We start from the raw sequence: 144,179 nt of genomic DNA on the forward strand, positions 1-144,179 counted from the left end.
CCCCTTATTCCAAGGATGCCCTCATAATCATGCTAAGGGTTTGCTTACTTCCTTTGCCGTCTCCTTTAATATAACTGGATAGATCCTATCCACCCCAGATGTCTTTCTTATGTTTAACTTCAACAATTTGTCCTCCACTTTGCTCTGAGTTATTACAAAATCATTTAGCTCACTGCCAGGGTCTAATACACCTCTGGCATCTCCCCCCGAATAACTCCTCATGTGCGAATTTAGATGCAGAATACTTATTCAGTTTGTCAGCTACCTGAGCAAGATCATCAACAGTCGAACCATTGATATCAAGTGGGCCAATCTGACTCATCCCATTCCTTCTAGAGTTTATATATGTAACGAAGTCTTTGCTGTTCCTCTTTGCATCCTATGCCAAAGATTTCTCATAATCTGCCTTCGCTTGCGTGATCCCCTTTGTGACTTGATTACAGACTAGTTTATATCTACCATAGGCTTCTGTGTTGCCTGATAATTTGTATGCATTCCATGCATTTTTGTTCTCTGCCATGAGCCTCATTAGTTCATCTGACATCCATTTATGCCTAAACCATGAACAGTATTTCTTAGTTGGTTTGTAAAGTGTATTTGTGTCTGACGGCACCAGGTGTTTTCTCCCACCTCCGCGTTGCTTTCATTGTGGGTCTAACAGTTCACTGCAAAGGCCAGAGATTTAAAAGTGTATGGATTTTGTAAGTGTAGTGTTATGTATCATTGTTCTTCTGGCCATTTAGCTGCTAGTTCCCTGTTGAGGCCCAACATTGCTCACTCTTGGCGTTGTGGAGGCAGGCCAGGTACACAGTAGTTTGAAATTTTTACTATGGCAGGCCTTGCTACTTAGTTTCCTGGGATTTCATTGGCTAGTGCCTTAAAAAAAACATCCTAGGGTAGACACTAGATTCTGTAAGGCCTAAAAGTTTCCGTACTTGTTTAATTTAGACATTGTTAAAGTTTTACAGTGTGGGACATGTGCTGGCATATAGATAGAGTGGGGGCTGAAGGCTGGGTAGTGAAAGGTAGTAGTATGGGGACGATGGAGAAGGTGTCCCCAGATTGTCAGTGAGCCAACCGCATGCCTCACCAGGTGAAGAATGGGGAGACGGCGGGGGAGAGGAAAGATAGGAACACAAGGGAGCGCGGTCAGGAAAGCCAGTTTGGCCATACAGCATGCTGCTTCTCTCTTTTACCGTCATGCTGTTCCTATCCGGGTCATCAGAATTTGGGAATCACTCATGGGACCAGATTCCCGTCCAGTGTGGTCAGAGCCGTATAGGCTTTGGTTGCACTTGAGGTGCGGTCTCATCCATTTGTAGGTGGAGTCATCTTCATCTGTGTGGTCGTATTGTTGTAGGTGAGACCTGGGAGGTTCTTTGTCCTCATACTGGTTTCCCCCCAATCCGGTTGTCACTTAAGAGTGGGTGGAGTTCAGAGCTCTGATATAGGTCAGTGAGGGTCAGCCTTGCGGTCAGAGACCACAAAGTTGACCCTAACTGACCTATACAATGAACTGACCTCTATCAGTATAGGTCAGTTCATTGGTGTATTGTCAACGAGGTGGGTGCACTTTAATCCTTAGTCCTTGGGTTTGTAGTTCTGCTTTGTGGTTCCCTGCATCATCAGTTAGCAGCTTCTGTCAGCTCCATGGTTCTGTCTCCTTTACTGGACTGTCCGTACATGTGCTGGTAGCCCGTCCTGCATGTGGTTTTACGGGGCTGCTCACTTTTTTCTTATTGCAAATAGTTTTTGTGCATATTTTCTGAAGGCTTTATATTCATCCTCGGATTCAAGGAGTTGGTGTTCGCGGTTTTTAGGCAGGTACATGATTTGCATAATGAGTATACATCTTAGGTCTTCATATAATGTGCATTCGTACATCAAGTGTTTCCATGATTCTTCTTCACCACAGGTGCATGTCCCATCTTCAATAATCCCAACCGCTGTAAGTTTGGCCTTTATCGGTCCGTGCCCAGTCAGCAAGAAGGTTGCGTTTAGCCCTGGGGAAAACCAGGGGGGAATTGGGATACACTGTCTAATTGCGGTATGAATTTTTTCATAACTTCTCCCTTTGTGGATGCAGACCTACGGTTCTGCCACACGTGGTAAATGCGTCAGCAGTCGCTTCTTTTCTCTTTTTCAGGCATTTGCCGGTCTGTGGTTTGTTGTTTTCCCTTTGGAAAGGTGGTATAACATACTGCAGCGCATGACCTCCAGGTCCAGCGGCAGGGCCCCAGCCAGGACCTGCAAAGTGTGCATGCTCACTGTCCTGCAGGCTTTTTTATGGTAAGGAGTGTTGTTAGCTGTATAGTGTCGAGACGTTTTCTATTAACCATGGTGATCATTTTCTTGTACCAGATGGGTGCTCTGTAGGTGATCACAGGGATGAAAACCGCATTGTAGTACAGAGATGGTGCATCTTTTTAGCCCCAAGTCTCACCTTGACACCCTGGTAATCATGACCGCTTATTTCCTTATTTTTTTTAAGTATAGGAGGTGTGGTTTAAAGGACAGGTTGTTGTTGCCTATGATAAGTACGAGATATTTCAATTGCTTCATTAGCTTTATCGTGTTCCCTTGGAGCTTAATTTGGGGTGGTCTTCTGATATCAAGCATAACCTTCAGTAGGATGGAGCAAGTCTTCATCGATGATATCGTTAGGCAGGGAATCGTCGTCCATTCCTGCAGGATTTCCAGCATGTGGTTGGCCAGGGCCTCCAGCCTGCCCTTGAATCTGCCGCCACAATCAGGACTAGGTCATCAGCAAAGGCCTAGGATCCAACCTCGCCCAGGTCCACTGCAAGGAATTCATCAAAGACTGTTTCACAGGAGCGGCCCCAGAACCGATCCCTGCGGGCATCCCCCCCTGGATGCTCTTCACTTTCTGGAATGTGACCTCTATCCTTCAGGTAGGTCGTTATGCTCTGGTAGAAGTTAAGCGGGGTCTCTGCCACCCGGAGTCTGGCTAGGATGCTCGGCCACCAAAGTGAGTCAAACGTCCCGGCAAAGTCGACCAGGATGGAGAGGAAGTATTTCTTGGTACATTGTTGTGCCTCGGTCTGAAGTTTCTGGATGGCTTCAATGGTTGACAGACCAGGCCTGAACTCGAATTGATTAGGGTTTGTGAGGTTTGCTGCAGTGTAGTGGTCTAGTATGCTGCTGTGAAGTAATCTTTTGTACAATTTACTTAGAGTTGAGAGAAGGGTTATAGGACGGTATGAGTTTGGTTGGTCAGGTTGCTTGGCAGGATTTTTAAAGATCAGTTTCAGGTTGGCTGTCTTCCAGTGTGTTGGATATTTCTCTGCTTGTAGGCAGGTGTTAAAGAGATAGAAGAGTTCAGGCTCATATTCCACAGTCCTTTTGAGTATCTCTGATTCTATAAGGTCTGGACCAGGGCATCTTTGTTCCTAATTTTCAGTGCCGCGGCCTGTAGCTCATCCATAGTGAAAGGATGCTCCTGCCGTTGCGTTGTGTAATTTTGATCTGCATCACATATTTCCTGCTGCTTAGGCACCAGTAGTGTAGGTGGTTCCTGGAACATTACATTTAGGATATTGGTGGTGGACTCCCTCCATGTCTTCGTTATTGTGCCTCTCTGCGTCTTTGTGGCATTGTTCACCTCCCCCGGGGGAACTTGTTTGTAGTGATTTTGTACACCACTCCTCAGGAATCAGTGTTGTCTGTTGTGGAGACTAGATTATCCCAGGATTGTCTCTTATTTTTCTTGATTTTTTCCGTGTAAGCATTTCTCTTTTCTCGGTAGCGCTAACACAAGATTTTCACTTCCTCTGGCGGCCACGTCCTTCCTGCCCTTTGGAATTCTTTCCTTTTCCTCTGGACTTCCTTCCGCATTCTTCTAAGATATACATTAATGACATACAAGATTGCATTCAACATATAGACATCAAAGTGCTCTGATATACAGATGACTTTAAAATATACAAAACTATCAAATCAATACAAGATTGTTAAATACTTGAAAATGATTAGACACTATCACCCTGTGGATTAGAAATAATGGCCTGACACTCAACTTAGACAAATGCTGCACCATATCTATTGCAGACTATTATAAAAAACATAAAATTAATTATCCCTACAAAACCAATAATCATGAGGTAAAGAGAGTACAAGAGGATTCATATTTGGGTGTATGGTTTTGCCAAGGGAAACTTCAACACACATATAAATAAGACTACAACAAAGGCCTCCAAATCTCTTGGACTGCTTAAAAGAATCTTCTTTGACTTTTCCAACAAACAACTCATAAAAACAGCATGCATAATGATCATTAACCCGGTACTAGAATATGCCTCACGATCTGGAATCCTCACACCAAAATTCTCATAAAACAACTGGAACATATTGAGAAATCCATAGTTAGATTCCTAGTGTACAAGTCTAGGTTGGAAATGGACACAAAATCTTATTATGAATGGTGCACTAACTTCGGGATAGTGCCACTCTCTCTCTCAAAGAAGGGCTGTGGTGGACTCTAAATCCTGATGCATCTCGTGGCTGAAAGCTGGATGCCTCCGAGCTGCTCTCCCTCATCAATTTTAGGTGGCCTCCAAGAGCCTTGAGAAGACACAATCTGCTGTCACTAGAAGCATTCAGAACAGATAATCTTAAATTCCACTATTTCAATACAACTGCAAGATTGCTAAACGAATCCAACATTGATATTCCAGCTGAAGATATCAATATCAAAAGCGAATTGCAAAGGTTTTAGTCAAGTAATTAGAAAATGAGAATAAACGACTAATTCAATAATAATAAATGTATCTGGTGAGTATGGGCTTGGCAAACCCAGGGTCCTGAGCTGGATATCATCATTCTTCTCTTTCTTGGTGATTCCTTTGTAATTCTCTCTCTCTCCCCCCCCCCTCTCTTCTTTCTCAGGTGATAACTCGGGAAATTTTTTTTTTTTTTTTTTTTGGCTGGTGCAGCATAAGCCTCAGGCTTCCTTGTACCATATGGCTAATAATAATAATAATAATAATAATTAACTATAAATATTTCATTAAACAAAGAAAATAAAAAATATATATTTTTTTATGTGAACCCCAAACACGAGAGGTTTAGAACCTATAGTACTTAGTACCGTGCTTGGGTTGGAGGTTGAGAAAACGAAAGAAGATATTTGTTGACATTGGACTTGAACTTCTGTAGATTGTAATTTTCAGGAAATACGTATGAAGGAAGGTTGTTCCAGAAAACGGCAGTTGAATGAATAAATGAGAAAGATGAAAAGTTGGTTCTGTGGGTTTGAAGTTAAACAGTAAATGGATGTTGGCTGGTGGCGGCACGTGTTCGGACTGTTTTGAAAGAGAGAGCAGGAATTATAGAAGCCAATTCAGAAGAACAGTGCCCATGGAAGTATCTGTAGAAGAGGCAGCAGAAACAGTACGTCTATGAGAAACCGAGTGGAGAGACTCTGTTAGAGATGAATCATTAATTAACCTAACTGCCCTCTTCTGAATGAAATCAAGAAGCCTGAGAGAGGTTTTGGGGGGCACCACCCCAGATGTGGGAACAATATTACATGGCAGGGCGGATTTGCGATTTATACAGAGTTGAACAGCTGTTTGGAAGAAAAGTAACGCCGAGAGCGAAAGCGAAAACGAAATTTTTTAGATGCAGAGGAAGCAATATTTGTAATGTGCTTGTGCCAAGAGATTTTACAAGTCAGGGTAATCCCCAAAAGAGATATATCATTTTGCCTAGAAATCGGAATGTCACTAAAGATAAGCATAGGAGCAGAAGAATCCTTTTTGCGAGATATCAGACAAGACTGAGTTTTAGAAGGGTTGAAATCAACTAAGTTGTCTTTGCCCCACTGGAGAATTACATGAAGATCGGCATTTAAGGAATTGGTAGCAGATTTTCGAGAAGTTGAAGCTGATTGAGCAGGACAAGGTTTCTCAAAATGGAAAGTGGAATGCAATGTGCTATCGGCAAAACTATGGATAGGATTTCCAGTCAGTGGAAGAAGGTCATTAATATACAAGAGGAAAAGAGTGGGTGAAAGAACTGAACCTTGGGGGGACACCGGCATTAGTGGAGGAAGTTAGAAGACAGAGAGCCATCTACCGTCACCCTCAGTGAGCAATCAGAGAGAAAACTGGATAACCAATTACTAAAAACAGTTGGCAAACCATAAGATGGAAGCTTTGTTTAGAAGACCTTTATGCCAAACATGATCAAAAGCCTTTGAGATGTCAATAGCAACTACTTGTGTTTCACCGAACCTTTCCATTGAATTAGTCTATAAATGGATAACATAAGCCAGAATATCACCAGTGGATCGACACTGACGGAATCCATACTGGCGATCGTTGATCAGACGGAAGGTTTCTAGGTAGTTTAAGAGTTGGCGGTTAATTGATTTCTCCATTACTTTAGAAAGAGTAGAAGTAATTGCAATGGGACGATAATTGGATGGGAGGGATTTGTCACCCTTTTTAGGAACTGGCTGGATACGAGCAAATTTCCAAGCAGAAGGAAAAGCATCTTTGGAATAAGAAAGTGAAAAAAGGCGGCAAAGAATAGGAGTAAGTTCAGGAGCACAGGTTTTGAGAACAAGTGGACAAATACCATCAGGACCTGGAGCTTTCTTAGTATCAAGATTCATCAAAATCCTTCTGATATCCTTTTGACGGAAGACCACAGGAGGCATTAAATGGAGCGTGTTGGGAATGGTGGGAGGTGTTTTTCCAAGATCATTAATACATGAGCTGGAATCAAAATAGGATACTAGTAGGTCAGCTTTATCCTTGGCTGAAGTGACAACAGAACCATCTTGTTTGGTAGAGGTGGGAGCAGAGATGGGCAAAAGTTGCGGCTAATAGCTTTGGCAAGAGACCAGAATGCTCGACTACCATTAGGGCAAGAAGCAAGTTTTCTACTCTTAGCCTGTTCAAACTCTAGTTTAGACTGATTAATAACTGTTTTACAATTGTTGCAAGCTTTGGTGTAGGCAGAAAATGAAACTGAAGAATTGGAAACAAGCCAATTACGATAAGCAACGTTCTTCTCTTGAACAGCCTTAGCACATTTATTGGAAAACCAAGGTTTAGATAAAAATAAGAAATAATACAAAAAATGGATAACTATAATAATAATACAAATCAATCGAAGTAACTATTTATTGTGAGCAAACAAGAAAATATAACAACAAAGGGGTTAGAAATACACAAATCTCTGACATCCCAGCTTTGCCTAAATGCAAATCGCCTGTAATATATGATATTCCATTGTATATGCTGTATATTGACTGTAAATAGTATTGTTACTATTATATCCCTCCTCTGTAAGGCTTAGTCTGTTCTGGAGTAATAAAATAAAAATAATAATAAATTGTTCTCTTTTAGAACTCTTTGAAAAAGCCATCCTTCCTGCTTTAACCCAACAGTGTTTTGCGCACAGGGCATCCCACCTCCATACCGCGGTAGCGAGACGATCCACTACTACTAATTTGTTGGCGACTTCTCTTCAAAATGCAGTACGCATTAAATGAAAAAGCCCAAATTGACATCCTATTCCTCAATATAAAGGCAGATTTCGATAATGTGTCGTTACCTGCGCTTGAAAATATATTGAAAGTTTATTTCTGCATTGAGGGCAAACTACACTGGTGTGCAAAACTTAAGGACGAACACTATTTCTAAAGGTTACAACCACAAAATCTTTAGTTAAGGTACTCATGAGAGTAGATTCAGTCTCAGCAGCGATTCTCGACGTCAGCTAATCTGGCGAGAGATTTGCACACGGTATCACCCCGCAAACATCACTGAAAGGAATCGATATGGCGGTCGAGGTGTTCTGGTCTGGAGAGGCGTTATCTTGGATGGACGTACACAAATCCAGATACTGGAAAGCGGTGCTTTAACCGGTGCACGCTACTGTACTGAGGTAATCCTTCCCCATGTGCGTCTGTTCCGAGGTGCCATTGACCCCGAGTTCGTGTTTATGGATGATAACGCCACACCCCATCGCACCGCAGCTGTTGATATGCTTTTGGAAAGTGAGGGCATTGTTCGTATGGATTGGCCTGCCCGTTTCCGTCAATCTAAATCCTATCGAACAAATATGGGACGCTCTGGGGAGACGCCTAGCGGCACGTCCATACTCACAAGAAAATGTTCACCAGCTGAAGATGGCGCTGACAGAGGAATGGACGATGTTACTGCAAGAACTTATCAACAAAGTATGGACAGACGGTGTAAAGCCTGCATCGACATCAGGTGTGGCCATATCTTCTATTGAGGACCACATCTTCCCTTTGTTCCATCTTTGGCAGTGATGTATCTGTATCATGGCAGCCAGTGCTATGTTGCCATTTTTGAATAAAGTCCCTCTGTACCGTTTTGTGTGCCTATTACACTGGAGTGCAAAATTTAAGGACCAGTCAGGTTTTCACCTATAGCTTCTCATAGGAGTGGCCTGGATATGGGAAAAGCATACTAAAGGAACCTCGTGAGGTACAGAAATGGTGAAGGAAACAATACCGACACAACAACGGAAACAAAACGGTGCAGAGGGACTTTATTGAAAAATGGCAACATAGCACTGACTGATATAGATGCATCACTGCCAAAGATGGAACAAAGGGAAGAGGTGGTCCTCAGTAGGAGATATGGCCACCCCTAATGTCGATGCAGGCTTTACACCGCCTGTCTATACTTAGAACAATGTTGTTGATAAGTTCTTGCGGTAACATCGTCCATTCCTCTGTCAGTGCCATCTTCAGCTGGTGAACATTTTCTTGTGGGTATGGACGTGCCGCTAGGCGTCTCCCTAGAGTGTCCCATATGTGTTTGATAGGATTTAGATCGGTCGAGGGCATGGGCAGGCCAATCCATACGAACAATGTCCTCGCTTTTCAAAAGCATATCAACAGCTGCAGTGCGATGGTGTGTGGCGTTATCATCCATAAACACGAACTCGGGGTCAATGGCACCTCGGAACAGACGCACAAGGGGAAGGATTATCTCAGTACAGTAGCGTGCACCGGTTACAACACCGCCTTCCAGTATCTGGATTTGTGTACGTCCATCCAAGATAACACCTCTCCAGACCAGAACACTTCGACCGCCATATCGATCCCTTTCAGTGATGTTTGCGGGGTGATACCGTGTGCGGATCTCTCGCCAGATTAGCTGACGTCGAGAATCGCTGCTGAGACTGAATCTTCAGCTTCAGTGTAATACTGCTAGTTAGCATTAGTAGAGGCATATGATGCAAGAAAGCAAGCTTATTCAGCATCAGCCAAAAAAAAAAAAAAAAAACACACACCACTCCCATTTCATCCCTCCGTTCGTTCAAAATACCTGTCCAGTTGAGCTTTAAATTTGTTTAGGCTATCAACTTCAACAACAAGTGATGGAAGTCGGTTCCACCAACCAACCACCCGCTGGCCAAAGGCAAATTTCTGCACATCTATCCGACATCCGTCCTTCCTCAATTTGAATTTATGCCCTCTGAGGTGATTATTCTGAGCAAGATGAAGAATCCCATTGGCATTGAGCATGCTCAAACCATTCAAATCCTTATACACTTCTATCAGATCACCTCGCCGGTGCCTAGTCTCCAGACTCTGTAATTTGCAAAACTTAAGCCTTTCTTCGTAAGAGCAACCCTTTGTTCCATTCACTAATCTTGTTGCCCTTCTCTATACCCGTTCCAGCAGCTCTACATCCTTCTTGAAATGAGGCCTCCAGACCTGTATACAGTACTCAAGATGTGGCCTAACCATTGCCTTATACAAGGGAATAATCACCTCCTTATCCCTGCTAGAAAAATTCCTGTATATCATTGACAAGACACCATGAGCTACTTTTGCAGCTCGTCTGCACTGCTCAGAGAACTTCATATCTGCCTGCACAATTACCCCCAGGTCCTTTTCATTCTCCACCACTGTCAGTGTAGTACCGCAGAGTTGATACGTTGCTCTGGGGGTTACTGTTTCCCATATGTAGTACTTTACATTTGTCAATGTTAAACTTCATTTGCCACCTCTCAGCCCATCTGTTCAACCTTTCCAGATCCTGTTGCAGCAGCATAGCGTCAGTAGTGTCCTTAACAACCCTGCCAAAATAGTTAACAGTAGTCTTTGCTGTTAGATTTCCATGTGCAATGGCAAGCCATAGTAATTAAAAAAATATCATGCATTTTTTGGGACAAAAACTTTAACTGTCAAAATTTTCTAATCAATTATGGGAGTAACTTGGGTGTTACAAAAGACAAATTGCCACATGAGGTCTAGAAGTACTGACTTCGCCCATACACACACACATACATAAAACAACAGAGACAAAACAAGTACAAAATGAAAAAATGTACATGCTGCCCAGAATGCATGCACATCCAAATAGTAAATATAAACACTCATAAGAGGTAAAAGTAATACAGAAAGTTTTAGCAAGTCACCACAGCGACATCAGGGAAGCATTAGCCACTAATTTCCTGGGTGTTCACATTTTGTGGCCCTGCTTATTATATTATCTGTGAGCCATCCATGGATGCCCCAGTGTGAATGAAAAAGACATTACAATGAAAATCTTTAAATATGATTGGTACCCTCTAAATGGCAAACAATTCAAACTAAAAAGTAGATTGTAAATTTTAATTGATCGGAACCAATTGACACGCTCAAGCATGATAAATAGCCACATGCAGAACTCAAAAAAATAATTTAAAAAACAAATTGAAAGTAAAAGTAACTATAATAAAGATGGTGGGGAGGAATTGTAGCCAAAGAACAAAGAAAAAAATATTCGATGGACTGTATACTATTAAATCAATTTCAATTAAAGATGGTGCACAACTAATGATTAATTAGTTCAACTTGTGTGGTTCTTCGAACTGTGACCATATGTCAACAAGCTGGGTATATTCTTACTGTTTGTATGTGAAAAGTCAGGTGAAAGCCCTCTTATGTTAGGTGTAGAATGATCAGTTGAGATACCAACTGATCATTCTACAGGAGAAATGGAGGCCTGCCTGTTGCAGTGTATTGTTTATTGTGGAAAATACACTGGTGGATTGCATAGTCACTGTTCTGCCACACAAAAGGGTCCTGTGTGAATACTGTCATTGCAGAGTAAACTTCACAGCATAGTTGGATTAGTCTCAGTCAAGAGTGTCATGGTTTCACCGACCAGAAAGTTGAGTTTTGTCTCCATTGAACAGGACACAAACTGACTGAACAACACATGCAATTACAAAGACAGTATATACTGACATGTCGTTGCTTTGTCACTTAGGGGTTCACATCTACTCTCATGAGTACCTTAAGTAAAGATTTTGTGGTTGTCACCTCTAGAAATAGTGTTCGTCCTTAAGTTTTGCACACCAGTGTATCTTGCAACCTCCCCTGTCTTTCCACCTACCTCTCAAAATGAAAAAAAAAAAAAAAATGAAATCAAATGTTTAGTTTGATTTAGTGCGTAGCGTCGATTGTTGTGTTCGTCAATTTTTTATAGTAACTATTTTTTATTTATTTATTTATTATTATTATTATTATTATTTTTTTTTTTTTTTTTGTTTAGAAATCGCGAAAATGATGGGCAAACGCAAGAGTTGTGCTTTCATTTAAACAAAAACTTGTAATTATTCAAAAGTTTGAAAACGGTGCATCCATTAAATCTCTAAAGAATCATTATAATGTTGGTTACCAAACCATACACGACATTTAAAAAATAAAGGGAAGCTATTCAATTTAAAATCGGCATCGTAAAAAATAAAGGGGAGCATCGTATTGGACATGCGAGTAATATGTATTAAGATTTTTTGTTTTTTTTTTCCGTGGTTAACCGCGGGTAACTGAATCAGCGGATACGGGGGCACAACACTTTTTACTATTATAAAACAAATTAACGTCAGGAATAAATTAACGCGTAACACAGCCCGTTCCACTAGCATCCCAGCGTTCTTGCCACATCGTGGCAACTTTCTTCATAAAATCTGTCTTGGTAACTTTAGTTTGATTTTCGAATTCGTTTAATAAATTCATATATGAATAACTTAATCGCTTTCTTAAAGAATACCAAAAAGATCTATAAATAATATACAAGTCTAAAGGAATATGCCCTACAATAACTTTGAATGCATTCGTAGAAACAGTTTTACAGACTCTACTAATCGCTAACAGCATTAATCTTTGAACAGAGGTTAATTTATTCCTAAATTTTGTATTATCCATCCTCTTATACCAAACAATAAATCCATATGAGAAAAATACCTCCTTATAATATAACTGTAACATTCTCCCTTTCTGTCCCCAACCTGTTCGAATAATACGTATTACAACGGCCGTGAAATTCTTAATCTTTTCACTTATAAAAACCAGATGTGGCATAAACAGTAATCTGTTATCTAAAATGATTCCTAAATGCTTAACCTGTGATACCTTGGTATCTGTTTACCGTGTAGTAAAACTTTTGGGTCTACCAGGATCCAGTTTCCTTTTAAATACCATAATTACTGTCTTTGAAAAGCTATCGGTATGTATGTATATGTCTTGGGCGGCACCTGGAACGTTAGTTCATCTCCGCCTAAAAGCTATCGGTAGGCCTCAAAAGTGAAACTTTGGTGTATACGTACCAGGGTGCATAGTTCTTGCCAGCAAAACATGCCCCATATTAATCAACCACAGCCACCTGCTTGGATAGTGGGCACCATAGACGATCGTTCTGTGGACTCGTCTTGTTTACGTCACACACGAAGGCGTCCGTCGGCGTGTTGCACCAGGTATTTGGACTCATCCGACCAGACCACTCGTTCCAGTCCTCCAGTATCCAACGAGCATGTTGACACCACAACATTTGCCGTCGACGATGATTAGTGGTGAGGAGAGGGTGTCTCTTGGGTCATCTGCTGCGGAACTCCATAGGTCTGAGTGTGCTGTGCATCGTCATTTGGGACATTGTGCTTGCATTCTCTATATTGTATTGAGATGTCAACTGTGGCACAGTGACTTACCGTTCATCCCGGACAACGCGCTGCACTCTTCACTCACCACGATCCACCTTACGTAACCCTTTACAGTTCTGTCGGCGAGAGGTGTCTTGACCAGTCCGACACCATTCTTTGTAAACCTCGACCACAATGGGCCGTGAGCAACCTATTAGACGTGCCGCTTCCGATATGCAGCACCCGACGCACGAGCTCCCATAACCATGCCCTTTTTAAACTCGGTGATATCTTTACTACGTCCCATAACTGCTACTTTATAATTTTGACTTGCGCGACCAGATGCAAATTACCACTATTCTAACGTACGAAGCTTCGGCTTTTTATGCTGCGAGCTATGCAGCATAGTCCATTATGAATGGGGTGGCCCTAATTCAGTGATCACTGAGTGTATATGAACTAGAATTGTGAAATAGTACTGTAAACTATAACAGCAGAAGTAATTTATAAATAAGGTACTGCAATAGGCAGTTAATTTTTAAAATCAAACCAAGAAAGGTCGTTGGTGATAATGAATGAAGAACAATTTGTTGTTCTTCCATGTTGCACCGCACCTCCTAGTGGAGAAAGGGGTATTAGAAGCTGGGAAATGGAAGAAGTACTCCGTCAATTGGTCCTCCACCATCGTTCAAAATTCAAAAATGTTTTTTTCCTCTTACCTATATTTTTGAAATTAGGTCAATATGCTCCTCAGGTTCTTCTTCTTCTGAGCTAAATAAAATCTTCAGCAGCATCTTTAAATGGGTTTCTTACACAGTTGTATCTGAGAAGGATAGCATTCCTATTAAAGAAATATTTTCGAGAAGGATGTAGACCATGTGGTCAGAACTCGATCAGAATCTACAATTTGTCACGAATCAGTGGTGCACTACACCACTGATTCGTGACAGTATTTTATTTATGAAATTATTTAAATACTTCTATGAAAGTAAAAACAAGGAGAGTGGACAGAAGATAACCGTTTAAATTTGGAGGATTTAATTTGAGAAATAATATATTCATAATATGTCGATGAACATTCCTTATATTGAGGTGGATAGAATGCGGTCTGCCTGAGCGAGGCAATTTAATCTAGCTTGAAACGAATTAATAGAACGTCCAGTAATGTTTGCCCTCTGGTTGCTGTGAACCACGCTTAACCACATAATTATTCATTGTTTCATTTTAGTGATTATTAAGAATGCTATTTTATGTATTTATCGTGTATTCGTATTATTTATAAAGTAGGCATGCATTGTCCAGTGCAAATAATTCCAAAGGTATTTTAAATTTTCAGTACTATCGAATCACTTAAAAACAGTTGCCAAATCATAACTTACCTTTATTAGATTGTTCTACTGTATAAGAAGATTCTAATTGAAAAATATACAAACGAAAAACAGACACAGTAACAAGAAAGTCGTGGTGCCATTTAAGTTGGAAAATGTAAACATTTGTCAACTGAGTGAGATCACGAACTAAAAGAATGTGAAGAAGTCTAAAGAAATTCTCAAATAGTGAAGTAACGCATACGAAAATATTGAAAGAAAAGACATGATTGTTACTCATAGGATGAGCTAAGAAAAGAAACGGACGAGAGACTATAAAAAAATAACTTGGCGATATACCAGATTGGGGTTAACGTACTTATTGTAAAGAGCAAGTCTTGTCAAAATGGCATCTGTCACCTTAAAGGAGACAGCGATATTCTTCAAATATTGTAATAAGCTTTTTTTTTTAACCCTTTATAATCTTTTAACGCTTGGAGACGCAAAGCCACGCGTTTCCAGTTAAGTCTGCCATAGGCTAAACTTTAGAGGGTTTTTTGCAGCTGTGTTGATTCCTTTCCAATTCAGTTTTCTTCATCAGGTAACGTATAATCAATATACGAACTGTAAGTTCTTTAACCGAGATATAATTTTTTGTGAACTATAACAGTTACTTGTATAACATACCATGCAATAGGACAACATGGATTTTCGTGTAACAGAATCGTACTATGTCTGTTGTGCACTACACAGAATTTCGCACTGCACGACTGGGAACGTACAGTATCTGATGAAACCGATGAAAAGCGCACAGCACCAGCACAGCCCCATGAGGGCTGTGCTGTGCGCTTTTTATCATTACTACAACTGGCACTATCACGGTGCTCTCGAGCACGTTGCAGCTGCATCTACAATCTATTGAATCTTATTCATCTATATTCAATAGAATGCAGATGGATTCTGTTCTATTAAATTCTATTCTATTGAATTCTATTCTAATTCTATTATATTCTATTAAATTCTGTTCTATTGAATTCTATTCTATTATATTAAATTCTGTTCTATTGAATTCTACTCTATGCTATTGAATGTTGCCCTGTGTCGCGCAATGGTATCTTGTGGTCCTAGTGCAAGACACCATTAATTTGGAATCTTCTATTTGAAATCTTAATTAAATTTGGAATTAATTGGGATTCCATATATTTTACTATTATTAGTTCAAATTATTACAAGGTCCTATTTTTAATTTCATTATACTCCGCTTTAAGATACTATCGAAAGATAAAAGGAAACTGGACTTAGTTTTCAAGTTGAAAATAGAAGCATATTTTTGTATGCATATAAATAAGTAAATAAATTAATTAATTAATATATAGCCGACCGGGCTAGCCGGGTGGGTAAAGTGCCTGCCTGCTAGCACAAAGGTCGCGGGTTCGAATCCAGCCTCGGGCTTGGATCAGAGTAGTGCAAAAGCCTTGGGAGGTGCATTATGGCCACAGAAGACGATGCGCTAACAAAGAAAAAAAAAAGAAAATAATTAATATAGCAGATACGAATTTGCTACCCCTCCTCCCCCAGTATGAGTTTGCACCTCCCATTATGAATTTCTGGTTGCGCCTCTGTTTGGTTTAACAAGGCATTATTCTTTGGTTAAATCAAAAAGGTTACGTTAAACTTACACTCGAACCAAACTACTTTCAGAATTACAGTATGAGCTGAAAGTGAATTAAAAGAAATTCTTTTCAATAACTACATTACTTTCAGCAGTACGAGTGTTACCCACCAAAAAGACCTTTCGCTTTTCTGGAAAATAGTAAATTACTTTCGTTTTTCTAGCTTTACTATGATGGGCTGTGCAAATCAGAAGATACTTCTGATTCGCACGGCCCTCATAAGAGGTGGAAATGGGGGTGGGATGCATTGGATGCGCCGCACCAGGGCCCCGATATAGCGGTCCCAATCAAGGGAGCAATCAAAGTCTCAACATAAATAAACGAAACCCCTTAAACCCTTTTACATTAGGGCCCCAAGTACTTTCACATGGCCCTGCCTTTTACAATCGACGATTCTAGTTCATGGATCGCCTTAAAAATGATTTCTCCAAAGGACCAGAATGGAGCCTTTATACTATTCACAGAAAAAAGAGCTCTGGAATCCTCATACCTTATATCGTACATTTATTTAACTTTTCTCTTGCTACAGAAATTATCCCTCTGCCCATGTCTAAATTCATCATACTTCTCCATAAGAATGGTGCCTAGAACTCATTTTGAATTATCATCTTGCTAAATTCATTCGAAAATATATTTGCACATATCTTGCACAAATGAGCATTTAGTTTATAACTGTAGAGTTTCTATTTATACTTAAAGCCTTATATTTCTTGCTTTTCTCGCTGCAAATTCCTTATTTATTTTTATTTATGAATGTTTCTTTTGTAAAATATTAAGATCTTTACTATACATCACATTCCATGGTATGCGTAGAACAGGTATAAGAATTTGGCGCCTAAATCTATCTATTTCTTAAATGGTCGATCAAAAGCTTCATAAAGGACTAAGGGGAGATCTTTTGGGAAAGCTATCTTTTTATTTTAACAACAGGAATCTTCTCTGCATCCTTTACTTTTTAAATTTATATGTTAATGATCGATACTTTTAATAATTCTGACATTCACATTTTAGCACACACGGATTTTTAATTTTATAGGTTTTTAGGCAGCCTTAGTTACTGTTCCTCATTTGATTAACAATTTCATCTCAGAAACATGCAGGTGTCTTTTTTTTTTTTTTTTTTTTTGCTTCCAACGGCAACGTCCCTGAATAACTGATTTTTTTTTTTTATATATATATAATTATTAGCCATATGGTGCAAGGAAGCCTGAGGCTTATGCTGAACCAGCCAAAAAAATTTTTTTTTTTCAATTACCCTGTGCGTGTGTGAGAGAGAGAGAGAGAATCAGAAGTAGAAGGGAATCACCAAGAAAGAGAAGAGTGATGATATCCAAGGATCCTAGGTGTGCCAAGCCTGTACTCACGAGATGTTATAATGAGGCCGTGCCCTTGGGGTTAAAAATTTCCCTAGTGGAGATTGAACCCAGGACCTTACACATGCGAAGCAAACGCTCTGCCACTGAGCTACATCCCCATTAATTAGGAGACTGTTATGGCTATTATGTTGGTTGTTGTTACCTTTTGCCGTATCAGCAACTTAGGCCATATTGCGTGTATGTCTAATATCTGTAAATTGCGTGTGTTCTTTCGATTTGCTGTTTGCTGGACGAAAATCCGAGTTTCTGAGAAGAAAATCCATGCTACCCTCGCCTGAGACCTACTAACTCAGCCACGTTGCAAAAAAAGCGCCTCGTGTCATTGCATTAACAAGATTCGAACTGAGATCTTTTCACCCAGTGGGGAGTGAGCTGGATGATTTTGTAATAACTGAGAGGAAAGTGGAGGAGAAATTCTTGAAGATAAACAAAAAAAGGCACCCGGGATGGATGGGATCTATCCAATTATATTAAAGGAGGCAGCAAAGGAAGTAAGCAAACCCTTAGCCATAATTATCGGAGGTTCTTTGGTCTAGGGGAGGTACCCATGTACTGGAGATGTGCAAATGTGACCCCAATCCACAAAGGAGGATCAAAGGGCAACTCAAGTAATTATAGACCTGTTAGTTTAACTTCTGTTCCAGGAAAATTAATGGAGGCACTAGTTAAAGAAGCACTGCAGGATCATTTAGACAAGACTTCAGTTATAGCTCGGACACAGCATGGTTTTGTTAAGGGAAAGTCTTGCCTGACCAATTTGATTGGATACTATGATGCAGTCACAAAGGAACTGGATGCAGGGAATAACTTTGATATCATATATTTGGATCTTAGAAAGGCTTTTGATACTGTTGCACATGGAAGACTGCTGCACAAATTGGAGCAGTGTGGCATTGGAGGCAAATTTCTGCTATGGATAAAGGGATGATTGAGTGGGAGAAGACAGAGAGTGGTAATCAATGGACACTGCTCATCGTGGACTAATGTTATTAGTGGAGTCCCTCAGGGTTCAGTATTGGGTCCATTGTTGTTTTCTGTATTTATAAATGATATTTATGATGGTATATCAAGCTTAATGCTCAAGTTTGCAGACGATACGAAGGTTGGAGGCCTTTGTAGCCGAGTGGGCAGGAGCGGGAGTGCAGTAGCACACGCTCTTTGAGTAGACCGGGGTTCAAGCCCCTGACTGCTGAATACGGTCGATCTGCCAACCCGCACTGGACCAACGTGGCAGATTATGGTCCATTTCCCTCAGCATGAATTGTTGAGAAGGCTTCCATCCTGCAGTGGGTTGATAATGGGTGCACTTTACTTTTTTTTTTTTACGAAGGTTGGCAGGGTTGTTAAGGACGCTAATGGCAGTACGCTGCTGCAACAGGATCTAGAAAAGTTGAGTAGATGGGCTGAGAGGTGGCAAATGAAGTTTAACATTGACAAATGTAAAATACTACATATAGGAAGCAGCAACCCCAGAGTGACGTATCAACTCTGTGGTACTACACTGACAAAGTGCAAAGTGTGTTAAGTGTCTAACGGTACCAGGGGTTTACCCCATCTCCGCGTTGCTTTCATTGTGAGTGTACCAGTTCACTCGGAAGGCCAGAGATTTAAAAGTGTGTGGATCATGTGAGTATGTTATGTTATGTACCGTTGTTCCTCTGGCCATTTAGTTGCTGGACCCCAGATGAGGCCCAACGTTGCCCGCACTTCGCCCCGTGGAGGCAGACTAGGTAACCACTAGTTTCAATTTTCACTCTCACCTAGTTTCCTGAGATTTCAGTGGCTAGAACCTAAAAAAAAAAAAAAAAAAATTGTATGGGGATATTGTGCTAGAATTGGAAAATCCAAAATGGTGGGCGAACAGCGTAATTTAGATACGGTTATTTTTGGTGTGCGGGGCATTCGCTTGTATACAGATAGAGTTGAGTAGGGAGAATGAAGATTGGGGGGATAAAGACAGAAGAATGAGGTCAATAGGGAAGACGACCCCAGATGGAATCAGTGGGACATGCCCATGCCCAACCAGAGGGAAGAGTGGGGTCAGCGAGGAGGGGAGGAGACAGAAAAGCCGTCACCTCCAATCCGCCGGGATGAGGGAGAAGAAAGGGACGAACAAGAGAGCCGGCTCAGATCGCCAGCATGGCGTGTATGCAGCAAAGCTGTGGCTTCGTCAGGTCCGCGACAGTATCCCGTCCAATAGTTGGTCAGTGTTGGGATAGGATCTCGTCCACTGCTGGTCCAATAATCAGGATGTCAGTGTCAGATGGTGTCACTAATGGGACCTAGATCTCATCCAGTAAAGTCCTAGTCATTGTTGTCAGAGTTCCAGTGTCGAGTCTAGGGAAGTTGTGGTAGTGTTCGTAGTCTGCTGAACAGTTCGCGCGCAAATTGCGAGAGGGCTCTGTAGTACTACTCCTCCCCCAGTACAAAGTGTTCCCGATCCTTCGGGTTTAAAAATATTTTTATTATAAAGTGACATCTTATATCCTCAAAGAGGGGACATTCATGCATCAGATGTGTCCATGTTTGATTTTCACCGCAGTGGCATAGTGGTGATTCTTTTATTCCGAAGGTCGAAAGTTTGGCATTAAAGGAACCGTGCCCCGTTAGAAGGAAGGTGGTGTAGAGCCCCGGTACTACACTGACAGTGGCAGAGAACGAAAAGGACCTGGGGGTAATTGTGCAGGCAGATATGAAATTTTCTGAGCAGTGCACACGGTCTGCAAGAGTAGCTCATGGTGTCTTGTCAATAATATACAGGAATTCTAGCAGGGAAAAGGAGGTGATTATCCCCTTATATAAGGCAATGGGTAGTTTCGTAGCCGAGTGGTCAGGAGCGGGAGTGCAGTAGCACACGCTCTTTGAGTAGATCGAGGTTCAACCCCCTGACTGCTGAACACGGTCGATCTGCCAACCCTCACTGGACCAGCGTGGCAGATTATGGTCCATTTCCCTCAGCATGAATTGTTGAGGAGGCTGCCATCCTGCAGTGGGTTGATAATGGCTGCACTTTACCTTTACCTTTCCTTATAAGGCAATGGTCAGGCCACACATTGAGTACTGTATACAAGTCTGGAGGCCTCATTTTAAGAAGGATGTAGAGCTCTTTTAACGAGTACAGAGAAGGGTAACAAGATTAGTGAATGGAACAAAGGGGTGCTCTTATGAAGAAAGGCTTAAATTTTGCAAATTACAGTGTCTGGAGACTAGGCACCTGCGAGGTGATCTGATTGAGGTGTATAAAGCCATGAATGGCTTGAGCGTGCTCAGTGCTGATGGAATTCTTCCTTTTGCTCAGAATAATCATTTGAGAGGGCATAAATTCAAATTGAGGAAAGACAGATGTAGGACAGTGTGCGGAAGTTTGCCTTTAGCCAGCGGGTGGTTGGTTGGTGGAACAGACTTCCATCCTTTGTTGTGGAAGTTGATAGCCTAAATAAATTTAAGACTGAGCTGGACAGTTACTTGGAACGAACGGAGGGGTGAAATGGGAGCGTGTTTTTTTTTTTTTTTTTTGTATTTTGGCTGATGCTGCATAAGCTTGCTTTCTTGCATCATATGCTTCTACTAATGCTAATGGTAATTATACCAGCTGTGCTACCCATGAGGGCTAATATGTTGGACTGAGATCCTTTTATAGATTTCATTGCATTTATCCGTATTTCCTTGTCGTTTTAAACTTGTTTGAATACATTTTTAATGTTTCACCTTGATATTATTGTAGATCATTGTTTGTTTGCTGCTTTTTAATTTTACGATGTTCCTTCTTTTCACTTTTTTTTTTAAACGATATAGCAAGTATAATATTCTTGAAGTGTCGTACTGTCTTTGCACTTGTGGCTGGGAATGTCCCGTTTCTTGAAAATCAAATGAGCTTCACAGTGTGATGCTTCCTCCTCCCAAATTTATAGCTGGGACTGTGGTAGGTCGTTTTTTTCCAAGCCGAAACTAGACGATCTCATTTTACAAGCCGAAACTAGACGATCAGCCCTGAACATCATGTAGTGTAACTCATCGGTTCATAAAACGTTTTCCACCGTTATAGAATTCACAAACGAATACACCATTACAAATACAATTTTATACTCATTGAGGTACGAAACTTGTGATGCAGCTGTTCCACGATAAATCCGTGCACGAATTTATTCAAATTCAAATTTAAAGTTCTTCCGAGCTTGTTGCTCATGTCCGTCTAGCATTCTAACTATAGAAGTTCACTGGCCGATTTTCACGTTGGCTGGAAAGCACAGAATAAAAAATCATATTCCCTCCTCATCCCCCAAAAAACTGGGGTTTTTTTCTTCCAGCAAAATAGGCAAATTGATCAGAGAACACACGCAATTAACAGACATAATACATATATGGTATATGTAAGAGATTACGGGTGGCCCTAATATAACAGGTTGAGTCTCAATCGTCGAAGAGAACGTTGGAACTTCCTCCAGTCATCGACCAATGGAACCCATACCTCGCCAAAGAGGCAGACGGCGATGCATCGCCCAACTAAGCTGCCATAGAGGACCGCACGAACTTATTGGCAACTCTGTTGACATATGAAATTCCGATGTCAGGTTTTCTAAGGTTGTCTTCGGGGATGATATAACGGACTCCTAACGTGGTTTAATCGGCATTTCACTCTCGGTCTGTCTTCCATTTTTTCTCATTAACCACTGACAACTACTGAAGGATTAAACCTTCAGTGGTTCTTCAGGGTGTGTGCTATTTCAACAAACGCAAGTTGTTGAAATAGCACACCCCCGGTTCACATCGTTCATCGCCTACGGGTGGTGAACGATGAAAAGAATGTCAAGTTATTTGTGAGGAGTGTCCGCATACTTTTGAGACGATAAGGTAGATCACGAATGTGATGAATCTGTCTACTTGATCAAATGACACGGATGTTTTGATTTGAAACTAAAATTACAGTCGATTACGCAGAGCAGTGATTTCATGCTCAAACGAATATAAACAGACGTCATCCAGAGCGCTGTTTAACTATTAACTCAGTTGTCGGTTGATCAATGTCATCCGGCGAATTGCATTATGTGTTGTTCTGAGGGCAACAGGATACGAGAACGAATTACAGAGAATTCGAATAAGGAGGGGCAAAAGATAATTTAGCGGGGAAAGGGGTGGTGGTGGTGTTGTGCTGCAGAAACAGTAGGCGAGCCACACCCACGCTTTGCGGCATGTGTTACTATAAATGTGATTCCCGCCTGCTCTGTTTTTTCCCTCATCCACCACGAAAGCGGCAATTTATTTTTAGTTGGTTCGGAGAGTTTCGTTTTATTCTCGCTGCTGCTTTCACGCCAATGAACGGACTCCTAACTGGAATTCGTGGCTGCGAAAGGCTGATTCAGTAATTGTTCCGAATTCCACGTACGACCTCTTCATAAACGCTTCCTCCTGTAGGCAAGCTCAGGTCTCTAATCCGAAACGCGGTGGGTGACCTTCACCTACCTCTCCTTCGCACCGCTGGAAAGAACGATGAGAAAACTAACTGCGGCTCTAGTTCCACGTGCCTGTCAGATGTAGATAGCGCGACCTGCCAGTGCTTTACTGCTTGTGTTGTCTGCCAGAGGCGACGCGTTCATTTGAAAAGTGTTGTGTGGACAGTTGACGTCCGTCCGATCTTCATTACGTATGCGATAATGGCGTGCGTGTTCCCCTGTCTTCTCCTATCTCTGTATCTGGCGTCTTCTCTGCAAACTGGCGATGCTAGAAAGACTCGTAGGAAGGTTATTATGCTCTCCTTTGATGGCTTTCGATGGGATTACATCGGCAAATACGACACTCCGAATTTTGACTTTATTGCAGCAAACGGAGTTCACGCTAGCGTTGGACTGAGAACGGCTTTTGTCACCAAAACATTTCCAGATCACTACACCATCGCCACAGGTAAGGATTTTAGGAGCTTTGAGTTTAAATCCTCTGGAATTACAGGTATCAATATTATGTTTCGTTACTTGACGTTTTAGTGTTGAACTGTCTTTTCTTCTCCAAAGAGTCTTACATCTGCTTGCTGTGAATTTCAGTTCACTTGTTTGTCCAAATTTACAGTTGATAGAAGAATACTGTACTCTCGCAACGACAGCGAACCGATGTCAGATGCTTCGTAAGAGAGAATCGATGGCAAACATCAGTAAACACTGCCGGTGCGTGATAGTGGCTTGCATCCCTTTCACTGGGATTCTCAGAGGACCGGAGAGTATTAGGTTTTCGGTTGTATCAATATTGACAATCCGCTTGAAGTAGCCGAGAATTGAAACATCTGCTGTTGAAGGAGGGATAAACCTATTCAATTAAAATGCAAGGTAGCATTTAAATTCGTACTCGTTCCATTGCCTTTTGCGATGTGGGAAACCAACGGAGGCGTCTTTTGCGATGTGCTTGTGCAAAGACACCTGTTTGATAAGTGCAGCTGTTAACTTTATTGTTTTGCACTTTCATAAGTTCTGTTAAAAGTTGTTTCCTTAATGTATAATTTATATTTTATGTTCTGTTCTTTTCTTTCTCTCTGAGAAGAGAGTTGGAAAAGGGGGAGGCGTGCTTAGCGATTCTCGTGTGCTTTAAGAATCGGCCTTTTTCATTTAGTTCTCAGATATGCGGATCAAGATTGGGTGGCTGTTGCGATAAATTAGACGCCAACATAACACATGCAGTATATTGAACTCTGTTAATGGTCAAAGTGCAACACAGATGATAATTTGAAGTGCATAGTATAAATATTAAATAAATAAATAAATTTCTCTCTTTACTGGTGCATCCGCCGCGTTCACGGGAGTTTACAACTTCATCCTAACTGTATTTTCTTTTCTTGCAATTGATATTCCAGCGCAACTATTAACAATGGACACTGATTTTTTTTTTTTTTTTTTTTTTTGTGGCTGTGTACAGGCTACATCCCTCAATGTGGGTTATGGTGCCTGCGTATATCATCCCTGGATGACAGTTGGCCCGTAGTCAGAGTAGAACAGAATTTTGCTAAGGAGAATCTTGTTTTAACAAATGATTATTTTCGAGTAGTCTTATTCTGGAAAAATGTCCTTTGTGTTTTGGATTTGGTTCAAACCGAGAAAAAAAAAAAAAATTAACTACGAAGATTTCAGTGAAGTAGACTCTTCTTTCTTTAGGGACAGTTTGTTCTTCGTTTTTTTTTTTTTTTTTTATCTAAGTAGTGCTGCTGCTCTGTTTTTCGTTGCAGAATTACAAAGAACAGACTGCGTGCATTGTCTCTAATAAATTGTCAGTTTACAGAGAGATTTTATAATCTAAATCTTGAAATCGAATTCATATTCGCGTTACTTTATTAATATTATATTTATGATGTTATTAAATAAATGTTCTTGTTTATATTCCGGCTGGACCCACTAGGTCAGAGGCGTTTACATAATTAATTATTTTGATAATGAATACAACAATCAGTAACAGTATTTAGCAGTTACGCGAGCATGAACCACGGTTCACTGAAGTGCTCCTGTACTCTATCGCTTAGTCTACGCCTAAGTGAATTGTTAACTATTTTTGGTAATCCACTTGTTTGTACAACTAACATGGCCTCTCGTGTACACAGTTGACTGCACTCAGATGATATCTAAAAAAAAAAAAAAAATCGATTAACACTTTGAAAATCAAATGGGAACTTTAAACAGGCGTGGTAAGTGGGAAAAGCCAAAGCTTAGAACAGTGTGGGTGGTTGGGGGTGATATTTTTCCTTTGACCTAGTATTTTCCCTCCTTCGGAAATGATTTTGTCCAGTAAAACATCTGCGTACAATGTTAAATTAAACCACTTTCTTCTCCCCCCTTTTTTCTAAAGTATGCCCCTCCAGAGGTTAATAACCTCCCCCCTTCCAATTGGGGCGGATCCACTTTCATCACTAACCTGAATCTGCTATAATTGAGATCTCTAATGCAGTTTTAAGAAAGAATTAGAAACGCGTGCAACTGCTTTAGGAGACAGCTGTCTGGAGTTTTACCCCTGAGTAAAACCTATCTAGAAATTATTTAACCTGTTTTTGCAGAGACCACTATAAAACCTATGATTTATAGGAGGCACCTATTTCGTTGAAATGTGTAAAGAGTATGGATAAAGTTACCCGGGTGTTGTCTTGTATCGCGGGCCACTTAGATAATGTAATCAAATGCATATATTTGAAATTACAGACTGTAGTAGCATTTCTTTGGGACGAGATTTAATTTTTCTCTTATCCATAAACCGACGAATAGCCAATGTAGCTATTTTCTAGCCATTAAGCCTAAACTTGGTTTCTTATGGTTCGCGCTAATGTTTTTTAGAAGTACAAACTCAGTTACTTTGATTATCTACTGGTATAAATTAAGTTTCTGATAAATATTTTAGTTTTCTAGGCACAGGTTTTCAGTTATGTATGTGTTTTTCCAATTTTAACAATTTTATTGAAGAATACTAGCGTGCTCTTGTGGCATTTAGCATAGTTAGTTCTGCAGTCACAAAAAAAGCAAGCATTATTACGAGGGTCCTATTTAAGGGTAGCGGATAAAATAAAGTATTCCCAAGGAATGTGCAAATTCTGAAACATCGAAGTTTTGCTCTGGGCTTCTGTGCCATTTAAAGTAATGTTTATCAAGTTGATGGGCTTTCCTATCAAACTCCAGCTATTTCCCCCCTTTATTTTGTATATGCTTAAATATGTATGCACATCAAGAAGCGTTAAAAATCTGTAAAACTTATGTTCGAGGAAATGTAGGTTATACAATACTATCTTTCCCCGTATTACACACGCACACACTCCAAAATTCCCTTTTCACTTGGAAAACATACGTAATACCTGTTATGAATGTAAACGAAGCGACTGTTTCATGTTTGGATAGAAGGTAAATAAGGTAGAAGGTAAACTTGCTCGCTATTCAAGATCTGTTCTCGACGCCAACTTGAATCTATAGAATCGCCGTCTTCCCCACACCGGGTCTTTTCCGGGTGGAAAAGACCTGCCTTCGAATCTCGTCGATTGCACGAGGAATTTTTACGACTTCTACCACCAACATTTTAATAAATTAATGGAAAAGGTCAGAATTGGTCTTGATCAGATTGATATTGACCTCTTCTGCCCTAAAGAGATTTTTACTGAACAAATGAAACGAATCATTTTATCTTCAAATATTTAAGGAAAATATATCTCATATACTGACACTTATTATTGTCGTTTAGAGAGCTTCTGGAAAAAAAAAAAGAAAAACAGGCAATGTACGTAGTGCGATACAACTGTCACATTGCCCATTCATTTCTCCAACCAGCGAATGATAACAAACGTAATATCCAGTGCTTCAGCTACAATATATGGTGTATGGATGTCCTATGTGATTGTATGGGAGTAAAAATAATAAACAGTTTGCCGGATTTTATTGGTTTATTTTAATTAAATTTGAGAAGGTTCGACAAATTTTTCTAAAGCATAAATCTAAAATTTCATGAAAATCCATTTACTAGGAGTCGAGTTATTGCCTGTGTACGGACGGACGGATAAAAAAGTAATAGTTGTATTTCTATTGATTCCATTTTAATGAAATGTGGAATGACCAGACAAATGAAATGAAAGTGGATGGGCATAGTGAAGACAAATAGGCGCATTATTCAGATATTCTAACGCTCCTAAAAATAATTATCTAATTTCGACTCGCTTATAAAGTTTACTGTTATAGGTTGTTTATTTATGATTTTAATTTACTATTTATGTGTTATCTGTTGAGTGCTATTCAGCTACTGGCTATATTCACATTTGTATGGCTATTGTTAAATTACAGATAGAATACAGTGGCACCTCATAACCTGGATTTCTTTGGCACAAAAACAACAGTAATAACACATTCTTCATTTGGAAAAGAATCGTTTTATTATTTTCTTTTGCCCATGTTGTAGCAATCATTTTATTTTCACGAGCGGCCTGATATTTTTTCCCAATTCCTAGGTGCTCGGATTTTCTAAACGTATGACCACATCTTGGGAATTTGGAAAACAATGAACCATACCCTCAATTCATGTGTTAGGAATATAAAAGGGACTGTTCAAGAAAGAAGTAAGCAAATCAATGAAATACAGTACATAGGTCGAGACGTTTTAAGCTGTGCGAGTTCCAACGGAGAGTTATCATAGGATGCGACATTAATAATCAATCTGTTCATACCATTGCAGCCTTCGTGGGTAGCACAGTTGGTAGCATCGCCGTCCTTCCCACACCGGGTGGAAAAGACATCGAGTCCCGTCGATGACGAAGAATTTTCATGAGCCTTTTTCAAAACGTGGCTAAGTTAGTCGATCTCAGGCGAGGGTAGAATGGTTTTTCATCTAGAAACTCGGGTTTTTCGTCCAATGAACAAAAAATCGACCACAGAACATAAGCGATTTACAGATGGTATACACGGAACAATACGGCCTTAGTCCCTGAGGCTTCTAAAACCCTACTACAGGAACAACGTACCGTTGCAGCACCCTAGATAGTGGCTGACGTAATCACCAAATGGAAACGTCATGATGCTATTTATTACACCGGGGAAAGAATGTTCGGGAAGACCGCAAAATTAACATCAAGAGACTGGAAGGTGCATAGAGTAGTAGTAGATGTCTTCAGTCCAAACTGAATACTATCAACCAGGAGTTCAGGTAGGTCACAGAAATTGATATTTGTACAGTGGCGATATTTATACCAATGGATTTTACAAGAGTTGCAAGACACAAACCATGGCCCGTCGACTTGTCTGGTGCATAACCGATTGTGATTGGGCTTTGGAAATCGAAGTTATGGAGTGACGAATTTATGATATACGATTTTCTTATATGATGACCGTGTTTGAGTCTGGCGGATGTCTGGAGAACGTTATTTACTAGGGTGTACCATCCCAAATGTTGACAGTACCTCCAAACTCAAAAGTTTGGAACCTGAGGAGGTTGACTTCCTGGAAGATCTGTACAACAAAAATATTAGCGACAAAGATATCACACCGGATGCATACAAAAAAGAAATTAAAATTAGGTTCAAGATGAACGCAAAAAGTAATGAAAACAAACACTGGGTCCTGGAAATGTCCCCCAGACTGAGGAAGCAATTTCTAAAAACAGGAGGGCGAGTGTATGCTGGGTGGACTGCCCACACAATTAAAGATTTCATTGTGGCCTCACGTTGCCTCAAGTTCCTCTCATATGGCCATGCAACCACCACTTGTAGACAAAAAGAGCAAAAATGTGGGCACTGCGGCCTTTCGGGCCATCAAGCCGGCTCCTGTCCGACCTCTGAGGGTCCTGTATGCTGCCCAAACTGTAAGGCGCGAAATAAGGATTCGCAACACTCGTATCGTGACCCACTGTGCCCAGAATACCTGAGGGCACAAGAAGTAACTAAGCAACGAACCAACTATGACTAACAACCATAACACATTAGCTGTTAAGAATTTCAACCTACTTCAACTAAACTGCCAAAGATGCGCATCGGTCATGTCAGATCTGTCCAAAACAATCCAAGAAAACAAAATAGATATACTTGGGCTGCAGGAGCTGTATTCATATAAAGGAAAAGTAAAGGGCCTCCCCTTCTCTGCGCGGGTAATACAATCGAACCCCTCGGTGGACGGCACAGGAGGAAATGCTACATCAAGGGTTTGGGCCGCGATTGTTATCACAAACCCAACCCTCACAGTCACGAGGATAAATAACCTGTGTACTGAATATGCTGCTGCAGCTTGTATAGAAGGTCCCATAGCCAGATTATATGTTTTCTCCATATACATGAGAAACGCACGACGAGGCCAGGACATTGAGCCCTTTGTGAATTACCTAGACCACGCACTGGATAGGCTGCCTGACAGAAATGTGATCATTATGGCAGACACAAATGCAAAGTCGACCTCTTGGAACAGCCCACAAACTGATGACAGGGGTGAAATGCTTGAAGAACTGATAACTTCCAAAAACCTAATTATTAAAAACACCCAGGGCCACCCACCGACTTACTCATCTGCCATAGGGGAATCCTACATTGATGTAACAATAGTGGGCCCCCCACTAAGACATAAAGTCAGAGAGTGGAAGGTGCGTCCATCTTGGTCAGCTAGTGACCATATGGTCATAACATTCCACCTGACTTCTGAACCAAACAATCACCCAGGACGGAAAATGTATAATTTCGCAAGATATCAAACGAAGAAGGGACACTGGGACAGATTTGACAGACTTCTGAAGGAAACATTCTCCCCAGAATATCTAACATCCATTTCCAACCTTCCCACTGACCAACTCCTCCAAATCATCACGGAAAAAATAACGGAAATCAGTGACGGTAGCTTAAAAAAATGCATAAGGAAACCAAACTACGTCCCCTGGTGGACAACAACCCTGACTAAACAGAGGGCAACACTGAAAAAAGCCAGGAAAGTCCTCCAAAAAGCCAAAAGACAGGGTAGACCCCCGGATGCCATCCATGCACTCTATGAAGAATATAAACAACTTCGTCGACAGTATTTCAACACCATTTATCATGAGAAACAAAACGCGTGGGGCCGTTTGGTCAAAAAATCAACTACCAATGATCCGTGGGGACTAGTCTATAAGCTGATTACGGAGAAGGTCCATCCTGGGGAGGTGTTTCAGTCCATCATGACCACAGGCGAGACTGAGAGCCTTACCTGGAATGAATCCATAGATACCATCTTGGATGAACTGATCCGCCAAGACATAATGTGGCCCGAAAGTTCAACACAAACTAAAATGCGCATGGCTCACCTAACATATCTTGCGCCCTCAGAGGAGGAGATCTTCACTGCGGATGAAATTGAAAACGCAATTTCAACAATGAAAAATGGCAAATGCCCAGGCTTGGATCTCATGGAAGTGGCCACAGTCAAGAGAATTTGGTCACAGTGTCCAACTTTACTCATAAATCTCTTTAACTCCTGCCTGACCCACGGCATCTTTCCGAAACCCTGGAAGAAGGCCAACTTAAAACTTCTAGTTAAAAACCCGGAGAAATCATCAAACCTACCCACCTCCTACCGGCCAATAGCTCTTCTCCCAGTGCTGGGGAAAACCCCTGAACCACCTGGGATTTTACTCTCAGGTCTGCTCTGCTCTATCTGGCATTATATCCGATGGTGGAAGACTCACCAAGCAAGTAACCACAGATATGCAAAACATCTGGTCTGCCATGGAACAGATTCTATCTAATGTAATTATGGAGAATGAACACCTCAAGGCAAAACTGGAAAAAAAAATTCTCAAATGGACAAACTTTTACAAAATTCTGGAAGCCTGGTCTGCCTTCACGGGGCGAAGGTGGGGCAACGTTGGGCTCCAGCAGGGGTCCAGTGGCTAAATGACCAGATGAACAACGGCACATGACATTACACATGTACAGTACCCACACACTTTTAAATCTCTGGCATTCCCAGCAAACTGGTACCCCCACAATGAAAGCAACGCATTCATTGTGGATGGGGGGTTCCCCCATTGTGGGGAAACCAACAATGGGGGAAACGCCTGGTGCCGCATGACATCAATACACCTTACACCACCTGGTATTGTTTCTCATGGTTTGGGCGTAGACTATAGATCGTTGTACCTGCAAAAATGAAGATATTTCGTTGCGTTGCCATTCTGAAAAATTCTGCTCTTCTCACCATACCGATCACTGCGGGATCGGTATGGTGAGGTTTCTTTTTTTTTGTTTCAACGTTACATCGCATGTCATATTGCACAGCCTGCAGTGACTTGTTTTGAGGGTATGACGAGGAATTGCTTCGCAGGCCAGCCCACAGTCTCGACATAATGTCCATTTGAAAACCTTTGGTGCGAAGTGGAACATCAGCATCGAGTTAGGTTAACACTTAACTAATACAACTTCTCAAAGCAGTAGTCTCAGTATTTTCTAAAGGGGGTAAGTTTTCTAAAGTAGTGTTCGGGGAATCATTAAGTTTTAATCATCATGTAGCAGTAAAAAAAAAAAAATCCCCTTTATTTTGCTCATTGGGGGTGGGAGCTCTATAGCCCACACCCGGGATGTCTTCATACACTGTCTTAAAGCAGCCGGCATCAATTAATCTCACGCTGGATGGTTATTGATAATTAAACTGAAAATTAAAAGCTTTAATGTGCTACGTATTCAAGTTTTATCTATTTTTTTTTTTTGTCCTTGCTTTTTCCCATTATATATGGGGTCAGCGTTTTTTTTTCTTTTTTTATTGTTTTGGCATGCAATTTTTACAGCCGGATGCCCTTCCTGACGCCAACCCCCACCCTTTATTCGGGTTGGGGATATGCGGTGGTCATTCCCTGACCTTCCTCATCCTCCGTATTTGGTGGTCACGGGCTCGAACCGCGGTCTAATCAAGAAGCGTGTGCTACGCACTACTGCTCCTTTTTTGGGGGGTAGTTGTTGGCGCATCGGCTTCTGTGGCCATAATGCACCTCCCAAGCTTTGATCCAAGGCCGAGGCGGGATTCGAACCCGCGACCTTTGGGTTGCCAGGCAGGCACTTTACCCACCCGGCTACCCCGGTCGGCACTACTGCTCCTGCCCACCTGGCTAGGGAGGCGCCATTTAAGTTTTATCTATATGTTAAGTTAATTATTAAGTTTTATATATTTGTATTAAGTTTTACTAGCGTACTGAAACAACACGAATCAAAAAACGACAGATTTTTAAATTACTGGGCTGCTTCCCGAGTTACGATCATTGTGCATGCGAACAAACGTGAAAACCTTTGTTCGTATGCACGATATTTCATTCGTGAAAAGTTTACAAACGTCTTCGCGAATAAACGACCTTTGAATATTTATTTTTTCCTAATAAATTAAAGGCTGAAGTCTGCAGTATCGATGTTTAATGAGATTTTAATATTCGTACTCCTAATGAAAGTGAGAAATTCTGTTGGCATACTATTCTTCGCCATGTTTCTTTTATTTGCAGAATTCGTTCCGTAAAAGAAATGCTGTCGATCCAGTGGAGGAGCCAGGATTTTTTGTCAGCCTGTACATTCACAAAAAAGGCGCCAATTGCCTAATGATAAAAAGCGCCACAATCCAGATGTTGGCGTCAGGGGTAACATTGCACCTGCTCATATCCATGTGAAATATTTTCGTAAATGAAATATTCAAAAATAAATAGAGGATACGATTAACTACTCATTTAGGCACGCTGATTTTTGTATTTATTTTTTATCAAATGATTATTTCTGAGTTTTTCCTGAAACGATCAAACAAAATGGCGTTTTAAAAAACACACGTTGACACTCCTGGCTTGATTTGCCTTGGCTCTAATGCAAAACAGCCCATCTCATTAAATATTCTTGGCCACTTTATCAGACATGATTTAAATAAATGTGAAAATATTTTAAATTTTATTATGGATATTTTCATTTATTTATATTTACAAAAATTACCGGTCTGGGAACATTCTTTAGAGAATTTGATTCAAATAATTGGAAAATTCCTTATAAAAGGTTCTCACATGGTTCTTACTGAATCCACTATGATGGATCACTACTGCATAACTGATAAATTTTCCGAATATCCGTCGTGATTTTGCGCTATTGTGATTTAATCAGGAATGACCACACACAGACGGGTTCTTACCGAATCCACTATGATGGATTCAGTAAGGAAATTATTCCGCCCCAAGATTATCCCTAAAGAACATTTTTGCTTTTGTATCATCGGCAGACAACAATTTTCTTATGCTTTTAATCTCCTAACATGAATGCTGTGTCTTCCCCCTTTCTGAGATATGAAGATAAGTTCGTTCTTACCAAAATATAAATATGTGCTTTACTGGAAAGTCATTAACATACCAATGTATGCGGAAAAAGAAATATGAGAAATTCTCCCTTATCCAGGAAAGGGAGACAGACATTGGAAAAGCATTCTAGCACACACAAGAAACCCTTTAATTATTATTCCACTTTGTGAGCGATACTTATACAGGTATGTGGCTGCACATTTTGCTCCACTCCTTCAAACGTCAGGTTAGCAACATGTTTATTAGGTCATCCGTGGTTGTTGTTGGTGGACCTTTGGTGCACTTTCTTTATTAGCGAACGGGTGAACATTATGCAACATATCCACGAGCGATGTGATAACTTACGAGGTTTGTCAGTCGTGAACCTCGGACTTATTTAGGATACATTGCTCTACAGCAATAAGCAGCGAGAAAATAATGGAAGCTTCGTGCCTCGAATAGCGAGCACACGCATAAATATGACGGTGGAATAAAAGACCAGTCATGACTTCCTTCCTACTCTTATTTTACCACATAGACTTAAATTACATACTAATCGAGACTTATACGAGAAAGTAAATAGGCAGTGGAAGTTAATGAACCGAAAAGTAGCTGCTAACCTACTTTTAATTTATAAAAGTGAAAAATTTAATAACTATCACTTAATTTATTAAGAATAGTTTATTTCCTATCATGCAAATCTCGTTGAATAAAGCGCTATCTGCAATAGTATCAAAAGCCTCTGATTATAGTCAGGGCAACTTAATTTATGTATATTATACAGCTTCACGTACCACAGAGGCAAATAATTTTGCAACTTATGTTCTGCTGAGTAAACCGTTTTTATTTAAATTTTATTTCTGAATATTTACGAATCTAAAAGAAGCTCATGAATTAGGAAATCATGGTATAACTTTACTATGATACAGCTTTTCATGTGTGTGGAATGTTGCGTATGTAAAACGAGATGAATTCTATTATGCAAGAGTGGAATTTGCTCGTGCGTAAAGAATACATACGTTTCGTTTCTACAGAAGCTTTTGTTACTGCGTATGAAGGTTGGTAACAAATATATTCGAATCATTTTCGGAAATTAGCAAATTTTAAAATTTACATCAACTTAACTCAAAGGAGTTATCGGATTGTTGTTGTCATGTGGTTATACCAAATTAAAGAAATATTTAAAGTAATGGCAACCGAATAGTTTCTCTTGATCAAGAGAACACGTAAGCTTTAGTCCTTCGTACTACTTTGATGGTATACGAAGCAATCTTTAAACTGGACATAAAGGAATAATGAAATGTTTACATGCTGTAGTCGGCGTAATCAAACAGGAAGTTCAAAATAGATAAGGAAGGCAAATAACTCACATAGTTCCAAACAGGAAATGCTAAAAATATGTCACAGGAAATCGGGGGTCATGAAAGCTAATTAAAGCCTTTTCTGAATCATAATTTAAGGAAGATGAAAGAGGTGACGGCTCCTTCAGTTTCCTTTACTCAATAAGAGCAAAGGAAACTGATTAACTTCAATAAACATTGGTGCTGGTTAATTTTTTCCGAAAACTAAAACAAAGTAATGTAAAATGTTCAGGCGGGGTCGGGCTTAAGTTTTCAGCTTCTCTAGTGCTACTTATCATTTTAGTCAACTAAAGTCATGATATCTTATAAGCAGAATGATAAGTATGAATTTTCTACTCCTCATTTTCAGATGCTTATAATTTTTTGTTCTAAAATACATCCTTCCTTTCTTCTAAGTAATCTATTCATAATAATATTAATTATTGATATTATTATGATGTTACCTTAGTCGATGTTACCTTTACTCATAGCATGAAGGATCTTTTAAGTAATCAGTCAGCTTACTTACCTTCCAGATTTATTGTTTGGTAAATTTGCAATGAAACTCCTATAGTCAATTATTTTCCAACTTGGGCACGAAAACTGTTCAAGATTTTTGAAGGATTTCTTCGATTGTTTGGTATTGCAAAAGAAATTGTTCCGCAATGCAAGCCAGTCTTTGACGGTTGATGGAGCTAAATCGGGCTGTATTTTTGGATAAGCCAAGATTTCTTGAAATTGCTCAGGTTTTTCCCAGGTTCGATAAGAGAAGAGCTTTCAGCAACTCGGATGACGTCCTGAATATTTCGACTGTTCTAGTGATGTTCAATATGGCGTTGAATTTGTTTCGGGTTTCATTACATTGTCGGCCTAAGTATCTACCAACTGGCGATGATGTCCAGCACATTTAGCATTGTTAGCTACAAAAGTCGGTCAAAACTTGTCATCTTTTTGCTACATGCATTATTAATTACGTTGCTTATCAAACGACTGCCAAAGTTATGACCGAAATGTGATCATTCATGTTAATTAGCTATGTAACTCTCACACATAACTGATGCGTGAGCATTACAATCACGTTTAGGTATCATCTTTACCGATCTCTCCTGATATCTCATGCTTTTCATTTTTAACAACTGAAATCGCAGATAGCCTACTTCTTGCCCTTGCGTGTAGGTAACACAGCGGTTATAATCGCCGTCTTTCCACACAAGATGGAACAGTTTGGTTCGAATCCCGTTAATCACGCAAGGAATTTCTGAGTATTTTTCACATCGTGGCTGAGTTAGTCGGTCTCAGGCGGTGGTGACGGCAAGGTTTTTTTTTCCCGGATAATCAGGTTTTTCATCCAGAAAACAGCAAACCATCAGAAGATACACGTAATTTATATTTACCTATTTGTGAGAAGAGGTAAATATTTTTTACTTTTAGGCCAAGTAAATAACTTAAAAAATACTTGTAATTATGTGGCGACCCATTCTGCTGTCCAAACTTTCGTTTGTTTCTCTTTGGCTCTCTCTTACAAATTATTCCCCCACACACACGTGATGCCACGAGCATCTTGATTTTCATGTGGCATTCGACATGGCATTCAGCTGGTAGGTTAAACTTTGAACTTGACCATTTTTACTACATACGGAAGAAATCAAAGTTGTAAAAAAATTGGAAGTGCCATAAACATATGATGAAAAATGTCTCTCGGTTCACTAAGTTTCTTCATAATGTGTTTGGCACCTTCCCAGAAAGTTTAATGGCATCTCAGTTTGAGCAGCAGATTAAGGTCAAAAGACGATGAAGACTGTTTTCTTTTTTATATACTTTTCGTGTTTTCAAATCGAGTATACGGATTAATATGAAATGCGAAGTCTACAATTTACTGGATTTAGACTTCTGCGTAACCCAAAGGTTTTATTTAAAACTTTTTTTTTTAGAATTAAGAACTGGTAGCTCTGTGTTGATAGTCTTATTTTCAATTCAGTAATATAGCCCAGTTACTTCCGTGAGATGCAGAATTAGGCTACTAGATAACCTAATCTCATTAGACTACAAGCTACAAAATTGGCTCAAAGAAATTACATGACCTGGCTTAGTTTATATCGACAGGTGGTTACCTTTCTCTCGGTCTACTCGATTAAATGATTCCGAATTCATTCGGTAAAGTGCTTCTAAATCCACATAACTACCTCCACAGGGCATTAACTTAACAAATAGTAAAATATTCATGATTAGGGTATTTTGTTCACCTTACGTGCCTCTTTGTATGTAATGGAAGGCTGATTTTAATTTGACTAATGCGAGTTGTGGTATTATGTAACGCTTCCATCTTTCTTTCCCCTGGATGTACAGAACTGATGCATACTTGCGTCTCTGGACATAAATATGGACATATGTAAGCTGCACAGAAAAGTCCAAAAGACTATTTTACTATAAAAGTAACAATTTTTATTTTAATGTCTTTTAGACAAAATAGACTAGTTTTTCAAAAAGCAGTTTGGTCTATTACACATTATCAAAACCGTTCTTCAATGTTTGTTACGGTATTGGCCTCGAATTTCGCATCTACAAAGATAAATAATATATCAGTCGAAAAACCTGAATCAAAATCGCTGTTATGATCATTAATCTGAATTTAATAAGCTTAATTTTTAAATAAGAAATTAAGTAATCGATGCGCTTGAAATAATGAATAATTGACATTATCTGAACATTATTTGGAGGAAGGTAAAGCTTAACTAGTTATGTAATCGGTAGAACACTTTCGAGTGTGGTTTTATTACTTTATCTTACGTGATAAAACAGCTAATGAAGGTGTTTCTTCCCCCCCCCCCACTGACTAGCCCTTGATTCTTTTGACAGGTAAATTTAAATGATATACCAAGGTTTAGAAAGCAAGTCAAGGGAAGGGAATTTCTTGACTTGAAACTAAACTTCTTAATTGGAACGAAACTAAAATTCAAGCAATACATAAAGGTATTGCTAATTCTTGTTTTTTTAAAAAGTGTTTTTCTTTGATTGAATAACAATAATTATTCATATCGTTAATTTGCTAATAAAATATTTTTAAAATTTTTTATTTATTAATATTATGGCTAAATTATGCAAGGAAGTGGACTTTAAAAAAAAATTAACCCCAGGTATTTGATAATGGGTACCGAATAGGTCAGACGAGTTTCCAACTATTGGCTTTGATAAAAATACAGTCATTAACTGTATTTAGCGGTTACATGAGCTCGAACCATGGTAAACTCAAGTGCGTGTGCTACAGTACTCCGGCGCAGAAATACACTTCGAATTTTAAAAAATTCAAAGTGTGTGTGGGTAAAGGTTGGTGCGCTCTTCGAATTAACGTAATCATTCTTTGGAAGAATAACGAATAACTATTGTACCTTTTTTTTTAAATGAACTTTAATTCGGGTGAAATTTAAGTATATCACATAACAAGGTTTACATCATTTGAAACCCTAAATTTTAAATTTTTTGCTTTATTTCATTTTGCCGAAGGTAACCAGGAGTTATACTATTAGAACAACTGTGAGGCAGTTATAACCGCTGTCTTTAAACGTCGTCTAGAAAAGGGTTCAAATCCACTCTCGACAGAAGGAACTTAAGCTCTTTTTTTTTGTGACCTAGTTAGTCTGTCGGAATGAGTGTTATATGGTTTTTCACTCTGGGAAACTATTGATTTTTCATTCAAAAAAAAGAAAAAACAGACAAATGTACCATAGAATTTCCAAGCACATATTGATGCTTCATGGCCTCAGTTGGTAATGCTCGTATTTTTTTTTTAAGTTCTTTAAATCTTGTTACCCTTATAGTACAACATTTTTAAATCGAAAAACCGTGAAAGTCTATAGGGAAAGGGTCCTACCAAGATGATTTATTACAGTCATTTGTCTGTTGTAATTTCTTGTGCATATAAGAGAAGCAAACTTTGAGAGAAGCAAACATTGGTAAAAGAAAGCTTTCCGTCTTACAGTGAGCAGTATTATTTAAGCACACCAAATTCGTTATTAAAACGAAGAGCGAAACAAAATATGGAGAACTACCAACCGCGTCAACCTCCCAATTCATTTCGAATTTAAAAATGAACGACATGAACAATCTTCTGATAAAAGTATTTGGTTTGAATGTCGAGGAGAATCAAACTACGATTTTACAACTGGCCGTTGTCATCAGAACAAGATGTCTTGATGACAGCGGCTAAATGTGTAAACCACATGGTGACTGCAACTATGAAGATGTTGAACCAGATTGTCAAGTTTGGATATTTGTAATAATTATATAAGGCCTTTTTTAACATAATTTTGATCCATTATGAAGAAACTACAGTTAATATTATTGTGGTGCATGTATTCTTAAATGTAATAATTTTAATAGAGATAATGTTTTCATTTTATTAAAAATGAAACATTAAAATTAATTAGATTAAAAGAACAATTTTTAATTTAAAAAAAAAATCAATTTGATTACAAACATTAATATTCATTAACTTCATTACTTTCTTATTCAAAACAAGTATAATCGAATATTATGTCACTTCAAAACGAGTTTCTATCCAAACAAGTTCAGAATTTACCGCACAAATTATATCTGAAATTTAAATTATAACAATGTACGTGGGTTAGTTTAAAAAGTTTGAGAATTCACATAAAAACCTACAGTCGCTACGTACTCATTGAAAAAAAATATTGTAAATTAGCTAAACTTTTTCTATCAGTAGTTTATCTTATTTTCCCTTGTTTTGCATATTTCTTGTCCCGTGTGTTTCTTTATGAATTCGGATCTGATTCAGAATATCAGTTTATTTTTATAATAGTCTCAATGGTCCACACAGAACTGAATGAAAAGTAAATATGCAATAATACTATATCACATTTATTAATGTTTAACTGCTATGCAGAATGGAATATTAATCTTTGTTACAAGTAAACAAAAAGCCAAAAAAAAAAAATCGACAACTAAAAAGTAGAATGAAAAATCCTTAAAATGTACATTTGAATGACGTCTTTGTCTTTTGCAGTCAGTGTGACCATCCCGAACCAGGGATCAAATATAGTCGCCCATCATAGTTTCATCCTACTTGATACGTTTCTATCACCAGCCTATCGTGGTGGAATTTCTTTCCATGCTCTTCGCTAATATTGCCCAGATTTTGGTTTGAAAATCCAGGTGAAAGAGTGCAAGCTGAAACTCAAGTAATTGAGTTCAAATGGCATTTTACATCCCATTTTTCGGTAATTTTCAATCAATTTGTCAGGTAGTTCTTTATAATTTTCATGTTTTACGTTACCAAGGAAGCCAATCACAAAGTGAAACAAATTCCAAGCATTTCACTCAGCAACAGTCGTTTTGTCTCCTAATTTTGTGTTCATCTGCTGAACTTGTACACAATTTTAGGAATACAGGTTGCATATGCTTGAAGGTGTCAGGTTGTGGATCCAATGTTTTAACAAATTGTTTGAGGAGCCGCGGCAAAATGGTCAATCGCTAAGCGAAAATCATACCTGTGCCAAGCTTGCGAATCGCCACATAATAAAGTACTATAGAAAAGGAGGACCAAATCAAAAGGAAAGGTAACTCAACCTAATAATTCTACTATTATAGATAAAGCGAAGCCTCTGTCAATAATAAACTATGAAGTTTCGTTAGTCCTGCTATCCTATACGACTCAGCGAACTCCATAGCTGGCAATGAACATGAATCCGCATGTCAGGTGCCAACCAGCTTCGAAGATTCCACGTATGGTGACGCGCTATTAGGTTTGTTTGTTTGTTATTTGGTTTTTAGAAACATTAGCAACTAAGGCCATATTGCTCCGGGGATATGCGGTGGTCATTCTATGACCTTTCGGCATCCTCTGTATTTGATGGTCACGGGCTCGAACCCCGATCTAATCAAGAAGCCTGTGCTACGCACTGCTGCTCCTGCCCACCTGGCTACGGAGGCGTCGCGCTATTAGGTCGGAAAACATGCTGCATGATGCTGCAGAAACACCCAAATGTTATGAGAATGCCAAAATCGCAGGCGAACATAGTACACCTACCATTTCTGCTCTAATTGCCTGGAACGAATTTTGATATCAAGATACAGTAGTCCTTAGATGAGAGCTGTGATACTAATGTTAATAGAAATGTTACAGCCTCTAGTAAGCCAGTTGCCACCATAATGCAACTCTACAGAAATCGTTTTAGACGTCGGTATACTAGTGATAGCTACTATTATATTCCAAACAGCATTATAAAGAAAACCCTGGCTGATGCTGGTTCTAACAGTGGGAAGAGTATTGAAAAGGTAAATGAACATAACCAAATACAAAATAGCGAGAGTCTAGATGTTCTAAGTGAAATATCCAACTCGGCTATAGAAACTTGCCTAGAAACAAATGGAAAAGTTTGAGTATCAACAAGCCAATGACCAGAAACTAGATGACATCCAAATTCCTGATGTAAGTGAAATGCAGCAAACCGTCCCAATCGACCTCCATCTCACAACATTGATATGCTTCCTGAACGGCAGTCTTGAAGAGATGGTGAAACCAATGAAAATGAATCTGGCAAAACTGCTTAGCGATAACTATCGATTCAAAACGCTGAGATTCGAGATGAACCGTTATTGCTCAGAAAACAAATTAAGAACCTAATATTCCTAGTCACAGACCTGGTTAACCTTTCAGAGCTCTCCAAACTTGATCCCTCGGTCATTACCAACATCCTTTCATCACAGGAACTTGTCAAGCTATATAAATCCAAAGCCGATGCTGAGAGAATTGAACGAGTGGAACCTCACAATGGACAACCCTACAACAGAGTAAGTTCAACAAGCCCTGCCAACCAACCTATGGAGGCTCGACAAAACCACGGCACCCAGATACCACAGACCCGGGTTCCTCCTTCTCTCGCTCCTTTAACAATCATTCACAAGGAGACCAATTAGGACCTCTCAGTTCCCCTTTTGCAACTATCCCTTTCACAGATCTCGGACCATCCTACGACTCTAACTGCAGAGATCCAAACTCAACCACCTCCTTCTCCTCTGAGAGAACTGTACACGAACCTCAGATTGATCCCAAAGGACCCACTAGATCGTTTGCAAAAGCAGTTTAGAGAGCAGCTGTCAGCACAAATGCAGACCCTTTCCCTAGAGGCCTATCTCAAGCAGCATGTTGAATCCAGACGGATCGAACACAATGAAATTAATCAATAAGCGCACTCATCGGATGGAAACTCCCAGTGAAACTCACCGGCTCAGGCATGTTTGTGAAACCTACAACATTACAGCTGTGACTACCGAGCCAAGCTATTCATCACTAGGCTGGGCCTACTACCTAGGTTACTGCTATGAAAAGCTTCCTAGACAAAGAGCTTGGCATTAAGGTAGATGTTAGAACCATGAAATCCAAATTCCCATCATATTATTCTTTTGTGCTCTCTTGCCCCAGGGCACATCTCCACGAGTTTCTTAACTCAGCAGTCTGGCCGACAGGTGCCTTTAATTAAGCCATTTATTGAAACAAAAAAATGACACCAACCAAGAGACCCCTATTATACACTAATAGCGATCAATTTTCAAGAGACAAATGGATGTTTCCCAAATGTCATTAACTTTCTTTCTACAAAATGTTAGGAGCCTCGCTAACAAGTTCTATACCTTGCAAGCCGTGCTCCTCCAGGAAGACACTGATTTCATCTGCTTCTCGGAAACATGGGTTGATGAGGGGGAACACCTCGAGGTGCTCCTCCCGTTCACTCGTTATCATTATCTAGCAAACTCCAGAAAAGATAAGAGAGGAGGAAGTGTTGTCATCTTCTTCAAGGCCTCTTTCAGGCAGCTACATGTTCACAGTAGTAAAACACCACACTATGAAGCAGTCATTGCAATTTTCAGCAAGAATGGTAAAAGGATCCAAATTGGTCTCGTATATCTCCACCCAGGACACACCCCATCAATCAGTGCAGATATTTTTGCATGGATATCTTCCCATCTTTTCCCCGAAATCCAACCGTTTTAGGGGATTTTAACATGCCTTTGCCAAGGTTCAAGGTGGCAAGGCGAGACATGGAAGATACCATGCTGACCTTGGGGCTTAATTCCCCTTGGATACTCCACCAGGGGTACCTCAAATCAGGTTCTGAAATCAGGTCCTTGAAAGCGTCTTTCAAAATTTCGAGAAAATTCAAATCATCCCCTATAATTTCAAGTTCAAATCGCACCACCTTCCAATAGTTTTTAAATCTGCACAGGCATCTGCAACCTCAGTCTCACTGAGCAAATCCGCAGACCCGGTGTGTATTGTAACTACGTTCAAAACTGACCTAATCAAGCCATATGTTATCCTTACTTAACTTAAACTTTTAATTGGAACAACCTCTACTTGAAACCCGTACAAGATGCAATAAATGCCCTTTCTAATGAATAGAAACACATTGGTGCGTCGAAGGCATTTAAAATCTCCTCAAAAACCAAGCGGTGGTTCAGCCCTGAGGCAAAACATGCTTTGAATCTAAAACAAAAAGCCTACAGTACTTGGAAAAGGTCTGATGTCTGCAAGACGACATCTATTACAACAAACAAAGAGCGAATTTCCTGCGCGTAAGGAGGAGGGTCCATCTTCTGTATATCCAAAGAAGGCTTAGGCATTCTAAACGCATCGCTACGGATGTCAGGTGATAATGGATGAAGAAACTTTTCAAACAGTGGACACAGTGAACCTTCCATTGTGATCTGGAACAACATCTTCCCCTCCCTGTAGCGGCCATCAAAGATGCAGCCAGGTCTTCACTTTCGCATGTTAAGATCTCGAGAGATATGATAATGAAAGCGAATAACAGCCTAACCAACCAACTTTCAGTTGGTCCCAACGGATTTCCACTCTTTATTCTGAAAATTTGCAGTGTCTACGTGATCGACCTTTTGCATAACATCTTTAACCGCATTCTCCAGTCTGATTTCACACCGACAATGTGGAATATCTGTCACTCCCTACCAGTACCAAAAACTAACAAAACGAATGGCCTAAAATGCTACAGAGCAATTTCCATATCCTGTGGGCTGCTAAAAGTTTTTGAAAAAACGATCCAACCCATCTTAGTCGAACATTGTTTCAACGGATGACCACAGCATCTCCATACTGTTATTCCTAGAAGGTCCACATTGTCTAATCTCTTAATGACCACCTGGGCAATCCAAAAAGCCCTAAATGCTAAGAAACTACTCGAAATCGTATTCCTGGACGTACAAGCAGCTTTTGACACTTTGCACGATAGAGCTGGTGAAAACTTTGAAACATCGCTTCAGAATCGAAGGACATCTACTTGTTATTCTAAATCAATACGAAAATTCTTATCAAATATAATTGGAGAGCACGACTTCTGTCAGTATCCCACAAGGGGAGTTCTTTCCTCATGGTTCTTTGCCACAGCTTTAGAGCCCTTCCTTGCAAAGCACCCAAACTTCCTCTCATATGATAATGATCTCAAGATGCTCGTCACATCAGGTGATCCAGGAAAAGTAGATGCAGCCGCCTTTGAAACACAACGTCCTGATTGAACTCCATTATTATCTACGGTGTCTCGGGATAAAGTTGAATCCTCATAAGCAGCTCAGATCTTCACAAAAAGGAAAACAAAGAATGAAATCGCACTCAAAATCGACGGGTCCGTCATTGAAAAAGTTCACTCTCACACCGATTTGGGGTTGAAGTGGGATGACAGACTGACCTTCAAAGACCACCTCAATATGGCCAGGCAGAAAACGCTCTGGGCGATCTAACGGGAGCTGGTCGGTCTTAGGCCTCGAGGGTTTCTCTTTGATTACGTCCAAAGAAATTTGATCCTCATATGCCTCTGTGCTTTGGTCAGGGGCCTCTGCTCAGCTCAAGAGATTTCTTGGGACAGAGTATTGGCATCCTCAGATAGTTAAACAGGACGATGGGCCATCCTTTTACCATCTCTCAGAGTATGCTGTACGCAAACATCGGCATGAAACCATGCAAAACCATCATCAAGGAGAGGAATTTGCACACTTTGGCACAACTGCTTTGTGGCTGAATGAATTCACCCGACATTTGGGAAGTGACGACAAACCCTTAGACTACCGAAAGAACCCGTTGCAGTGTTAACACCTTGTCTTAGATCTTCACTACAAAACCTGCAATACTAGAATCAGTGTTTCCGGCGAATACGTTCAGACCATATAACTCCCTGGGAATTGATGCCTCAGCTTTCTGCAGCTCGAAGCGCTACAGACAGGACATCCTGAAAGAAGTGTATAAATTAGAACTATTGACTGTACCACTTTCACAGTTTTGAAATTTCTGTGTCTATGTGAGCTTACTTGTAAATACAATATGTTTTCCTATCTTTTAATTCAATCTGTGTAATCCAATCTATGCCTTGAATATTTATAATGTACACCCCTCTAGCCAAACCAAGCTGTTCCGGGGGTGCCTACTGATGTGGAAATAAAAATATAATAATATGAAATGGTGGAAGCAAGAATTTTTTTTGTTTCGCGAAATTTGGAGATTGTTTACTACGTTGTGTGCACCAAGCTGGATATCAAGATATGCATTTTGGCACATATCAGGATATGCAGGCTCAATTTTTGCAGACCATTCTTTTCTCCTGTAGTGCAGATCCGATCTTCACGAAGATTCTTAGTGAATGGAATTTCACTAAGGAATCACAGTGAATTGTGGTTTTTCATTACGATTCCTTACTTTCTCAAGAAAAACTGGTTAACCTTATGAAAACTACCTTAAAAATCCAAAAATCTTGAAGTTGAACTTTGCCCAGAAATCCAGCATCTTGAAGTCTCCACAGACATTTCACTTACACTGGTCATACTTCATCTTCTCCAACGTATGTATCACATTTTCGGATGCGCAACAGGAATATGGATGCATATTCCTATTGTGCAACATACATTTCATATTTTTACGTGACCTGTCTATGAAAAAATGCCATTCTTCTTGATTGTGACTAATACCAATTTCTTCATTGCCAACCAAATCAACAGCAGCAGAGGAATTTTGATGCTGCGCAAAAACGTGCGTAAGAGACATGTCTTTTTCTGTATATGGATTTTTTTAAACGAGATTTCAAGAGCTCTGCATTGGATTTGGTTTAGACACAAGTTCCTCACCAAGTTATACTAATTATTGATTTTCACGGAAAAGCAAGAATTACTTTTCTCTAGAAGGGGATTAGGGAATTTGAATGTCCTTATTATGTGGCACCAGAGCAATAGAGGGAGGTATGTTGGGATACACACAACAGCTTTTCGATTTGCAGACTTTTGAAACTTTGATATATCCACCATACATGATGTAATCGGCAAGAAGCTGCAATTACTGTAGCAGTAATTCGAATTAATCATATTGTTTACATTATTTCGAGTGTATGAACTCGTATTAATTAGAATGAATATCTTATTATTAAGACACACCTGGTAACGTTTTCTTAATTTTATTTTATAGTTTGTGCTGCAAAATGATTATAAAAAATAGAAATATAATTTTCTATAAACAAATTTTCAATAAATAAATCACTTCCATTAGGACCATGGAAGTCTGAAGCTATGTGCAATAATCTATGTAAAAATATGTATATTAAAGAGCTCGCCTGGTGAATGTGTTCATAAAAGCGCCACGAAGTCGTGTGATCTGGCTGGTATTAAAATTGGTTCACGGACGGGATCTCGATTTTCAGAGTTGTAATTGTCGATGAGCGTTTAGCAGGTGCGACTACAGCAGACGGACCTTGCCTGTAATCGTATTTTTCTCCAGTTTATATAACAGCCAGAAAATCGCGGAATTTAAGGTTAATAACGTCAAAGTTGTTTCTTGCCTCCAACTGTTTTATGACTTCATAATAATTAATGATTTTCCTTGTCAGGTATGACTTTTTCAAGAACCCATGCTGTGATCTATTAAAGATACCGTTCTATCGAGATTCCCCCGTATTGTTACCGACACCATGATCTTTCACCGAAGTCAAACTCACTGGTCTGTAGTTGGCCGTTGCGTCTTTCCCACTTCCATGTGGATGGGGAAGCATTTACTCCTCCCGGTCCAGTGGGATGCATCAATCCGTTGTTAATGATGATATCATTAACATCATCAACGAACTGATGCACTCACATGCAGCCTTTTTTTAGTATAACAGAATATACACCGTCCATTCCTGAAACCATTTCAAAAGTAGACGATATATTCGCTCGGTTTCAGTAACTTTTCCTATATCAATTTCATTTAATTCACAGCGATTTGACTGTGTCATTGCTCCCTCGTGGATTTCTTACAGTATTTGAACTGTAAAGATCGTTTCAAAGTATATATTCAACTCGCGGTGTATATTCAACTTCAACAGTTCGATCAAGAAAGGGATTTGTTTCATTCACTCTTTTTGTATTCACGAAAAAATGCCTCTATTTTTCTCTTTACTAGTGATTTCTTGCATTTAGCTTTCGCTTGTCTTACATCATCAGTAGATTTGTTTTACATATAAGCTTATTATATTCACAAGTTCAGTTCATATCTCGTGATAGTCTGTAATTGCTGCATGCTTTTTAATTTGCTCAATTAAACACTTGCAGACATTACATTCTTGTCATCCTCCTGGGCATCTTTCTTTTGCACCAACTTCTCCGCTGGAACAAGTGCATTGGTAGCTAGGATAAATCCCTTGAATATTTCCCATAATGAATTCGATCGAATAGGACAGTTTTCTCTCTCTCTCTCTCTCTCTCTCTCTCTCGAGAGAGAGAGAGAGAGAGAGAGAGAGAGAGTTCTCTTTCGACATTACCTATTTTATGACATTGTGGTCACTACTGGTTCCTGCAATATCATATTTTGAATGCAGTATGGATCATTGGTGAGAATTAAGTCTAGTATATTAAAATAACAATCATCCAGATGGCTCAAAAATCTTTCCCTGTGGCGTATTGCCAGTCCACGGTTTCTAATATTTAAAAGGTAAGATAAAGTCGCTCATAAAGATGCAATAACACTTAGCTGCCCATTCAAAAATCTCTAAGTTGCCTGAAGTATTTTTGTCATACTTCTCAGAATCGTGTAACACATCTCGACTAGCATCTTCCCATACATCGTGCACCACACAGATTCAAGTCCATCCGACCTTGACCCTGATTCAAGGTATAGTCTGATCACTTTCAGAGAGCTTTTGATGAAAAGCATGATGCCTTCCTATCCCTCCTGACACGCTATGCTCGCTATTATGAAATTCTTCATCCATTATCTCTTGACGACACGATATCTTCATTAGTCCTGTCATATCAGCATTATCTGAACAAATCAAGATATCAAACTTGTTTATTTCAATATTCCTATCGTCATTGCACTGCTAAATTATCATTATTTTTTGGCTTTTTTGCTACTCTAATGCATCCCATATAAATGCTTAAACACTTTCTTTCTGGTATGTGATTGTTGGTGAGTTTTGCGTCTCTTTCATTTCTTTCTTTTTCTGTGCACACAAAAAAGAATCGTCATCAGCTAGAGAAATATCTGAATACAAGTGACAGTGAGTACAAGGTAAAAAGGTGGTATCTCGCAGGTGAATCGTCATCGACAATTCCCTAGTCCGTCATGAAATCCTATCACGCTTGATGCGTACCTTTTCCATCTAAAACCATAAGTAAATTTAAGTATTTAAATAACAAAATATCATAATAAGCATTGAATTATCTTTAAAAATATACCATTTGAAAATTAAACTAATATTATAAAAAATCACAAAATTACTGAATGAATGTAAAATGTAGTTCTGGTGAGTTCTATAAAGTATTTCTATCATAATGGAATCTCCTCCATTTTCCTAAACAGTTCAAATAAAGAGGTCTATAATTTCCAGATTATTACCTGAAGCATTATAATAAAAAACCACGAGGGCGTCTTTCTCTGACCATGACAAGACATCTTTTAATATAAGATATTAAAAGAATTCATCTAATGGTCGGATCTAAGTAAATATTGAGATGGTTGCCGAGTTCTTTGAACTTTACTCCGATTTCAGTGAACTAATCTTACCACTTTCGCTATTTTTGTCTATGGTTGCTGTTTTGTTACACGGCCGTTTCTTTTCTCTGTTAGACAAAGTAGTTTTCCTTAGCAATTGAAATACACACAATAAAATACAAATAAAAACCATGTAAGTAATTTACGAAGGTTGAAGTTATTGCCAAGGCTGTTTGTAGCCTGGCATTTATCAAAGCTGTTTGTGGCGTTTCAGCTTTAGGAAAGTTTCGAAAATTCCGTCGAAGGGGAAGTTGGGGTATACTTGGCTAAAGTAATTACGTGTCCATGGCCTACTCAATGAGAAATTATAATTCCCATAACTTCCATCTCCCTGCAAGCAAATTAACTTCTGTAAGTTTCCATTTCGTTTCTTATTTTCTTAGCAGATTTACAAAATAAAGCACTCGTTTGCTGTCAAGATAAGTAGGCGGTGTGTTTTATATCAACGTTTCCAAAATCTAACTACGACAGGATGTAAAAGAAAACTACGAATGTGCTGGGGAAAACCTTCAGCCATATTTCTGACAGTGACGCGAACTCCTTGAAAGACCGAAGATAAGGAAGTTTATTGTAGGCGAGATATTTCAGGATACCGCAACGACTTCCTTAATTCTCATCTCTCTGATAATTCTCCAAGTTCTGTGAAGACGTGTGTAGATGATGGAGCGTTGGATTTAGTCGTGCACTAGGCCTCTCCAGTTTAGGCAAACACTTTCCGGAACACCCTATCCTAGGTAAATAAACGACACCGTGTTTGCATGAAAAGGCTACGTGCTTCCTTCTACCACTGATACGCAAAAAAAAAAAAACATTTTATTTCTCTCCCTGTTGAAATTCAGGGTGATTCTTGTAGATTTGACGTTACTGAATTCAAATATGGCAACCATATTGCTGTAACATCCACAAATTTTAAAAGAGGAGGAGTTAAAATCAAGATTAAGTTTCTAGTGAAAACAGATTTCATATATTTTAAGAAAATGTTAAATACATTAACCTTACTCTATTTACAAAAATGGTTATTTGATAACAAAACACTTTTGTCGTTTTTTTGCTTTTTAATGGTTCATTGGCGTCTTCCTTACGACATTACAACAGTAGTCTGCCAACATATTTGGACTCCATTTTCCGCAATATCTTTCACCTTGGTGAAACCTTTTTCACCGTGTTCATCGGAGACCGCTCTGGAAAAGAGTCTAAATGGGAATGTAGGAAATGAAGCTTTAATGACGTGTTGTATCCAAACTCTCTGTACCCTAAGATTAGCTCCTCCACAATTTCACTGTAATTTTGTGATTTCTCATTGCCTAAAAAGTTCCAGCAGATGTTCCAGGCTCTTATTTCTGTAGCATTCATTTTTTTTAGTGAATTTCTCATCTTGGAACAGCAGTTTAATTTAAGGACCTACGAATTCCTTCTCTTATTTGGCCTCACTGATTAGAGGACACTTTTGCCTCAAACAGGAAAATCCTTTTTGTCAATTGTGTTCACAAATATTTTTTTATCAAACCTAGCTTGATGTGTAATGGAGGTAAACGGATTTTTGACTTATCCACCAAAGGAGGATGTGCGCTACATTTTTCTGGCCTGGTGTAGTTTCTGAACGGTCTGAGCGTTTTTTTTTTTTTTTTTCATGCTGTAGTGGCAATCCCTTGTTCTGCTGTCCCACTCGCAAAAAAAAAAAAAAAAAAAAAAACCAGCATTTAGTGTATCCACCTTGCAACCCAGTCAGCAAAGCTTCCCACTTTTAGGTCGGCACAAATATTCCATTTGTATTCTTGATAGTATTTTTTTTTTGCAAAAGAACCTGTGGGTTCTCGTACGTTTCCATTATGGAATAAAACTGCTTTCAAACTGACCTTCGATGAAACAGTGATGTCTCCACTGCTAGGGGACGTGTCCTAGACGTAACTCTTTCGTTATTTCCTGGACATTGTTACAATAAACTAAAGCATCACACATAGAGTAATAAGTCATTATGCTAGATTGCCTCTTCCTATAAAAAACACGTTGACGCCCTCTTCAAGAAGGTTCCACTACTGAAGCTGTGAGCTTGTTTTGGAGAGGTGCAAATCTCTGACCAAATCGTTCAATTCTGCCTGAGTGATAGATACTGCTTTGCAGTATCAAGAGTTGAAAAGTCTGGATCTGTACTCGTTCTCGGTTGTGCATCTTCTGGAGACTCCTTTTCCGATCCTGAATCAGAGTAAAGTTAAGTTTCTGGTGTGGCTTTGGCACTGTGTCTTCTTGGGGAACCAGCCTTAGAGCAGAACGTATGTAGAGTGTGTTTAGTGTTAAACAGCACCAGGGGTTTCCCCAATTTCCGCGTACTATATATACATTGTGAGTGTGAAACAGAACACTGTCAGAGGTTTAAAAGTGTATGGATTTTGTACATGTGTAGTGTCGTGTACTGTTGTTCTTCTGGTCATTTAGCAGCTGGGCCCCTAATGGAACCCAGCGTTGTCTACACTCTGCCCCGTGCAGGCAGACCAGGTACACCAGTATTATAGTTATTTACTCTGGCAGGTCCTGCCACCTGATTTCCTGTGATTTCAGTGGCTAGGACCTAAAAAAAAAAAAAAAAAAACCCGTTATAGATAGGGGTCAGCCAAAAGAGTACTATTTATGCGAATTGATGGTATTAAGTTTTTGGGTGTAGGGCTCAAGCAATTTAGAGATGATTCGGACACTAGTAGTTCTAAGTTAGAGAGAAAGAGGCGGGGGAGACTGAAGGCTGGGGGGAAAAAACAGAGATAAGGGGTCCATAGAGAAGATGAGCCTCAAAATCAGTGAAGCAAGTCCATGCCCCACCAGAGGGGAATGGGGTGGCGAGGGGGGAAGTGACTCCTGGTCTTCTCCCCCTCCCGCCCGGGTAGTGGAGGCAAAGGATCACGCAAGGGAGCGTGGCTAGGAAGGCCTAATGGCAGCATCTGAGCTGTGCTAGTGGTTGTGTTCACTCCTGGGACGAACCAAGGAAGGAGTAGCAGGGCACTATTCCCGTGGAGGTTTACGGTTGAGGTAAAGTTCGTTGTCTGGCAAAAAGGTGTTGGGCAAACTTGGAAAAAGCGCGGTAGTATTGCTCGTGTTCCAGAAGATGATTTTCTTGATCCTGCGGAAGGTAATGAATCAGTGTAATGAGAATGGGTCGGAGATCTTCGTAAAGCGGGCAGTGGTACCTAAGGTAGTCTCAGGTTTCCTGAGATCCACAGTTACACAGAGGGTTGTCTGTTGTATGGAAGGAACTCAGTTTTGCACGAATGCGACCGTGCCATGTGAGAAGGAAGGTGGTTTGTAGGCCCGGGGAGAACCATATCGGACATTTGGGATAAACTGTTTGAACTTCTGGAAGAAAGTTTTGGGTTATGGCACCCTTTGTAGGTTCCGTCCACCTAGTCTGCGAGACCTGTGTTAAATAGGTGATAAGTCTCTTTTCTTCTGCAGTCCCGTTAAGTAGATCAGAGGTGAAGTCTAATATTGTCTGATTTTCCTTTGGAGAGTTGATAGAGTAGACCTGTGTGGACAATGTCTAGGTCTAAATGAAGTACACCTGCTAGGATTTGCAGGGCATGGGTTGAGACTGTGCGACAAGCTCGTTTTATTGTTAGAAAGATAGAGAGCTGGATGGATTCTAGCTTTCGGCGATTGACGACGGTTTGCGTCTTTGTTTTGTCAACCATACCCCGGAAGCAGTTTTCATCCCTGATGGCAGGAATGAAAACTGAGCTCCAAGGTGCGCTTTTTGAGGCCCCAATTCCCGCTGGGTTACCCTGGTCACTAAGGCAGTGTAGTTTGTGATCTTCTTATCTAGGTTGACAAGATGCGGTAGGAAATTTTTTTTTTTTTTTTTCCCGATGACTATCCATAGTATTTCATTTGGGCTTGCAGTTTTATGGTAGTGCCCTGGATCTTTATATGCGGCGGTCTGTTTGGTGCAAGCGTTACCCTCAGTAAGACAGAAGGTCTTAGCAGGTGAAATGTTCAGTTGGTTGAGTAGCCCATTCTTGTAGCACTGTCAGCGCACGATTTGCATAGGTCTCTAAGAGAGCCTTGGAGTCTACCCCCCAGCATCAAGATCAGGTCATCCGCATACGCGGTCATCCGTGTGATTGGACTTCTCCAAGGTCCAACCAGTGTTCAAGAAGTCATCCAGGACGTAGTTCCAGAGCAGAGGCCCTAGAACGGAACCCTGTGGGCAGCCTCGGTATGTATGTCTTGAAACGTGACTGTAGAGGGTTTCACCATGATGTTTCTATCCGAAAGATAGACTGATGCCGTTATATAGGTTCTCTGGGATGTTGACTCGTCTGAGCCGACCCAGGACACTCGGCCACCATAAGGCGTCGAATGCACCGGTGAAGTCTACGGATATTTCCAAGAAGTATTTATTGTTGTAGTTTGTGGCTGTAGCTATAATATTTCCAAGTGCATAAACAGTTAATTTTCCTGGCTTGAAACCAAATTGGTTTGAAGCAGCCAAATCTGCGGTTTCGTAGTGGGTTTCTAATCTCTGGCGAAGGAGCTGCTCAAACACTTTGCTCAGTACGGACAACAGAGCAATAGGTCTATAGGATTCTGGTGGTTTGGACGGATTCTTGAGTATTAGGCGGACTAGTCTGCGTGCGTAGTACAGTGGCATCGTCACCGTCCTCCCCACACCGGTGCAGTTTTCCAATTTGTTGGGAATGCCCCACGTTTCAGGCAGTGGTTAGAGGCTTAGAATGAGATCAGGTTCATACTTAATGACTTTTTTGGCTCAATTAGGTCTTTTCCGGAGATTTCTTATTCCTGGTTTTGTAGGCTGCAGCAGTGAAGTCCTGTATAGTGACGGGTGGTTCTACCACTGTTTGATACTGGGCATTTTCCCTCTCCAGTTGAAGTTGTTCGGTGGTGCGATCCGGGTATAGTTGCTTAAAGATGACATCCAAGATATTACGGATGGAGTCCTACCACGTCGTTGTGATCTGTCCTTCAGGTGTCTTCGTGAAGGGAATGACCTCTTCCCTAGGAATATTCTAGTTTTTATCCTATAAACAATCCCCCCATGGGTCAGAGTTGCCCACAGTGGAGACAAGGTGCTCCCAGTACAGTTTTTGCCTGATCATTGCCGTATAGGATTTTCTTGCCCCCCTGTATTGGTTCCTGAGGTATTCTATTTCTGCCGCAGGCCAGGAGCTCCTGGCTCGCTGGAAGATACGCCTCTTTTGGTTGACCTCTTTTCTAAGGGTCTGCAGTTGCCAGGACCACCATGGCACAGCACCTAGTACAGGGTTTTTCCACTTAATGGCGACACTAGTTTTAACTATAGTATCAGTGATTTTATGCTAGTGGGAGTCCAAGTCGGAATTCATCAGAGTGACAGTTTGGAGGGCTGTGGCATAATCGCGTAGTGTGTCCTTGAACAGTGGCCAATCGGCCTTTTGCACTGAGAAGCGGTGAAGTATCTGCCAGGAAAAGGTTGCGATGTAATGTTCCCTCAATGTTGAACGTGATGGCGCGGTGGTCAGAAATTGTCCATCCGTCACGAACGGCCCAGTTCGTGATGTATCCCACGAAGGATCTGGGGACGAGGGTAACGTCTATCGTCGCTTCCCAGAGCATACTGGAAAAGGTGGGAAGATTATTAGGTCAATTAACATATTTGAACATATTTCCTACTGTGAGGTTGCTATTGGACAGGAACTCCTCGAGTCTGTGTCCATTTCGGGCTCCTCTACGTTCGGGTGTTTCGCTGTGCCAGATGGGGGAGCTACAGTTTACTTTGGGATACACTACTTTATCCTTGGATTTCCCAGAAATATTGGCCATACAAAAGTAACAATCGTTTATGCGGTCTCGAGGTTCCAGCCATATCACCAGAATAGTAAAAGGCATTGATTTATGACTACTTCTAAATCATCCTGTTAATGTCCTTGAACATGAGCTTCAGAAATCTTGGAGCCCATACTTTATCTTTATCTCCGACTTTACATCCAAAATAGAGTTCATAGGCTTTTCTCACAAGTTGTGACAGTGGCTTCTGCTGTGATTTTAATATCACTTTTTCGCAAATGTTGCAAAAAGCAGGCTTATTCCAGCAAGAATGCGACATATTTTATATATGGTTGAAGTACGCGCAAGAACATAATTAAGAAATTATAGATTTTTGTTTTTCTAATTTAAACGCAATTCACGATTTACGCTAATGCACACACTTATTTACAAACACTATTTCACTAAAGCACTTGTTGACTTTGTTCTCCACTCGCTCTCTGAAACACATACGCTTTTTGAAATATGAAAATGCCTGCTTGGTGCTGTAACCACCCGTATACCGGTAGAGAAATTTCTAGAAGGCTCAATGATTCCAGAAACTCCATCGAAAGTTCTGAATCTTCCAGAAACATTGACCTGTCTTCTGCATGCAACAACGTTGGGATCGTTCTATTTTAGAACGATCCGAAACATTCGTGAATGTTGTAGAAAGCTCCGGAATGTTCTAAAAAATAAAACTAAATAAATAGATGGAAAAGATGATTAAACCAACTACAGGTCTTGGTTCACGGTCATTAACCTACGATATTTGAGACCTGAGGGTGATGAGAACATTTTAAGCACATATGAGTTTTTGAACATATTTCCTGCGAGAATCTGTCGAAATTATTTCAGAGAGGAAATTGATGCCGACCAGTGTAATTGGAACGAAGTTTGTTCTCGAGATTTAAATAAGGATAGAATATCGTACGTAGTTCCTCCATATTAGGATATGCACGTGAGAACTGTGGCTGTTTCTGGCCTCACTTGTTAAGAGTATGGAACTCTAAACGAGTCGAGTAAGAGTGTTTCAGTGCCAGAAATTTGATTTTGCTTGAAACTTATTGATGTCGGACGGCGACATGATGTAAATGTGCTGCAGATTTTGAACGTCTTAGAGCAATCACATTTGCCAAACAAACCCGGATGTTTTTCAAATATGAGGTATTTACCTGGATGTCATCTATCAGAACTATAAGAATCACTCAGTAATTCTTATAGGTCTAATGAATCGTTTGTTCCAGTAAATTACAATGAAAAACCTGGAAATGGATTTATTTTTCCGAATATTATGGCACTATTACTCTTTTTCTGGTCCTATGACTGGCCAAAAAAAAAAAATATTTACACACGCGCAAGAAGAGTTCATTTACAACTTCGTTGTTATGGTAGCTAATACAACAGGGCTCAGTTAATAACATGCAGCGAAAATTTTCATTAAGATGAATAGATTCGAGCGCTCAACGTGAGTATTAGCGATCGTGAATACTGCTAAAGGACCACACAGATTCTACATTTAACATCTTTGTAAGAAGAACAGAAGGAAAGAAAATAGGTATTTGTGCAGGAAATGGTTAACGTTAATTGCTTTTCTCTCAATTAGCTAAAATTTTTCTAAAATCAAAAATATGTACAAAATGTATTTTATATAACAGGTACAATATTTTGTAATTTGACCCTTCAAGGCGGGGGTTTTACGAGAAACGAATTAGTAGTCATCAGGGTGAAGGAGTCCACATTGCAAGTAAAAACATTTAAGAAAAAATATAAGGAGGGCTACTCGTGAAGGATTTCACGAATTGAGATGTTAATTAATGATGCCAATGTACGAGCTTGGTTTGTCTGAAATATTTGACTACGCAGTAATGATGCAAATGAGCAAACGAAGCTGATTGAAGTGTCTGAAACGCAGATGTCGGTGGTCAACGAAGTGAGTTTTTATACTTTTTCGTGTAGCAAAATTATTGGTGAGGAAAGTTGAATTTTCGTGTTTGACATCAAATCGATTGTGATACTTATTCATAGCAGTAGTATGAAATTCCATATTTTCACCTTTGCTTCAGAGACGAATTCATTGTGTTTGAAACTTTCATCACTAATATGCTCACAAAAATACCTATATAAAAAAAAAATAAATAAAGCAGAACGATGGCATCGGAAATACAGATTCTGGATGACATCATTCAGTAAATTCCAAACTTGGCTTGACTGTCAGTTTAAAAACACTCTGTTCGTTTTGTTCCCTCATTTTGTTCGGAAATCATTTGTATAGCACCGAATTTATTTTATTATCTGAAAAAAATTGTAACAGCTTTGTTTTGGATAGAGAAGTTCCCCTTATGCAGGTTTATAAAACAAATCTGCAAAATATGTCAGATTGTGCTGAGTGAAAACTGAACAGATGAAAGGGATGATTCACCAAAAAAAAATAGTTATTTCGTTTTAAAGTTCAATCTTCCGACTCCCTTTGTCTTACACCAGTCAAGTTTTTAATAGTTGCAGGAACAATTACGTAGGTAGAATGTCATACAGACTGCCCTGTGGCGTTTTTAATTCGGTATTACGCAAAATGATTTCGAAGGAGACAAGCTAATAATATAAGAAGTCTTATAAATAAAATGAAAAGTCCAAATTCTTTATTAATGTTTGGTCGCGTATTTTTTACACAAAGAAAATTATTTGATATGTGTCAGTAATGCACTGGTAGGCGGTGGGCAATCGGCCCGCGAGCCCCTTCCCAGAAACTTGTTTGGTACTCCTGGTATACAACTACCGAACTGCTCAACAACTACCCAGTATTGTGCATTGACTTACTTCATCCGCCGTGGCATTCCCTATTCTTTTCTGAATATAGAGGTGGACATTTTGGCAGATCCCAGAAAGGAAAGGGCAAGAATCTGGGATGCTTTGGTAAAAGTCTGGCAAGAGCGTTGGAGTGTTTGCGATAAAGGCAGATTACACTTTTTTTTTCCCCAGATTTAAGAAATGCAGCCTCGATAAAATTCAAATGGTTTGCCCCAAAGTTACAAGCTATGTTCTTATCAACTGGTCATGGTTCGATTAATGCAAAGTTGCATGATTTAGGAATTAATGAAAGATCTAGTTGCCATTGTGGCGAAAGAAAATCATGGGAACATTATGTATAACTATGAGGAGTACTGCGATCTACGAATTAAATTGGTATCTAGGGTTAGTAATCTCAATTTTATGGCAGAAGGCTGCGAGACAATTCTAGTTGATAAACAGGAGAACTTCTTCGCTTTCCAAGCCTTTGCAACTGCAATATTTCTTAGGCGGAAGACTCTTCTGCATCTGGAAGCCTTGGATTTGTAATGCGGTATGGTGTATGCTGAATTACCTAAAGTTCTGTGAAATCGTGGAGGCTTGAGTCTGCTATATCCACTGCAACTCCAGCTCCTGGCGCTGGAATTTCTGCTCTCGGCAGCTCCTGGCGATGGTATTTTTCTTCTCGGCAGCTCCTGGCGCTGCTGGCTTTCCAACAGACTGAAGAGATGCAGATCTTTCCAATGAAGTTTGGACTTTGTCTGAAATTTAATTATATGTATATTTTATTTTTTATGTAATTTGATTATTTTTCAATTTGTTCATATCAATATTTTTTGGTCATGGCAGGTTTTTTCCCTCTCTGTACTTGGGCAAGCAGGAGAGGGAGTATATAAGAGTACTGCTAAATTATGTGTAACTGACAGCGGGGTTGCCATTGGTTGGCTGGGACCGCTTTAAGTAATAAATATCAATTCCTCACAGTAAGTAAGCAAATAAATTACTTTAAAATTATAAAAACAATTTATACTCCAGGCAGAGTTCTTAAGATAGAGAAGATACAAGAACATCACATTTAGTAGTCGCGCGAGTTTGAATCATTGTCACTCAAGCACGTGTACTTTTGTACCCTCAGACATGACCATTCGGAATTGCGACTCCACATTCGCGCATTCACGAATTTTCCTTAGAATGGAGGTTGAGGATTTGAGCTGCTGCTTTTGACCGCGATTAATAGTTTTTCGTTTTAATCGAGTGTCTTTGTGGGAAGCTGGAGTTCTGCAGCTCCTACCTTTCGTCATATTCACAAAATTAATAGCTTCATCTGAAGATTGCAGCATTTAGTTCCTAGCAGGTGCATGGCTCATCGTAAAGATTACTCTAACAGCTTGGCGTTGCTCATCCTTGACGCGTATCATCACGCTGGCTGTTTTTCCTTGACCCTGTCCCCTGTATGTAGAATATCTGTATATTTATTCCAGTCACTCCTCTCTTCACGAATACATTCATCAAAGAGGTAAAAATTTCTTCACTTAGTAATTTGCACAACAGCGTATCTTCTTGTACTGAAGTTTTAAAGAGATACCGAAAGAACAAGAGGCGAAGCTGCCGGCTCAGCTACTTCAGTTACATGACATGCGCGTCACAACATTTCAATCGCCACACTAATTCATTTTAATATCATGGTTCAAAGTACTGTTTGACAATCGAATGACTTTTTTTTTTTCTCTGTTTTTCTTTTGTTTTAATGCACGCGTAAATGTATTTTTATTATGATCTTATGAGAATTTCGAAGATTTATTGGTACTCATACATAACAGTAGTAGTGTACATGACATTATTTAATTAATATTTTTTATTTATTTGTACGAATGTTGATGTAAAACTTCTGGTCTCATGCCGTAGCAGGTAGATGCTGTATGGTAATGTATTATCTATGCAATGAAGATGATTCTTCTTAAACATTGTATCTTTAGGGGCGTTAGGATATATGCATAAAGCGCCAATTGTCTTTATCTTGCCCGTTCGCATTTAATAACTGACTCGCAGTGGATGGATTTTTATGAAGTTTTATATTTGGCTCTTTTAGAACGAATTTTCAAACATTTCCTAGTTTTATTAAATTTCATTAATAGAAATTCAGCAATTATTTTATTTTTATTTCATACATATCCCACAGGCTATTCATATGACACATAGTAGCTGAAGCACTGGATATTATATTTGTTGCGTGCGCGAAGTGGAGAAATGAATTAACAACGTGGCGGATGTGCAGAAATGAAATGTTCGCGTATGGAAGTGCTTTTTATATATGTTTGAGTAGAGGTGAGCCTTATGGTGCCACTTTGAACTTGCGTTTGCTTTCTGGAGTGCAATAGCACTTCCAGAAGAAGGCGTCTCCTTCGCTCTCATACCATCCAAGAAGCATATTGTTAGGGTCAGGCGCCACCTATGGTTTTCCGTATCTGCGCCATAACTGTATATTTGTGAAGAAATACAGTACTACTGTAAATGCCAGAAACGTATTGTTTTGGGTTCTGTTGTTATGCTCTGGCATTTGGCCGCAAGGCCCCTAATGAGACCCCATGTTGTCCGCATACACCGCTAGGAGGCAGCCAGGCTACCGAGGGAGGCATGCGAAATCGCTATTTAGCGGTGTGGAATCCTAACCAGCCAAGCTGGGTTAGCGGTAGAAATCCCACCCTTAGAATCAGGGCGAGCATCTCACCCTAGTCAAGTTAGGGTCAGCAGAGCATACAGGAGTGCTGTGGAGCAGGCCAGAAGACAATCAGAACCAGTAAAAGAGTGAAGGTTGATGCTCATGGCACGAGGTAATCAAGGATATGCTGTCCTTTGTATGAGAAGGGATCTGTCTGATGAGAAGGTCTTTTGCGAATTTGGTCAAGGCTCGTTAGTAGGTCTCCTCGTTGATAAACAGGTGCTCTTGACCACGGGGTGGATGATTGCAGTGATGAGGATGCAACGCAGGTCTTCATACAGTAGGCAGAAAGACAGTTGATGGCTCCAGTCCTCCTATTGTCCACATATGCAGTATGGATCGTCAATTATGCCCAAGAAAGTTAACTTTTGTTTAATGAATCCCGTGGTTAGGATGTAGATCATCCGGAACGTAGACCATCCAAGAAGCATGGAACGCCCATTAAGTCGTCGTTCTGGTGTTTTAACGCCGAAGTTAAACATAAAGCACACGCTTTTCGAAAGTGCAACTCCTGGCTAAATAGTATGCCTTGAATTAACACTGATCTCTCGTAAGATTTCTTCCACTAAAAAATAACTACCGCCATGACTTGTAGTGTCACCTCACGATTATGCGTCACGTATTGCTTTTCAATAATGAAGCTTGCCCTTCGGTATTGAAAGTGTTCGATATATTATTTTAAATTTCAATACCGCAAGTTGAGGAGAATCCTTTACACTTTCAGTAACTTGTTCACTCACTCGGAGACTTTCCTTTGACTCATGCACACTTCACCACACTGAGCCAACACTTTGGGATAAATTTCAGCAGGGTTTATCCCTTCTTTATTCGAAGTCGAATTACAGGTCGCATCTCCTACCTTTGGTGCATGACTTGAAGGTTGCCGCTATCTGTAAAATTTATTGTTCCCAAAAAACGTTAGCAAACGGTGCCATGTTTACACTTAGACAACAGACTTCAATTAATAATCTAACACAAGGTTATCATCACTTTTTTTTCATAATGCTCATTTCATGTTGGTTTTCATGATGATCTATTAAAGTTTAAGCTCTAATCTAAAGAATAACTATCATAAAACTTTCTCCAGCTATATATTATTTCGGTTACTCTTGGCAATTTTAATTAAAAATTTTTTTGCTGTAACAGTCAAGATCTAAGTACGCAGTTATTACGTACTTGTTTAAATGATTTCTTTGCAGAGTAGTTAAATATTTGATTGTAAATGTTTGAGAAACAGTTTTCAGTATTTGTTCAGTGACAATAAAGCAACATGGTACCTGTAGCTAGCTGATATCTAACATATTCCTTTCGTCGTGTGTTTTGTTAATTCATCTCTCAAATAAGCAACAGCAAATATTGAGCGTACGACAGTCTCTAATTCGACTTGGCCATACAGAACTGGTCAGCTCGATAAGTATTTTTTTTCAAATTTATTAAATCATTCCGTTTTGTAAACTTTCAAAGACAGTTTTCTAAAATGTTTAGACTGTTCATTACCGATTACAAGTTTGAGCACATTTCTAATTAACCGTGGCGTCCAAAGGTCAGAACCAATGAGAACTGATGTGTAAAGTTTTCATATCTGAAATGAATAACCAAAGACCGTCCTTTCGGTTTTCAATCTCTGCACTGGTGTAAACTATTAAAAGAGGATATTTTTTTTTTTTTTTTTTGTTCTATAAATTACGACCATTAATAAACGGAGATGAGAAAGTACAAGGAGCATATTTAGCTTCTTAGCAGTTTCGGAGTATTTTCTTACCAGTTTAAACTGGAAGTCACTTCAGTGGATCTCTAGGTGAAGTGCAGCATCTTTTCTCCTGTTGATCATCACATAAAACGGACAAAACCGAATATACGTGGAGAACGAAAAGTCTGGATTCATATGGAAAATTAAATAGCATATACATTATTTGTTTTTCAAATTGATTTCCATTAATATCCATGCACATGAATTCTTGAATGAATGTTCCTTTGAACATTTCGTAAGGTAAAAACACTGATCTGAGCAGGCCGAAGATTTTCCTTCCTCATAGGAAAAAGTAAATTCCATCAGGGTATTTAATTGCTGAAATATGTAGATATTAGAAGGGTGTTTTTATAACTTTAAGACAATGTCGTACATATTTCTTATGTGTCCAGATTTCTGATATACTCTGTACAATATACGCAATTAACTATATAGTATCGGTGTATAGTTAACCCATAAACTTGACGCCCTTTTGGCATCTCTCGTAATGTGGATATAACTTCAACTATGATGGCTTGTTGTATTACCTGGGTACCTGCCCGCCCACTGAAGCCCAATAGCTTCGAAACGATCGTCTGGGTAGTGGTACCGCTGAAAATAAATAACGGTAGTCTTCTCTACTAGAGAAGCGTTATTTATTTGAAGTAATGCAATAGTAGTTATCTCGTTGTGAAGGCAACCACAATATGAGAAACAATTAAAACGATGCCCTCTACGCTACATACGTAGCTCAAGTTTATGGGTTAACTATGATGTATTTACACCGATACTATATAGTTAATTACCAAAACCCATAAGGATTATGCCTAGTGCATTTCGTTTTCAAAATATACACAATATATGAAAACAATCTTCGCTCTCAGCTGTTATCTAGAATGACTTAATCGAACCTTTTACAAGAGGATCTGTAATAACGAAAGAGATTTAAGAAAGATGTAACTAAGAATATGTACCCAAGAATGTGAGTACTCTTACATTTATAAGACATACATATACAGTTGCTGACAAAAATCTGCATCACCTTAAAAAAAAGTAAAATTTGTGGTGAAACGTATAAGATATTGTTTGATACAGTCATTTTGTTTGTCGCAGAGCAAAGATATTGCGTCATATAACGCTTCTATTGCATCAGACAGTAATTTCAAGGTGTTGCATCATCCTTTTCTATAAATACGGCGTTGGAAGGGTACACGCTCATTAGTATCCTGTTTTGCGGAGGTGTAAGCATGTCTCCATATGTTCAGTTGACACCAAGGAAAAAATTGTAGCTGTTGCTCTGTCTCAGGAAGGGCTTTCTACTCGTGCTATCTAAAACCGGACTTTGAGATGGCCTCTGGTGTTGAAACAAGTGCACGAACTATCCAAAGACGGCTTTCGGAATGTGGTCTACATGCCTATCGGCCCAAGAAGAAGCGACTTGCTTGCATTAAAACGCATTTTTCATGGACAAAAGAGCAATGGGACACAGTCATCTTTTCTGACTAATCGAAATTCAACCTGCATGGCTCGATGGGAAGCGATAAGCCAGAAGACGAAAATAGGAGGCATAACACCGACTGTAAAGTTCCCCGCTGGTCAGATGGTGTGGGGATGCATAACAAGCAAAGAGGTAGGGCGAATTAAGGGTGAATGCAGAAACCTACACTGCTATCTTGGAGGAAACCCATTATTTGGGATCACCACACAGACATCCAAAACTGCATTTTTCAATAGGACTCGGCACTTTGCCACACAGCAAAATTGGTAAGTTTTATGCTATTTAGATTTAATGATGAGTTTGTCTAACATAACTTAAAACATACTTACACCAATGTTTTCCATCGTTTTTCTCCCTTAAGGTGCAGTCATACCTCAGAAATGCTGGCATTACAGTGTTGGATTGGCCCGGCAACAGTCTAGATTTTGAACCCTATTAAAAATTACTGGTACATAATTGTCGTCTAAAATTGCTCAGAAGCCAACAAGTAAGATAGAGGTTCAGGATAGCATTGTAAGGGGGGGGGGGGTACCACGAAATTGGGCAACCGTATATCCAGAAGTTAATTAACTCTATGCCAGATCGTTGCAAGGCTGTAATTGCAGCTCGAGGAGGAACAACAAAATATTGAGGACTTATTTTGCTGATTTACAGTATATAATACTATTACGTTCACTTGCCATGTCAGTTTGTACACGTAAATGCAATAAAATGTATGTTTGGTTGTGATGATTGCCATTTGCATGATTTGTCATATTTCCATTAATTACGCATTTTACCCTTTGGGAAGATATTTATGGCAATTAGGTATATCAGGTGGAGTCTTTTTATTGGATTTCATTCACAGAGATGTATATCCCACCTAACAAATACATTTCTGCAACCCACAATGCAACGCAAAACACATTAAATTCACAAGTAATGCAGTTTTTTTTTTTTGTCCGCCACTGTATATCACGCTTAATGTTGTTTTCTTATATTTGTCTTATTTGTGTACTAATTTGTTCAACACGTATAAGATATATACTAGGGGCAGGAAAAAGTAAAAGTATGATATCAGCTTTTGTTTTTAGGGCATAAATTTCTGTGTCCCTTCATTTTAAAATTTACATTTTTTTTTTTTTGAGGATATACTTCACAAAGTAAACGAGAAAATAATGATATAAGTGATAGGAATCTATGCTTTTGCTTCACCAGTCAAAAAAATTAATTAAAAATAATAGGAAATAAATAATAAAATAAACTGCCTATTTGACTCGCTCCTCACCCACGTGTATACCCAGCTGAGCTTTGAAATTCTCCAAGCAGCCTCGACAACCCACTGAGGAAATTATTCCAGTAATTAAACTCGCTGATTAAAACAACTTCCAGCAATCCATTATAAACCTCTTGTAAGACACAAAGTCTTACAAATTAAATTAAATGTCTATATAATTTATGAATAGAATGCTAGATAGAGTGATATTGTAAAACCTTACAAGAAAACACTTAGTCACAAATATTGTTTAAGATAGTGGGTCTCACGCTAATGGGATTTAATTAAGTGGAGTCTATAGTTAATGTAAAGGCAGATATACCGTGGAAATAAACATTAGAAAGAGTTTTGAATCAGTGCCCACACCGGAAACAGCAAGCGAAGATAGCAAGACGGAACAGTGGGGGGTCAACTGATAGTATGGCAAGGGACGATTTGGTCCAGAGATGACAATAGGGGTACCAGCGGGGGGCGCTCTTGTTTACTGCAAACAGAGCGGGCGTGGCGAGACGAATCAAGTAAATGGACGCAGGTATTTTCTGGATGATACTGAGCTCCGAAATTTCGTTCACCTTCCAGAATATTCGAGAATTCTCTAGAAACGGAAGTCCTCTCTACACCGGAAGGGGCTCGACCATCGTGTCATGGGTCATAGGCAAATGAGAATGAAGATGATGGTGGTCAAAGAGAAGTGATTGGTTGAAAGAAAAGAGAGGCGTACGTGATTTTGGGAAATAAAAGGGGAAGAGCGCGCGCAAAAGAGAGATGTGATAAAGTTTTTTTTTTTGGAGATGATAAAGCTTTTCGGAAGGTGATAAAGTTTTTTTTTTTTTTTTTTTTTTTCGGGAGTGATGAAGTTTCTTTGGAGGGCGAAAAGGGTGTTTTTGGAAAGATAGGCCCAGGAAACAGTCCCCGGAAGCGACCCACCAGTAGAACCAGTTATGGTGAGTTCACTAAATTCTGATAGCTTTAATAAAGTGTAGATAAGTTACAGAAAGGGGAACTTTCTCGAGATGGAACATAGAAGTCCGAGAGCGTCCACCGAGAAATATATTTGAAAGGAGGACAGCGAGATAATGCTAACAGAAGAACACCGTACCGTCCTGTAGAAATAAAGTGATGGGAAGCGACTCCTACTGAATGATCCGGCACAGCAAAGAAGGATGCGACACCAGGATGATCGGCAAAGCGAATAGTGTCCCTGGCAGAAGTTAGCATTCCGGAATCGGAGAAGAACGTTCCCAAAGCAATGGAGGACCCGATGCAGAGCAGAAAGTCACAGGCCACACGTTGTATTAGCGGTAAGATCCAAATCTCCAGAAGTAAGTGGTTAAACAACGAATTTACCTCTATGTAATTGCAAAGGACTGCAGGGAAGATAGATAAATATTAAGTGAGATTTAGGGAAGCATACAGTTAAGAGTTAAGTTAAAGTATAGATAAGTAAGGAAATATCATAGAAATAGTTAATGAAGGATGGTTTACAGTTACGATTGATTTACTGATTAATCAATGGAGTAAAAGTAATAATTTTGGACGGGTTAGCCTATAGAGCAGGTACAGTTGTATGTTATTTATATAATGTTACTGAAGTAGAGAAATTAGTCGCTATATGCTGAAGTTTACCTGAGGGAATGAAGAAATAAATAATCCCATGTAGATTTCATTAACATGTAACTTTAAAGTGCTGGGGAGAGAATAGAATAGAATAGTTTGTAAAGTGGACATAATTCCAGAAGAAGAATTGTTTCAACCATGAAGAAGAATGTAGGATTGTCCTAGATAGGTATGAAAAAGGAAGATATAAATAAATAATAAATGTCAATTGTAATTAAGAAAGAGTTAAATTAAACTGATTGTACGAGATGTTAGTGGGCCTATAGTAAGAAGAAGATGATGGATGGGAGAGCCTAATGACCAGGAACGTGATCCATGCCTTGTACCTATATATGAAGTGAATAATGTGTAATGATTTGTCTTATCTTTTATTTGTAAGTATGTATAATAAACTGATTGTATTTCACTTAATGCAAATAGTGTTTGGTCATTTCTGAACACACAGCAAAAAATCCAAAGGAGGAGTGCACTAATATAGGAACTCCCACAGAACCGGAATTCTTCTGTGAGATAACTAGTCAGATGCAAAGTGGGGATTTTTAAGAATATAAATAATATAATAAAATAAACAAAAAAAAAAAATAATAATAAACCCCAAACCCCACCCCCACACTCTTACCCCGAATTTGAATTGATGGCCCTCGTTTTGGAATCGCGCTCATTTTAGTTTCACCTCTCAGCCTTATACATCTCAATAAAATCTCTAAGCTCCCAGCTTTGTAGCTAAATATTCGAAATCTTGTCTCATATGGACGCCTTTTTGCCGATCTCACCTGACGAATTTCCGTGCTTTAACCCTTTCAGTAACTGTCTTTTTATCAGAGCAGTCTCCATATATGAAAAAAGTATTTCGAGTGTGGTCATACAATTGTCTTATATAGTGTGATTGTGACCTCCCTAACTCTATAAGCAAATGTTCAATAAAGCACAGATAGGACAACATGGGTTTTCCTTGTAGACGGTGTACATTGCTTAGCTACCTTCATATCTGACGGTATCGTAATTCCAAATCCCTTCCTTCGTCTACAGCAAAAGAACCATGGATGCCCGATGCGAGCGGTTGTGACAGACGCACAACAGAAGACACGTCTTAAAGATGGTTATCCCAATAATTAGGAGACAACTCAAATAAACTGAAAGACAGAATTCAAATTAGATGCCCAATTGACAAGCAAAACCTAAATGCAAATATTGTTCTTTTGCTTTTAGCAAGCTATGACAGAAACGAAACTTTTCGGAATTCCCACAGGTTCGATGCCTCTGGAAAAAGTGGTCACTGTGGGTATTATCCTAAACTTTATTCTTTTTTGTTTTTTTTTTTCATTTTTTTTTCTTTAGTGGGTGTCTGCATTCACTAGTGGAGTGGGGGGAGGGGTTTCCCAGCTTTCCGGCAACGTTTGTTCCATATTTTAAGGAGGAGAGCGTGCTTAAAATATGGCGATGAGCTTCCTTGGGTGAGTGTAGGCTTCTGTTTCTTTTTGAAATTTTGTTTTAATGTTTGCAGTGGACACCTCGTCAGCATTACTCTTTTGCAGTTTGTAACCATCTCTCTCTGTAGTAGTATAGTGATGTTTTAATTTCGCATAAATCATTTGATCACACCACGTTTTATTTTTTAACCTTTAATGAACCCAGAAAATTTAGTGGTAAAAAAACGTGGACTCGGTCTGAGCAACTTTAGTTGCTTTTAACGTTGGCTGTGTTTTTTGTTTTCTTTCAGTAGTTCCAAAATTTTCCACTCGTCGTGGTGTTTCCAAACACATTAACGGTTATCTTGATGTTTTTCGTTCAGTGTGGTCTATGTAATCTTTCGTTGTCTTTCGCCAAAATCTTAACGAGAAGTTTTTGGTAGTATCAAAGCTGACTGGGATTAATCAAGGGCAACATCTTGTCATTAGAGCTCGTGCTTAGTCACTGACGGCATTAACCAGAAAGTCCATTCATAATTGTGACATGACGTCACAGTTCAGAGATGCATGTCGAGAAAGCACGTTCACTTAATTTCTTTCACTGTGAGCAACCTGTATCTTGTTATCCGACACTTCATCGTCAGTTTGATGTAATAAGTTACCAGAACGTGGCTTTGGTTTCAGCTCCTCTCTTATCAAGGTAATTAATTATTTAGCTTTAATGGAACTATTCAGCCATCTGGAAAAGCAAATTAATACCCAGGCAATTGTCAACTGATTTCTAATCTAAGATATTTCACATGCGCAATGTGTTATTTTATTTTTTGTTTTGTTTTTGGCAAAAAGAAAATATGTACAGAAGAAACTTATCTATATATGCCGTAACATTTTGATTTCCCCAAATTATTACAGAAAAGCAAATATTTAGAAGTCAATAGCGCAGATGGAACTTCATTTATTTTTAGCAAGTTGGCAACGCCCCTCATTACTTCAATAACCAAGCTTATGGTGCTTTAATGTTTACATTATCGATTAGAAGCCAGTGGATTGGAAGAGGTCGCCCAATAATCTGATATCTAAGAAGTCCCGCTTCCACACATTTTTATGTAGTGATTTATGGAAAACATAATCAACGCTGGAAATTCATGATTTTGCGTCACCCAAGAGAGAGAGAGAATCATTGCGGGGGATGAGTAGAGTAATTGTTCTGTTTCATAACTATCTTTGGACGGAAATGCAATCAAACGGATGATTATAGAATTATGAATGGTGTCTACATTTAAAGCAGAATATTATTCATCGGACATAAGATTTTCAACATCTTACAGCAAATCCCATTACCATACGCCGTGCATTATATGAGATAATTTTAAAAGACTGAATTCTATTTTTCAATAACACTGTAACTGCCATTAAAATAAATTACCAATTCTCCCGTTCCTTTTCGCTGTGAATAATCACCAGTATCGGCACAAGGCGAGATTTAAGACTTTGGGGAGAGTCATTTGTTATTTATTACAACGTGTTGGGAAAGAACAAGAAGCTCTTAATATCTTCGACTTGGTTCTCACCATGGATGAGAATATAGTGGGTTAGACACAAGAAGCTCTAATACCCTCGACATGGTTCTCCAAGCTATATCCAAAATTTGATAGTGCAGGAAACAATAGCGAGTTATGACCACTATATTATAAAATGGGTAGTGTCTAACGAGATTTGTGGCCAAAGGAAATGGGGAGAACTTCTGTTCAAAAGAAGAGGTTAAGGGTTCCATCGACAAAAAGGGAAAGAATGTATGGAACAGTTACAAACTGTCGCAAGATAGTAATTTATACGACGTTATCAGCGAATATGCAACAAACCACTGATGCGGTAAGACAAGCTGAATATGAAAAATCACTGGGAAAGAACTAAAAATTGTTTTCGTACGTGAAAACAAAAAAAATAAGATAGCGAATCAACAGGCCACCTATTTAATCGAAGTGGAAGGTTTATAGAAAGCCAAGCAGAAATGGCAGAGAAACTGTGAATAGCACTTTGCAACAATCTTTAAAGTTGAAAGATCATGGGAATCACGAAGGAACAGAAACATGGAGTGAGACTGCTGTAAATTAAGTTTGTAACAATCTCCGAAAAGAGTCTAGCAGAAAAGCCACTAAAGGTGAGCGAAGGTAAGGCTCCAGGAGTGGACCGTATACATTCCATTATATTAAAAAAATGGCTACAGTGAGTGTATCATCCCATTGGATATTAACAGATCATCATTAGACTATGGGGCCATCCCTCTCCCACCTATACTGAAGAGGCACTAATGTCTCCCTAATCCATTAAAAAAGTGGAAAAGACGTTATGAGCAACTATGGACTAGTGAGTTTGACTTCAGTACTGGGAAAGATCATGGAGTCTGTGATTAAGAATACAATACAGGACTATCTCGATGGGAATGGTACCTTAATGGATCACAGTATGGGTTCGTGAAGTGTAAGTCTTGCCTGACCAGTCATTAATAGGACCAAGTCATAAAACAGTTAGATGCAAGAAACATTTTGACATGCTTTACCTTGAGGTCAGTAAAGCATTTGATACCGTTCTTCATGAAAAGCTGCTCCATAAACTGGAACTAAATGGGATTATTAGTAAGATCCTTCGTTGGATGAAGTGCTGGCTAAAAGATAGGAGATGGGGAGCAGTCATAAATGGACATTGGTCCACCAATTAAGAAGTGAAGGCTCTCAGCTCAGTTTGCCGATGATTTGGTATTAATAGTGGAATGATGAAAGGAAAAAAAAATCACATACAGCATTAGCAAAAAAAACCTATCCACATCGTCTGTCCATCCTCTGTAATAATTTTTCTAATCTTTTCTTAAATTTATTCGAACCACGCACTTCTACAACTAAATGGAAGTTTGTTCCAACAATCAATTACTCTTTGACTGAGGGCAAATTTTCGCACGTCTATCCTGCAACCATCGTTTTTCAATTTGTCTCTCTCTCTCTCTCTCTCTCTCTCTCTCTCTCTCGTGTGTGTGTCTTTCATCCGAGAAAGAGCAGTTTAGTATTAATAATGGTCCCTTTGTTTTGCGTTCTTTGAATATCAAACGTCCAGCCACCACTGTTTACACTTTGGATTATGGGTCTCATTTCGCTTTTATTTTAACTAACTAACACCATCTTTCATCAGCGAAACATACTAATTAATGACGAAAACAATCGTATTCAACTGTGAATATGTGAGTAAATATTTGAAGAAAATCTGCGGACATGCTGTGTATGTTGTTCCCAGTCTGCGCGGGGGTAGCACAGTGGTATCATTACCGTCCTCCCCACACCGGGTGGAAAAGGCCCGGGTTCGAATCCCGTCGATGATGCGAGCAACTTTAATGGGCTTTTTTCACTCCGTGACTGAGTCAGTCGGTCTCAGGCGTAGATAGCAAGGTTTTTGCCCCAGAAACTGGGGTTTATCGTCCAGCAAAACAGACAAATCAACCATAGAACACACGCAATTAACAGACATGACATACACAGCACGGCATATGAATTTAAATATTCGGGTGGCCTAATATAATAGTTTGATTTGTGCATGTCCCCATATTTTTGTTTATTTTTTACTAGTGTGAAAATAGCCAAGTGATTCATTTAAGGTAGGCTTTTGCACTTCATTCACAAATAAACAAAAAAAATAAAATACCCCTCATTGTCATTCTCTATTCGCTACGTGCCTCCTTCCTCGTTTTATTTTTCAAGCTATCAACCACAGCATTCATTTAATCAACCTAAACCAAATGGCCACCTGAGCCGTAGCTCATCTGCCACATATACCATAACTGTTTTATTTGTTAACAACCTTGGTCAATCAATTAACAAAAACAACAACAATTACAAAAGTCTAACTTGACTAATGACAAATCAAAAAATAGCACAACCTTTAGCCTCCCGGTGGAGTAGGCGTCTCCGCCCCCACCACGAGTTCCCGTCCCCACCACGAAGAGGTAGGTTGCCCTATCTAGTGAAACACAGTCTGATATCCGTCAGACTAAATAATAATTACAATTGATCATTCATAAATTCATAATAATAATTGATCATTCATAAAGTCATAATTCATAGAGTCCCTGCGAACCCCAACACAGACGCCACTGTGACCGACGACCCCCAGCCACCACCGGGAGAAGTCTTCCTACAACTGCTGAGTCAACCACAGCATTGACGAAACTATAAATTGCAAATCCTCCTCGCCAGATAGCTGAACGCCCCCCCCCCACAATTTCAACAACCACACCGAACCAGCCGTGAGACCCCCATGACTTCTCGTTGTCCCACGGTGGCGACCCTGGCAGTATTATAGTTTCTCCAATGACCCAGGGAAGTAATCGATTGCTCTTCGGCGTACTTTTAAGATCCGGTTTTATACACTCCCTATTTATATCTGTGCTTCTTCCTCAGATGCTTGGTTTCCAGTCTTTGTAAACTACAGAGCTTTCTTTCCTTTCTTCAGAACGTTTCCTTGATCTTTATACCAGTCTGATTGGTTTTCTTAGTACTCATATAAGAAGTTGTGTGTGTCTGTTTTCTTTTCAAATGCAGCCTCTAGACCTGAACAGAATCCTCGAAGAGGATTCTGTTCAGGTCTAGAGGCTGCATGAGTCAATAGTGGTCTCACTATTGACTCGTGCAATTGAGTTAACCTCTTCCTCTTTACATGCAAAGGTCCAGTAAGTCAGTGGCAAAACAATAAGTACCGTCCTGGTCGCCATAGCAGGGAGAACTTCCTCTTATTGCCAAGTCTTTCTCCCTTCAGAGAACGCCTTAAACTCCTCTCCCTTAATTCTAATGTCACCTTGGTTTGTTTTTTTTTTTTTTATTTCTGAGGTAAATATTATTTTTTTTGTTTGTTTCATTCCGCAATGAAAGCAAGCAAAACAGCAATGAGAAGTTAATTTATTTTGTACATGTAGCAGTCTTACAAGGAGTTATTTTCCTGTTGTTCCTTGATGTGAAATTCCTAGTGTTTTTGTTATGGCAGGTCCATCGAAGCAGTCGTTTTGTGTAATTATTTTCTACTACTGTTGCAATGAAAATTATTATCATTATAGAGATGGATGCAGTGAAGCAATAACAATTTCGGAGATTTAACATAAACAAAGTTTTAAGCAGAATCACTTGGATGCTCTCACGCGTAGCACAGTAGTTAATGATTGCTGTCTCTCCATACCTCATGGAAGATATACTGGGTTCGAATCCTGAAGAGGAATTTTTATGGGCTTTCCCCACCTTGGCCGAGTTAGTCAGTGTTGGGTTTCTCATCTAACAAAAAAAAAAGCAAACCGACCATAGATTCCATGCAATATCCCGATGCCTCATGGCCTTTGTTGCTCTGGCATAAAAACAAAGAACAAAAATTAAGGGTATTGCTTCGTTCAACTTGGTGAATAGCAGAATGTGTTTCAATCTTACTTTGAGATGATTGATTGAAATAATGCTTTCACTGGAATATTCCAAATCTCTCTCTTCCATTTTATAATAAATTTCGCTTTTATTAGACTATAAATGCGAGTTCTAAATGGATGGTACTTATAATTTAATGTCGACCATCTTGCTGCAATATGGTAGATCGAATCCTCCTTCTCATACATATAATTTTGTTTGGATCGGACTGGAAAAGCGCTAATTATAACTATAAAATTCAGAGTACATTATTTAAATAATAATACATAATTTGCCTGCTGTCTTGTTTCAAGATAGCAAATCGAAATAAAATTACCATCTTGTAAAAGTTTTTTTATTTTTTTTTTTAATAAATCTATAACAAAACACAGACAGATGTCACAAGTTCGCGTTCTGCTCTTGGAAAAATTAAATAAACTGAGTAGAGATTATTCATGTGATGTCCCATCTTTTTGCAACATGCGTACCTGTAATGCTTTTGTTCATAATCTGTCCATGTCAGAATAAGTATACAAAATACTCTCAAAATTAAACTCAGCCCTTCACTGAGAATTATCTTGTGAAATCGTAAGAGCAGATCAAGGCTTTCATCGGGGACAACACCTTTTTTATTAGGTATATGTTTCAATTCTAATATATATATTTTTTAGTTTCTCTTCAATATTCTCAAAGCAAATGCTATCCAGTTCAGTTTAATTTATTACAATCAACTAACCTGTTTTGTATTCGTTTAACATTCAAATATATGCAAATAGTTCCGTTTTTTTCGAAAGTCCGAATAAAGAAATAATTCGTTTTCTAAAAGAGAATCTCTAGAATTGAGTTACTTGGCATTTTCCAATCAGAGTTATTGACTTTCCTTTATTGCAGGCAACTGAAGGAAATGTAAAATATGCATATCGTGCAGTTGTGAAGTGCATTGTTTCAAATAGCCACATTAAAGTAGAATTAATAAATACCAATGTTATTGGCAGTTTGTTCAAGAAATAAAAGACGAAATTTTCATTCTGAGCAATAAACAATTCACTCCCTATTTTACTTTAAATCACGTGATATCTGATTATCGCGAGTACGATGTAAGTTATGTTGACAGTTAGTGCTGTGATAATGGAGTGTTGAGGAAACCGAAGATGGCAGGTAGTAAATCTGCTTATCTTTTACCTTCACTCTTATCGGGTTGGAAAAAATGTCGTTTAAATAGTCTTGAAGAACTTGCTGCTTCACTTTAAAAGCTGACGCATCTCATTTCACGTTTCGCTTACTGCAGAACAGAAGAAATTAATGAAGACTGAAACTAAACCTCTCCTTTACGTTTAAATAATAAATGAGTGAAGCCATAAATGTCAATGCTCTGAGTTCCAATATGTTCGAGGTGATGGAAAGAAAATATGAAGTGTTTATAATGAATAGTAGTGTCAATAATGATTTTAAAGTTTCGACTGAGAATTTTTAAAATCATCACTGTATTTTATCAATTTTTTTTTTAATTGAAAACAATGAAGTAATACAGCCACCAGTTTAGATCGATATTGAAAACCTGCCAGCTTTAGTGTAAGCAAATCTCAGAATTACTACATCCCAACAGATTGAACACAAATGTGGCAGTGTTTATACTTGTTAGTCTTTGGTATTTACGTTAACTTAGTCACCAGGTGGAAACTACGAATTGTTATTTCTTCATTTAGAGATGAGGCATCCATTCTTGGGTAACCACTGAGTGGTCGTATGTGGATACTAATGCTCAACTAAGTGGTCAAATCTGTAAGTCGCCACATGTGGAAATCATAGACCCCCCTCCCCATTATCAACTGTGGTGCTGGTTTATCGTCTTCCGTAAGCAGTTCAACTGAACGAGTGTTGGGCATAATAATTACATGGTCAGGAATCGAATAATTAGTAGTTAATAACTACTAATCGTTCCGTTATATTATTCGAATGAAATAATTGAATGTTCTTCCATAATCGAATGATTTACCATAACGCAGTTTACACACTGCTCGACAAAATTAACAGAACACGTGGAGTAACTCGTGCAACTTGCAAAGAAGTAGGACCAAAATTTTTAATAGTGATGCACCCGTAGAATAACGATAAAATGAGGTGAAAACGGTGAACCATGCTCAACAGAAGGGTGTCTATAAAATTCTGTGGCAACAAATCCCATTCTTCCACCAGCACAGACCTTAGGTCGCCAGGTGACCGAGGAGGTTCTTGTCGGCATGCAATGCGATGCCCAAGGGCATCCCACACAGGTCCGATCGGATTGAAGTCTTGTGATCGTGTTGGACACGGCAGTCGTTGGATATCTTCAGTTTAAAGATATTCCTCCACCACTTCAGCTTTATGTGCAGTGCCTTCGTGGGCAGCTGGTAGAATCTTCGTCCTTCCCACACCGAGTGGAAAAGACTTAATTCGAATCCCATCGATCAGGTGAGGAATTTTTATGGGTCTTTTTTTCACAATGTGGACGAGTTAGTTGGTCTTAGGCCGACAGTAGCACGCATGGTTTTTTCTCCGAGAAAATCGGATTTTTGGTTCAGCGACAGAAAATCGACCACAGGACACACTCCGTGTATACATTTACAGGCTGTATACACGGAGCAATACGCCTTAGTCACTGACGCTCCTAAAATAAACTACATATGCAGTGACGTTGTCGCGAATGGAAAGAAAATGTGAGAAGTCGCACATAGGGATCTGTTCTCGGTACCTCTGCACAGTTACGGTTCCTCTATAAAAAAAAAAAAAACATGAAGAGAGGTGCGGCTGTTGATAATTATTCTCCCCCCCCACACACGAGAACACTGCCTCCACCGTACGTGTCCCTTTCTCTAGAAATAACGTCTAGAATCTGTTTGTAAGGTAAAACGAGACCCATCAGAGAACAGAGCTCTGCCTCATTTGTCACGGATCCAAGTCACATCTACATGGCACCAGTTTAGACGAGCTGTGCGGTGGTTTGGGATTAATGGGATACACACCACTGTTTCCTTGCATAGAGTCCACTTGAACTGAGCCTTTTTAACACAGTCCGGTTTGAAATGTTTTCACCTGGCGGCAGCAAACTGAAGAGACAGTTGATAGAGTACATCGTAGGGTGCTGTCTTGCTGTTAGAGCCAGATAGCCATCTGTTCTGGTTGACGTAGCCCTCGGGCGACCTTGGCCAGTTCTTCTTGTAATGGTTCCTGTCTCCTGAAACTTCTTCCATAGCTCTGAGACGACACTGCGTGACAAATTAAGCCAACGTGCCGCCTGCGACTGCCCGGCTTCAAGTCATCCAACGGCCCACCATCTCAAAGAGTCACCTAAACGATGATGACTTACCATCCTGCGTACTGGGGATGTGGGTATCCCATTGAGCATGTAAGATGTAAAATCTTACAAATATAATATTTTGTGGAGGAGGGAGATTTATTTAAAGTAAAACTTATAATATGGCAATATGGGGGAGCGAACCTTACAAGCCAAGGGATTAAATTAGACAACGTCCATACAAGGGAAGAGGTAAGTAGAAAGCTATTAGCAAGCTAGATACACTTCAACTCTCAGCTCACACAGGCAAACCAAAACAATAGAAACGAGTAGCAACTGCTATTAGTAAAAGGTGTCAACTCTGGTAAACAATAACGCGGTGGACCATGTGCTGTCGGGACATTTCTTTAATCGGTTACACCTGGATAGTAAAAACGGAACAAAATGCTGGGAATTAGATGGAAGTCTGGCTCTGGCTGTCAGTGATGGCAAGTTTTTAGATCGTGGGAAATTTGTCTGCTACAGTATAACTATAAGCGGCTGACTTCAAAGGTACTGACAGCCTGAGAAGGTTTACAAATTTCTTAAAATAAGAAGTTAGATCGAGCAACAAGGAATCAGCTTGAGAAAATTAAAATTAGCGAATAAGAAGAGAGAAAGTTGATAAAATGAGTAAGATTGGTTAAACAGAAAGCTAGGACGGCTTTGACATATGTAGGCGGTACAGAAAAGGAGATAAAAAAAGTGAGTGAACAGGGAGAGAAGACTCAGAGTTGAGTTATGTGTGTGTTTATGGAAATGAGTTAGAAGACACAGAGTTGAGAATTTGGGAGTGTTTTGCGAAGATGAGTTAGTGATAGATCCCCGAGTTGTTATGTGGGTGTTTAGGAAAATGGGTTAGTGGGATTCTAAGTTGAGTTTTTGTTGGTGCTTGGGAAAATGAAATAGTCAGCGGACACAGCAGTCGAGATTTTCGTCGAGATAAGTAAAATGAGTTAGTAACATGGACAGTTGAGGGTTCTGTTGTGGTAGGAAATATGTGTCAGTTAACAGTTGAGTGTTTGGTCGTGGTGGGAAAAGAGAAGGGTAGCGCCCTGGAAAATTTTTTTCTTGAAAAAGTTCATAATGGGTGGAGCGGAAAAACGAGGGTTAGCACCCTATGAGTTTTTCCTTGTGATAAGTTTTAATAAAGTGGAGTGGAGAAGGAGATAGCGTGAGATGCCCTATGAGTTTTCCTTGTGATAGGTTTTAATAAGGTGGAGAGAAGGGGAGCGAAATCCGCAGAATCAGTAGCTTGAGAGAAGGAGCGAAAATGCGGAATTAGTAGCTCGAGGAGCAGGAAGGAAGCAGCGAATGGAAAAGATAGTAGTAGCCCGAATAAGGTGGAGAAAGAACGGCAGTCCCATGCAGCCAAGAGTTCCTAAAAATTACCTGTAGCAAATTCAGGTGTAGCTGATGAAGGAGATCCTCAGTGAGACAAAAATGAAAGTTTGAAACCGCCCCGGAAAAGCGAAAGAAAGAAAAAAAGATAATAGTAAGTACTGTAAGTTAAAGACTGTTAGTAAAACAGTACAGTGATTAATTAATGAAAAACAGATAGTACTAGACGTAAATTGATAAATAATCTCTTAAGTAAATTATATATATACTAACAGAGTTAATTAATTCAAAAAGGTTATTGTAAAATGCAAGAGAAACGGAAGACAAGTAATAGATTAAATTGTTGTTCAAATGATTATAATATGTTAGAAGGATAATAAAGTTTATAGTGAGAATATTTGAATGTTCGAAGGATAGATAATTGAATATAGTGTTTGTATTAAAGAAGAATTGTTGGTCCAACTGAAAGACTAATAATAAATAGACTTTAGGAAAGTTAAGATTGGTCTTCAGTGTATTGTAACAGAATGGCGAGAACACAGTATAATAATGAAGTTGCATATTGATTGTTAATATAAGAATAATATATGCAAGGTATTCTAGACTTAACCGTGTATGCATATTACATGTTTTTTTATTCAATTGTATATTATGTTGTATATATGTATGTAAATAAACTTTGTTTATTAATGTGTGTGTTGTTTGTCATGCTGAACACTCAGCCTTTCCGAAGGGAATTATAAATAATAGAGAAGTTCCCTTGAATCTAGAATTCTCCTAGGAAGTTAAGTCAGATGCGTAAGTGGGGGGAAATAAGAATAAAGTGGACAAACACATAATAGTGAACAAAACGAAATAAAAAAAAGAACAATAAAACAATAACTAAATATATAAACGATCATCATATCTTTGTTTTCCACCCCCCCACAGCAAGTCAAAAATGGGAATGAAATGATGTGGTCGCAAACAGTGTTTTTATAGGCATGAATAATTTGCCTAATGTGTGTCTCTGTAAGGTGGTAGACTGATTTATATTGGATACTCGGGATTTGCATGCCAGGATGCCTTAATTATCAAATACTGTTAGATGCTTATTATATCAAATATTAATTTTATTGTGACAGTTTCACCCAAGACCACACTGTTCACAATAAAATATTCATAATATTTTGTTCTGTTAATTTTGTCGAGTAGTGCATAATCATAATATATAATTATGAATTCATCGATAATATTCAAATGATCCATTATGACCATCACTAAACTGAAGGTATAAACTCCTCTGGTTCCTGAAAGCCGTAGTAGAATTTTGACTAAAGACGAGAAGCAAGTACTGTATGATACTTTAAGGATAATGCTAGATCCCGTATTGCAAGACATGATAGAGGAAAAGTTTCCATAGGGAATTGGAAGGCTATTCCTCGTCCACCATGTTCTCCAGACCTTACCCCATTTCATTATTTATTCAGATCTCTAGGCAACCTTTAGACAGAAAGAGGTATAGCAACCCTAATGCAACTAACACTGACTTCGAATTGTTTTTTGCTTCTAAATCTGTTCAAATTTATCGCCAGGGTATCCAGTGTGCTGATGCATCACGGCCTTCGTAGCCTCAGTGCTCATTGTAAACAATCCAAAATACTTTTCTACAGAAAGTCCGACACAAAGGGAAGTGGAAGCTGGGAGTGTAGAAGGGGTATCGAAAAAAAAAAAAATCATCAGTGGTAGCACGTGGCACAGCTTTCTCAGTCGTAAAAGAAAGTTTATATCGATAGGTAACGCAATTATAGAAATGGATGTCGACTTGATTATCTTGACGACCTTTATAATTTCATGGTCACGCGAAGCATCCTAGCAACAACTTATATTTAAGTGCAGTGGATGGAACTACATAATCGTTGAATGGTTCGCTTTTAATAGCCGTGTTGCTCAAGACCGGTTGAGAGGACAGTAATGAATATTCTCTGGGGTAATTTAATTTTTCCTTCAGCTGCATCTCGGCAAAAAAAAGTATACTCGTTATAAGCCTATTTACTTCCCTGTATATTTCTTTTACATTAAGTATCAATTATGGATGCTAATTATCATTTCGTAATGAATGATTTACGATCGCTGTGAGGACCTCTTGACTCTTTAATTACGGTTATCAATCGAGGTAACCCAAATTTAACAAACGAGCGATGATCTCAGAAATCCTTGTCAGTTAATGATTCTCGGTTACCAAGGAGACGAAATTATGACATAAGTTTCGACAAATTAGGTTGTTTACACAAAGCCTAATGGCTTCTGGCATTAACATTTTCTTGAGGAAATTTTCAGAATCTTGTAGGCCGTAAACAACTCGAAGATTCTTAAAACTAGCTTTCCATATCTCATCCCCTTCCCTTTCCAAACGAAGTAGACCTTTTCTCAGTGGAAAGGGTCTTGTTTTACCTGAGCTGTGTTCAAGTCTGGTTTATTGTTTAAAATATTTTATCAGTGCCTTTTAGTTATTCAATCTGTGGGAGTATAATTTAAAAGACGCTTAATATATCTATTGTTTTATTTGTATTATATATTCCTATTACAGTTCCTTTTTTATTATCATTTTTTTTGTTTGTACTACTACCTTTTTAACTTACTGCTCTGAGGAAAGCTGTTTCCTGAAAGATAGACAGCAACAGTCAGAGAACAGTACTAAGTCCACAATGCAACCTGACTTCTATGTTAATTCTCAATATGATCAGAAGATCCAACTGCTTAGAGTTATATTTCTTCTAATATACACTCAGTGATCATTGAATTATGATCATTCCATCCGCAATGAACTATGCCTCATAGCTCGCAGTATAAAAAGCCGAACAGTTTCATACGCCCGAGGGCTACAGTAATTTGCATCTACTCGTGCAAGTCAAAGTGATAAAGTAGCATATACGGGACGTAGTAAAGATATCAGTAAGGAGTTTCAAAAGGGAATGACTGTAGGAGCTCGGGGCTTCGGTGATTACAGATAGGAAACGGCACTTCTCGGTTGCTCACAGCCACTGTGGTTAAAGTATAAAAAGAATGGTATCAAACAGCTCAAAGACTCCCGTCGACAGAAATGTAAAGGATTACGCAGGGCGGATATTCGTGGCGAGCAAAGGGTGCAACGCGTTATACGTGCTGAACGGTAGGTCACTGCGACATTGACTTCGCAATACAATTTTAGCATTACTAGACATATGATGCAAGAAAGCAAACTTATAAGAGGATCTGCGATTTCTGCTGTTCGCCAACACGCCGATCTGGGCATTATTTTTGACCAGAAGCTCTCCTTTCTACCACACATAGACCATCTGCAAATAAAGTTCTGTCGACTCCGGTGGATGCTTAAGCAAAAACTTATGCATGTCCATGACCAGGCCGTTGGGTGCAGATATATTAAGACTATCCGGTCATACTTTATGGCGCAGAAGTCTGGACCTCAACTGCCACAACACACCTGAGACGGATTTTTACGGGCGAATTTTGGCTATTGAAGTGGGCCATATGGAAATTTCGGCTTTCCCCTGCACCAAGGACCACCCAGATGGCGGCAGCTCTGAACATCAGACATCTTCCTGCCATTATCCATGAGAGGACTCGTCTTTGCTGGCTGTAAAAATGATGGTTGACATTATTTCGGAACCAGACTTCTGGGCTAACTACGGATGAAGAATCCCAGTACCTAAAGGACTGGATTGGCCCGAAGGCCAGTCCAGTCCTTCAGGCCACCCCAAACCGGTTAAAGTTATCCGATCGGTTCTTACCCGTGCAAATGCTGCAGTACATATACTCCTTGGATGGATACCTCTACAAGTTCGCATTAGATAAAAAAATATAGGCAGAACGTACTCCATTGACTTCCTTCTCAGGACCACGTCACAGGACATTAGAACCTGCTCCCAAGGACCTGTCCATCACTGCCATGAATCCATCACTAGTGTTCCAAATTTCTGCGCCTGCTCAGATGACTCCAGCACTGTAAAAGGACTGCTCCCTGGAGAATAATTTAACTTGAAAACATGCTATTGTTTATATATTTTCATATATAAAATTTTCACTTTTTTTCCAATTTTTAATCCTACACTTGTATAATTAGCATAATATTGTTTTTTTTTTTTTTTTCTCCTATCTCATCCTTGTTTATTACATTGTATTAGCCTTTACTGTAAACCCCTGGCTTGTAGCCGTGAAGGGTATTGTGTACGGCGTGTGCCTTCTGTATGCAATAAAGAGTTCTTATATAGCATCGCCCAAAAAAAAACAAAACTTCCAGTTTCACCCATGCATCCACTCCAAAAGTTTGTCTAGTTCAGCTTTGAATTTATTTAAGCTGACAACTTCCACAACGACAGATGGAAGTTTTGTTCCAGCAATCAACCACCCGCTGGCTAAAGGCAAATTTCCGTACATCTATTCTTCAACGATTTCCTAAATTTGAATTTGTCCCCTCAGGCTATTAATCTGGGCAAGAGGAAGAATCACATCAGCATGGAGCTTGCTCAAACCATTCAAGGCCTTGTACACCTCAACCAGATCACCTCGCAGGGGCCTAGTCTCCAGAAGCTGCAATTTGCAGAACTTAAGTCTTTCTTCGTAAGAGCTCATGATCTGATTATCAGCAGTGATTATTCATGCATTAAGAATCTGCTATAAAATATCGGTGTAAATACACCAAAGTGAATTCATAATGAAAAACTACATAAGTAGTGTTAAGGCATCGACTTGATTGTATCTCATATTGTGACTACCTTCATAATGAGTTATCATGTATTGCTCTACCTCGAATAACTAACGCTTCACTAATAGAGAAGACTTTTGTTACTTATTCTCAGTGGGCATCACCATCCAGACGGCACCGTTTCAAGGTTTGTTGGCCTATGTGGGTGGGCAGGTACCCTGGCCTTTTCTGGTATGGTTTCAAACTCATATGTTATGCCTTCATTATTTATATTTTATTTAAGTATTATCTTGCACACCTTTTGGCAATCTCTCATATTGTGGAAATTACTTCACAACTAGGTTGCATGATTGCAACACCAGGGTACCTGCCCTCCTGCCATCGACGATAGGCCAACAGGCCTTGAAACGGTGCTGTATGGGTGCCCACTGAGAATAAATAGCAATAGTCTTCTCTAATAGTGAAGCGTTACTTATTCGAGGTGGTGCAATACATGGTAACTTGTGAAGAACAAGTCGATGCCTTCACACTACTTATAATGTAGTTTTTCATTATGAGTTCACTATGGTGCATTTACACCGATATCTTATAGCAGATTCTTAATGCATGAATAATCACTGCTGATAACCAGATCAAGAGTATAACTCACTCTGGTTGCCTCTTGAACATGCTGCGGTAGAAAACAATTATCCAATAAATTCACAAAAGTCTTGCTAGTGTGTGAATGACCAACCGCACATGTTCTAGTCAATATTTGGAACAATATGGGAGAATGCAAGAACAATATAAATGACGACACGCCTCTCACTCAGACGTATGTGATTCACAGAAGGCAACTCAAGAGACACTACCCTTACGCTGATCATCGTCGACGGAAAATACTGTGGTGTCAACAACATGCTGGTTAGACAATGGAGGACTGGAAACGGGTGTGGTGATCGAAGGAGTCAATGATGCTAGGAATTTTTAAGTCTTTTTCACAATGTAGCTTACTTGGTCTCAGTCGAGAGTGGCATCCTTTTTGATCCCGAAAACTCTGATTTTTCGTCCAGCAAACAGTAAATCGACTACGGAACACACGCAGTTTATAGGCATATTATATATGATGCAATATGGCCTTAGTTGCTGATGCGCCTAAACGCCTACAACAACCAACCATCGTGCATGGCGCGCACTATCCAAGCCGGTGGCGGTAGTTGCTTAATATGGGGAATATTTTGCTAGCAAGAACTAGGATCCCTGGTGCGTATAGCTCAGAGTTTCACTGGTGAGGTCTACCAGCAGCTCTTAATTTACGGACATAATACACGGCAGATGAATTTAATTATTCGGATGGCCTAAAAATAATACTTTGGTTATGTGTGCATAGTGTTAAGGTCAGGCGCTACATGTAGTTTCCCACATCTGCGCCATATGTACACTGTGAAGAAATACAGAACATCGTAAATGCCAGAAAAGTGTTGTGTTGAATGGGTAGTATTATGTTGGGTTCTGTTGTGTGTCCTGGCATTTGGCCACAGGGTCCCTGATGGGACCACACGTTGCCCTCAGACACTACTAGGAGGTAGCCAGGCTGCCCATTATTCTCTGGAAGGTCTCCATCAGGGTCGCCTGAGCTTCCTGAACGGAGACCAATTTAAAAAAGAAAAATTTAAATAAGATAGAGCGCGTGAGTACAGGGTGTACGGAAGAAGATGGGGGTGAAAGTAAGAGAGTAAGGGGATCTAGGTGAAGGCAACCCCTAAATTGACAGTGGAGCGTATGCCCCACCAGGCGAAAAAGGGGAGGGGATAACTCCAGAAGGGTAGAAAAGCCACTCAGCGAGAGTGTCAAGTGTGACATATTTTGCGGTGAAGGATCACTGGAGTTTACCTAACCATGTGGGTGAGTTAGCAGGTAATCCTACCCTGGATATTCCAGGGTTAGCAAATTGATGTTGGTAAAACGGTCAAGTAGAGATTTTTTTTATTTACGATTTCAGCAAGTCCCTCACGGGTTTGTATCCCTAGCTTGTGTTGGTTGTAGAGTCCTGCGCCTAGCAAAGAGGGTCTGTGCGTACTCCGTTAGTGATTTTTAGTGTTATTCGTCATAAATGAACAGGTGCTCCTGTCCTTGAATTATGTGTTGGAGTCCGGTGTATAGCGTTCCTCGAAGATCGTCATAAATTGGGCAGTTATAAAGAAGATGGTCCCAATCTTCAGTTTCTCCACATGTACAGTAGGGGTTATTCATGATTCCCAAAGTCGTCGTCGTCATCATCATCAGCCATTTTCAATCCACTGCAGGATGAAGGCCTCTCCAGCAACTTTCCAGTTCCTTCTGTTTTGAGCACGGGCCATCCATTTACTACCCAAAAACTCATGAATTTCATCTATCCATCTCCGCCTTTGTCTTCCAGGTTTTCTTCTAGCTCCTCTTGGGTACCATTCTGTTATTTTCTTAGTCCATCTGTCATCATGTCTTCGAGCTATGTGTCCTGCCCAAGACCATTTTAGTTCTTTAGTTTTGATAAGAATGTCCTTTACTTGAGTTTGCTGCCTAATCCATGTGTTTCTCTTCTTATCTAACAGTCTGATTCCCAATATAATTCGTTCCATTCTTCGCTGTGTAGTTCTTAGCTTCTCTTCCATTCTTTCTTTTGGTGAGTGCCCAAGTTTCACTTCCATAAGTCATGGTGGGGAGTATACATTGATTCATTATTTTACGTTTCAGACAAACTGGGATATTGCTCTTCAGTATGTGACTATATTTCCTGAATGCTATCCATCCAAAATTTATTCTTCTCTTGACTTCCAGCCATTTATCATTATTACAGCTAATAACTTGTCCCAGATAAGTATATGACTCCACCTTTTCAATTACTGCTCCTTCAATCATTATTTCCCTTTCCGTGGCATACTTGTTCATCATTACTTTTGTTTTAGCCATATTCATCTTTAGTCCAAAATCCTTACTAACTGTGCATAACTGATTAAGATTTTCCTCTAACTCTTGATTTTTTAAGGAGTCTTTATGTGCTGTAATGTAATAACTAGATCGTATGTATAGCTTAGCTTAATTTTCAGCACTCACCTCATAGTAATCCGCTTAGCTGGTGGAGGGTTTTTACCACATACATAGTGGTTATAGGATTCTAATACTTTACAGGGATTATGGGTTTAAAATTAAGTTATGGGCTATAAAAAAATTTTTAAGAAAGGAAAGTGCACCTTCCATGGTTGCCTAATTAAATTAAATTAAGAGAAAAAAGGAAAATATAAGCTAATAATCGCGCACGAGCGACTTTCGAGTTTCCTCGTCTTCAGTTAGCTATAGTGGAGGGGGGGGGGAAGAGAGCGCGCTTGTGTTATATACGAGTTGGGTTCCCGAAATGCATTTCAGTGCACGTGAAAACTTATCCACGTGCACGATCTAGATTTTCCTCTAATTCTTTGGTATCGTGGCTTATGACCACAATGTCATCTGCAAATCGTAAATGGTTTAGGTACTCTCCGTTCACATTGACTCCTTTCTGCGACCAGTCTAATCTTCTGAAAGCTTCCTCAAGGGCAGCAGTAAACAGCTTCGGAGATATTGTCTCCTTGTCGAACTCCTTTCTCGATTTTAAATTTGCTATTGTCTTTGTCTAGTCTAATAAAGGATGTAGCACTCACATATATTTTCTTCAAAATCATAATATATGGAGTATCTATGCCTTGTCTTTCCAGTGCCCGAAACATTGCCTTATGCTGTATGGAGTCAAATGCCTTTTCATAATCCACAAATGCCAGGCATAATGGTGTTTTATATTCATTTGCTTTCTCCATTAGCTGTGCTATTACGTGAAGGTGATCCATAGTTGAGAATCCTGTCCTAAAGCCAGCTTGCTCTTTCGGTTGATTCTCATCAAGTATTCTTTCTAATCTGTTAGTAATGACCCTTGTGAACAACTTGTAGATATGGGATAACAAGCTAATTGGTCTATAATTTCCAATTTCTGATTTATCTCCTTTCTTATGCAGCAAAACTATGATTGCATTATTCCACTGCTTAGGCATCACACCTTTTCTAATGCACTTTGTGAAGAGCCTTGCCAGTTTTTGTGTTATGTCTCTTCCTCCCAATTTTAACAACTCTAAAGTAACTTCATCTTCCCTCGGGGCTTTCCGATTCTTCATTTTCTTCAATGCATGTTCTACCTCATCAGGAAGAATATCGGGTATGTCGTATGTGTTGCTACTTTGCAATCCATCCTCCCCACTGCTGGCATCATTCCCCTGCTCCTTGTATAATTCTCTATAGTAGTCTTCTGCTATTTGAATTATACCTTCTCTGCTGTTTATAAGTACACCATCGCTATTCTTCAGTTTCAGTATCATTTGTCTTTCTGTATTACTGCTCATGGTTGCTGATTTAAATCCTTTGTTTTCCCTTAATGCTTGTTCTACTTTTCTTGTGTTAAATCTTCTTATGTCCTCTCTGAGTCTCTTTCTAATGGCTTTGCATAACTCAGTATAATCAATTTTCTCCCTGTCAGTGTTTTTCTTGCTCTTCATTTGTCGTCTTTGGTTCATCATGACAAGTGTTTCTTGACTAATTTTTTCTTCTTTGGATTTCTGTTTCCCTATAGGTTTCTTGAGCTTTACAACTTTCAGAAAGTTGTAATATTCCTCGTCGATATCTTGGTCCTGAGCAGTCTGCAGAAGCTCAAACTTGTTCTTAAGTTCCAGTACATACTTCTTTTTCTCCTCCTCTGTTATTTAAAAGACCTTTGTATTATTTACTCGAGTCAGTTTTTTCCTTTCCTTTCCTACATCTATATCAAGTGTACATCTTACCATTCTGTGATCACTTCCAACATTTACCTTATTCAGGACGGTAACATTCACAATATATCTTCTGTTAGTGAAGATGAAGTCGATTTCATTAGTAGTTAATCCATTTGGACTCTTCCATGTCCACTTTCTGTTCACCCTTTTCTTGAAAAAAGTGTTCATTACTGACAGTTCTTGAGATTCTGCAAATTTCACAAGTCTTTCACCTCTTTTATTTCTTTCACCAATTCCAAAATTTCCTATAGTTCCTCTTTCTGCGCTATTTTGCCTTTTTCCAACCTTAGCATTGAAGTCCCCCATAATAATAGTGTAGTGGGTTTTCTGCTCATCTAGATGACTCAATTTCAGTGTACATTTCTTCAAGCTCTTCATCATGGCTCGATGTTGGTGCATAAATCCATTATCTTTAGCTTGTACCTCTTAGAAATCTTGAATATTAGTCTTGACACCCTTGGTGATGTACTTTTGAATTCCAAAATGTTGTTTTTAAAATCTTTATGGACCAGAAACCCAACTCCACCTTCACTCCTTTCACTGTTTCAATTGGTGTACAGCAGATTTCCACTTGATAAACTTAAGTGATTCATTTCCCAAAGTAGTCAACATGATTTATAGAGCCGTGTCCAGTTATAATATATGTACAGTAGAGGCCAGGAGAGAACCAAGGCGGCGACTTTGGATAAACAAGTTTGACGTCCAGGATGAATTTCTTAGTTATTAGGCCCAAAATAGTCTGGTTACCAGCAGCTCTTAGGAGACCATATGCACTTTGTCGTATTGCATTTTTTTGTCGACAGAAATGATTTTCGAAGACGACAATGCGCCTTGTCATCGGACCTGAACTGTGCACAAGTGGTTCGAGGAACACAGTGAAGATATCGCCCATCTTGATTGGCTTCCAAATTCACCCGATCTCAATCCACCTGAACACCTGTGAGATGTTTCGGAACGAGAAGTGAGGCGTATGGACAAGTAACTGTCATGTATTCCGACACTGTGGAATGTCTTGCAGACAGCATGCTGCAGATCCCTACGGACGTCTTCAGGAGTAATGCCTAGGCGAATAGCGGCTGTTATCCGTGCGAACGGTGGCCCAACGCGGTATTAGTTAGGTGGTCATAATTCAGTGATCAATGAAGTATTCATATGGGTATATACCCATATACAGTACACACACACAAATGAGAACCATTAATAATAAATAAGTACGAACCTTCTTAATTTAAGTTTTCGATCTGTTATATTTTTGATATTTTTCACTCATTTAAAACTCTTAATATTAAATGCAACTTCAATTAATTAATTACATGTAACTACAATTAGGTGTTCTCAAAACTCACTTATCTGAATTCATTATACAAATTACTTTTTAATCAGTGATACTGAATTTTCGACCAAATCTATAACATTTAATACCTATCATTCGAGTTTCATGGACTGCCATTTCACAATACCTATAACTCTTTAATGAACATAATTATTATTACAACCAAGAATATTTCTATATTAAAATTCAATTTCTATAACTGCATAACATCTGTCAAATTTTGCTGATGTAACTGACCAACAGAATGCCTTTAATGTAAATAAATTCATAGTAAACATTTATTGTTAATTCTTATTTCCTTTGTAAGTCCTTATTACGCTACATGTACCTAAATTGACAATGTCTATTATTCATAAGGGTGAACCTGTCATTCATTCATTTCAAATCTTCTACTCTATGTTCTTTATTCATTCATCAGTTATCTCCTTTATGCATGAATTGTAATGTGTCCATGAAAGCGAACTTTGTCCCGCCGATATCTCCTGTTGAGGCTTATATCAAAGTTCCAAGCCTTTTCTACACGAGCCAAAACATTTATTCAAGCCTTCAACCACTGCTGGGGAGATTCAGAAGTACTTGAATGACGATACGGGATTATAGACTACCGTTCGTAAACTCATTACGATTTCCTTCTTGTGCTTCATATCTGGTTATCAGTAGCATTCGGGAACAGAGCTCTGTCTTGAACACCACTGTTTGGCCAGTGGGAACTCTCATCAAGCCTTTTTCTTAGTCTGTTGCTTTGCCTTGAAGAAGAGAACCTGTTAATAGAACCTAGCGCTTAAGGGTTTCTAGTTATATTCCTAAAAACAGAGTACCAACATCCTAACCACTTATGCAAAGAAATTTCTCCGCTCCTGTATAAAAAAAAATATAACATAGTCGTGGTAGCACAGTTAGTAGGATCGCCGTCCTCCCCCACAACGGGTGGAAAAGACCTGCGTTCGAGTCCCGTCGATGACTGGAGGAATTTTTAATGGCCTTTTTCACAACGCGGTTGAGTTGGTCTCAGGCTATGGTAGCATAGTTTTCGCCCGGAAATTCGGGCTTTTCGTCAGAAAATTGACTTTAGAACACGCTCAATTTACAGACAATATACGGAACAATATGGCCTTAATCGTTGATGCTCCTAAAATCCCACTACAAAAACATTCTCAGTTTCTTCCCTGATTTGTAGCAGTTCCCGAGCACTATTCTGTCGATAGTTGACATTCAGGATTGTTTAAGTTCAGCCAGCGATATTTTAACTACTATTTCTGAAGTCAAAGACCATATCGCTGTAGGACCTGGTGGACTGTCAGTTAAAAAAAATGTTTGAATTTACTAGTGCCATTTATTACTAATTTGTTCAATCTGTGTTTATCATAATTTTTTCAGAAGTTTACACTGAGTTCATATTTTCAAAAATCGTGGAGATGAATCTGATCCCTGTAATTACCGACTCATCACGATTATTAATATTTTTTTTTTAGTCAGGATCTTTGAAACTGTAGTGTTCAAGAATTTGAGTGGATACATCTATCGTTTATCCACGAATTTCAATTCGGGCTTATCGCCTATAGATCAACCGACTTGGCTTTATTTTCGAATTGCACACGTATTAATCTGAATAAGGTTCATCAGACTTGTCTATTCTTAGACTTTGCCAAAGGCTTTGGTTGTAAAGGTCAACTGCAGCCATTATTAATCCACTGCAGGATAGAAACCTCAATAATTCATGTTGAGGGAAATGGACCATAATCTGCCACGCTGGTCCAGTGCGGGTTGGCAGATCGACTGTATTTAGCAGTCAGGGGCTTGAATCCCGGTCTACTCAAAGAGCATGTGCTACTGCACTCCCGCTCCTGACCACTCGGCTACGGAGGCCTACAGCTTTTTCCCGAGTTCATCCCAAAGTTCTTTGCTTTAAGTTACTGTTTTCTGGAGTGTTACCACCTTTAATTGAATATATAATTAATTTCTTAAATAATAGGTCAGCAAAGGTCATTCTTTCACCCTTCACTGTTTTTTTTTTTTTTTTTTCTTGCGGAGTACCACAGGGCTCTCCTCTGGGCCGACAATTTTCCTAATATACGTGGAGTTGGGGGGAAACCCCGGAGCCGCATTACAAATAACACTACACACTATGTTCATCACATATTTCAATAACCTCGCAACATTTCTCCAAACCTTCAATGTCAAATGGAAAATGTTTGCTGAGGACCTTAGTCTACAAGGTTATCGATTCAATCTCTGATGCTCATATTTTACAGTTTCGAAGTCATCTCATATTAGCTCAGTGAAAACAGTATGGCAAGCTATATAAATTTTATCCTTAAAACTTTAATACTATGTTGATCAGGAAGAGGTCGAAGTTGTTGATCATTTCAGAGATCTTTGTGTTACCATTCATGATCTTCATCCATTAGCTCATATAAATGGCATTGTTCCGAAAGCTTTTCAGCTTCTTGGTCTTATTAAACGCGCTATCTCGGCTTTCAATAATGAGGTCGCTATTGTGACCCTTTCAAACAAACAATTTTACCTGTCGTTGACTATTGTGCCATTATTTGGTCTCCGTCCCAAAAACATATCTACTAGAATGTATTCAAATCACTTTTTTTTTCGTTTTCTTTGTTTCAAGAAACACATAGTTCCGTCGCTTAATTCCTACAATTTCAGTATTGCTGTTTCATTTATAATTTAGTTCAAAATTTTATTTATTCTCCTGCTCATCTAACTTATTCCTTTGCATGTTCCTCGAGAAAATTCATGTCACTAGTGCACGCTCTCCTCTATGAGACCGGAGGATTGTTATATATCAATCCTCAATCCTCCAAAAGATAGAAAACAGACAGTTTTGCGAATATGTGTTCGTATATCCAGATAGGATCAACATTTCAATTGATGCTCTGAAACTATTAATACTAGCATTCGCTGGGAAGTTTAAATTCGAATTAATGTTTTATGATCATTACTTCATTTTTTTATTACTTATCATCATAAGGCATTTTCAATCCATTGCAGGATGAAGGTCTCTTCAGCAACTTACCAATTCCTTCTGTTTTGTGCAATGGCCATCCATTGACTACCCACAAACTCGTGAATTTCATCTGTCAGTTTCCGTCGTTGTCTTCCAGGTTTTCTTCTAGCTCCTCCTGAGTACCATTCTGTTATTTTCTTAGTCCATCTGTCATGTCTTCGAGCTATGTGCCCTGCCCAAGACCACTTTAGTTCTTTAGTTTTGATAAGAATGTCCTTTACTTGACTTTGCTGCCTAATCCATGTGTTTCTCTTCTTATCTAACAGTCTGATTCCCAATATAATTCGTTCCATTCTTCGCTGTGTAGTTCTCAGCTTCTCTTCCATTCTTTTGGTGAGTGCCCAAGTTTCACTTCCATAAGTCATGGTGGGGAGTATACATTGGTTCATTATTTTACGTTTCACACAAATTGGGATATTGCTTCTCAGTATGGGACTATATTTCCTGAATGCTATCCATCCAAAATTTATTCTTCTCTTGACTTCCAGCCATTTATCATTATTACAGCTAATGACTTGTCCCAGATAAGTATATGAATCCACCTTTTCAATTACTGCTCCTTCAATGATCATATCCCTTTCTGTGGCATACTTGTTCATCATTACTTTTGTTTTAGCCATATTCATCTTTAGTCATATTCGTCTTTACTAACTCTGCATAACTTAAGATTTTCCTCTAATTCTTTGGGATCGTGGCTTATGACTACAATGTCACCTGCAAATAGTAAATGGTTTAGGTACTCTCCATTCACATTGACTCCTTTCTGCGACCAGTCTAATCTGAAAGCTTCAAGGGCAGCAGTAAACAACTTCGGAGATAGCGTCTCCTTGTCGAACTCCTTTCTCAGTTTTAAGTTTGCTACTGCCTTTGTCTAGTCTAATAAAGGAGGCAGCGTTCTCATATTTTCTTCAAAATCATAATATATGGGGTATCTATGCCTTGTCTTTCCAGTGCCCGAAAAATTGCCTTATGCTGTATGGAGGCAAATGCCAGGCATAATGGTGTTTTTATATTCATTTGCTTTCTCCATTAGCTGTGATATTACGTGAAGGTGATCCATAGTTTAGATTCCTGTCCTAAAGCCAGCTTGCTCTTTCAGTTGATTCTTATCAAATATTCTTTCTAATCTGTTAGTAATGACCCTTGTGAACAACTTGTAAATGTGATATCAAGATAATTGGTCTATAATTTCCAATTTCTGATTTATCTGTTTTCTTATGCAGCAAAATTATGATTGCATTATTTCCCTCCTTAGGCGTCACGCATTTCCAAATGTCTTTTGTGAAGAGTCTTGCCAGTTTCTGTGTCATGTCTCTTTCTCCCAATTTTAACTCATTAGTAACTTAATCTTTCCCCGCGGCTTTTTGATTCTTCATTTTCTTCAACGCATGTCCTACCTCATCAGAAAGGATATCAGGTATGTCGTATGTGTTACTAATTTCTGATTCCTCTTCTCCACTGCTAGCATCATTTCCTCGCACTTGTATAATTCTCTATAGTAGTCTTCTGCTATTTATAAGTACACCATCGCTATTCTTCAGTTTCAGTATCATTTGTTTCTGTATTACTGCTCATGGCTGCTGATTTAAATCATTTGTTTTCCCTTAATGCTTGTTCTACTTTTCTTGTGTTAAATCTTATGTCCTCTCTGAGTCTCTTTCTAATGACTTTGCATAACTCAGTATACTCAATTTTCTCATTGTCAGTGTTTGTCGTGCTTTTCATTTGTCGTCTTTGGCTCATGTCAAGTGTTTCTCGACTAAATTTTTCTTCTTTGGATTTCTTTTCACCTATAAGTTTCTTGGGCTTCATCACTTTCAGATAAGTATTCGTCGTCGATATCTTGGTCTTGAACAGTCTGCAGAAGCTCAAACTTGTTAAGTTCCAGTACATACTGCTTTTTCTCCTCTTCTGTTATCTCAAAGACCTTCGTATTATTTACTCGAGTCAGCATTTTCCTTTCTTTTCTTACATCTATATCATTACTTATAATTCGCTTGATTTTGGTTACTGTTTTATTATCTATACGCGAAAATAAGGACATCTGCGAAGCTAGCGAGGTCTCCCATATATAATCCAGTAATTCACCAGCGAATGTTAACTTTTATTATATTCTGATATTTTAGTGACTGAAGATTTAAAAAATATAAGAGTAAGCAGTCCTATTTTGATGTCTAAAGTTATGATTATTGATATTAATATCCATATTTGCAAATGCTAACGAGATCGGTAATAATAATAGTGGTAACTGAAAACTATCATTTCCAGTTTATTTTTCACAGAACGACAAGATTTGCTTAAAACAAACAAAACAAATTAGAGTTGTCCTTGACATCGTAACTAAACTGTCTGAATACATGTCTAGCAGTTATTTTAGGCCTCCTGGGGCGATTAAAATAGCATAGAAAAGACGGTACCTGTTTCTTCACCTACGTAAAAATTAAAAAGTGATGCAGTACATGTCTCGAAGGAAATATTTGTGATTTTCTTTCCTGAATAAGTGAAAAACTGACTGACTATAGGTGCCCACAAGCCGCTCATTATATAGCCATGATTCCAATATTAGAGATTAACAAGTAATCTAGAATATTTTAAGGACATTCGCAGCTGGAGATCGTTAGGAAATGTCTGTTTCTCGCCCACATTCTTGAAATATCAAATGACTTTTGTCAGTTGTCGGCTGTACCCAGCAACTGACAAAAGTCAAGAGCTGCTGACACGTACTAGAACAAGGCGCCGAAGCGGAACATACAGTAATTTGGAAGTAATCGTTTTGAGTTAGAGCACTTTCATGTAGGTCATGGAAGTAAAGGAGGACACTGGTCATTTCCCTGCCAATAAACTAGTTGAACATTTCTGTTTCTTTTTCCCCCTCTTTTATGGTGATCCCAAACACGAAAGTTATTGAATCCGTACACGGATTGAGGGTTGGGAAGCCAGAAGAAACTTGTTGATAATGGACTTGAATTTCTATAAGCTGTACTTTTCTGGAAATACGTGGAAGGAACTCAGTTATTTTAGAATATATAAAACTCGTCATATCATTCGAATAAATTTCGGTGTTACGCTAATCAATAAAGAAATACAGTGAACGATGCTTAATGTGATCAAGTCAGTACTCGGCTGAAGTGATAATAACAGCCAAGCAAGGATGCAGCGCTGTTTATTGAAACAGTGGAAATGTGAGCATAAAAAATGGTGGAAGTGGACAGAATGAAAACATTGAAATCAAGCAATATAATATGCTTTAATTTGACTGTACACCGTTTCTTTGGGAAGGTAATCAATAAAATGAAATCTCTAAAAACAAATAAAGACAATATTAAAACCAAGACTTATAAAATGTTAGTGCTCTTCTGTAAAGCAGCCAGAATGCCGAGTAGAGATACTTTCTTTCAGGAGTAATGACACCATACGAGCTGTGCGAAGCAACAACAGTAACAAGACATGCTACGAGTGTGAGTTCGAGAACAAACCGAGATGTTACGTAATCACTTCAAGAGCGCATACGTATAACGCGATGAAGCAAAAAGTGATATCATACATCGAAGCTCTGATTACAATAAACGATGTCTTTTTTGAGTATAAGTCTGATCGGGACTTCATTAAAGTGATAATATAATCCGTGATCATAATAAGTGGCGTGCATTGTATCACTTATATATTATTTTTATCTTTTTTGTTTTAATTTAGTGCAACAGTATGCAGAATTTAAGCTGCATTCTCCTTTTCTAGTAATGCTAATTTTCAGAAAGGAGGAGGGTCACTATTTGACACAACTCATCCCCCCCCCCTTTTTTTCCAGCGAAGCTTACCTGCCGCCTCTTTAAGAAAGAAACTTGCAGTTTGAGCACTTTTTCCCCCTTAAAAAAGAAACGTGCGCAACCTGTACGTTTCTTCTACTTTAAAACAGAAGTGTCCAAACTGTCACCCTCTTCCATGATTCACTTTCAAAATTTCTGACAAACAGTTGTTTGTCCCAAATTTTGAAAGTGACCACAAAGTTCTTCCTCTTTTCCCTCGGTTCTTAATTAATATTATTTGTATGAAATGAATGAAAAAACTGCATTTTTTTTCTAAATATAGAGATCAGCAGTTATAAAATTAATGGAGTGTCAGCTTTTCTCATTTCCTTCCTGTTTGTCTCTGGCAGTGCGTGTTTGTGGGTGTCACAGTGCATAGTTACAGATCAAAAGGGCATCGGACCAGTAAACCCTCATTCATCAACTTCTGTCAACAGTGTTAGCGCATATCACTGCAGAGGGAATGTTGGACCACTTCACTTGCTTTTTTTCAATTGGCATTGTCACGTGTTGGCTTCTATTCCTTTCAGATGCTTAAGAGATCATTTTTTAGGACCATTTTGGAAGCCACGTCAGATTGCTACTTGCGTGAACTGTATATCATCCAAATTAAAGGTATCATCCTCGTCACGAGCACCAAAATAAAGTTTTAGAGGGACGGCCAATCACTTATTTAGAAAGCAAATTACGATGATATTTCTCAGGTCTAAACGTGTGTTCTTAATGCTTCACGCATTAAAGTAATCATTTATTGATAAATATCATTTAAATGGTTATACAGTATCTTAAAAATATTTGCATAATTTATTATTTCCTAAAATTTTAGAGGGAAGAAAGTTGTTTCTTCTTATGGATGCCCGCAATTCCATCTTTCTTCCTGAATTTCAATTGTCAGGGCTAACTTAAGTACTCTTAGAGCCCAAGTTGAGCACGGTTTTCTGATCCTAGATTATTTGAAATTATTTGTCTACTTGGATTTATCATAGTTGTTAAAAACAGTATGTGTCATTAATATATTTCAAGAATATATAAGTAAACTTCGGGGCCCTTCTAGCCCTCCTCTAAAAGGATCCTGTCAGCTATAAAAGGGCTGAACAAAAATCACGAATAGGTATGGAAAATTAACTCCTTCAATGTATGCTTGTTATTCTAGTAAGGAATTGCCAAAAGCTGCTCTATCGAATTTTTTTAGTTATTTTCGCATCTTCAAATCTTTTAATCTTGTTTGTTTTTTTTTAAGTTTAGAAAATAGAAAAATAAGTTACAGGAAGCCACATCTGGTGATAATGGAGACTGTTCCACGTGTGGATTTTTTTTTTTTTTTTTTTTTTTTTTTAATGCAAGGATGAATCATGTGGAAAGTTTCGGTCACTGTATTTTTTCAATTTTCATCTAAAGCTTAATGCACACAAGTTATTCTGTACTCTCGGATATAATTAAATACGAAGCATAGTGTTTGGGTAAGGAATCACCGGTGATGTCCCACAACTGCACTGTCAGTACTCGTGTGTAGTATACAAAACTCTATAAATGGCAGAAATGTGTGTTTTGTACAGTAGCATGTCACTCAACGTTTATCGAAGCAACTTCACTGCGGGGCACTCTTTAGACAGGAAATATCTATTCAGTATATGCTTTTTGATTCTCGTGTTAAAATCGCTGTTTAATCATCTATCCATCCGTGTTAAGTCGTTGTTTATCCGAAGTTAATTTATAATTTTCTAGAAGGAAACTACAAGCAAGAAAAAACAATTAGGCTATCAGTCATTATGAAATTCAACCGAAGTTTTTACATTCCTTTCAAATTTTCCAAAAGTTGAACGATGTCAAGTTCAGCAGAGAATGCTTGAATCTGCTGATGCTCATGAAGCAGGGGCAGAACAGATATCTAAATCGGTTTGTAATTATTATTTTCACGGTCCGTGAGTTGCTCAAATCCATATGTGTGTATTATCTGTAGGAGTGTGGGTGCGCGTTCACGGCAGATTTGTGTGTGGTACGGGATGAAAAATCCGGAATAACTCATGCTGAAAATCTCCCTTCGCCTTAGATTGGCTAACTATTTCTTCGATTGAAGAGAACCTTAATTCTTCTAATACATCGTGGTATTATTTATGTTCAGGTTCGACACTTTCGCATTTTCAACACTTTCCGCTCTCTTATTCTCAACAGTGCTTCAAAGCACACCCTGTTGAGAACAAGACCAGCGAAAGATTAGATTTTAACACTTCTGTTTTGATGATGGTATCAATGTTTACCGACTTTTATCATTATTAGTCTGCAGACTTGACAAGACTATGATAAGATTAAGATTGTACCGCGAACTTCACGCCTCTTCAGTTACAGACATACAAAATTAATTTTCTAGTTCAGTTTTAAAGTCGAATGTTTCTACAGTTTGAAAACATCCGTTCACTCGTCCAAAAATCCTTACAAATTCCGCACTCATTTACGCAAATTCACTGAATCCTGTAGAACAGTGGATTCATTTTCGGCACGGCTTTAGAGCCAAGAAAATATGTCACGAGACTTTCAAGCAGTTCTATATGGTTTTTTGTTCTCTCTACATTTAAGTTTTGTTGCGAAGTATGTTCACTTAACCTTCACTGTGCTGTTATTCTTAGTACTGTCACTAAGCGTCTTTTCTCCCGTCTTCCTAAGTGTATAATGCCACGCGCAGCCAACACAGAGGGTTTATTACTGTGGGTTCAAAGGGGTCTATCTGTATACTAGACAGCACAAAGACACATTGTGACACGTTTAGTCTACTTTAAACAACGGGCAGACAAGAATGAGCGGGACATTCCAGCCAACACATGAGATGTAGCAATGAGACACTGATGTTAGGGGAAGGGCAGAAAAAAAACGTGTGGGGAAGGGCAGAAAAAAAACAATAGTTGTGTTGTAAGGCGAGATAAAGTATGTGCAAGAACCGACTAAGTCCACTGACCGATTCTTAAGTACATATTCAATTTTATTTAACACTTCTAGATTTATTTGCGCAAAACATTTTTATTTATTTCTAATTTTAACACTGAAATCCACTGAAGATATAGTTCGAATGGGGAAATAATATTTCCTTTGCCTTTAACAAAACGCTTATGAACTACTAATTAAAGGAGTGATCTTCCAAAACAGAGTTTCAATCTGTTTTTTTTTTCTGCCCTCTGCTCGATCTGTATGTATTTGTCAAAATGTCAAACTTAGTAAGGCAGGAGTCACAAACTCACGCAATATCGAAGGTAAATAGATATCCGAAAAATCTGAATCGGAAAAAAATATATAAAATAAATAAGAAAATTCCTAATTTAAAAATATGCCAGGAATGGAAATATATGGAATTAATAGCGTTGCGGCAGTCCCATGATCGCATTAATACATTCACATTTCATCTGTAAGACGGTTCAACTCCATCAATGAAAATGTTCCTTGGCATCATTATTCTCGAGGTTAGAGTTGTAAACCGGAATTGAGCTGTAATCTTGGCGCCTCCATAGCCAGGTGGACAGGAGCAGCAGTGCGTAGCACACGCTTCTTGATTAGACCCGGGGTTCCAGCCCGTGACTACCAAATACGGAGGATGCGGAAAGGTCAGGGAATGACCACCGCATATCCCCGGAGCAATATGGCCTTAGTTGCTAATGCTCCTAAAAACCAAATAACAACAACAGCACCGCCTGTCCATACTTACAACAATGTTGTTGATAAGTTAAGTTCTTGCGGTAACATCGCCCATTCCTCTGTCAGCGCCATCTTCAGCTAGTGAACATTTTCTGATGGGTGTGGACGTGCCGCTAGGCGTCTCCGCAGAGCGTCCCATATGTGTTCGATGGGATTTAGATCGACGGAAACGGGCAGGCCAATCTATACGAACAATGTTCTCACTTTCCAAAAGCATATCAACAGCTGCAGTGCGATGGGCTGTGGCGTTATCATCCATGAACTCGACTCGGGGCCAATGGCACCTCGGAACAGACGCACATGGAGAAGGATAACCTTAGTACAGTAGCGTGCACCAGTTCCAGTTCCAGTACGGTCTCCCAGTATCTGGAGTTGTGTACGTCCATCCAAGATAACGCCTCACCATACGAGAACACCTCGACTCCATATCGATCCCTTTCAGTGATGTTTGCGGGGTGACACCGTGTGCTAACCTCTCGCCAAATTAGCTGACGTCCAGAATCAGTTCTGAGTCTGAATCTACTCATCAGTAAAGAATATCTTAAGTAAAGATTTTGTGGTTGTAACCTTTAGAAATATTGTTGGTCCTTAAGTTTTGCACACCGGTGTATATATAGCATTCAAAGTTTTATAACTTGGTTTATATGAAGTGATTTTAATATCCTATTTTAATCATATTGCAACCACGGCACACAGTTTATTTAAAATTAAGAGTAACATATTCAGAACTAGTCAAGGGCATGACATCATATATCACTGATCAAAACCGCCATGAAAGTTCAAGTTTTTGTTGTCTTTTACATTTTCTTTACTGTATTGTATTCTTTGGAGGCATATGAAGCATGTGTGGCATTTAGGCATAAACATCTCAACTTTCTTTATACAATAAGATAGATGTAGCAAAAATGACCTTTTATTTAACCCAAATAAGTCTATATTGAGGCAAACTTTTCTGTTTTCAATGTTATCTTAATAATCTGTTCTAAATCCTCGTAGCAGCTACTTAAATCATCTTACTTTTATTCAGGGCTGTATGAAGAAAGCCATGGAATCATCAACAACAGAATGTACGACCCCGTATTCAACGAAACTTTTAAGAAAAGCAACCGAGATCCGAAGTGGTGGGACGGTGGTGAGCCGATATGGATTACAGCGAGACTTCGAGGGTTAAAATCGGGGGCGTATTTCTGGCCAGGATCAGAAGTAGAACTGAAGGGTTTATACGCCAATGAATACGTGCGTTACAACTCCAGCCATCCTTTCCGCAGAAGAGTAGATACTCTCGTCAACTGGCTGTCAAATGATCTCGATATAGTTATGGGTTATTTCCATCAACCTGACCAAGCTGGTCACGACTACGGAGTGTTCAGCGGCAAAGTGCGAGAGGCCGTCACCGAAATGGACAACCTTGTAGGTTATGTCATCAACTCCCTGCAGGCTAAAAATCTGTTGAACAATACGGATCTTTTGTTGATATCCGACCACGGTATGGCCAATGTAACACACGACCAAGCGCACACAATTGTCCTCGCCGAATACCTCAATATTCAGGACGAAGTTCAGCTCGTTCCACAAGAGGGAGCTGTAGCTGCTATTCTACCTCGCACGGGAATGATTGACACTGTGTACAGTAAACTAAAGAATGCACATCCAAAGATGAAAGTTTTTAAAAAAGAAGATATTCCAGAGAAGTACCACTATAAAAACAACAGGAGGATCATGCCAATCATTGCTTTAGCTGAGGAAGGATACCAGATTCTCAAGGTAAGATAAGGATTGCATTAATATAATATAAATAATCATACTGTAATGTCTTATAAAACGTTTTAATGATTTTAATAATATTTTGGACATAAGCACCGCCCTCTGCCTTCCTCCTCCTTCCGGTTGAAGGAGGAGGCCGTGAATGCAATGTCTTCTAAGAAGTCCTAATGCGTAAAAAGAACGGACAGTGAAACTTTCTTCTTTATATATAAGATTTATAAAAAATAAATCTAACATTCTTGCGTCCCTGGGTTTTAATGCGCTCGAGGCAAGGAGCTCCGTACTGGAATAATCAAAATCAAACACCGTTTCATTCGAACTAGTTCCTGAGGGATCATACTGTACCGAATCAAGAGGGAACCTTGTACAATACTTGTTATGAGCGACTTGTCAGAAGGGAAGCCAAAATCTAACGAACTGTTGTATGACAGTATAAACGGTTGTCAGGTTATCGAATTATATCGGAAGCAAAAAAAATGGTCCAAAGTTCTTTTGATTATAAAGTGGGGAACTTCTTGTTCCAATAATGAATTAAATTTAAATATAAATACTTTATTTTAAGAAAGTAAAAATCATTTCATCTGGGAAATGAAACCATTCATTTAAGCTGATTTGACTTCTGTTAAGAATTATGGAAAATTCTACCTGAATTTCAGTAACTGTACAGACTAAAATTACTAGGCTGCTGTTATTTCTGGCGCAAGGGCTGCTTAAGCCATATTGCGCCTAAATTAACACAAAGCAACTCGTTTTTAACAGTAATGACCTACTTATCAGTGAATTTCAATCATACTTGAAGAACGTTTTCATCATTTATTTTCTTTTCGTGTTTTGTTTCATAAATAGTTGTTAGTTTTCAGAACAAGTGTCTAGATCATCCTATATAGCACGTATACATTAAGGGAAAAAAACAATAAAAAAGTAGTTTTACATTTAGAATCTGTCAGCTTTACAGATCACACAAGCAAGATTACACGACATTAGATGTCAAAGAGGCGGAACTGGAGTTAAATCTGTCCTTGTAACCATTTTTCTTTGAGAGTTGAATTCGTCTTATAGCGAAAAATAATAAACTTATTAGTTAAGCAGTTCAATGCAACAGAGTCATTCTTCAAAATAATTTTTGACCTTGACTTGGAGATCCAGGTCAAGACCCAATTTCGTTTTATTAGATCGATAGATGAAATTGGAAAGAACCTATCAAGTTAAGTTAGCCTCTGAAAAATGGCTAGAGAATAGCTTTTCCTATCTTTTGATTTGAAATTCACCAGTTTATTTATTCCCAGAGAATGAGGGAACACTACTTGGAGCTTCTAAAGGCCATAAGAAGCAACTGTAAGACTTCAGTTGAATTAGCTTTTGGAGATCGGACTTATTGGAATTTTTATACATGATAGAGCTTGAACTAGTGAGAGGGCTACACTGACTCACTAAATATGTGATGCTCAGCTTCTCGTGAGAGCTACGGTTGTGATTCTACTGCTGTAGTGAACATTTCTGAGCCATAAAACATTGCTGAGATAACATGAGTCCTAATATATCTTATTATTGTGTTGGGGTTAGGCTGCTTCCTTACAGACACATTTTTGTGGTATTCATGAGATGATCACTAAAGAGCTCTCCGTTCATTAAAATACCAAAGTCCATGTGGCATGCTACGCTACTAATGCGATCCGATGGATAGCAGTTAAAGTAAAAAGAGGTGTACGTGGTTTTTTTTTTTTTTTTTGTGGTGGAGGAATACAAATTGTTGGATGCATGTGCAGTCGAGATTTTCGTGAGAAATTTTTAAAAGAAAGACAGGAGTGGAAATTAATAAATGTTCTAAATTATAAATCTAAAAACACTGCACTCCACTTAGTTTGGACAAATAAGTGGACAGTTTCTTGAAGTGACAAAAAAAGTTTCTTGACTTTACGTTCCAATAAACCAAGAATTTGTACCAATTAAAGAAGACATTTTTGGAGCCTCCTGTGAAGATATGCAGATATCAGGGCCAGTTCAGGAAGCGCCGGCGGTTGCAAGTATTAACGCTTCGTCCATTCGGTCTTCCTTCTTAGGACTTACGTTGGAACATGCAGTCACTTCCACTAAGAACCGGCCATGCAGCGTATTACTAGTCACTCCTGGAGAAGTATTTTCACCCAGCAATACAACTAATGCGCCACCGTTCCTTGTGATAATGTCATTTTGACATTATCTCAAGGACGACAGGCGACGTCGCAAGGTTCGTTGTATCAAAGAGCAAAACGAAATAGACAGCCTTTACTTGAGGTCAGTAGGTTCTATTTAAATTATAGAAATGAGTAGAGGATATATACTAAAGCAATATATACACTGAGTGATCACTGAATTATGACCACCCCTATGAAAACTGAATGCGACCCGTTGACCACGTGAGGTACGAGAGTGCGGAGTTAGTCGACCTACATAGCATAGATAAGGTGCCAGTTTGCAGGTAGTAAAATTCTGAGCGTGATGGGTAAAAGGAAGGATTTATCGGACTTTGATAAAGGACAGATTGTGGGTGCTCAACGAGCTGGTGCCTCGATTTCCCAAACGGCTGAACTGGTGGGGTGTTCGAGAGCCGCTGTAGTTAAAGTGTACCAGGACTGGCGTCAAAATGGTCAAACAACGATCCGACGGCAAAACTACAAAGGTCAGCAAAAAGTTTGTTAGAGGTGAGTGCCGGGTCCACGACTCGTACAGGCAAACAGGCGCAGCACTGTTAAAGAGTTGACTACCCAATACAATATGGGCCATCCCGGAACAATACCTGGCATGACCATGCGTCGCACGCTCCCACAGCAGAAGACCCCTGCGGCATCCTCTCCTAACCAAGGTTCATCGGCGTAAAAGACTCGTCTGGTGCAAAGAGCATGCAAGTTGGACGTTAGAAGATTGGAAGAAGGTGTGCTGGTCGGATGAGTCACGTTATTTACTCCACACCGTGGATGGTCGTGTATGGATTTGGCGTCAACAGCATGAAGCTCTTCATCCATCATGCATGGTATCAAAAGTGAAGGCCGGTGGAGGCGGTTGTATGGTGTGGGGCATGTTTCACTGGCAGGAATTTGAAACCCTAGTGCATGTGGAACAACGTATCACTGGTCTCCGCTATCGTCAACTGCTTGCTGACTGTGTACACCCCGCTATGTTACACTTTTTCCCGAATGGCGATGGAATCTTCCAAGATGACAATGCGCAGAGCCATCGGACACTTCTTGTGTAGGAATGATTTGAGGAACACAGTTCTGACTTCCAGCATATCGATTGGCCTACGAACTCCACCGATATCAATCCCATAGAGCACTTGTGGGACACTATGGAAAGGCATATCAGGCGTCTGGATACACCAATCACCTCCATACCTGCATTGCTGACCGCATTACACACAGCTTGGTTGGCCATACCTCCCGAACGCTTCCGACATCTTGTTCAATCAATGCCACGTCGAATAGCTGCTGTACTGAGGGTAAAAGGAGGACCTACGAAGTACTAGGTAGGTGGTCATAATTCAGTGACCACTCAGTGTATAATAGTAAGGTCAAATCTTGGCAGAATTTTGTACATACAACTGGAAACCAAGATCCGTGGGGTCGTGTATATAAAATCAGTAGAAATAAACTCCTGGTGATATCTTTAATACAATAATCTCAAATAATACTGAAACTCTGAACTGGATGCAAACTGCCAATCAAATACTTGAGAGTTTTTCCCAATGATGATAGAACTCTTGATTCTGCCTACCACTCTGGAGTTAGGGAAAAAAAATGAGCAATATGATTCTCCCATTTCTACTCCTTTATTTCCTATGGAAGAGCTTAAAAATGCAGTTTCTTCTGTGAGTAATAACAAATGCCCAGGAACTGATCTACTGGAAACCGTTTTCATAAAAAGATTCTTCTCTATTAGGCCAAACCATCTTTTGAAATTCTTCAACAAGTGTCTTGAAGTTGGGAATTTCCCTGTTATTTGGAAGTCTGCTTTCATTAAAATAATCCCGAAACAAGGTAAACCACCAAGCGATCCTAAATCATACAGGTCTATCGCTTTATTATCCCACTTAGGCAAGTTACTAGAAAAACTCATAGCATATAGATGTAATCAACTTCTTTTGGAAAGTAATCTATCTTCCTCTCTTCAGTACGGATTTAAGCCTGGTTGTAGTTGTGAATATGCGCTTTTTGAATTGAAAATGTTAATAGCTCTACTTACAAATGTACACTGGCAGTTTTTATTGATTTTGAAGGCTCCTTCGACAATGTTTTGTGGGAGAGTGTCTTACGGCGCCTTAGAATCGCCCGTTGTTCTTGACATTCAGCCCGGACCTGAATCCTTTAGAGAACTGTTGGCATCGTGTGGAATCTGCAGTTGCCAGAAAGAAACCAAAGACCGTTCGTGTTTGGAACCACGAACTATCAGTTGATTATCTTCAGACGTTGATAATGTCAATGCCTCGACGGTGTGCTGCTGTCATCAGGACCACAGGCGGTTCAATTAAATATTAGCTTGCATCTGGTGAACTTTTTCATTTTGTTTTCCATTTAAAATGATAAACTGAAGCAAACTGAGGGCTTCTGATAACATTTCAGCCATAATTATCGTGTTTACTAAAACTGTTGTATTAAAGGTTGCAAATGCTTATTTTGAAAGCAACTGTCAAATATCACTTAGCTTTGCCTTAAATATTAATCACGTTTCTAACCATCGCGAAAAATGGTTAGAAACGTGAAATTCCTAGGTGATGCACTTTCTTTAAACACCAGTATATATACAAACAGAGAAAAGAATAATAAACCAAATGGCTAAGGTTAGAAAACGTAAACATAAAGTTTATCTATAAAGTTAGAATCTTAGTAATTAATTTATAAGATAACTATATTTACTTAATTTCTATTAATCACAGAAAAAAATATATATAAGAAAAAATCGAACCCGCCTGAAATGTAACATAAATGCGTACGTTAACTAACTTATTTAAAAATTCTTTTCCACCTCTGCACTGCTGATTGTAAAAATCCTCATGTTTCAGTGTTTTGGCTGGTGTTGATCCTTAACAAACACCTACTTGTAAATGTCAAAGTAGCAGAAATAAAATATAAACGTGACATCATTCTTAGAACTTCACTCTAAGTTCTCATTACCCTTTTCTTAACAGCTTAGGAACACTACGCTCTTTGTCCGTATAAAAATTCGCAAATCGTAAGTACCGTAATCACAACATCCTTGTTTCCCAACTTGATTTTCAGGCTAATGGCGCATAACCAGAGCTGAGCTAATTAGTATGACACGGATGAAGTAACACTACAGGTTTATCGTTGAAGCTTAAACAAGCGATACGCTAAAGCTTCTCTCCTCGCCTCTGGGTTTGTCGAAGAGTGGCTCTAATGATAATGTTGAATTTATGTCGTGGCATTCATTTAACCACCTACTGGGAACATTGTCCAGGATCCCGCTTTCTTCGGGCGTTTGATTTATTATTTTTTTTTGGGGGGGGGTGACTGAATATGCAAATTTTATCGTAAACAGCCATGAAAATCAAATTAACGAAAGGAGATTATTTGCTTTAAAAAAAATTCCCCAAACCTAAATCCGGTGTATAAATCTACGTGGTCTCCGCTGACCTTAACGAAATCGATTTTCGTTTTCAACGTGCTAAATCCTATTTACCTATCCTATTATAGCCCCTGAAACTTAGCTATCGATTTCCTCAACCATTTGGCTTACTTTATTTGCAAATTCATAAAACAGGAACAAGTCTGTCGATACAGAGAACTGGTACCCATAGAGAATCCATCTATATTGATTCAAACAAATTGAAAACGGTTTTAATTATTAAGATATGTTAAAATAGTTCATTAATAGTTTAGAAACCGCTTGCTGCATAAAAATTAAGAGAGGTGAAAACATCTGGATCTTCGTATGTGGTTGTGTGAATTATATTGCTTGTTTCGATGAAGTTATTTTAATTCCACGAAGATCTCTTCCGGTTCTTAGGTGCAGTAGGCTACGCTGCTTTCAAAAGCTTGAAATGATCATCGAGGTTTTTGAAGCTGATTCAATTTTTAAAGTACAATACACAAATATTTCATTTAGGGTTGCCAGGTGACCGCCTTACTAAAACTGGTCAGTTTTCAGTTGCACATATACGCAACATTGCCTCGTTTATTCGCAATTCCCGACTTTATGCATACGCGCAATTCCTTCAAAATACACTGCTCGAGAAGATTGACAGAGCACGTAGAAAACGTGGTATAACTCTTGCAGTTTGCGATGAAGCGGGACAAATTTTGGTATGGTGGTGTGCCATTGAATACCGATGAAATGAGACAACAGCGAGAAACTTCGAAGAGGTACAAGGGATATTTATACGGTTGTATAAGAGTTACCAAAAAGGTCACATTACAGAAATCGATACAAGATGCTCCAAAATATGGTCACATGACATCAGTACGGCATATGATCCCCTCCAACGGCTAAACAGGACTGACAGCGGTGAACCATGCTCGACATAAAGGTGTCTAAGGTCTGTGGCAACAAATCCCATTCTTCCACCAACGCAGACCTTAGCTCACCAAGTTACCAAGGAGTTGGCTGTCGGCGTGGAATGCGACGCCTAAGGGCTTCCAACATATGACAGTGTGCTGGCCACGGCAGTTGTTGAATATTTTCAGTTTCAAGATGTTTCTCCACCGCTGTGCAGTGATGGAGGAATATCTTGAACCACAATGTTGTGGTGCATGAAAAGAAAATCTGGGACAATCGCACCGCAAAAAAAAGTCGAATATAGGGTTCGAGGATCTGTTCTTGGTATCCCTCTCAAAAACACGAAGTGGGGTGTGGCCGTTGATCATTATCCGCCCCACATAACAACGCCGTTTCCGCCGTAACGTTCCCTTTTTCTGATGTTGGAGGGGTGGTATGGCATTCTCCTTGGCTCCAGACGAAATAACGTCTATGATGTCTAGAATCTGTTTGTAGGCTAAAACGAGAATCATCAGAGAACAGGAACTGTATCCAATTCCTCAGGGGTACAAGTCACAAGGTCGTTGCACCAGTTTCGACGAGCTCCACGGTGGTTTGGGGTTAATGAGGTTTTCAAATTATTTTATTAGTCACCCACAATTTCTTCTATATACCCATTTATGTAATGTCTGTAAATTGCGTGCGTTCTCTGGTCGATTTGTCTGTTTTGCTGGCCGAAAAACCCAGTTCCTGAGGAAAATACCTTCCTATCTACTCCTGAGACCGATTAACTCAGCTACGGAGTGAAAAAAGCCCATTAAAGTTCCTCGTGTCATCGACAGATTCGAACCCGGCCTGTTTCCACCCGGTGTGGGGAAATACGGTGATGATGCTTCTGTTACCCGCGCAGACTGGGGTTAATGAGATGCAAATCACTTGCTTCCTTGCGTAGAGCCCACTTAAATTGAACCTGCTTAACACGGTTCGGTTGGAAATGTTTCACCTGTGGTTGAAGCAATCTCAAGGGACAGTTGATGAGGGGACATCGTAGGGTTTCGTCTTGCTGTTAGAGCCAGATAGCGGTCTGTTCTGGTTGACGTAGACTTCGGGCGACCTTGGCCAGCTCGTTTGTAATGGTTCCTGTCTCCTGAAACTGCTTCCATAGTGCCGACTTAATGTGGCACTGCGAGACACATTAAGCCAACGCGCCACTTCCGCCTGCGACTGCCCGGTCTCAAGCCGTCCAACGGCCCGCCATCTCAAAGAATCATCTAAACGGCTTTGACTCTACCATCCCGAGTACTGGAGATGTGGCTGTCCCACTGAGCTAGCCAAAAATCGGGGATGAAGTGATGTTGTCGTAAACATGTTTTTATACGCATGAATAATTTGCATAATGTGCGGATCTGTAAGGTGGTACATAGATCTCTGTTGGATCTCGGATTTGCATGCCAGGATGCCTATTATATAAAATATTTGCCAACGCTGTTCGCAATAAAATATTCAAGAAAAATATTTTATTCTATTAATTTTGCCGAGCAGTGTAGATGGTTTTCAGAAATAATGGATGGTTTTCATAAAAAAAAAATACCGGACACCCAGAAGGAAGGTTTGGCGCAAAAAAAAAAAATAAATAAAAAAAAAAAAAATTTCTCATTGGAAGTTGAGAGAGAGATTAGTATTTTATATTATAATTTAAAATAAAAGGTAATATAAAAATATACTATATTTTTTCTTTTTTTGGTTAGCGCTTCGGCTTCTGTGGCCATAATGCACCTCCCAAAGTTTTTGCATTTACTCTGATCCAATCCCGAGGCGGGATTCGAATCTGCGACCTTTAGGTTGCCAGGCAGGCACTTTATCCACCCGGCTAGCTACTATAATCTAAAATGATCGCGCCTTCGCGATCGTGGTATTATTAGTAACTCTGAGTATAATCCCCACAGTGGCATAGTATTTAGGGTCAGGCGTGGTTTCCCACAGCTGCGCCGTATGTACTCTGTGATGAAATGCAGAAGAACAGCAAAAGCCAGAAGAAAATGTTGTCAGGTTTATGTAGTAAAGTGTTTAGTGTCAAGCGGCACCAGGAGTAAAGTGTTTAGTGTCAAGCGGCACCAGGGGTTTCCCCATCTTCGGTTTATGTAGTATTGTTTTGTTCTGTTATCGCCACCATCACTGGGAGGTGAGCCAGGCAGTCCCCTAGTTCTCTGGCTGGTCTCTGCTAGGGTCGCCTGAGCTTCCTGACAGAGGCCAATTAAAAAAAAAATAATAATAATAAAAGTGCGAAGGTTGCATGGAAAGATAGCGAAAGTAGTTCCGAATGAAGGTGAGGGTGAAGCTTCGGATGGCTTGATAAAAAAAAACCAAAAAACCTAATTATGATATTAGGGTTCCCTGTAAATAAGTACATCTACCATATATTTATTTTGTCTGTAAATTGTCTGTTCTATGGTCGATTTGCCTGTTTGCTGGACGAATAAATCCCAGTTTCTGGGGAAAACCTTGCTATCTACGCCTGAGACCGACTAACTTAGCCACGGAGTGAAAAAAAAGCCCATAAAGGTCCTCACATCATCGACGGGATTCGAATCCGGGTCTTTTCCATTCGGTGTGGGGAGGATGGTGACGATACCACTGTGCTACCTATCCGCGCAGACCGGATGGCTTGATAGAGAAGTTAGGCGACCCAGAGAAGGCGAAGTAAGGGTGGAGGAAATGGAATAAAAGTCACGGGGACAGATGTCCCCCCCCCCGTGATCGCTAGAGGCCGAGGGCATAGTGGGTGCACGCGCTGATACGAGAGCACCAACAATACAGCACCAGATGGTGACAGCTGAATCATACCCCAGAGGGTTTAAGTTTGATTCCGCACTTCGGAGAGTGCCAGCAATCCCTTACCAATGGTGCCAGCAATCCTCCCTTTATGGGCAATTTATCCTGCGCTCCAGTGACAGTAATGGATCATACCCTATCTAGGCTGGCATAGACTTGTGTTTCCTTGTGGATGGTATTGTCCTACATTCGTTGCGTCGCTCTGTGCTCAGCGATCTTAGCTTTCTTTAGCAAAGACGTTTTTGTGCGAATATTGTCAAACATGTGTGTCCTCTCTTTGGAGTAGGAGAAATTCTTTGGTTCTGGGGGTCGCATTGTATCCCGCGAGGAATTGTAGCCTGGAAGTGGCACTCCTAGACTAGGTGACGCTATGATTCTTCCCCTCAGCAGTGGCAGAAGGCATCACTTTCCACACCGAGTGCAGTTAGTTTCTGTTTGAATGATCCATGGCCTGTAATGATAAAGTATAACCCCCCATGTGCAAGTCCTGAAATACGACACCAAGTATCTGGAGTGACGATCCAGATGCGAACCCACATAAGCAGGGGGACGAGGTGTGTGGCGCCTACACCACACGTTGGAATGCCTCCCCTCTATGTTACCTGGCAATACTAAAGGTCTCCGTAGCCGAGTGGTCAGGAGGACGAGTGCCATAGCACACGCTCTTTGAGCAGACCGGGGTTGAAACCCCCGACTGCTAAATACGCTCGATCTGCCAAGTCGCACTGGACCAATGTGGCAGATTAATGGTCCATTTCCCCCAACATGAATTGTTGAGGAGGCTTCCATCCTGCAGTGGATTTATAATGGCTGCAGTTAACCTTATTTATTTATTTTACTAGGTGGTAGATGACTCATCAACCGATGCATTTCCACAACTTTGCTCATTGGAGGCTTGAATTGGTGGAACCCATGTTTAGAGTCCACAGCAAAGAAAAGGCAACCCCTCCCCCCCCATCTCTTCCATTATGCAGTCTAGTGTCTTTTGAGGTTATGATGGACATCCTGGCGAGATTCAATTTTCCTTACATTATAAGGGTACATCTCTAAAATGGTGTTCGCAGGAAATGTTTCCGGATCAGCTATTTATTTCAATCTCACTGCCTCTACTCTGCCAGATAGTGAATGGAAGGAGTACTAGTGAGGTGTATGCAGGAGGAGGACATCGAAGGCATCCAAGAATTTCATTACTTCATACAGCATGTCCCACCACCTTTTCTTACTACTCAATACATCATGAATTGTCAAACTAATAGACCAAACTTATCTGCGAAAAGATCGAAACCTCCCAAACACTTCCTCGTTCATTTTAAAATTTTAATGGTCTGAGTTCCAATCTTAATGATGTCCATTTCCACTTAATCTGTCAAATCCCATGTACTCTTTCTCACAGAATCCCAATTATCAGTTGATACAATCACTGCCTATATCAGCTGTCCAAATTATTCGCTGTATGATTCATTTCACTTCAAAGACGGTACTTTTGCATATGTCTGCTCTGATATTCCCTGTCAGAGACAGTAACTTGGAATCTCTTTTCAACCTTCTTTGGCTTAAAATATCTCTACCACATCCTGTAAATTTCATCCGTTGCCTCTATTGTAATCCCAACTCCACTATTCGCTTGAAACTCTGATTTCCTCTCTTTGAAACTTTACTTTCTCCAGTCCAACTTTCCTAACAGTGAGGTAATTTTCCTTGGTGATTTTAATGTTCATAACTTCAGCTGGCTTCCGTTTTCTAGTCATACAGACCCAGCTGGTTAAGATTCTGAAGCTCTTGCTATTATTAATGACCTCGCACAAATTTTTCATTTACCTACCAGAATACCTGACAGTCCTATCCACGCAGCCTACATGCTTGATATTTTTCTTACAAACACCCTTCTAAGTCCTCCAGGCACCTCAGATCACGCTTGTTGGTGTTCTTCAATGGAATCTTTCTCTCGTAGCCATTCTTAACCTTTTTTTTTTTTTTTTTGGCGTTACAAGAATACAAAATGTGATGATCTGCGACATTTCTTCTTTTCCTTGGTCGGATTACTGTTTCAAATCTTTTGATGTCAATGTTTGCTCAGATCGTGTCAGTGAAATTATTCTTGTCGGGATGATATCCATTATTCCGCACTGCACCTTAATCTCATCGTTTATTTAAACCTTTTGTTTTTCAATATATGCACTGACTGTTCGAGATAAGAATTCTGCATACGTAATTGGTTCGTATCCGAATCTTCAGGTTCATTTTTCTGCCTACAGCAAAGCTCGCAACGATTATAAAGCAGTTATTAATCAGTCCAAACTAGGTTTCGAACAGGCTAAGAGTAGAAAACTTGCTTCTTGTTCAAATTGTGGCCAAGCATTCTGGTTTCTTGCCAAAGCTATTGACTGCAACTTTTAGTCATCTGTATTCCCACCTCTGTCAAAACCAGATGGTTTTATTGCCACTTCAGTCAAAGATAAAGCTGACCTGCTAGCTCCTACTTTTCTTCTAACACGTGTATTGATGATCTTCGTAAACCACCTCCTATCATTCCCATTACACTCCATTCAATGTCACCTGTGGTCTTCCGTCAGAACGATTTTTGACGAATCTTGATGCTAAGAAAGCTCCAGGTCCTGATGGCATTTCTCTCTTGTTCTCAAAACCTGTGCTCCTGAGCTTAATCCTATTCGGTGTCGCCGTTTTCACTTTCTTATTCCAAAGGTATTTCCCATTCTGCTTTGAAATTTGCTCATATACAGGCAGTTCCTAAAAAGGGTGACAAATTCCTCAGATCCAATTATCGTCCCATAGCACTTACTTCTACTCTTCCTAAAGTAATGGAGAAATCAATTAACTGCAAACTCTTAAACTATACAGAAATCTTTTATCTGATCAATGATCGCCAGTATGGATTACGTCAGTGTCGACCCGCTGGTGACATTCCTGCTTCTGTTGACCATCTATGGTCAAATTTAATAGAAAAGTTTGAAGAAACTTAAGCAGTTGCATTTGACATTTCAAAGACTTTTGATCGTGTTTGGCACAAAGGTCTTCTAAATAAGCTTCAATCATATGGTTTGCAACTTCTTTTTTTTTTTTTTTTTTTTTTTTTGCAACTTCTCTACCAATGGTGGTGTTCAGCAAGTTGCAGTCCTTTTTCTCACTATTTTCATCATTGTATATTAATGACCTTCCATTGACCAGACATGCTATCCGTAGTTTAGCTGATGATAGCACATTGCGTTCCACCTTTCAGTTTGAGAAACCTTGCTTTACTCAAACAACTTCTCGAATATCCACAACCAATTCCTTAAATGATGATCTCCCAGGTAATTCCCCAGTAGGGCGAAGATAACTTAACTGATTCTAAAACTCAGTTCTATCTTAAATCTCCCAAAGATTCTTCTGTTCCCCCCCCCCACACACACACAGCAGTACATTTCGTAAGGCTGTGATTCGGAGGACAACTCCCTCCCACCATCCCCTCAGTTCTGCTAATTCTGAGCCCTTTTCTTTGCTGCTCTGGTCTGAAGCATGATTTCTAAAATGCAGTCTCTTCATTGCGGAGCAGGGAACAGACCGGGTCCTTAGGATAGAAATGGGAATATACTAATTTATAGCGTTCTTTATACTTGTTGCTCTAATGCTCTTGAAATATCTTTAAAGTGAAAGAAACCCTAATTTCTAAAAGTTAAGGAATCTCAGTATTATGGAAACGTTGTACTATGGGACATATAGCAATGATTCTTATATGCAGCCCATCTGAGATAACTGGATAGAGGAAGTTGGGATGAAAAATCTTAATTCCTGGGTACAAAGAAAATGCAGTACTCCGTCACGATGCTAAAAGTCCATAAAAGTTCCTCTTTTAAACGAGAATCGAACCCAGGCTATTTTTAACGGTCGTAAACAGCTGGCAGGGCTATTTTTATTTGCATGCATTAGTACGCTATTAATAACATTACTACTAATAACGTAATAAGTAAATAATAACATTAGTAATAAGTAACTGGACAAGTTCATTTTGAGAGAGTAGGTAACTGCCTACGAATGTTAATTTACAGTTACTAAGCAGTAAAATTCATATTAAATAAGGATTGATTTCAACAAAACATTCATTATTCTAATGGTAATTGTTTTCTCATTTTGCAGGAGAGACCCACAGTGCTGAACGGTACGGTGACTGGAGAACACGGATATGATAACAACTTGCGTTCAATGAGACCAATTTTCTTCGCTTTGGGACCAGATTTCAAGCGCAACTACACCTCTTCAGGCTTCGATACAGTGAACATTTATCCGTTAATTTGCTACCTGTTGGACATAGTCCCATCAGCAAATAATGGTTCTTTAGACAACGTTAAGGACTTGTTGGTGATGTCAAATGGTTCTGTGATTCAGAAGACGCCGTGGTTATTAGCTGTTGTTCATTTGCTTGGCGTTGTCATGATCCCATTTCTTCATTTTGTCTCTTAGGCCACCTTATCTTTGTAAGGCCTAATATCTGACTCAGGGACAAGAATTTTACAGAAGCGTGAAGAACAACAGAGGACTATGAAACATCAAGGACAATTTTGTTATAACGCACCATGTATAATAAAGTCAATATCGAATTGTAGAAAATCTCCGGAATTTACAGATAAACTTACGCATATTAAATATAGTTACTTCTTCAAAAAAGTCACTTAAACTTATTTATTTTAATCTTTCATTCTATGTTCCTTGAGAATGATCAGCGTATTAGTTTATTTTTTTTCCTATCCATTCTGGTTTTTGAATATAATTTTCCCATTGAGCATGCGAGTCTATAAGGTCTATGCCATCCAAGAATTAGAAAAATTAGAAGCAAAATACTTTTTTTTTTTTTTTTTTTTTATCAATTATATAAACAGGTAAACTTATTAAATTGCGTTACTCTCATTGTTTTACATATGTTCGAAGCTTCATAACAGCTACAAAGTGACAACTGCAATTAATTAAGAACACATAAATTTAAAAAAAATGAAAGCTTAGTAAAAACAAATTAATGATAAATTTCTGTTAAATTTATGGCTGCAGTCAGCAGGCACTCTCGGAAACTAGAATGCGATTGCCAACTGATCTTAGTTCATTATGGCTGTTATGAAGCGCAGAATGGAGTTTTGTTTTGTTTTGTTTTATTTTATTTTATTATATTATTATTTTTGTTTATTTGTTTGTAAATATCCTACTGGTTAATGGGTGGAGATGTAAAATTTGATATAAATGAGTTGGACGTAATATTTGGGCCTTGCAACAAAGATAATGCGGGTCTATCACTCTGCTGAACTTGAGTGCCAGAAAAAAAAATAAGAGAGCTACGAATGAATACGAGAATGAGCGAAAGTAAAAGGTATGGAATGAATAGCAGATAAACTTCCGTTTTGATGAAGTTGTTAAAATTATGTATCCAGGTAAACCTTTATTATACAGAAATATCCGTTTTTCTGAAATGCCGTATTAATGGAAATCTATTTTTGCGAAATAAAGTTAGTGATTTCTAATTGGAAATTAAGCATAGTTTCACCTTGCTATGATTTGTGTTATTACAGAATCATATCACATACCCTAATTCATTAATAAGGTAAAAAAGATGAATACGAGCATGTTTTATTTTTCATCATCATTATTCACATACATAATTTGTCCCAGTCAAGTTCTTAGGATAAATTACGAAAAATTTGTTTTTTGAAATGAAATTATAGATTGAATCTGAGTCGAAGTAGATTTTATTGATTCACATTCCCGGTTCAAAGTTCGTAATTCACAAGAAATACGATTTGCCGTCTGAACTGAATTTGACCATTGTACACTTTTAATCGAAATCGCCCAAAATTCGTATAGCTAGAATTAGGAACTGGTATTTGCGTACGGAAAAATGATTACATTTTCGAGTCAAAGTGGTCATTATTATTAATTTATTCTCGAAGTATTTTCGCAACATCAACATAGCGCATGCCTCTCCCCCACTGTGGGCGATACATGCCGCCATATGTTATTAGGCAGGTCGTAGTGAGTCAGAAAGTTGGCCTAATTCTCTCTCTTTCTCTCTGGTTGCTGCTATGCTCTCACCTGGAAAACTGTCTGAATTGGCTGAAACCCATAGGTAAGAGTACATACCATTGTCTCGAATACGCTGTATCAGAGACTGATTAGAGGGTCAGAAAATACATCACTGTCACGAAAACATGTCAAGACGTTTGTGCGATATGCGGAGTGACATTTCCATAGTGGACTATAGCATTTGGGACGACGCATGTAAAATGCAGAAGTATGGTTTCAGGATGCCATCCAATTGCTTTCAGTAATGGTCCGAGGTGTACTTTATTTGGGATCCGTTGATCATTTTTGCTAGTCTTCATCTGGCAGCGCCAGAATCTAAACGATGGGAACCTTCTTGTGGCCACCGTTACGAACAGCAATTGGCTGTGTTGACCAGCTTCAGACAGCCCAACAAGATTTCTACCATGTGCACTTTACGTCCCCCAAAACGTATCGTCGCAGGCATTTTAGTACCTTATCAAGAAAACACACACATACAGTTGTTAGTACTTATTGCTGAGATGCCAGCAACAAGTACTAGCACTAACCAGTTCTAAGGTGCTGATTTTATTTTCTACACCGAAGTACAGTGGAGGTGCAGAAAATAAAACTTCTCTAAACTAGCCGTCCATGATTTATGTACTTTTAAGCGAACGACATCATACACATTTTCCGACAGTTCCTTTTACCCTTTCTAGATTGATCCCTTCGAATGACAACCAGTAGCCAATGCGTGCTGACTATAGAATCAAATCTCTTGAACTCTACGAATTCGTAGTACCACTGTTCGTGCTGCTTGAATGTTTTTGCAAGGCAGCAAATAGGAATGGAATGCTTGCTATTGGAACATTAGGATTGATCAGGAAGCAGAGCGTTGAATTTATGGAAAACTGAAAGAATTTAAGGTACTTGCCATTCGGCAGTGTAAGTTACAGTTCTGTGTGTATTTATCAGTGTGTATTTATGTGAATTAAATATACACTGGTTAAGTTATGTTAGACTTGTAAATTACAATGACTGGCGAGAATATTAGAGACAAGTACCGAACTGAGAACAATATAACTTATTTTTCGGAAAAGAATTACTGCATTTCTCAAATTTTTAAAAAAAGGACGCATCTTGTCTTCTCTTTGTTTCGCTCCATATATTAGTAATAATTTAATTTTCCCAAACATTGAAAAGTGGAAACGTTAAATTTCCTGTGTAGCTTTTCCACTTTTCAGTTTACACCAGGCAAACTATAAAGAAAAACTTTAAATGAAACAACTATCCAACAGAACGGGCATGGATTACCTCCCACAGTATGTAGTAAAAATAGCAGGCGTCTGTACAGTAAAAGTGCTGTCTGACATCTTTACGAGTTGCTTAGAATAAAAATGGATCCCTGACAAATGAGCATTATGTTTCCAATGGAAGAAGCGACCAACTCTTTATCTATCACAACTTTAGGAAGAGAGCCTTCCATTACGATGAACATAACTTGCACAAACCTGTGCTGATGATACTAAGACATGGGCGTAATCCAGAAACAAGAAGACATACTTCGGACTAACAGTAGACAGAAGCGCACTGCAATGACCTTCCTGTTCGTCATTCGCATTTGTGTTGTCATGTACGCATTTGATTATTATAAATAAGATATGCTATTAAGAAGCGTTCCGTTTCTTAAAACTTTCTATTTTGACTCCTGGCCACACGTAATACATGGCACAGGACTAAAAAAAAAAAAAAAACGTGAAATAACAAGACTTCGCAGAATTATTTTTTTTTCGAATCAATCTTCAAGGAATTGGCTCAATTCGTAATCAGGGTCTACGGTAAAGCCGGCGCTGATGTATCTGCCAGCCATTTTGGGGTACTCTCGGCATCGACGACTAAGCAAGTTTCTCGCACGGTAGGACACCACTCAGGCCAGCATCCACCTACCAATAACAGGAAATAAAGTATTTCACCCCAAAATGAAATCCACGTCGGATTAACATTGGACGTAGAGGTCGTTTTTACATATTAAATTCGACAAACAGCTACTTCGTATTCACTTTAAGTCCACAAGTGCAATTAACCAAATTACATTACATTAAATTCAGTTCAAGTGGAAATAGATTTCATGTCCATAAAATGTTCCATGGCCATCATTGTCAACTTATATTCGCTAAAGAAACTGCCGTGCAACGAATTTCCATCTCGCCAGGAAAAAGATGAGGACCAAGGATAATCTTATACGAATTTCTCACGGAATTTGTCCAACAGTTAAGAGTATGGTAGGAGACAGGCCAAAACGGTATGCAAAACCACGAACACTACTAATTATTTGTGCCTTAGTCAATGCATTCTCCGCTGGCACTAGGGAGAAACCCTCTACCTCCAGGAAATGGTTTCATTCTAGGTTCACACACACTTAGCGAACCTGATTCTTTAAATTTGGCATCACTCTCCTGACATCATTCTCAGACACCGTGCTCCTACAAGCATTCCGTTTCGAGACACTTAATGCTACTTGTGCCTGCTCGTGAAACAGTTTCGCCAGCGGTGTACGTACTTTTAATGTCAGCAGTCGTTGATTTGCGGCTTACAAATGATTATGAAAGTCACGAGAATCTCGATTCCATCCCAGTCATCGTATGCGATCGAACGTGTATCCCAGGTGGCGACTTTCGTAACTTTTTTTTTTTAATAATTCTAATTATAGCCACCATTTATTTGCATCCCAGTTGTTTTCAATTGTAATAATTCACATAGGATGATGTGAATCCCTCCTATTAGAATATTACTTTTTTTTGGTCTGTTAGCAACCTTATTACTGATTGTCTACATTTGTTTCTTTTAATAAACTGTTTAAGGTGATAATAAGTTTAATAAAATTTCATTCCTTATTGCTGCTGTCTTCCATTATTTTGTGTAAACTTTCTGTATTAAAAGAAAAGAGTCCACGTGTCTGTTTGTCTGCAGCATAAGTCGACCATGAAATTTTTCACGTATTCTAAGGGACCTAATTCTTGAGACGCAGCACTTCGATGTTATTAAAATTTCTAATTTCCAATTATCAGTGTAATAGCTTCCGTTAGGCAAATATCATTATCGATTCAGATTTTGTGATTATTGATATTTTCAATTTTAATTATCGTGAAACGTGAGCCTTATAAATCGAAATATTGCACATTCAGGATTTGAAAATTCCGTTTTTCTTTTGGAAGTTGTGCGCACAGGCTAATTACTAAGAAGTAATTCTTATGTGTCAGTATTCTAATGGCTAAATGATGCAATGAAGTGGATTTTCCGAAAATGAAACTTATCCAGCCTTTTGTTCCTCTTCAAAATTTTGTAGTTGTGCCGCCTGGTTCCTCTCTCTTCTACCAGTGAAAATGTACCTCCTTCGTTCATTATACTGATTCCTTCAAGGCCTTTATATACCTCTATAAGCCCTCCCCCCCCCACGAAGATGTTTTGTAGCCAAGGTTTGCAGTTCGTGCAATCTAAGCCGTTCTTCATATGGATATTAATTAGCAACTCGCAGCCGTGTCAGGAGTTTGTACTAATATTACACATTTAGTATACTTCTGATACTTTTGTAACAAATTTACTTTACTCGGAAGTAGGCCGGATTCTGATCGACTTCTCTGTGATTCAAGTAGATCACAGCATGCCGTGGAGGTCAAAAATAAAATTCCAGTTCAGAGGTTAGTTTATTTAATCAGTAATTCTCTTCCCGGTGACATTCGTTTTATACTTATATCTTATATTACTTATATATTACTTCGTTCAATGTTTTTGTTAAAAAAAAATTAATATCAGGAGTAAAAAGAAACGCTTGGATTTTAACACGCACGCCTGAAATAATGATAGTGCCTGAAATTTTGGAATTAAAACAAAGCTCTCGATTTGATCTCTTTTTGCTTGATGCCAACGCAAAGTCTCCATTCTGGTTCGGTTCGACTACCGACGCCAGAGGCCTTCATATTGGACTTCATCATCTGCAGGAACCTGACGATCCACAATCAACCTAGTTAACATACAACTTACAGGAGAGTCAAGCATTGATCTCGCGTTTCCACAAGGACCCTCAGCCCTCTACTTTCCAATTGGGAAGTAATCCCGAACTGGACAACTTGCGATCACGGAGTTATCCTGTTCTCCGTAACCTTAACTACAATCATAAACACCAATGAAACTATGATTCCAGAAGTTGTTAAATTTTCCATCAGAAATATTGACTGGAAAGCTTACGAAAGATCTATTGTCTAAGCTTTCCCTCTCAAGGATCTAACACAATACAGCGTCTGCACTGCAACGAATTAGTTACCACCCTGCAGCAAACCATCCTGAAGGCCTCTTATAAATCCGCCAAGAAGAAAGTCTTCCGTCCCACTGTATGCCCCTGGTAGACTCGGAAACTCGCCTTGCTTAGATCATCTGCCCAAATATCCCGCCGTTTTTATCAGCGACACCGTGACCGACCAGCCCCAGAAGTAGCATGACTACACAGCTAATATATCGCTGAGAAAAATGAATATACGAGGGCCATTGTAACGAGGAAGAAGGCAACTTCATCTGACTTTGTCAGTGAGTATGGTAGGTCCAATCCGTGGGGGTCTAGTCTACAAGATCTGGTAAAACAAGGTGCGGGGGATTTCAGAGACTGCTGGGAGTCATTGCGGAACAAGTAAATACATGGGCTGCGTTAGGGTAGCTAAGAATAGGAACAGGTGCATGTATACTTGCCTGTACACCAATGCTAGGAGTTTGAAATAAATTTAAAAATTTTGAGGTGTTGGTCAAAACATCAAAGGCAGATATTGTTTGGATATCAGAGACGTGTTGTCACACAGATATAAGGAATGCAGAAATGGAATTTCGGGAGTATTAGCATTAGCATTAGTAGAGGCATTTGATGCAAGAAAGCAAGCTTATGCAGCATCAGCCAAAAAAAAACCCACTTCCACTTCACCCCTCTGTTCGTTCAAAATACCTGTCCAGCTGAGCCTTAAACTTATTTAGGCTATCAACCTCCACCACAAGGGATGGCAGTCTGTTCCACCAACCAACCACCCGCTGGCTAAAGGCAAATTTCCGCACGTCTATCCTACATCTGTCTTTCCTCAATTTGAATTTATGCCCTCTCAGGTGATTTTTCTGAGCTAAAGGACAATGTGTACGGAAAGGATAGGAAGGGAGGAGGGGTTATGCTATTAGTTAAGAAACACATAAAATCCAAGGAAGTACAGCCAGTCGACATACGTGGTCAGAGTAGTGTCGAGATAGTTTGGTATGACGTAAGCACTTGGAAAGCAAAATTGAGAGTAGGAGTGTGCTATAGGCCTAGTGATTCTGATGAGCATAGTAAACAACTGTTACAGAGAAATAGTGGATCAGTAAATCAGATTGTCTTATGATGGGGGATTTTAATTTCCCAGATATTGACTGGAATTTGTGGTTGGTCACTCACACACTAGCAAGACGTTTTTAAATTTATTGGATGATTGTTTTCTACTCAGCACGTTCGGGAGGCAACTAGAGGGAGTAATACTCTTGATCTGATTATAAATAGTGATTCTTCATGCATTAAGAATCTGCAGATAAAGGAACCACTAGGTGGCATGATCACAGTGTGCTGAAGTGGGATTTTCTCAAAAAGGTAATTACCGTCAGGGATAAAGGGAAGGGTTTTTGCTTTCATTAAGGTGACTGCGATGGTCATAGACAGTTTTTAAGCTCTATACAGTGGGACCAACTGACGATGTTACTAACAGCAAATTCAAAATGGGAAGCATTCAAAGAACTCATCTTGGAAGCTACTAGGCTTTTCATACTAATTAAGAAATATTGTTCAAGATTTAGGCCTAAATGGATGTCAGATGAGCTAATTAGACTTGTTGCAGAGAAGAAAAATGCATGGGATACATAAAAATTAACAGGTGACACAGAAGCCTATGATAGATATAAGCTGGTCTGTAACCAAGTGACAGAGTACGTTAGGCAGGCAAAGGCATATTACGAAAAATCTTTGGCAAAGGATTCAAAGAAAAACAGTAAAGGCTTCAATTATGTAAACTCTAGAAGGAAGGGAATGAATCAGATTAGTCCACTTGATATCGATGGTTCAACTGTTGATGATCCTGCTCAGGTGGCTAACAAACTAAAAGAGTATTTTGCATCTACATTCACACATGAGGAGTTATTCAGGGAGGGGAATGCCAAAGGTGTGTTAAACTCTGGCAGTGAGCTAGATTATTTTGTAATAACTGAGCAAAGTGGAGGAGAAATTGTTGAAGATAAACATAAGAAAGGCACCTGGGGTGGATAGGATCTATCTACTTATATTAAAGGAGGCAGCAAAGGAAGTAAGTAAACCCTTAGCCATAATTATTAGAGATTCCTTGGACTCAGGGGAGGTACCCATGGACCGGAGAAGTGCAAATGTGACCCCAATTCACAAAGGAGGATCAAAGGGCGACACAGACCTGTTAATTTAACTTCTGTTCCGGGGAAATTAGTGGAGGCACTGGTTAAAGAAGCACACTGCAGGATCATCTAGACAAGACTTCAGTTATAATTCAGACACAGCATGCGTTTGTTAAGAGGAAGCCTTGTCTGACCAATTTTATTGTTCATTATGATGTGGTCACAAAGGAACTGGATGCAAAGAATAATTTTCATATCATATATGGGATCTTAGGAAGACTTTTGATACTGTTGCACATGGAAAATTGCTGTACAATTTGGAGCAGTGTGGCACTCGAGGAAAATTGCTGTACAATTTGGAGCAGTGTGGCACTCGAGGAAAATTGCTGTTATGAATAAAGGGATGGTTGAGTGGGAGAAGACAGAGTGGTAATCAATGGACACTGCTCTTCGTGAACCAATGTTATTAGTGGATACCCCCAGGGTTCCGTGTTCGATCCATTGTTGTTTTCTGCATTTATTAATGATATTGATGATGGTATATCAGGCTTAATGTCTAAGTTTGCAGACGATACGAAGGTTGGCAGGGTTGTTAATGACACTAATCACAGTGCGCTACTGCACCAGGATCTAGAAAAGTTCAGTAGATGGGCTGAGAGGTGGCAACTGAAGTTTAACATTGACAAATGTAAAGTACTGCATATGGGAAGTAGTAATCCCAGATTAACGTATCAAATCTGTGGTACTACACTGACGGTGGTAGAGAACGAAAAGGACCTGGGAGTAATTGTTCAAGCAGATATGAAGTTTACTGAGCAGTGCAGGCGGTCTGCCAGAGTAGCTCATGGTGTCTTGTCAATGATATACAGAAATTTTTCTAGCAGGGATAAGGAGGTGATTATCCCCTTGTATAAGGCAATGGTCAGGCCACTCCTTGAGTACTGTATACAGATCTAGAGGCCTCATTTTAATAAGAATGTAGAACTGCTGGAGCGAGTACAGAGAAAGGCAACAAGATTAGTGAACGGAACAAAGGGTTGCTCTTACGAAGAAAGACTTAAGTTTTGCAAATTACCGTGTTTGGAGACTAGGCAACTGCGAGGTGAATTGATTGAGGTGTATAAGGCCTTGATTGGTTTGTGCCAGCTCAATGCTGATGGGATTCTTCCTTTTGCTCAGAATAATCGCCTGAGAGGGTATAAATTTAAATTGAGGAAAGACAGTTGTAAGATAGATGTGTCGAATTTTCCTTTAGCCAGCGGGTGGTTGATTGCTGAAGCAAACTTCTGTCTGTCGCTATAGAAGTTGATAGATTAAATGGATTCAAGGCAGAACTATACAAACATTTCGAGCGAGCGAGTGGGTGGGTGGGTGGAATGAGAAGGTTTTTTTTTTTTTTTTTTTTTTTTGTGGCTGATGCTGTATAAGCTTGCTTTCTTGCACTTTATGCCTTTACCAATGCAAATGCTAAAGATCATGCGGGACAAAACCTGAAACCCGGATATCTTCGGCACGGTGATTGCAGACTTCCGGGAGACTTCCAACTGGCAGGACTTAGCCAATATCATCCTCGATAACCTATTTCCACCAGACGACACTGCTCAGGACCTGCCTGAACATACTATTGCTATTCGTACAGCAATCAATAGTTATCAATCAGACGAAACCACAGAACCTTTCACCTTGGAAGAGTTAGCGGCAGTCTCCAAAATATTAACATCCAAAAATGCTCGTGATTAGATACAGTTTCATCCTCCGCCTTCACGAGCTTCGGTCGGAGTATATACTATTACTGTACAACAAATGTCTTCAGGAGGGAAGTTCCCTGGGGACTGGGAGATCGCGCTAAAGAGACTCATTAAGAAGGAGCACAAAAACTCTACTGACCTGCGCTCTCACTGTCCAATTGCGCTACTTGCAAACTTTGTCAAAATACTGGAGCGGGTAATGGCACTTAGGACCGCAGCTCTCTTTTAAGCACGGAATCTGCTTTCCTCTGCCAGTATGGATTCACTCCAGGACGATCCTGCGAGGAGGATCTCTTCGATCTAGTCCTACACATAGAAATCTCCCAAGTAAAATTTGAACTTGCCATCTTCGTTGACGTCGAGGCACTGTCTGGTGGGGCAGTGCTCTCGCGCGTCTCCAGACAGCCTTCTGTTCTAGCCACCTCTATAAAATTTTACAAAGCAACTTTTCAGATAGAACAGTAATTTTCAAGTCAAAACACCATCATGTCTCCAGTCCAATCACCCGGGGTGCCTTCAGAGCTCAGTACTGGGTCTCCTCGTGTGGAATATGATCTTACAAGACTGGTTTTCCCGTTCCTTTGACAATACCAAGATTGTGGCTTTCGCGGACGACCTCACGATCGTCGTGTCCGGCTGCTCTCGCAAAGTCATTGAAGACAACGCTAATCGGGTCCTTGACGACCTCTCTTCCTGGGCTGCACTAAATAAACTATGGATAAATCCAAGTAAGACCAAAATTGCGGAGGCCGCCTGGACCTCAGGCGGCCTTCGCAAGTTAGTCTCCGGGGTACAAATTCCCATTGTCACACAGACCACTGTGCTAAAGATGGTTCTTGATCACAATTTAAGCCTTCATCCCCACTTCACCCATCTTAACTCCAAGGTGAAAAATTTTCAGGTTCAATCATCAGGATCGCCAGGAACGAATGGAGGCCGTTCAAGCGGTCATTCCAGCTATACTATAAAACCGTCTTCCTTTCAACCGTGTCGTATGCTGCAGCTGCTTGGTTCCACCGAGCTAGATTGGTAAAAATGTAGGTAATTAGTCTCTATATAACAGACAATGCTCTTGGCTATCCACGGGGTATGCAGGACAGTATCCACCGTTGCCATCCAGGTCTTAGGCCATTCCATTGGACTTGTATGTAACCTTCCGTGGTCTGACCTTTAGAATCAGGAAGAAAATCCTGATCAAGATCTGGGACATTGAATTAAACCTGGACATTGACTCTTAGGTAGAGAGAGAGCGCGCTGTTACAATGAGTTGGTAAACATTGGGCAGACAAAGGTGGGACATTTCTGTCCAGGGAGCAGTTACAAGGAGATCCTTTCCGGAATCTCCTTGAGGAAATCACTTTTCTGTCCTCTAAGTCAGCGCAGAAGTGGCTCTCTCTCTGACTCTTGAAACATCATTCTTAGTTACAGGCCATGGCTCATTGAACGAGAAGCTCTTCCAACTAGCCTATACCCATAGCCTGCTACCGCGGCACCAAGGAGAATTGGCTCCACCTGCTCTTCGAGTGAGCTCTTTATGAGGACCTGAGGCAAGACCTAACTAATACCATCTCTGTCATCGAAAACCAACTGGGCATTCTGTTGCAAACACCAGAGAACCTGGCTGCCTTCCAGAACTTCTCGACGCAGGTATTCACGAGCAGGAAAATCTCCTACAGAATAACACAAGCTACGAATGGGGATTCCCAGATAGCAGATTAAAAATTTTATTTTATTTATTTTTCTATTTTTTATTTTTTTTTCTCTTCGTGCTCTGCACTAGTGTAGCTTATTTATTATTATTATTTTTACATCACGGGATTTTTTTTTTTCGCTCTGGAATGGGTCCCCAGAGGAATCGGTCCCACCTTTGGCAACATCAGATGAGTCAGTCTCGAACTGAGATGGCATGAGCTTTACTGGGACTGGCCCACCTTCCCGTCGTGTAGATGAGTACCCATAATCATCCCTCCAGGTGACTGACGCTTCTGGATAGAAAAGCGGCTAGAACATAACAAAAGAACATACGCACTACTCCAATAAACCTACTCTACTGACATATCTGGCCCTTTTACAGTGGTACTATTCTTCACAGAGATTCGAGGCGGAGTTAAACAGACGTTCTAGAAGCCGCCCCTTACAAAAACATTTCCAAGTACATTTGTTCCTGATCAATTCCAATTGAAAAAATAAATACTGAAGAAATTTTCATTTTCAATATTTTTGTTTATCGAGAAACATTCTAAATAAAAAATACACTAGCCAACACGATTTTTACCTTCGAGAACTTAATTGCTTTTTTAACCAGTTTTTATGCTTAGATTTTGAAAATCACCATGATAGTTTCACATCACGTCACAGTTATTAAATAGAGAGGGAGTTACGTTTTACTAAAATATGCGCATTATCTAGCCAATTGTATGGCATACTGATTTATTTTAACAGATATAAGCGAATTCTCTTAATTTAAGCAATCGCTTCTGGCCTAAGTTTTCTTGTGATTAACATAATCAGACTTCTACCTATGGTTCTTAGGTTCAAATGCCGATGCAACACTTTACAATTTGACGAGATGACGAAACTTAGCATTTTTGGTGAGGATTTGGTTCGAGACTTTAATTTGCCGAAAGAACAAACTGAACTGTTAGGTTCTAGGTTGGAAGTGCAATATACTCGCAGCAGGAACAAAGATTTCAGTGTTTCGAAAAAGACATGAAAAGTTTTAGAAATATTTTGCTATGGAGGACAGTATGTGTATTTGCACAGACATTATTTGACTTCTGAAAGAACTAGGCGTGGTGCATAAGTCAGATGAATGGCGTTTATTCATAGATGCCTAAAAGTTAAGTTTAAAAGCAGTTTTGCTTCATAATGGCAACGAATTTCAATCAGTTCCTGTGTTTCGTTCAGTTGGAGTTAAAGAAAGTCACGAAAGCATGTCTAAGGTTCTACATGCTATAAAATACCAGGATTATGGTTGGAACATATGCAGTGATCTTAAGGTTATTGGTTTGCAGGGGGAGTTCACAAAATATTGTTGTGTTTGTGGGACAGCCGTACGACAGAAGAACATTATGTTGTGCAACATTAGGACAAGCGCAACGAGTTCATACCAGTACAATGTAATGTAAAATATATTCCTTTAGTGCAATCAAACAATCTCCTACCACCCCTGCACATCAAAATTGGATTGATTAAAAAGTTCGTGAAGGGGCTAGATAAAGAAGGTAACGGATTTGCATACTTGAGAAGTGTGTTTCCTAACTTAAGGAATTTTCGTAGGACCCCAAATTAGGAAACGTCTGAAAGATGATGTGTTTGAAACCAGTTAAAGAAGGTTGAATTGGTAGCTTGGTGATCATTTAAGGCGGTAGTACATATTTCTTAGGTAATAGGAAAGAAGAAAACTATGAAATGTTGGTGTCTGATTTACTCGAGTGCTACAAAAACATGGGTTGTAGAATGTCGTTAAATTTATTTTCTTCATTCCCATCTCGAATTTCCCCCCGAAAATCTGGAAGATGTGAGTGATGAACAAGGGGAGCGGTTTCATCAAGATATTTCCACGATAGAAAAGTGGTACCAAGGTCGCTCGGATCCTGTAATGATGGAGGATTACTTCTGGTTCCATGTGAGGGAGAGTAAGCAGGAATACAAGAGAAATCCGTTTTTAAGAACAATTACAGGTATGCTGATTATATATTATTGAAATATGACTATTTCGCTATGATTTATGATAATTTTTCCGAAGTTAAACGAGTTATAAGAACGTATAATATTTTTTTGCACTTGTATTACAAACTTGAATTATACGCATATATCCCTTTATTTTGACATTAAGCGTTGGTAAATCTTTTGATTTAGATCTGATAGACATTTTATGGTGAGTTTTGAAATCGGCGCGTTTATTTACTCCAGAATCACAATTTTTTAATTGCGGAGGTATGAAAGAAATATGTTTTGTTGGCTAGTGATATTATATGTATTTAATACAAACTACAATTTTCAACTAAAATAGTTAGCTACAGTTGTTATTTAATTTTTTAGAGTATGTTTTTCTCTTAATTTTTATGACAGATTATGAGCTTGTTGTATTATAGTTAGTTTTTCAACTGGGAAGTAGAAACAAAACTATTTGAAATAATACAAATAATACGACTCGGTGTGGGGGGAATCGCCCTAGAGTGTCTTAACTGTCAATGAGGAAAATCTCTTTAGACAAGCGATTAACTTTCAGATCACAGTGAAGGTGTGGCCGCCGAATGGGAAGATATATGGTCGCACACGCTGATTTGTTAGTGTATTAAACAGCTTCAAGGTTTATTCATCTTGGCAGACCCATTATTTATATATTTTCTCGAAATACAGGTTGACGTATCATAATTGTTTACAGAAAACTGATGGTACTATTTCTGACTTCACATATTCATCTGAATATTTTTATTGGACTTTTTCCTTGTTAATTAATTTAGATACAATCAAATCATTAATTAACCGGGTCATTTTTTAATGATTTGAAGATGGGTATTGTTGTATATGCAGATAAGGAGTTCTTTGCATTTCATGTTCTAATTTGCATTAATCTCTGGTGACTGTCGTGACGCATGAAAGAATCTTGTTTCTCTTCTTTTTCTCCTGTGTCATTTCTCTCAATTTGGGAGTAAGAAAATATTCTCTGACATCCTCCTACTAGATCTCGCAGACTGTGAGGTTAGGAACCGATAGCCCACAAGGATACAAAAACTGCGAAAGGCGAATAATTGCTGCGAAAGGAGTGGGAAAGGCTTTCTCGAGGAGTTGAAATAAAGAACTGTAGTTTTTAAACAACAGAAAATCCTAATAATTCCTAATATAATGAGTTATTACATTTTTAAATTTTACAGGAAGTGCAATATCTCAAGCAATTGAAATTAATAAAATATTAGGTATATAATAATAAAGTTTTGATATTTGAAGTGCTTTAAATGATCTTTTTTCCCTTTTACTTTTAACTCATCAAATAATTTATTGACACACACACATCCTGCCCACAGATGAATAAAGGTTGCTCATCCCTTTCTTGTATTATGAAATCTGATTTACGCCATTTCTTATTGGAGATATTGGAAATGGCAAAATTATTATCTCAGAATATCCTCCTTACCCCGAAGTACTTATTCCTTTCGATAGCCATACTTTTAAAAGATCACTAATGAATATTTCTGTCCTTACGTTATGTAATCGTAAAGGTCCGAACAATGTTTCAGGTCCTTCACCAATTGTGGTCGTATTCCTGTTTCGAAAGACTTTATTCATTAGTGTACAATGATTCGATATTCTCTTGTTCAAATACTGTTGCCACTTGCCTGTTGATACTATTTCACTTAAAATGCTAACCAGGAGAGCAGAAATAAGTAAAATCGTTCAAGCTTTGAAGAAGACCTTAACACACAAGATTAGTGGCTCTCTATTAAGTAACAAAAACAATTTCGCTTTGTATGCAAAAGTTCTCTTTCTTACAGAATTTGATAAAATGCTGGGCTCGACGATGCTTAAGGAAAATATAATACGAAAGAATTTCCTACAGCTGGCGCGACTTTGAAAAACCCTAATACCAATGTGGCTTGTTCCGACCGTGGGATGAGAACGGGTGGGACTGACGGGAAGAAGACAGAACAAGTCTCTAGGGCGTCATTTGCTGACGATAAGTAGGGCGATAGCCCAAATTTAAGTCTAACTTCGAAGATGTGAAATAAACGGTTTGACAACTTTATTGATGAGTTGTCAAAAAACAAATTAGAATTTTAAGTAGCTACGTGAAGGGAGAAGGCGACAGGACATGTAACAATAACCAGACATGAGGGACACTAAGGGGCAGCTTAGAGAAAGTATTTAGATATCCCAGTGAAGTTAAACTTTGATCCAGGTTATGTGCGTAGTCTATTTCCCATTTAATGGTGAGGCCTTTTGTGAAAGCCCCATTTCCTTCTCACTCATTCAACGGCGGGAATTACCAGCAACAGACCAGGAGACAACTAAACCAACCCTACACGATACTAGAAGTAGAGTGGGAATACAAAATGTTGCAATAAAGGGAAAAATTAACCTCAACCTTGCGTGTCTTTCTACTTCAATTGTGTCGATACAAAACCCCGGATGTGCTTTTAAATGTATTAAAGTAAATCACAGGTGCAGAAAATGGAATTATCTGTACAGGAGATGGAGGGGGGAGATTTTCATGTACTTATTTCCGCATCAGCGATCATCGGGACAGCCGACACATTGTGGAGTGTGGTGTTATATCCTTAGTTTCCGCTAATACACGTATCCCGTCGTAAAATTCCACTTGAAAGGCCCCTTTGGGAGATCAGTTTCAACAAATGTCGCATCCCCATATGTGTTTACATTACTGTGACGTGGTTAGTTAAATACAATTTAATTTTATTTAACTAATAAAATATGGTAAAACTCCAGAACACGGTGCCCCTTTGAAAATCGCGTGCTTAACCTGCTATGGTTAGCGTTAGTTAGGGTGTTTATCCCACCCTTGCCGCTGTTTTAAAATCGGGAACTCGTTTTCCTATTTTAAAACAGCTGGAAGAGGGGGAATAAACACCCCAAGACCATGGCAGGCTGAAGGTGCACCATGTTCTGGAGTATAGCGTAAAATATAATTAATTAATATTCAAATAAACAGATCAATTCGGCATTTTCTAATGATTCTGCACCTCTAGTTTCAACCCCTTTCAGTCACGTGTCTTAATGTGGTACTGGCGAAGTGGTGCGATAAGGGCGGAACACTTAAATCTGTAACGAGAATATCGGAGGGGTTGAAAAAGTAGGTGTGTTTGAGACAACGCATTTATCGTTCTGTTGTCCAACCCTGCAGTAGTAAATGGTGGTCATTAAGGATATACTCGAATAGTCCCATCTCGTTGGCACAAGCTTTGTATTTGACAAGATGGATGTTAAATTTCTTAGCGCGCAATTAATTTCTAGACGCAATCAGATGCCTTTCACTTCAGCTGCGCGATAAAGAAACAAAAAGAAAAGGGATAAAATGAATGTTTGGCGTTTTCAAGGCAGTTTTTAGTCAGGAGATATTTTAAGATTTACCACCACTATCTAAGACTTACCACAGCATCAAAATGAGAAAAAAAAAATAGAAATGCAAATAAAGGAATAGATAAAATCCAATTTATACTCTTTTTTCGGTAACCAAATGAGGTTTCTCGAAGGCTTAAATTAAATCCAGATACACAAATTTTTCTTTGAATGGTAGATAAGGAAAAAACTTAGTATACTGAATTCTGATGACTGCATAATTCACTTTTTTTTTAGCAAATTTCCCGAAACATTATTGAATATTATATTATACAATATTATTAAACCGCATTATTTAGATAGGCTGCATTGAAATAAATGAGTTTAGAACAAATTACAGCTGGAATCATTCAATACATTACCTTTTTGATTGAGGGCCAACAAGCGAAGTTTCGCATTAAGTAATATGAATGAAGTTCATATTTTCTCAGTTCGGATATATATATGGAGAATGATGTGTAATGTATAATAACAGTATATTATGTCTGTAAATTGAAAGTGTTCTTTGGTCGATTTATGTGTTTTGCTGGACGAAGAACCAGAGTTTCTAGGAGAGAAAAAACCCGTTCTACCTTCGACTGAAACCAACTAACTCAGTAACGTTGTGAAAAAAGCCTTATTGACTGCATTCGAACTAAAGTCTTTTCACCTGGTGAGGGAGGGGAGACGGCGATTATACCAACTGTGCTACCGCGAGGGCATATAAGGAGCATATTTTATCATGTGCGTGTGAAGTATGGATTCTAAATATTTTTTATATTTATATAAAATATTTAAATATTGTGTTTTTTTTTTTTTTTTTTTACATCTGCTTCTCATTGAAATTGCCTAACCTAAAAGGAGTGCACTTTGAGCTAAAAATATAAAGTAGAATGACAATTATCAGTGTAGACAAGATATTAAGTTTGTGCATCGATTCAGCAATGTTTACTTGAAATGCGATGCACATCAATATGAAATATGGCCTCTGTTGTAGTTGGGTTTTAGGAGCATAAGCAGCTAAGGCCATGTTGCTCCTTGTATATTGTCTGTAAATTGCGTGTGTTCTGAGGTAGATTTTCTGTTTGCTGGATGAAAAACCCGAATTTCCGGAGGGGGAACCATTGCCTGAGGCAGACTAACTCAGCCACGTTGTGAAAAAGGCCCATAAATTCCATTCCTTCCATAATCAATGGGACTAGAATCTAAAGTCTTTTCCACCCGGTGTGGGGAGGAGGGCAATCCTACCAACTGTGCTACCCACAAGGGCTTTATGAACAGCGATACAAGTGGCCAAATGCCATGGAATGGAGTCAAGGATGTGCCAAATATCATCTTGGAGACATAGGCACGATGTAGCCGAGTGATCCTGTCAGACACGCGTGGAATTTTTGTGGGTATTTTTCAAAACGTGGTTCAGTTAGTCGGTCTCAGGCGAGGGTATCATACGGTTTTTTCTCCCGGAAACTTGGGTATTTCGTTCAGTAAATAGCAAATCGACCATAGAACACGCGCAATTCACAGACATATTGTATACGGCGCAATATGATCTAAGTTGCTGATGCGCCTAAAACCCTACAATAAATAACTACCCGCTTGGTTCATGACTGCTAAATGTGATTAACTATTATATTCATTATCGAAATGATAAATTCACTCGTACTTCTTGCATGCTCCAACTGAGGCAACAATAGTGAAGCTAAGAGAAGGGCATCAGGGAACGTTCCAATCTATTTCAAATGTACTCGATGGGCGACTGGTCTGTTGAATGTAGTCTAGGGAAGCATGTCCACATTACTCAGCCACTGTCGGGATATGCAAGCTATATGTGGGCGGGCGTATTAGCCTGCCAGATATAGCTTTTGGACGGAACGTAGAAAGCTCATTGATCTTGGCATGGTTTCAGCATATTTTGCCGTCTACGTACCGTCAATAACGACTAGAAGTGAACGGCTGTTTTAATTGACGGATTCCCCCATACCATGATTATGGGTGTTGTCCCAGTATGCAGCTTCTTGATGTAGACTGGATTACTTATCTCTTGCGTGTCTGTAGACACACACACACCGGTCATCACTGGATTATCCACTCAAAAATATGATTCGTCAGTAAAGATAATGCGCTACCAACTTGTCCCCAAGCAGCTTACTCCTTACACCACTGCAAACGCTGATAATGATGGAATGGAATCAGCAGCGGACAAAGTGTAAAGTGTATTCGTGTCTGACGGCACCAAGGGTTTCCACCATCTCCTCGATGTTTTCATTGTGGGTGTAACAGTTCGCTGCAAAAGCCAGAGATTTAAAAGTGCATGGATTTTGTAAGTGTAGTGTTATGTATCGTTGTTCTTCTGGCCATTTAGCCGCTAGACCCCTGCTGGGGCCCAACGTTGCTCACACTTGGCCTGGTGGAGGCAGACCAGGCACACAGCAATTTGAATATTTACTTTGGCAGGCTCTACCACCTAGTTTCCTGGGATTTCAGAGGCAGGGGCCTTAAAAAGGGTGGGAAAGCATCGTAGGGGTAAACACTAGATTCTGTAGTGCCTAAATGTTTGCGTACTTAGTTTAATTTAGACATTGTTAAGAGTTTTAGTATTAGTAATGGCTGCATGATGTGCAAGGAAGCCCATGGCTTATGCTGCACCAGCCAAAAAAATAAAATAAATAATAATATAAATAAATAAAATAATAATAAAAAATAAATAATAAAATAACAAAATAAAAAAATAAATAAAGTAAAACGATAAGAATAAAATAAAAAAAAATAATAAATAAGAGAAAAGGAAATGGACAACCTAAGCATTTCTCTCCTCCCGTAGGTAGTTATCCAGCTGACCTTTGAATTTCCCCAGACTGTCTGTCTCTACTACCCATGTAGATAACTTATTCCAGTAATTTATAACTCGCTGGTTAAAATAAAACTTCCTGCAATCCAGTCTAAGCATCTTCCCCCCCCCGTAACTTGAATTTTTGGCCCCTAGTTCTAGAATCATTTATAACAGTGAAATTTTCGTCCTCATTCATTTTACTCATGCCTCTCAGAATCTCAAACACCCCAATCAAATCTCCTCTAAGGTGCCTCGTTTCCAAGCTCTGCAACCCACATGTTCGAAGTCTTTCCTCATTTGGACGCTCTTTTGCCGATCTCACCAGGCGAGTTACTCGTCTTTGGATCCTTTCAAGAAGAACAATGTCTTTCTTTAGGTGCAGTCTTCATACTTGAACACAGTATTCCAAGTGTGGTCTAACAATAGCCTTATATAATGGGAGTTTTACAGTGTGGGACATGCGCTGGCGTATAGATAGATTGTGGGGGAGAGGCTGAAGGCTGGGGGGTGAAAAGCAGAAGTATGGGGACGATAGAGAAAGCGTCCCCGGATTGTCAGTGAAGCAGGCCTATGCCAGCGAGAATGTATTCCCACTTTTCGCAATCGTCTCTTAAAAATGCTCCCAGACACAGCCAGGAGAACTGTTTAAAAACGACTGGCGCCACAGTGTGAAAATCTGGCGGTTTGTGACAAAAATATTACCTGTTGCTGGTTGGTAGATCCATCGATGTCTCATTCTGAAGTTTTTCTGATGCCACCAGAGAAAGAGTTTGAGACGCAGTGCAGAACTCGCAATTTAAATTTACTTATACGCTGTGGTTAGAATCAGAAAAGGCAAAAATATCTCTCAGAAAGAAAAGTTGATTACTGTGGTAAAAAAAAATAATAAATAAAAGCACTTTTCTTTGCTTTTTTTATTTTCTTTGGAAAAATATCTGGAATTTTTTTTTTTTGTCTTTTTGGAAAAAGACATACAAACACCTTTACCATCTTACTGTTGTCGGTAGTAAGACTGTAATTGAAGTACGTGTTCCGAAGTCTTTTCTGTAATAATGTAGGGCGCCTGCTGGGCAGCGTTTAATACGGATATCAAGACTCCCAGGCAGGTTTCCAGCACTAAAATGAGAAACCAGAAAGACTAGGATTTTATATGAGCGTCTAGCGTTAAATTAGGACAAGATTCTGTGCTCTAAAACTCACCCAGATGGACGTTGGGCAAGAATGCAGCAACGAGAATTGCGTTGTGATGATTAACTCTAAGGCCCTTTGTGTAATGGCCTTTGAGCCCGCCTTTAATGATAGTCTATTTAAATATATATATATGCTATCAAAAGTGTGTATTTCGGAATAGTCCCGAAGAAAGATAGATCAACCAACAAGGTATAGTTTATTATACATACATGGACTTGTGTATTTATTTACAGTAAAAGAATTAATAAGTAAAACAGGGAATTAGAATTATATTATGTTGTAAGTGTTAGCTTTACTTTTACTAGTTAATGGATAGTGGTAACATGGCACCTTTCTGCCATACTGTCGACATTCTTCATGTAGTTTCGGTAAACAATCGTCGTTAATATACAATAAGTAGAAGAGCATCCAGCTATTCGAATTTACAGGCGAATGTGTAAGATTGACATATAGTTATGTTTGCCGTTACTGGAAACGCAGTATCCAGTAGTTGGTACAATAGATGACACATTCTGGCCTTAATATAGAAAATACATATGTGAATTTAGCTGGGAGGAGAGAGGCTAGTATGTGATATTAGGCGGGGAATAGAATAGTAGCTGTGGTCGTTCAGTAATTCCAGATAACCGGTCGCTAAACTAAAAGACGAACTTACCCAAATACTTTCCTACCGACTTGCCAGGCACTCCCTCCTCTTGTTCATCTCTCATCATCGAAGTTTTAGCTCCTTTTTCCATCTTCATCTCCCCCCTCGTTTTTCCCATAGTCCCAATATATACATCCCTTTCCCCTTTTGATGGCCCTGTTTTTGATTGGTTAAGAGCCTATTTCTGTGGGGAAAAGCAAATCTAGGATCACCTGTCCTAGTAATTAGACACGTTTAATTTGAGAAATCTACCGTGAGAAAGGAGTAAATTATTAATTGATATACGATGATACTTCCGGGTTATACCAAGGTATTCTCTTCACTCAAAGTCTATTTACCTCTGTCCATCATTTTCCAACAAGAGTCAATTCGCAGTAATCAGTTCGAATTTCTCTCAAGAATACCTTCCTCATTCCGATTTACTCACTAGCCCCCACAGATTTTGCCACTGTATATCTGAGTAATGCAAGCGCAGCACTACTTAGCTGATCCTATCGAATGTCGGCTTCATGTAGTGGATTGACCGAACTATGGGAGTGAGATGGAAATTCGATTACTGCTTTCCTAAGAATAGAATCGGACAAAACAACTTTCAACACGGCCTTATTACTCTACACATATAGTGACTGGCAAAAGTAATGTGTGGCTATTTGTGAGAATATTTTACGATATAAAAATGTTCACATTTTAATACACCTCCCGTCTACGCCGAAAATTTTCGAGCAGGGGGGAAAGAAATGACCTCTTGCTCAAAATTTTAGGGTTTGAGATGCTTTTCTAATGAAAAAAAAACGTTTGCATGGAGCTTTTTGGATGGGGGGGAAAGAACCAACCTGTCTCCTCTAACAAATTGAACTACCCTAATCTAATATATATAATACAATATCGAAAGATAATAACATAACAATTTTCCAAGAGTCATTTGGGTTCCTCTGGACAATAAAGTTATCTTGCTACTTTGAACAGAACAGTTCCTCCCTTCTTTTGTCTCTTCAACCTACCTTGGTCGTCACAGATTTCTTTCTGCAAGATCACATATGAACAAGCACTAATATATTTTGTAATGTTCTGTTTATGAAATAACAAATGTCTATAGGTTGTATAAAACATAAAAATGTCTCTTGTATCGCGCACTGTTCTTTATTGACTACGTTGTAAGAATGTTCTCTCATTGATGACTGTCAATCTTGGGGAAACCATGCTTTGAGCTCCCGGAGAAACACTAGACTAACGGTCCAAAGGGCACTAAGGTAATTTTCTCTTCTAGGACTGGCTGCATGTAGCTGCTCCGTCAAACTCTTCTCTCCAATGTAACATGATATGAAACAGAGATAAACAACAATTAGTATCTGCTCTTGGCTTTAAAGACATTTACAAAGTATCATATACCTTTAGCATTAAACATGCTTCAATACCAAGTAATACGTTATACATACAATATTATTCAATGATTTGTATAGATATACATATATATATTTAGCATTGGATATGAATTTTGTTCCTGACCGTTATTATATAGTCAGCTTATACCTTAAACACACGTGGTTATTATACACTCACGTTGATAAACATTTTGGTTACACATAAAATGAACTAGTTACTCTTCAAAATACATAAAGATTTACTACTATAAATGCCCAGAGTAACTTACAATAGTAAAATTTAGGAATCTATTTATACTCAAAATTACATATTTGTGGGATTACAATGATTTAGACGTTTACATTGTCTTATCTTATTATAACAATGAAGTTAAAAAAATATTTATCATACAAAGTATATATAGTGATAATTTTAGTTAATAGGATAATATATATCTGGTTAATTAATGGTGTAAATACGCTGTAGGTACATTTACATATAATTATAAGTGGGTTTTAATGATTACATAATGCTAAAAGTTTTTTTTTTTTTTTAGCTCTAATATTTCTTACATAGTAATTTCCTGACACTCTGGGCTGTAAATTTTATTACTCCCACCATTCCGTTATGGGAGGAGACAGTCTCGCCTTAATCAACCCCTTACCCTCGAGCCACTGAGTGTATAAATCAGCCGTGTACACGGCACAGCGCTCGGTGGGGTGATTCCATGGACATCTAACGGAATGGTCCCTCACCGTTGGCAGTGATCCCTTCTTAAAAGTAGTGAGAATCCTAATATTGACCACGGTTCTAAAGGGAAGGAGCTCTTCAAGGCGCTGTGCCTTCGCTTCCCCCATGGTAAGGATCGTGTGGTATTCTCTCATTATCTGCGACAACCAAGATCCAAAATGTGGTGAGGTGAGGGCCCCTGGTTTTAGGGAAGAAGTAATAAACTGGTTGTCCCAGGTGATGCAGGCGATTTCCTCCGCGAAGAGTGTAGCCTCTATCTCGTCCGAGGACAGGAAATCTATTACCATCCACTGGTTGAAAGGGACCTGGTACTGCTGGGGAGGAGGGCGTCTCACAGCTGGCATCCTGTTTATGTGCTGGGTGCGGAATGCCCCGCACACCCATCGTCTTTTAGAAAATCTTTCTGGGGTAAGAATTAGTTCAGCTCCAGAGGGCACTTGCCGGGTAACCTCCGATGTAGTGACAGCACGTGTTACGCTTTTGTACAGCCATCGACTGTATACACCCAGGAAGGACCATAGGGCGAACAATACCCTCCTGATATTCTTCCCGATTGAAGTGGCTGAGAACAATAAAATACTTACAGTAAGTAGGGTACAAATCCCATCATTCACTCTTCCTCTTCTCTTTCACTCAAAAGATTTGCTTCATTTACTCTTGTTTCTTTCTCCTTTTATGCATAAGTCCATGGAGAGAGAGAGAGAGAGAGAGAGAGGGAGGGCAGAAGATCTTATAGCAATTACGCTTCTCAGTTATACTTCCCATTTATTCTTCTTATTCTCACTCTCCGTCATAATTATCACTGTTTTGCTTCCCTTCCATTCGTCTTCAAAAAAAATGGATCATTTGGTTTATTTGCGAAAGCATGCCAAACATGAAGAAACCACAAATATACCCAACAAGGCTATAGATAAGAGCAAAATTGGTATTTTGATCCAGGAGGTAAATCCTCCACCAACTAATTGATGAAACCATACTGACCAAGGTGATTGTCCAGGTGCAAAACTAGATACATGGGATACTTGTGAAAAGTTCGGGTGACTTATTTGTAGCGTTGGGTCTTCCAAACAAAACTCTATGTCTTTACAGGCTGTGATAGTTCGAGCAATTAAACACAAATTTTCTTTGTGACATTTAGTATCTGTCTTGAACTGGATAGTGTAAGTGGTTGTTTCTTCGGTTAATTTAACTGATCTTGTGGCCACTAATATGTTTTGGAAGTTTACTGAGACAGTTCCAGCTAGGCATGTCGAAAATGCTTGAAAAGTAAGAGTAGCTAGTGTGTCACATGTAAAACATCCAATTGGTCTAGTAATGTCTTCCACAAATTTGGGGCACACTGTATGTGTTTCCAGATAAAAATCAAACTCAAAAAATGACAGATCCAGGGTCAATGGGACTGATTGTATCATTGTTGATGTGAGCCGACCTGAGGGCTCGATTTCTAACTGGTAAAAACTTGAATTTTTGGAAGTTTATTGATTTTGTTTGCCACCATTTGTTCCAAGTAAGATTCACTTTTTTGACATCTTATCTTCTCTTCATAAAACTGACATTGAATCATCCGGTCATCAAAAATGAACTGTTTTGAAACACTGTAATTTGCTTGTACATCACCGATTTCTCCGTATTTTGGTCTGGACACTAAAGCTGCTTGGTCTAAATAAGCCTCACTATTATCACCTACTCTCAGAATCACATGATGTTCAAGGATATCGGTGGGCTGATCAAAGGTTCCCAAGACTTGAATCTCAATATTATTTCATGTAATTGCAAAATTCTTTAGAGAAATGGTTTCAATGGTCTCATTAGCACGTGTCTGAACTTCAACTATGTAACGACAAGAAACTCCTTCAATTTTGCGGACTTCGTACACCCGTGTAAAGTCTGGAACTAACCATACTCGATAGTGTAAACAGGACTGACTATCAATGATGAGACAGTTTGAACCGCTGTCTCCTGCGATGCAGTTAGTAATTCCTGGCCAACTCAAGGATTCTTTGGTGATACCCTCAAAAAGGTAGTCACCCACACAATGTTGGCCCCAAGCACAGAAGGCATTCTGGGGGCATGCCACTTGACTTATGAGATGTAATTCTGTGGGGAAAGTGTAATACATTCGTTTTGTCTGCCAATGACACTGCACTTGTTTAAAGGTTAACTGCAATTGGAAAAGAGTTTGTTCTGCGTCAGAAACGAACCATAAGCACTGTTTGTATTCCAAATTTAACAAAGTCACATGGGCTTTAGTGGTGATTTTACAAGGTTGAGATAAGTCTGCTTGACATTCTTTTATTTTGGCATGTAAGATCTGGTGATTGGTACATGTTGACCCAACTATAAGTATAAGGGGTGATAGGTATACAATGATTTGCAGGGGTGCAGCCTGCAAAAGTCGTCTCGGCTCCATGGGGATATGTTCTTCCAAATATTCTTGTACCCTTCCTGTGGTTGTTCTAATAGTTGCCCCGGTGGTTAGGCCTGCCATACTTGTTAGGCGCCAAACAATTCGAAACATTTTCCACATGACACTAATCAACATGAAAAATCCCCTGACTGTTTGCACTATAGATTCGATGATGAGCTTAGAGTACCAAATAATGATTGCTGCTAGAATACCCAAAACTAGGTATATTAAATAAGATACAATAGGTGGGAAGCAATGTCTATTGTTTATGAATTCCCAACAAAAAATACAAGTCATCCTCTTACATTCATCTCTTCCTGCCAAATGTATTGTTCCTTGCATTATTTTCCCTTGTTGGGAAACAAAAAGAAATTTTAATGGTCCTGGGGTTAACATAAACTCGCGAGGAACTTCTGCCTGAAATGGTTCTTTATCTATTACAAAAGTTCGTTCATGGCCAAACCTTCTTATTATTAAGGTACCCTTTTCTCTCGTAGAGAAAACCGGGTCTGTAAACTTGACGTCTAATCCTTGCTCTTCAAAATGAGCTTGCTCATCAGACAACACATGTCTTGTGTGCCTAATTCGATGCACATGTTCAACGGGTGGTGTCAAACAGACTTTATAGGAAATCACTGGAGGATTCCTGATAGTCTGCGAGCCCCACTCCACTAACCAATATGTTTCAGCTGGTTGTCTCTGACATACACATGACGCTTGCTGATTGCACTCAGTTTCGTAACAATACTCAATACTTCCCCTGCATCTTTCTTTGCTGCACTCACAACTCTCTCCATTTCTTTGACACTGATAAATAACTGAAGTGCCATTCTCTTTCAGGGACTGTTTTAATATAAAATGGGCTGGTGGGACCAGAGTGCCGTTTTCAAGGAGAATTCGAGATACCCATTGCTTGAGGCAATTTCCGCAGTTCATTATTGAACAACTATTCTGGGGAAGTGATTTTCGTAGAGACAAAGATGGTTTGGTCATCTCACACTTGTACACTCCATGTTTGACTTGGCAAATTTCAACTTCAGCTTGACAAAACAAGAGAAAAGTTCCTAGGATGATCATTCTCAGCAAACAACTCATATTGAGCGTCACACTTGTTTATAGGACATGAAAACCAAACTATAAAGGGAGAAAAAAAAATTACTCAGGTGCGTCTTTACTGCGTCCCACTAACAACAACAAAAATAACAAAAAAAAATCTTCTCTCTCTCTTTTTTTTCAATCTTTCCATGCATCTCTAATAAGACCCACCAAATCAAGTCCTTTGTCTTCATGTTGTGGGTCTAACCTTAATGCAAGCGGACCTAACATCCACTGTAGTGCCCTATCGACACCACTTGGCTGTTCATTTTGATTAATATTTTCCTGCTCACTGGGTGGATTATTTGGTTCTGCTCTTTCTCTTCCCTCCGGAACTGATTCAGGAACTAACACTTCCTTTTGGGTTGGAGGTTTGATAGTTACTATATGTGGAGTGTGGGTCACATGATCACGGCTGCGCAAGTTATACCCATGTGACGGGGTTGGTTTATGGGCAGCTTCCACTAATGCTTCAGGTTGTTTTGTCTTTGTTTGCTCATTTTGATCCTTACTGGGGAGGAGGTTTAAAGGGATTGACACTGGAATAGTTGCAGCTCTTCTAGTTGGCTGGGTTGTCACTGGTAGTGGGTCTACAGGGGGCATACAATCACACTCTTCCACAAGGGGATCATCAAAGATCCAGGTTTCTTTAGGTATTGTTTCAGTACATGTTTGATCTGATAATTCACTGTCTTCTGATTCCTCCATTCTGAGATCAGGAAAAACTTTCCTATCAATTAATTTTGTCAATCTATCTACATGCACTAACTGTCTGTCCTTTGGGATGTATACATTCTGTATTTCAAAATTGACTGGAGAGGTCTGATTGATTACACGGTACGGGCCTGTACTCAGGCGAGCTAGTTTCTTGGTAGTTCCCACTTTCAGTTTAGGTGTGAAAAGATAAACTAGATTTCCTACACGAATGTTTTTATCAACAGCTACTGCTGCTCTACGCTGTTCTTGTTTCTGGACAGCTTCCTCCAAATGTTCCGAAACAATTTCGTAGGTTCTACGGAGTCGTGCACACATCTCTTCTGAATAATTCTCCAGGGATGAGTACGACTGTCTCGCTTTAGCGTGCCATAAATCTGATGGTAACACTAGATCTCTTCCATAAATTAAGAAATTGGGTGTTTCTTGAGTAGAACTGTGAGTGGCAGCATGATATACAGCAACAGCCAACGGTACCATCTCATCCCAATCTGACTGGGTCTGATTTATGACATGAGATAATATGTTCGCTAAGGTACGGTTTAACCGTTCCACCTTGGCATTGCACTGCGCATGAAACGGAGAGGTATGAATTTGGTGAATGTTCAATTTTTCACATACTTGTCGCAATAATGAGGACATGAAATTAGTACCTCGATCTGTGAGTATGTATTTAGGAATTCCATGTCTCGCTATCACATTGTTTATAAATGCTGTGGCTACTTCATCTGCCTTCTGAGTTTTGAGTGGAACTGCTTCAACATAACGCGTGAAATTATCTACTGCTAACAATAGATATTTATGTCCTCTCAAGGACATAGGGAGAGGTCCTAGAATGTCTAATGACACTCGCACCCAAGGTGAATTTTCAACGGGAACTCTCATCAGAGCTGCTTTGGCTTTAGGGTTATAACCTTTACGTTGCATACATGATGGACATGTCTCAATATAGTTCTTCACTTCCGAAAACATCCCAATCCAAAAAAAATTTTTCCTGAGTTTCTCCAATGTCTTCTGTAGCACAAAATGGCCTCCACTTAAAGAATTGTCGTGGCATGCCTTCAACACTTCTGACTTCAGGCCAACGGGCACTACTAGTTGTTCCGTTGGCTCTTCTCTTGTCGCTCCAGGGTCAGATAACGTGTAGTGATATAGTATTCCCTCTTTAGATAAGTAGAAGGAATCTGGGATTTTCACTGATGCTTGGGGTATTCCCTCCAACTGTTCGATTAACTTCTGCAAAATTGGATCTTCTCTTTGCAGAGTTTTAATCAGAGTTCTGGTTTGTTGCTGAGGCATAACCAGTGATTCTATGGTTACATCAGCCGATATGGGAGCGACTAACTCAGTTGTTCTTGTTACCTTTGACCTTTTTGGTTTTTCCTCTGCTTTTAACACAGGTCGCGAGAGGAAATCTGCATTTGAATGCACTTTACCCGGACTATACACAATTTTATAGTCATACTCTTGTAACAGCATGCTCCATCTCGCTAAGCGGGGCGAAGGATTTTTCAAATTGAGCAGAAAGCTCAATGGTTGGTGGTCCGTTATGAGCGTAAAGTGATTGCCCACTAGAAAAGGTCTAAATTGCATAACTGCAAAGATAATAGCCAATGCTTCCTTTTCTGTTGTACTATAATTTACTTCGGATTTCTTCAATAATCTTGAAGCATAGGCAACTCGTTGTCTTGAATTTTCATCTACTTGCGATTCTAAACATGCGGCAATTGCATAGGACGAGGCATCAGCCGAAAGAACGAAAGATTTAGTGAAATCAGGGTAAACCAATAACGGAGGAGTGGTCAAAATAGTTTTCAGCTGGTCAAAAGCCTGCTGCGTAGAGCAATCCCAAACAAATGGCATTTCCTTTTTGGTCAGCTGGGTCAATGGACGGGCGATTTCAGCATAATCTGGAATAAATTTCCTATAAAATCCCGCCATTCCCAGAAACGATCTGACTTGTTTGATAGTCCTCGGAATTTTACAATCTCGGATTGCCGCGACGTTGGCCGGATCCGGACGAATACCGTCACCGCTGACTAAATGACCTAAATATTTCAATTGCTCCTTCAGAAACTCACACTTCTTAGGTTTCAATTTCAGATCATATTCTCTGAGACGCTGAAAGACTTTTCGCAATTTCAGGAGATGTGAATCGAAGTCGGATGAGGCGACAATCAAATCGTCCATGTAAGCAAAAATGGAGTCTTTATGCAAATTTTGTAAGGTCAAGGTCATTGCTCGCACAAACGAACATGGCGCATTCTTTAATC

The 144,179-nt window shown here is 39.2% G+C and overlaps 1 protein-coding gene across 1 annotated transcript; it reads left to right on the forward strand.

Annotated features, from left to right (window-relative positions):
* Positions 1-22,518: 22,518 nt before the first annotated feature.
* On the forward strand, positions 22,519-114,284 carry LOC150089638 (ectonucleotide pyrophosphatase/phosphodiesterase family member 5-like). The gene is made up of 3 exons (XM_090389570.1): positions 22,519-23,172; positions 99,627-100,363; positions 113,798-114,284. The coding sequence occupies exons 1-3, from the start codon at positions 22,926-22,928 to the stop codon at positions 114,119-114,121; spliced, it is 1,308 nt and encodes a 435-aa protein (XP_090245696.1). The 5' UTR covers positions 22,519-22,925; the 3' UTR covers positions 114,122-114,284.
* The last annotated feature ends 29,895 nt before the right edge of the window (positions 114,285-144,179 follow it).

This window comes from Mastigoproctus giganteus, chromosome 2 (genome assembly GCF_048544385.1).
Source record: "Mastigoproctus giganteus isolate SK-2022 chromosome 2, ASM4854438v1, whole genome shotgun sequence".
Taxonomy (NCBI): Eukaryota; Metazoa; Arthropoda; class Arachnida; order Uropygi; family Thelyphonidae; genus Mastigoproctus; species Mastigoproctus giganteus.

What these genes read in the sequence shown, in the direction of transcription:
- LOC150089638 (XM_090389570.1), top strand. Translation starts at nt 22,926, where the DNA reads ATGGCGTGCGTGTTCCCCTGTCTTCTCCTATCTCTGTATCTGGCGTCT. An exon ending in TCACTACACCATCGCCACAG is followed by an intron (nt 23,173 to 99,626) that starts GTAAGGATTTTA and finishes ACTTTTATTCAG; the next exon opens with GGCTGTATGAAGAAAGCCAT. An exon ending in AAGGATACCAGATTCTCAAG is followed by an intron (nt 100,364 to 113,797) that starts GTAAGATAAGGA and finishes CTCATTTTGCAG; the next exon opens with GAGAGACCCACAGTGCTGAA.